Raw genomic sequence first — 107,793 nt, 5'->3', positions numbered from 1 at the left:
GTTGCAACGCAATTCACCGCCAGAACACTAGGCGGAGTAACTTTTTTTTTCGAAAATAAAACACACAAAGAAGAGACGTCTTCTTCTTCGTCGAATGTTTATTTACATCGCCACTCCGGCTCCTCATAGCCTATTTCTGGCGGACAAATCGGCCAGTCAGTGACGGGTTATACAAGTGGTCATACTTTCGGATCTCTTCTGCCAAGTGCTCTTCTATTTGGTCCATATTCGTTCTTCTAAATCTTCCGTGATTTCCGCGTATTGTGGGGCATGAAACCGGAAACTAGACTCCGGACGGGATGTAGTCAGCCGACCAATCACAAGCCTTGCGGCTGCGTAAAGATCCCAAAAAGTTGTTTGAAAAAGGGTTTTTATATGTACATCAAAAATTCCTGAAAGTAATGTGGAATTATTGTTCAATTTTGTTGGGGCAGGGGAGCTGGTATGGCATGAAAAATATTCGCGCTCCAAAGTGGGGCATGAGAGAAAAAGTTTGAGAACCACTGGCTGAATGGGAGGGTTGTGAATAAGAACTGACTCAGTAGGGTGCCCAAACCTGCCCGGTTAGTTGCATTGAATAAGATGCCTGACTTGATAGGGAGTACATTTGCAACAAGCCATTTGCCCAAACAAAAGAATGTATGTTCTAGTTTTTCTTTGTCATGCATTTGCTACCTGACCTGAGAAAAAGAGCCCATCTACTTTATGCATGGTTGCATTCTAAAAAATGGTTTTGAGGGGCTGCTTTGGGGATAGAGCGGTCGCCCTCTAACTAGAAGGCCTATGAAGATCCCAGTCTTCCCCATTCTGCATGCCAAAGTGTCTTTGGGCATGATACTGAACCCCAAAAATTGCCCCTTCTCATAGAGAGTGGCAAAAAGCTTACTGTAAAGCCTTTTGAGTGGTCAACATGACAAAAAATACAGATATATAGATATATTTATAATAAATCTGCTAAAACAGAGGACTTTTCTATATAGAATAAATTCAGTGCAGTAAAATGTAAAGTTAAACCTATTTTAAAGATGCAGTAAAACATGTTTTATTTGGTGTTAAATGTTTCTTCCTCTATTTAGCTGCAGATAGTCATAATGGCACCATCTTTGCGCAACACTGTAGTTGGTAGATTAAAAAAACATAGTAATGAATGAATATCATCAGATACAGTTTTGCAATAAAATAAGACCTTCTAACACATCGGTCATGAATAACTTCTGCATCTGTTATTTAATTGTAATATTGTTGTAGAGTCTATATTGTTGTAGAGTCTACAACAACAATGTGTCTCCAAAAACTGTGGGCGGAACTGTCTTTCGAACAATTGTTTCCAGCCGTCTAATAGTCTTTGGGACACAGCTAAACATAGCTTGACCGTGATCCTGGTACGGAGCAGGCAAGCGCTGTAGCTTCAATTACCATAGCTACTGAGCAGGACTATTCGTTGAGAGTTGAATACCGTTCCCCTTGCGACACACGAACGAACGAATGGACAGTGTACATTTTCGTTCACCACTATTTAAACATTAATATTTGCAACACTTCCTGTAGCCTATCCGTTACAAAATCAAAGCATTCCACCGTGTATGTTCTGTCTCTGTCTCCCTCTGAGGAGTTAGGAAAGGAGAACCACGGAGCTGAGGTGTTTCAGGTTTAAAACTAAATGACGCATGAAGATATTTTCATTATATACAGAGGGAACATTTAATCATTACCTACTCACAGGATATAACAAACAGTTGAATGAAAATGAAACAAACGGGACTGAAAATTAAAATAATGTTATAATGTGAGGAATATTCGAATAGAAAACATTCATTATGTGGAGAAAGTGGTATTTGTGTACATTCGATGGGGGGGGGGGTGACATTAGTTGTCGGGTTTAGTTTCGATGATATTTTGAGCTGAACAAATTCGCTCAATATGGTTATTGTTGACTGGACAGATGAGAGTTAAGACAAATGTTGATGACTTACCTCGCTTCTGAATCATGTCATGAGAACTCAATAGCTGTTATGTTTATAATTTTTACATGTGTGTTTCCATGTGCAACTACAAGGTTGTGAAGCTTAAAATGTATTGTTGGGAGGCATTTTTCCTTTCACAAAGGGTGGTGCGATGTTCCCTATGCTAAAGGGAATATGGTAGAAAGCATTAACGCTCCTTTCTCTATACTTTTGAAAATTCGATCAACTCTTATTATGGCGGAGAATTAAATACTTCCGGGTCATTTCAGGCAGTTATGAATGTTTCTTAACTATAGACTATCCGAAAACTCCTTCTCCTTCTCCCTCCCCCTCCCCCTCCCCCTCCCTCTGTCCTCCATACACCAATGATTCCGACCGAACAAAGGGAATTTCGCGCCGAAAGTTTAAAAGCCCAGGTCAGCCAATCAGGGTACAGACAACACATACGAACGTGATGTCTTCATGTCACATAACAGAACCAATCATAGCAACGTATTTCAGTTACGTACTACGTTTCAAATTTAAATATCCCGATCTAACCAATCCGCTGAAGGCAGGGCGGAGTTGTGGAAGTAGTTCTCCTTAAGTTAGTACAGCGTCGCAGTCAGTGAAAAACAGTTGCTCTTTACTCGTCACCCACTCGTCAACAATTTGTCTTACTGCAACCAGGTAAGGTCCATTTTACATCTCTAATATGCAAACGGTGCCGTTTAAAGTAGTCGGGGTTTTACAGTGAATATGTGTTAGGTCTACGCCGAATGATTAGTGTATGTAAAGTTTGTGTAAGAGGACAATTTTCTTTCTAAGCCGTTAATATGTTATATATAACATAGTGACCTAAACTGTCACCGAGACGAAAGTTGCGTATATGGGGTCATATCAAACCATAGTCCGCAAAGTTCAGCATTTTGAGTCGGTCTAGATAGAGATGTTGCGATAAGTATGCAGCGTGCAGTGACGACGCCATTATGTTTGCTAGCTTAGCGCCGCACCGTACGGAAGGGCCTCCCGTTTAAAATTTGAATCGGTTGTGGCTGCTTTGGTTGGTCCGTTTGTCAGTAGCCATTAATAGTTTATTGGTCATGTCACATTATAATTACCTTATACTGTAATGGGGAAGGTTATCGCGTAGTTGGGTTTGGGCGGGAAGATACAAAATGGAGTCTCATGCTATTTATGCAGAGACTGAAATCCGATTAGAGACTAAAATACCCCCGAGTGCCTGTTCCATTTCTGCTGCCGTAATGCTTGTGCAACGACGCATGTGAACTTTTAACTCGGGTGATGTTCTATATATATGGGAAGTTAATTAATATAAAGACACGGCGGTTTTAATTTTAAGAGAAATAAGCCGTGTATGTTTGTCTGACATTTTGCCTTAATCTACTCCGATGGTCACTCGTTTTTGACCATGTCATGTGATATATCTCCGTTTGTAGATTGAACGCCGCAATGGCAAAGGACCCAAATAAGCCCAGAGGAAAAACCTCCTCCTATGCTTTCTTTGTTGCGACCTGCCGTGAAGAGCACAAGAGGAAACACCCAGGGGTCGGTGTAGGCTTTGCAGAGTTCTCAAAGAAATGCTCTGAGAGATGGAAGGTAAGATGGATAACAATTTTGAAAGTTTATTATAATTTAGTAATTATTTTAATCGTAAAGTTTTTTTTCCCGCTTCCGTGCCTATTTGAAGTGGAAAGGCAGGGTGCAGTACATTACATCATGCCACATGCACCTCCTTATATTGTCAAGAGTTCTAGTTTGTGAGAGAATCTAGTTTGTGATATAGGACTGATTTTATAATTGTTTTTATTTTCGTAAGACCGTGTCAGCCAAGGAGAAGGTGAAGTTCGAGGACATGGCCAAGAATGACAAGGTTCGATATGACCGTGAGATGACTACATATGTTCCACCGAAGGGTGCAAAAAAAGGCAAGAAGAAGAAGGACCCCAATGCCCCAAAGAGGCCCCCGTAAGTCTTCACAATCCCTGATCATTTAGTTACATGCAGTTTCATATAACGGACTGTATTCTGGTGTTTTGACATTAAATCCATTTTTTCTTTGCAGCTCTGCTTTCTTCGTGTTCTGTGCTGAACACCGCGGCAGAATCAAGGAGGAGAACCCTGGTATCACCATTGGTGACATTGCCAAGAAGCTTGGGGAGTTGTGGGGTACACAGACTTCCAAAGACAAAGCTCCACATGAAGCAAAGGCTGCTAAACTGAAGGAAAAATATGAGAAGGTACATATGGTATTTTTCATGGTGCCTACAACTTGAAAATGAAAAGCAGTCCCTAATTATAAGTTCTGGATAAGCACATTATATATATACACATTACTATTGCAATGCAGTTGATTGAACATTCTTTTGTTCATTTGTTTAGGATGTTGCTGCCTACAAAGCCAAAAGCGGGTCCGGAAAGAGTGATGCTGGTAAGAAGAGTGGCCCAGGTAGGCCCATTGCCAAGAAAACAGCACCAGCTGACGATGAGGACGACGATGAGGACGATGATGAGGAGGATGATGATGATGACGACGATGAGGACTAAACAATTTGTTAATGGATGTGAAGTCTACAATGTGTTTTTTCAGCATAAGTATGTTTTGTGCATATCATTATAGCCTGCTGTCCCTGTTGGTCGGCCTCGGTAGGATACCAGACCTGTATATTTTTTTTTCTCTTCTTATTCAGGGATTTAGTAATTATATTGTCACGTAGCCCCACAATGCTCCTCCACTGAACAAGGCTTTGTAATGTATAAGATCTTCATTGCTACCTGAACCAGCAACCAGGTGACTTTGGTAATATAATGCACTGACAGTAGGCAGCAGCAAATCTCAAGTTTTAAAGTTCTTTCTGGAAACACTGCTTTATATTCTGTTTAGTGGTGCAGTTTCTTCAGTCATTTTACTTTCCAGATTTATCTGTAGTTAAAACAAGTGTTTGCATCCGTTTTAATGTGGAACATGGAAGAGTTTCGTGTAGAATGATTTTTTTTTTTTTTCTCTTTCTTTTGTAATAAAATTTTGTATATTGATATAAGGTTGTGGACAGTCATTTGCTGGTTTGAATCTCTAATAGCTGTGCCTTTTAATCCATTAAGGCTATTGGGGACCTCTGGTTTAGGATTATTATGGACCTGTGTGGATGTTATTCCATCCTGTAAGCCAGTGTAGAACTGTTATGCAGGACTTCTTACATATGACATAACTAAGTGAAAATGAATGATGTTTTAGAATTGAACCTGTTATACCTGGAAAACGATTCAAAAAAACAATACCAGTAACTTATTATCCATGATTGTTTCCCAGGTAATTGTAATTCCACCGTTTGGTTAATGAGATGTAGATTTGGGTATACCCTTTTCCACTTACCACTATTGAATGTTTTACCTGTTTTCATTCCACAGTCCAGTCTCGCAGCTCAGGCTTATAGGTGGTCTAAATAGGTGGTCTGCGACACACTTGGGGCCTCTTCCAGGATGTCACCCACCTTTCACAATGTTAGCGATGCTCCAGCTATCCCACATGACCCCCTCAGGATAAGTGGCACTGACAATGGATTATAAACCCTTGGTATCAGGGTGCTTTTTGAGTTTTGATCTTTATTAGAGATCTTTGTAGAAAATTGGTAAATTTCAGTGAACAATAAGTCATTATATTTACTGCTCATTGTAACCTTCATTTGGCAAAATAAAGTCACATTAAAATATTTACGTGTTTACAGTCAGGCCGACATTTGAAAGAACGAAGTGACTATATACTGGAAACGCCATCTGTGCTTCCTCACTTCCCCAATGAATATGCTGACATTTTGGTCACTGTACTAGACACACCCTCAGATGAAGCATCGCTTGATTAATGTGGGACCGTTTCTAATTAACAGAACTGATGTCATGTCATGGTCCACATCAACATAACTTGAAATGGTAATTAGATGTGGACTATATTGTAAAAGGAACAAGTCAGTTTATGGAATTTCCTCTTTATTATAGATGTTCATTTTGACTGAAAGCTCAAGGTGTTGGTGACATCCCTAAGCTAATTGTTTGCCGTGTGAAGAAGATATCTTAGACCGCTCACATTTGACACATATGTGACCTCACAGGCAGTTCAATCATCACTCTTCTACATCTGCATGCCAAAGTGTCCTTGGCCAAGGTACTGAATCCCTAAACGGCCCCTCATAGATGTTAATTGCACTTATTGTAAGTTGCTTTGGATAAAAGCGTCTGCGAAATGACAAAAATGTAAAAACAATTGTCTTGACTCATGGATGAACTAATCGAGATTCTGATGGCCTCACGAAGTAGCTGTGTGTTTTTCTTGAACGTGATGTCTTGTGGCGATCGTTAATGGAAAAATAGCTTTTGTGTGCTGTGTTTACGATGTGCGTGTGATGATGTAAGTCTAGATTTTTAATCCTAAAACCTGGTGTAAATGATACCATTTTTAGGCGAATTTGTATTGCAGGACTTGTGGAAACCTAGAAGAAACCACAAGGGTAGTATGGAGGCATCTTTGTTTTTTTTCTTCAGTTTTATATCTGAAGAGTGAGTCACCAGATACTTCCATTGTATGGGATTTGGCCGCAACACTGTTTACCCCAGAGACTTCGAAAGTGTCTTTTGGTAAACTATCCCTTTAAGATCAGCGTGAGGAAGTGTCTTTAAATTTGGGACAAACATTCACTTAGCCTTAAAATGAACTGATTCAATTTTAGTGGTTGAAGGTGAAAATCAAGTTCACAAGACGTTATGTTTTGAACATAAAATTACATGTGACACTTAAATTCACCTAGAGGAGATATCTTAAGACCAGCTCTAGGTCTTCTAATTTAGTACAACTGTTCACTTGGTCTCAAGATGGATGGATTAGATGTTGGTGTGTGAGGGTGAAAGGTCCAGATCACATTAGCCTCACTTTCCTGTGAATGTTATTTATTATATGGAATTTAATTGCATCTCACTCAATTCACTTGGAAGCACTGATTATATTCTGGTGCTCAATGTCAAGGTGGCCTAAAAAAAATAAAAGTGATATTTCAAGTATTCTTCAGTTGTCATATAGGCGGAAACCCATCACTTTGACCTTATATTAATCTTGGAGAGAAAGTATGTAGAAATATGTACTTGGAAACTGCAATGGTTGTCGGATGAGGCATAAAACCGCATTGCTGTAATTCTAGTTTTCTAGAATAATGTCTCCATTTCTACATATGACCTATCAATAAAATGTTTATATCTTACTCGGCATCAAGCAAAAAGAAAAGGCTACCATATTGTTTAGAATTAAATATATAAAATTAGGTTTTCTGATCTATGACGCAAGGCAAGATTATTTGTACATCATATTTCAACAACTAGACAATTCAGAGTGCTTTACAGATATAAAAAGATTGAATGTAACAGAGCAGTGTAAAAATTGAGTAATTATTTTATCCGTCAAATTCTCCCTATCAGACTGATCTCTAGATGGTATAACAAAAAGAGGAAACACGGTGTCACGGAACCCTGGGACAGCCAATGGCTGGCCAGGGTGATTATGCTAACAGACCAATCACCGCCGTGGTTTAGAGCCTCCCCACGGGGACAACGGTAGCAGGGTACATTTCAGCACCGGGGAGCTGTCCGCTGCGACCGAGCCGGCCGACAACGGAGGGTAAGAAAAAGACGACAGGCACGCGCACACACATACATACACACATACAGTGATCGTTACTATGTACTAGAAAAAAAGCAGCAGCGCTTACACTTTGAGCAGAGTCAATCGGTGCAGCTCTTTGGTGGAACATGGGCGACAGGGTGTTACTCCATGTCAGGATGAAAGGTTTTGCATAGACCTTTTGTAGTCATCACGCAGCAGGAAATAGTCTGCGTGCTCGAGGATGCAGCTGTTCCTTCACTTTGGCAGCTGACAAACACGGTAGCCTATTGATTAACTGGTGGCTTGTACTGAACGTTAAGGGTATCTTCTTCCTCTTATTCTTCCTGTTATTATTAGTATTGGAAGTGAAATGTCTGGAAAGAACTCTTTGTGTTAATATTATTGTCCTATATTCGATCTATTCAGCAACAGCAGGTAATGGGGGTTTGCATGATATTAATAATTGGTGCGGTTGTGGCTGAGGGGGTAGAGCGGTCATCCCCCAAGCAGTGTCAGTGGCTAATTCCTATTACTTCCTATTACTCCCCATCCTCCAAATGTATGAACATGTGTGTGAATGGGTAAGCTTAATTAGATATATTATTTCAAAATAGAAGAAATATGAAGAGATGGTAGATGTGTACATTGGAATCCACAGCATGCCATCTATGATACAGTATTTATTTCCACAAGCAGGACTGAACCCTAAGAGATATGGGCCATATGTATTCTATGTTCACATGTCACCTTTGCTCAGTTTAAGACCTCAGTTTTCTGCTTCTGTTGTGTGATGAGGGCTCTTTATGAACTGTGACAAACTGTGTAATGTGTTATGGGGCTCTCCTCTTTTTCACCTCTTTACTAGATCCCACATCTGTCAACTTCTCCTCCTCATTGCACAGCAAGTCTGGTACTTCTAGAGACAAGGATCAATCAAATCAGCCAGATTCTTTCTCTGTACCAAATTTTATGGCAAACAAACTAAAAACTGAGATATTTGTATAGAATTATAGAGTGTAGATAAATCAACTGATTGGCCATCATTGTCATTACCAGGATAATGCAGCTAACATGCCTTGAAATACATATTTTACTATTTCAATGTTCCACATAAATGTAAGACATAAACTTGTGACTTCAAGATATAGTACCTGCAAATACTGCAATATGCTAAGAATAACTCAACCACAATCATCTCAATGCATTCTGTTAGTTGTATCTTATTTGAGATTCCGGAAGCCAAAAGAGAGATCTATTACCCTTGATCAAAACAGCAGCCCAGTAACAAACAATCTCAATAATGAAGGGCTATTTCACACAGAGGTCTTACTTTCCCAAACTGATAGATTAATTTATTTTCGGGACTATATAAATGTCAAATTAAAATGTATGTATATTAAAAATATAAAGCAAACATGAAGCAAACATGAGGTGAATGTATGAACAAGATACTAGATTTAGAGGCTCTTTATCATAAAATAACACTTCAACTTGTAAAATCTCACAAATTCACTGAGAGAACTTGCAGTTAAAAAAGAAAAATACCTTTTAGCCGAAGGATTTAACATTAAAGGTCAAATACTCATATTGTTTGTCAATTATGTGATTTCTATAAAGGACCCATGTGTATCATATATAAAACTCTGGCTCAGAGGATGTGTAGCAGCTTCAACGAGGGGACAGTAGCAGCATTCAGATATGGTCAGTTCCTCACTTGTATTAGCCAATCACAGCATAGATTAATACAATCCTCTTACCCATCTCCTTGTCTATAATCATCTTATCTTCTCCAACCTGTGGATCTACTGTATGTTCATTGCTCGGAGTATTATGCTGGTTGAAGAAGAACTGCATGCTGCAATAAAATCTAACATTAAAAGCACAGTAATAAATAAATGGTTTGAGAAGTTTTGAAAATGTAAATACTCGATTACAAAACAACACAACCACTGACAATACAATGCAACATTAAAACTGCAACCAGGGAGGATTGTACCCATGCTGTTCATCAAAACTCATGCCTCTCATAACTTTTATTAACAAAGGTCTTTAGATATGACTGACACAATTAGAAGTTAATCCAATTCATTCTCTAGGAAGAGTTAGGCAAAACATAAAGTCTAGAAAAAGCAAGAAATCCCCCCAAGTGACACACAAAAATAAATAAAACAAAAGACATACGTTTTAATACATACGATCCTGTTGATCTGATTAATTTGCTTATTACTGTCATTAATGTATATATCTGAGTTCAAATATATCCAAACTGGATTGTTAAATGTGTGTTAAATGTGTGACTTCCTGTTGAGCCATTTAGTGGTAAGATGTGATGAGCGGTATACATCTTAAACTAAGTTTGTGCGGTGTGGTGTGGCCTAGGTGTGGCCTAGGGTGTAGAGTGATCGTCCTCCTCACTTTTCCACATCTGCATGCCGAAGTGTCCTTGGGCAAGATACTGAACCCCTAAATGGCCCCTCATAGATGTTGAATGCAATAATTGTAAGTCGCTTTGGATAAAAGCGTCTGCAAATTGACATGTAATGTAATGTGATAATAATTATAAAAATGATAAATAACATAAATAACATGTGTTGTTGTAGAAGTGTTTGCCTCCTTTTCCTTAATACATTCTTTAATTGACATTGAAAACTCCTGCTTGTCTCTCATAGTAAATTACAACTAAATAGTCATGTCTGTCCCCCGGAACTCTTTGCTTTAGGACATCCTCAATAGGTCAAATGCCAGATTGTTCACATTACACCCTTTATATAAGGTATATGATAACACCACATCCCCCTTAGTTTAAATTCAAAGGAACCATGCTGTGGCTTTTAGATATTCAATCAATACACAGGATAATAATATGCACATTTTCCTGTATCACTTTTTGTTTTAGCAAACAACTAAATTAGCTTCCCCCTAGCATCAAGTTCTCTCATCTTAAACATAACCTTCAAATGCATTTATTTCCATAGATCATTTACAAATTCGGACTTGAAATAGTCTCACAAATCAAGTCGCACAGTGGACAAAACACACTTCTAATATATCAGAGAAGGAAGAGTTCTTAATTTCTTAATGTATTGAGTTACAAGTTTATACTTTACTGTCAACATTTTCAGATTATATCTGACCCCTGAGGCCATTATATCATGTGGCACTTTTTTACATCAGACTTTAGTTGTATTGGTTAGTGTTTATGCCCCATAACACGGACAACCCTAATTTTATGACCCTAACCCGCCATCTCATTTTAACGGGGATATGAATCTAGTGATCGATCCCAATCTTGAACGCTAACAACCTCAAACACTTACATCCTCTGCTATGTCAAGGAAACTATCATCTCTTGTAAATCAATTGGGATGTTTGGCATTTTCTCCATCAACTTACAAAAGAATTTTGAAAATGGAAAATTTGACCATTATACCACACTATATATTATCTCTGCTTATGCATACTGCATTTCTGCTTGTCTAACTACCAAGATGACATCAGGACCACAAATCTGAGACTATGCTCATCTCCCTACACCCAGATCTTGAAAAGGCATTCAGCATGTTTCTTACCTCCTGGGATTTTACTATTCACTCAGTTCACACACATAGTTCACACACACACACACACACACACACACACACACACACACACACACACACACACACACACACACACACACATACACGTAGTTCATCTCTACACACACACACATGTCTTCACTTCATCTGCATAAAAAGCACCAGCCAGCAACTGTTTCTTTGTCATTCCCTCTGCAGAATGCTCTTTGCATGCTGTATGATTGTCTGACCTTCCTTGCAAGGAATAAAGTATACTTAAAGGACTATTATTCTCGAATCTCTTTATTTCAGAAGTCACGCACTCTTGCCCAATAATAACAATTGAGGTTCAATACAGGGCTACTAGCAAAAAATGAGTTCTGTGTAAAAAAAATGCAATGTTTTTCTCAAGTTTAACAGGACTGAGTCGACTTCCCCCTCGTTGTTATGGGAAACTATAAAATATGTATTACAAAGAGTGATTATTTCGTAGAGCACAAATTTTGACAATAAAAATAAACTGAAACAACAGAAACTGACTGTTGCAAGTGTATTCCATCTCTCCCTGCCCCGAGATCTTTATTCCAGAAGAATTAAACTTCAATCTCAATTTGATTTGCTCTCCACAAGTAAAGCTGAATATCTTTTGAGATGAACCAAAGGAACATACTATGAATATGATGATAAAGCTAGCCGTCTCTTATCCCGGCGTATGCTTAGACGCCAGTCAGCTTCTTACTTTTTCCCTCAAATTTATGATTCCTCACACTCACAATTTTAGATGGCCTCCTATAGATTAAAATTGGAAGATATTTTTGACAAACCTTTACAATTATAAATAAAGAAATAACCAAGTGTCTTAAATTAATGCAAACTAACCTAGCACCAGGTTCTGATGGATTTCCGGAAGATCTCCTACTAACTGGCCCCTTTATTATTGGATATGTTTGAAGATTTATTGAAACAAGGCTCTCTCCCTCCAACTCTAAACAAAGCATAAATTTCAATTATTCTTACGAAAGATAAATGTCCAATCTACTGCAGCAGCTACAGACCAATTAGCTTGTTAAATTCAGATGTAAAGCTTTAGGCCAAGGTTTTTAACTTCTCTAACCTGGAGTAGTATATAATCAGGTAGACATCCTTCTTCACTTGCCCAATGGTCTTTGCCCCTCTTGTCCCACTTACTGTACATTAGACACCCAGTATTACATTCTTTCTGCCCCTTCCCCACATAGCCCCTTTTGTAACAATCACATGTACTCTCTTTCTAAGATATACTTGTCTTTCACTCTGTGTAGACAGAAGGGTCTGACCTGTTTTCAGATTTAAGGCCAATTTATGGTCGGGTTGTACACACGCACGCATGCACGCAAGAGACGCAAAAACCCCCTCGCATGCCCTCTTGTGGCTTGCGTGCGTCCGCCAATTTTCTAACTATACGACAAAGCAACGCGAGCCTCACGCAGCCCGCAAGGCTGTGATTGGTCTGCTTACTACATACCCTCCGGAGTGTAGCTTCCGGTTTCATGCCCCATAATATGTGGAAATCACGGAATATTTAGAAGAATGAATATGGACCAAATAGATGAGCACTTGGCAGAAGAAATCCGAAAGTATGACCACTTGTATAACCCGTCACTGACGGAGTGGCGATGTAAATAAACAGTTGACGAAGAAGAAGAAGACGTCTCTTCTTTGTGTGTTTTGTCTTCAACAAAAAACTTTACTCCGCCTAGTGTTCTGGCGGTGAATTGCGTCATTTATACTTTGAGGGCACATTAGCCACTTTTACAAATCTTTAAACCCTAAGTATAATTTGCCCTGATCCCATCTATTCCGGTGTTTTCAAGTGTGAGAATACGTTCGCACAGACTTTAAATGTTTCCCTCAACTTCCAATGGATCCTCCAGTTGTTGCTGGGCTTCCACACCCTGAGAAACTTTAAATAAGCTTATATCCTCTTCGAGTGTGGTCTCTCTTGCAGAGGTTATGGGTAGTTGGGAGAAGGAGCTTGCATTCAATCTGACAGATTAATAGTGGGAAAAGGCACTAATTAGGGTCAACTCCACATTCTCCTGTCCACATCCAGGTTTATATCAGTTCAAAGTCCTGCCTCGGATTAATTTTATAAAACGCTAAACTAAGCAGGTAATTTCCTGGCACTATCAAAATTCTTGAGCATGCTATCTTTAATCAACTTTCCTCCTATCTTAACCACAATAATCTTCTTGACCCTCACCAGTCGGATTTCAAGGCAGGTCACTCAACTGAGACTGCCCTCCTTGCTGTCTCTGAGCAGCTTCACACTGCTAGAGCAGCCTCTCTCTCCTCTGTCCTTATCCTTCTAGACCTCTCCGCTGCATTTGACACACTGAACCACCTAATCCTCATTTCCTCCCTTCAGGACCTCGGTGTCTCAGGCTCTGCTCTCTCCCTGCTCTCTTCCTACCTCAATGAACGCACTTATAGGATAACTTGGAGAGGATCTGTGTCTGAACCTTGTCCCCTCACTACTGGGGTCCCTCAAGGTTCTGTCCTTGGTCCTCTCCTCTTCTCTTTGTACACCAGCTCCCTCTGCTCTGTCATTCACTCACACGGCTTTTCCTACCATAGCTATGCCGATGACACCCAACTAATCCTGTCTTTTCCCCGATCAGAAACACAAATAGCAGCACGAATCACTGCCTGTCTGACCGACATCTCTCAGTGGATGTCTCAACACCACCTGAAGATTAACCTTGACAAGACTGAACTACTTTTCCTTCCAGGGAAAGACTCTCCCATCCACGACCTGACTATTAACCTTGACAACTCTGTGTTAACCCCCACTCAGACGGCTAGGAACCTGGGCGTAACACTCGATAGCCAACTCTCCCTTACTGCCAACATTACTGCAACAACACGGTCCTGTAGATTCATGCTGTACAACAGCAGAAGAATACGCCCCCTTCTCACTCAGAAGGCGGGGCAGGTTCTGGTCCAGGCTCTGGTCATCTCACGCCTAGAATACTGTAATTCCCTCCTGGCAGGTCTGCCTGCTACTGCCATCCGAGCTTTGCAGCTCATCCAGAATGCAGCAGCTCGACTGGTTTTTAACCAACCTAAATTCACTCACACTACTCCTCTCCTCCGCTCCCTTCACTGGTTACCAGTGGGTGCTCGCATCTGGTTCAAAACACTATTACTTGTGTACCATGCTGTGAACGGATCCGGTCCAGTCTACATCCAGGACATGGTCAAACGTTACACCCCACCCCGTTCACTCCGCTCTGCTTCGGCTAATCGGTTCGTTGCTCCTTCACTGCGAGCTAAACACTCATCAAAAACATGACTGTTTGCCGTCCTGGCTCCTAAATGGTGGAATGAGCTCCCCATTGACATCCGGATATCAGAAAGTTTACACATCTTCCGCCGAAAACTAAAAACATACCAATTCTGACTTTACCTTGAATAATAATAATAATAAAAAAAAAACTACTAACAACTTTTGAAACTAACACTTTTAGTAGCACTTAAATGGCACTTACTTATAGCACTTTGTAGTTTTGCTTTATTTTGAAGAAATTGTACTTTCTTGATTCTTGTCGTCCTTGGTATGTACCCTCGGGTTTGAATGCACTTATTGTAAGTCGCTTTGGATAAAAGCGTCAGCTAAATGAAATGGAATGATACATGTGATAGGTATGGTTTGTCTCAGGCCAATCACAATCATCTTTTTCTCTTGCCCAAAATATGCATAGTTCTAGTCTTGTTTCTTCAGTTCATTAAGTAAAGCCCTAAATATCACACAAAGACTCAGCCCCTTAAAGTGACAGTTCAGCATAAAATGAAAATTCTTCTCATCACTATGCCGATGCAGGGGTGGGTGAAGTGTTTGAGCCAACAAAATAATTTTAGAGTTTCAGGGGTAAACAGTGTTGCAGCCAAATCCGATACAGTGGAAGAAAATGGGGACCACTTCTTCAAATGTATAAAATCAACATAAAAAAAAAAAGAAATGCCACTGTGCCTCCAATTAATGTTTGAAAAGGTGAAATATTCCCGGAGAGGCTCTTTAATAATACTAAAAGAAATGGCAGCCTATGGTCTCCTATGTAAGTACTCTAGCCTCTCTGGACCCCATTTGATTTTTAATGCATTTATGTTCTGAGGTAAGCGTCTTGAACTTCCTTCCCATTTTATTTCTCCCTGTTATATTTATTACAGTCATTATTTAATTATTTCTATTTTATTTTATTGATTTTTGACCTTTTTTTGTACCTTATATTTCGTACTTTCTTTTGAGGGTTTTTGTCGGTGGGGTGCTGGAGTTATGTGGTTCTCTGTTTCTCTTTTGTCACTCCACATGATGGACGGGAAGGGGCAAGACAAAGAAAAAGAAAGCTAGATCACAGCACACTGTATCTTTGTCTGTACACTGCTGACCATTAATATAAATACATGGAAAAAATTACTTAAATATAACATGACAATGTCATGTATGTGTTTCTTTCTTTTCGTTCTTTCTGTAGGTGAGGATGGCCAATGTGAAGCAGGTGGGCTTGCTGGCAGCAGGCTGTCAGCCCTGGAACAAAGATGTGTGCGCTGCTAGTGGAGACCGCTTCGCCTACTGTGCTACGTTGGCTATATACATCTACCAGGTGAACCAGATGTGTGTGTACTTGTTTGAATGAGAATGTTATTTAGACGTTAAATGTTCAGAGGATGTTTCATTTTAAAATCTGAGACGATATTATGTAGCATTACCAAAGCAGCTCTCACATACAGTAATGAAGGCTATTATGTGTGGCGGACATTTGGTCAACAAGCGAGGTTCTGAGACAAGTTGTCTTCGTAAATTTATTTGTGTGTTTGAACCCTGTGATACTTTCTGCAGAAAGTATCACACATGCAAGGTGGAGGCTGGAAATGTGATTAAAAAAGTGAAGTGTCTGTGCTCATATTTAAGTGCCTCTGCCTGGGTAACCTCCTGACCCCCAAACACGAGGGGGGGAGTGTGAATGTATTGTTCTGTGTCTGTTACATATCGTATGTAAAGATGTGAATTATATGCTGCATCCTAAATGTGTTTGAGAGGACATAGTATCATGTATGGTTCGGGTGTTTTATCATTCAGTTGAGTTCTTCGAACATAGGACAATCACAGGTCACTTGAATTCAGATGATCTCAGGATCAACTTCTGCAAGACATGAAAGGACAACGGAGTCACATGCTAGACAATGGGCGTGCCATAAAGTTTATCTTGAGCTGTAACCTAGATTGAACTGTCTGCTATAAGCATAAACTAAGAAATGATTAAGTAAATTTCCATTACATTTGTTATTTTATACTCTACTCACTACCTGATTTTGTTATTGGAATGTTGAATACGGTACATATCCATATCCGGTGGTAAGAAGTTAAAAAAATTATATTATATTAATTACATTGTATTGATGTGAAATGAAATACTGTGATAAGCTGGAAAGAGAAGCTCCGTGTGTCATGTGTCATAAATTCCCTTTGCACCATCAGGTGTTTTAATCAATGATGGATGGATTTGGTAAATGGATTTGTATTTATATAGCGCTTTTCTAGTCTTGATGACCACTCAAAGCGCTTTACAGTACAGTTTCACATTCACCCAATCACAAACACATTCATACAGTGCATCTATCCCAGCACTTTGTTATTCTATGGGGAGCCATTCAGGGTTCAGCATCTTGCCCAAGGACACTTCGGCATGCAGATTGTTCAGACTGGGGATCGAACCGCCGACCTTCAGGTTGGAGGACGACCACTCTTCCCCTCAGCCACAGCCGCCCGATGATACAATGATGGCAGGCCAAACTTGAGGGTACACTGAGGCTCAATGTAAATCTGGCTACTGGTTTGTATGGCAGTACTATGAAAGCCATGTGGCCCACTCAGTAGATCAGACATCAATACCTCTAAGCCTTTTTTAACTATACGCTTCCTATTAATGCATACCGCCAGTTGATGTTATCAACTGGCGGTATGCTTTCTTTCAAAACTAAGAGCAGGTCTAAGACAAGCCTGGACCAGCTCTAACCATAAGCTTCATCAAAAAGGAAGGTTTTAATCCTACTCTTAAACGTACATATGGAGTCTGCTTCCCGAACTGAAAGCGAGAGATTATTCCACAGGAGAGGGTTTGATGGCTGAAAGCTCTGGCTCCTACTCTACTTTTAGAGACTTTAGGGACGACAAGTAATCCTGAATTCTGGGAGCGGAGCGCTCTAGTGGGTTTATAGGGTACTAACAGCTCTTTAGGGTAAAATGGGGCCATATTATTAAAGGCCTTGAAGGTGAGGAGAAAATGTTAAATTATATTCTGGATTAAACCGGAAGCCAGTGTAGCGATGTTAATACTGGAGAAATGTGCTCTCTTTTCTTGGTTCTCGTCAGGACATGTGCTGCAGCATTTTGGACAAGCTGCAGAGTCTTTAACGACTTCCTGCTGGAGCCTGATAATAATGAATTGCAATAGTCCAGTTTGGATGAAACAAAGGCATGGACTAGTTTTCCTGCATCTTTTTGCGAAAGGACAATTTTGAGATATTACGCTAGTGGAAAAAGGCTGTCCTAGAAATTTGTTTTAAGTCAGAATTAAAGGACAAATTAGGATCAAAGATCACTCCCAAGTACCTGACTGTATCATTAGAAGCACGGGCAATGTTGTCTAGCGCAGCTATATCATTAGATAATGTATCTCTAAGGTGTTTAGGGCCAAGTATTAGAACCTCTGTTTTATCTAAGTTTAATAAGAGAAAATTGCGGGTCATTCAGGTTTTTTATGTAATTGAGACATGCTAGGAGTTTAGTTAATCTATTACACTGTTCAGGTTTTGTTGACAACTATAGCTGGGTGTCATCCTCATAGTATTGGAAATTTACAGTGTGTCCTGATAATGTTTCCTATTGGAAGCAAATATAATGAGAATAAAATTGGGCCGAGCACAGAGCCTGTGAGTGGTATTTTATTCGGGGCTGAGAATGAGAATATCTGATTTGTCGCTGTTGAGATTGAGAAAGTTATTTTGCATCCAGGTCTTTTTATCTGTTAGATAGTTTGTGAGATTTAAGATTCAAGACTTTATTGTCATGTGCACACCAATTCAATTTAGCAGTCGCTGGCAATGAAATGCTTGGGTCACAGGCTCTCTTCTAGCAATGCTCCCCGCCATAATCCTGTTGATGGAGAGGGGGGCGTGTTCTACACCTTGTCTATTCCTGTAGTCCACGATCAGCTCCTTCGTTTTGTGGACGTTGAGATGGAGGTTGCTGTCCTGGCACCAAGATGTCAGGGCTTTGACCTCCTCTCTGTAGGCCATCTCATGGTCAAAGGTGATCAGGCCTATGGCGGTCGTGTCATTAGCAACTTTGATGATGTTGTTGGAGTTTTGGGTGGCCACGCAGTCATGCATGAACAGGGAGTACAGCAGAGGACTGAGCACGCAGCCCTGGGGTGCACCGGTGTTGAGAGTCAGGGTTGAGGATATGGGGCTGCCTATCTGCACAGCCTGGGTTCTGCCAAGTCCAGGATCCTATCACAGAGGGCGATGTTTAACCAAGGTCTCTGAGCTGGGTGACAAGCTTCATGGTGGTATTGATCGTTGAACTGTAGTCAATGAAGAGCATTCTCCCATATGTGTCCCTCTGCTCCAGGTGAGAGAGGGTGGTGTGTAGGGTGAGGGAGATGGCATCTTCAGTCTACCTATTTGGCCTGTAGGCAAACTGAAGAGGGTCCAGAGAGTCAGGGAGGGAGGAGGTGATGAAGGATTTGAGTAACCACTCAAAATACTTCATGATGGTGTAGATGAGTGCTACTGGGCGGTAGTCATTCAGGCAGGCCCGGTCCTACAGCCAAAACAGAAGGTTATGATTTAAAACCTGACAGGGCGCTTCTATTTTTAACCGGCGCATCTTTTGTAGTCATTACGGTAGTGGTTTAGCGGATGAGGAAACGCATTGACCAATTGCTTGCGAGTTAAGCCATCCCACGTGATACTACTCAGCCAATCAAGTCTGTGCTTTCCTGAAGACAAAGCATAAAGGATTGGAACAAACAAACCCACTTAAATCTGAAGTGAGATCACAGAAAATAAGTGGTCCCAGAGCCCAATATGATCAGTCCAACAGGATCCTGAGCCACTCATTCACTGCCCAACAACGTGCTCATGAGTGTTCCCTCAGAGTTGCTTGGGGTAGAGTGGTCGTTCTCAAACAAGAGGTTGCCGGTTCAATCCCCACTATTCCCCATTGCATGCCAAAGTGTTCTTGGCAAGAGATTGAACCCCTAAATGGCCCCTCATAAATGTTGAGTGTACTAATTGTAAGTCGCTTTGGATAAAAGCGTCAGCCAAATTACATGTAATGTAATGTAATGTAAAGAGAAATTAGCTGTAGCAAGACTGAAATTGGACAATCCTGAGCTCATAGCTTACCATTGCATCATTCATCAATCTGTCCTCTGCGCCTCCCTTTCAGATGAGCATGCTGAGGTGATGGAATACAATGATGAAAATTATCAACTTTCTTAGGGCATCCCCTTCCTACCAGCATCGCATGTTAGGGAATTCCTCAGAGAAGCCAATGCTGATGATCTTTTACTGCACAACAATGTAAGATGGCTCAGTAAAGGCAGGGTGTTAGAGCGCTTTGGGTCTATCAGGAGGGAAGTAGCAGCCTTCTTAGCAGAGCTAAGAAGTCAGAAGGCAACACAGTTTTCTCTCTTTTTAGAAAATGAGTAAGATATGGATAACGTGGCCTTTTTGGTTGATATCACTTCACATCTGACGGAACTGAATTTGACAGGGCAAGGACAATTCAATTTTTGAACTGATGACAGCTGTCCGCTTCTTTCAGAGGAAACTTGAGGTGTTCAAGGAAGACCTGCAGGGAGACTATGCACACTTCCCAGCAGTGCAGGAACAGGTTCAGGGACAGAGAGATTTTTTAGATTTGTTGACTTTATTCATAAGCTGATTGTAAACTTCAGCAACCGTTTTGACAGCTTCAGCTTTGGACAGCCGCTCACCATGTTCATTCAGAACCCAGTTCTCATCACAGATGTCAGGGGGTTCTCAAAGGAAGTCACACAGCACTTTAAATGGGTAAACGCTGGGCCTCTCCAGATGCAATCGGATGATCTCCAAGCAGATGTGGCCCTTAAAGAGCAGTTTGCAAGAACTGACCCTTCCACTATCTGGCTCCAAATGGTCTCTGAGACAGCTTTCTCAGGTCTGAGGAAAGTAGCCCTGTAAATCTTGACCATTTTTGGCTCAACATACAACTGCGAGGCAGCTTTCTCCACAATGAACATTATGAAAGCTAAATATCGTTCAAAACTCACTAATGAGCACCTCCACATGTGTATGAGACTGGCCCTGTCTCCCTTCCGGCCCAGATTTAAAATCCTGGCAGGACAAGCTGGAGCTCAATTCTCTCACTGACCAAAAAAGTGGGGGAGTGGGATATAAGAGGGGAAGAAAGTCATTCTAAAACTGTTCAATTGTTATTATCTGTGAAATTGGATGAGACTGTTAAGTCAAGTTGTGAAACAGAAAAAGGGAAATTCAAGCTTTTGCTTCCTTTATTACATTTTTCTGAAGTTAAGCACTTTATTTTCATATTTTATTTATTTTGTCTTATTTGAAATGCTGTCCTACTTTTATTTAGTTAATGAGAAAACATTATACATATCTGCAATCATCCACATATGTTCAGTTCTATGTAACGTGACAATAAAAACTGTCAAAGGTTTTGGAATCGAACTGAATTCATTTAATTTGACAGTCAGGTATTGAGTACATGCAGTTGCTGAGGCTACTTAAATATATATCACACTAAATAGTTGGAAATTATGATCTTCCGGACCTTTGCTTCAAGAATTTTTCTCAAACTAGACCTCTTAAAATTTTAGTTGAATACCCCTGATGTAGAGAATAAAGAGGAGATGGCCAAATACAGAACCTTGGGGGACACCTTGGGAAACTGGGGCCGTGTTGGAGTTGGATTTATTGATGCTAATGAATTGGTGGTGGTCAGAGAGGTAGGATTTGAAAAGGATGGAGTGGTTGATGGTTTCAAAGGCAGCATTGAGATCAAGGAGGATAAGGATGTGAGGGAGTGATCCTCAGAGGAGAGCAGGAAGTTGTTTGTTTCTTTGATTAGGGTGGTTTCTGTGCTGTGATGAGATCGGAATCCGGATTGAAATGGTATGTATAGTTGATTGGAGTCAGGTGAGTTTTGAGTTGGGAGGCGACAGTCCGTTCCAGTATTTTCTACAGAAAGGGAAGATTAGAGAGTCTATAGTCTGTAGTTATTGGGTATGTCAGGGTCAAGGCAAGGATTTTGTGGATGTACTTGTCGTAGGGCTTTCATCAGATCAACTCAAAATTTTGTTGAGTGTGATGACAACTTACTCAAATATAGATTTTTCGTCACACTGTGTGACCGTGGTGTGCCGTCAAAGTTTGATTACATGCCATCAAAACACGAGCTTCTGTATCTGATTTTGGCCCAATCGAGTCCAAACTAGACATGTAAGACAAGAGTCGCGACCTGAAGACATCTTTACAGAAATCGTGACTTAAATCACAGTGCCCCCTGGTGGCAGCAGGAAATGTCTTGTTTTTTGCATGTTTTACATTTGGATGTATTCCTCCTCGGTGCTCGGTTGGAGGCCCTATTGAAATTGTAAGAATTTTTAGGGCCCGATCACCGAGTGGTGAGAGGCCCTATTTAAACTGTAAGGATTCTTCTTCTTATTATTCTCTGCCAAATGAATTGGCTTTTTGAGGGCTTTAACATGCTAAATTTCTTAACAAACTTTGCAGGAAATTAAAAAGTCAGAGAAATTTACGTATTCTGGAGTAATTTGAAATAGGTGTGGCAAAATGGCTCAACAGCGCCCCCTTGAATGCAGCCCCTAGGTTTCTCTTTGACCGATCTTCACAAACATTGTCGCCTTCGTGAATCACGACCAGACAAACAAAAAAGTCTCAAGGGGCATTATGAAAAACGCAACAGGAAGCCTGCCATCTTGGATTTAGTGGCCATTTTGGCCATATTCCACACACTTGCCTGTCTTCATAACAAGATGGAGATCTAAAGTTATTGAAAGCTTGATTTTTCGTCACACCGTGTGACCATGGTGTGGCTTCAAAGTTTGATTACACGCCATCAAAACACAAGCCTCTTTATCTTGGACATTTTTGGTCCAATGGAGTCCAAACTAGACATGTACGACAAGAGTCTCGACTTTCTATACAGAAATCTTGAATGAAAATCTCAGTGCCCCTTGATGGCAGCAGGAAATGTCTTGCTTTTTGCATGTCTAACACTTGGATGTATTCCTCCAAATCCACTGACCTAAACCATGTCAAAATGTATTAAATGGGTCTCAAGACATTGATAATGTAGGAATAAGATTACTGTGACTTTTCGTCAAACGCCATATTGATGGCGTGGCATTGAAGTTCATCAATTGCTGTAACTTCAGTGTTCATGGCTCTATCTCACTCAATCTACATATGTGTATCAACAGCCCCCCCTGAAGTTATTCATATGGTTTTAAGGCCTAGTGACCGTGGCGTGGCGTCAAAGTTTGATTAAATGCTATCAAAACACGAGGCTCTGTATCTCGAACATACATTGTCCAATCGAATCCAAAGTAGACACGTAAGATAAGATGATGACATCTACAAATAAATTATGACTTGAAATCACAGTGCCCCCTGGTGGCAACAGTAAGTGACATGTTTTATACTTTAATGAACTGCTCCTGGCTGCCTACAATATACAGCTCAAAAGAGCTCAGTCAAGTCATTGGATTCGGAATAGTGAAATTGCCTCAAACTTTGTAAACACTGAGGTGCGGTGAAGGATCAACCTTCGCCAAACGACACAATGTCGTCATAACTCTACTGTGCATTGTCCTATCACTACCAAACTTCTGTCACATGATTAGAGTCCAAGCTTGAACAGTTCTATGTGTCAATATTTCCTCAATTTCATAGCGCCACCTACTGGATTCGCCACAGGAAGTACTCTGTTAATCCACTCTGCATTATCCAACCGGCTCCAAACTACTGACCTATGATCACAATTGTGACCTGAACAGCTCCATATATACATATTAGTTCAGGGTCATCCTACTGATCAGTGTGAAAATTACGTTGTGGTAACATTGTCCGATTGACACAAAATTGCTCACGCTACATCAGAGCGCCTACTTGAACAGAATTATATATCTGTGCTAAATAATAGTGATGGCGCCACCTACTGGCAACATGAAGTAAGCTCTGTTTTACAACTATCATGCCATTTACATAAAATGTTCACAGTGTGATATGCTATTGATAGCGTGGACCGTAATAGGCAATGAGCAGGAAAGCATCGACGTCGCGTGACGGACGCAGGAAGTGAAGTGTTTATCCTTGCCGCAGTGCGCAAAACGCATGCAACGTGGAGACGTACGCTTAGTCATATATTGCTCTCTCCACCGACCGCAACGTTCGGGTGCTCAGGTCCGCCAGTGCTACAAATTAGCCCTACTTATGTTATGCTCTTCACCGGCTCTTTCTTTGCATGCAACTAACAACTTTCTCAAAACTGACACCAATACCTCACACACACATCTCCCCAAACTTACCATATACATGTGACCTCCACCATATCGTGTAAACACTCCAGGAGGTCTTTTGTCTTCATAGTGGCCATCCGCCGTTTTGAAAGCACACTTTCTCACTCACTCACACATACACACACAAACCAACCCACACACACACACACACACTAACACAAACACACATACACACTCACATATACATGTATATAGTAAACACAGCTTTAGTTAGTTTCTGTGTGTTTACTTTAATTTTTTCTAGTGGTGCACCGATGTCGGCCGTATATTCGCCTTGTTTACTGACATGGCGAATGTCAGTAAACAAGGCTTGCAGCCGGGGATTGAGCTTGTTGAGATGTCCCTTAATATCTGTGAGAAACATCAGTTTCACAACCCACTTCTCGTCCTCAAGTACTGGGTAGTCTTGGCCCTTTTCAGCCAGGAAGGCATTGATGGCATCTAAGCAGCCAACAACCCGCTCCAAAACCTTCCGCAGCTTAGCCAGCGAACTGCTGAGTGGAGAGAGATATCTCTGTACGCTTAGTCTGTGTCCTTGAGCAGTGACTGGAACTGTCGGTGCGTCAGTGAAGATCGCTTAACTATATGTTAATAACCCTAACCACTGTAGCCATTACCTTATTAAGATCTGACTTTGACGTCTTTGCACAACGTTTTTCTTGGTGTTTTATGCAGTGGAGTTTCATGATGGGGTGGCCGACTTTTTCTTTTGTCAATCTGACTGCTCCCCTCGGTCTCCCAACCATGGCGGGGTCGCCTTCTGTTGTTACTACAAAAATCTTAACGATGTCCATACCTCGCTCCTCAAAATGTTCGATAAGCACCCTGGCTAAGTCCTCACCTTTTGTTGCGTCAGACATTGGCTTTAAACAGCAAAGCTCCTCCCTTACAATTAAGTCACAGCATTTTGCCATTTCTGCTAAGTATGGTATGTAGTTCACGTCGCAGTCTCTCATCAAGTGCAATGCTAAAAACCACAGCATCTTTTGTCCCAGCTGTCCCCCCTGACATTATCTGAAATTTCTTCGCTGCATCACTCAACAATTCATGCTGATATGGGGATGTCTCTGGTTCTTGATTTGAATGTCTCTTTGTTTGGTAGTCCTTCAAACAGAACCTCTGAGGTAGCGAAGAAATCTTACATTATGTATTCGCCATCAGTAAATGGCTTTCCATGTTTCAAAATGCAGTGAGCAATGCGAAAGCTTGCTTCAGTTGCATGGTTTTTGGCAGTGGCAAAGACTTTGAGAGAGCTGGCTTGCTTCACATACCTGGAAACTGCACGTTTGATTGATTCTCCTTTGACTGCCTGATCTTTGAAACTTCTTTGGTGCTTATCGTCAAAGTGACGCTTAACACTGAACGTTCGGCAAACAACATTTTCAAAATATAACGTGCACACAGCACGGCCCTTATGAAAGTCTTCCAGCGGGGTTGCCATCATCAATAATCCTGAACGGCTGCACTTCACGGAGATTCATGTGGGAAAATGCGAGCAGCGCCGGCTGGGAGGCTTCTTCTTGTTATTATTGAATTGCGATTGGAATCCACCCTATGGTGCATTATTGGCAGCCGAGGTACAGAGCTACTCACTGAAGCTCACATTGTTTGTTAAGTACAATACTTGATGATTTAAGTATATATTTTTAAATAGTTAATAAATGTTTTGCAAATTTTGCAGTTCTTTAGTTATATTTGATGTTATATTGTAGTAATTAACTTGGTTTTGTAGAAAAAGATTTAGTATGTTATGGTAAATGGATCTCTATTTATATAGCGCTTTTCTAGTCTTGATGACAACTCAAAGCTCTTTACAGTACAGGTTGGTGCCAGTCACCCATTCACACAGTGCGTCTAATCTCAGCACTTTTCTATGAGGGGCAATTAGGGGTTGATTATCTTGCCGAGGGACACTTCGGCATGCAGTTGAGGAAGACTTAGATCGATCCAGCGTTCCATCCCCTGCCTCTTTAAGGCCCTGTTTTGTACAAACATAGCAGTTATATTTAAGGTCCCTAGTTGGAAAGAAACTGATCTTGACATTGCGGTTGAATGAGTTATTGTGTCAATAAATACCCTTTACTAAAATAGATCTATCAAGATAAGGATCTCATCAATTTATTATCCTACCATTGTTCTTACACAAGTGTGGTACATTTGTCATGCCAATTTCTACAATCCCACTACCAACGAGGAAACGTGACACAAATTTCTCTTACAGTATTCTCACCTTAATGCTCGAGCATGGTGCATACCACAGAGTTCAGTTTGTAATATGCACTCAGAGGAGAAACATTTGTTTGTTTTTATACATTGGGCTCACCCCTCCAACTCGGGAGGGGATTGTTATTTTAGATCTCATCATCAATTTAGTAAGTGTAAATTGATGAACAGGCTACCAGCAAACAGATTCCTCCGCCCTGCACGCAAACAGATTCCACCGCCCTACACGCACGTGGCATCTATTGCACTTCTGTCCGTTCTGGGAGAGGGATCCCTCACATGTGGCTCTCTCTGAGGTTTCTACGTATTTTTACCCTGTTAAAAGGGTTTTTAGTAGTTTTTCCTTACTCTTGCTGAGGGTTAAGGACAGAGGATGTCACACCCTGTTAAAGCCGGCTAACGGAGGGCTAACGGAGGGCTAACAGTGAGCTAATTGTGGGCTGGCGGAGGGCTAACTGCCAGCTAGCGGGGAGCTAACTGTGCGCCAACGGAGGGCTAACGGACGGATAACTGTGGGCTGGTGGAGGGCTAACCGCCAGCTAGCGGGGAGCTAACAGTGCACCAACGGAGGACTAACCGAGGGCTAACTGTGGACTAACGGACGGTTAATGGACAGCTAATTGTCGGCTGGCGGGGGGGTAACTGTCAGGCTACAGGCTACCACCAGGCTACCACCAGGCTACCACCAGGCTACCAGCAGGCTACCAGCAGGCTACCAGCAGGCTACCAGCCAAGCTTCCAAGATGGCTGGGGGGGGGAAGAACAAAGATAAGGACAATGCACAGTACATAACACCGGTACAAGTGCGTGAACTACTTGACAAACTAAAAGCTTTCTATAAAGAAATGCTAGAACAGCAGGAAGGCAACTTCAAAGCCTGCGTGCACACCTTGATGGACACTACTAACTCCAGAATGGATGCTATGTTGAAAGAGCTACAAGCGCTTAAGGTTAGTCTCCACTTTACACAAGAGGAGGTGGATGACTTGAAAACCATGAATGCTAGTCTGTCACAGAACCATATAACAAATGAAACTGAAATAGATAAGCTAGCAGAATGTATGACTGCATTAGACAACAAAACAGACTTTCTGGATGGTCAATCCAAGCGTCACAACGTGATTAGTGACTTGTTGGTGTTAAACTCAATTAACATACTTGCGATATCAGAAACCCATCTGGATGACACTTTTGAGGATGAGGCTTTGGGCATACAAGGGTATAATCTATATAGAAAGGACAGAAACAGATATGGGGGAGGTGTGGCTTTTTATGTTCAAAACCATCTTCCAGTGAAAGTTAGGGAGGATATTATGTATGACGAAATTGAGCTGCTATGGGTTCAAGTGAACGTGCCCAATATTAAACCTATCTTGGTGGGCTGCTGCTACAGGCCACCTGTAACGATCTGACAGTTTAGATTTAGTGTTTTCTGTTAAACTGTTAGATCTCTGTTTTGTGTTTTTAAGTTGTTTTCATGTGTGCACTCGGTTTCTGTTTCCTGTTTTATTTTGTATATTCTGTGCCTTGTGGGTTGTTTCTGTCTTCACTTCCTGTCTTGGTGATTGTCTGTCTAACTCCTCATGTGTTGCACCTGTGGCAAATTACCCCTGCCTTCCCTGTGTATATAAGCCTCTGTCTTTCCCTTTGTCCTTGTCGGATTGTTTGTTCATCTACCCTCTGTCATCCATGGTGCTGTTCTGTGTTCCTGTCCTGCCTTGTCCTTGTCCTGATCCCCTGAGCCTCTTCACTTTGAACCCCTCTCGTAAGCTTCCTTGTGTTTTTGGTTAGTTATAGTTTAGTTTAGTTCCTTTTACATTAAATACGTTTTTTGTTAAACATCTCTGCATCTGGGTCCATCTCCTTCCACAAACCGTGACAGCCCCATATTAAACCTATCTTGGTGGGCTGCTGCTACAGTCCACCAAGTTCAGATCAACACTACTTAGAAGCCATGGATGAGATGCTGGATAAGGTGTATGAATTGAATATGGAAATCGTTTTCAGTGGAGATATAAATATTGACTGGCTATCGCCTAACTGTTCCTTAAAGAACCAACTGGCCACCATAACTGATGCCTGCTGTTTGAAACAAGTGATTGCACAACCAACACGACTAAGCACAAACAACAACGCCATCAACACAGCATCTTGTATTGATCACATTTATTTGAGTGCAGATGATTTATATACCAAGGCTGTATCAGTCTCAATAGGATATAGTGACCACAATATTGTAGTGGTAGCAAGGTGCTGCGGGAGTATGGGGTAAGGGGGTCTATCCTCAGGGCCATTCAATCCCTGTACTCCCAAAGCGAGAGCTGTGTTCGCGTCCTCGGCAGCCAGTCAGTTTCGTTCTCAGTGGATGCTGGTCTCCGCCAGGGCTGCGCCTTGTCACCAATCCTGTTTGTGATATACATGGACAGGATATCGAGGCGTAGTCGGGGTGGGGAGGGGTTGCAGTTCGGTGGTCTGAGGATCTCGTCACTGCTTTTTGCAGATGACGTGGTCCTCATTGGATCATCGGCCTGTGACCTTCAGCACTCACTGGATCGGCTGGTGGCCGAGTGTGAAGCGGCTGGGATGAGGATCAGCACCTCTAAATCTGAGGCCATGACTCTTAGCAGGAAACGATGGATTGCTTACTCCGGGTAGGAAATGAGTCCTTAGCCCAAGTGAAGGAGTTCAAGTACCTTGGGGTCTTGTTCGCGAGTGAGGGTACTATGGAGCGTGAGATTGGCCGGAGAATCGGAGCAGCGGGGGCGGTATTGCGTTCGCTTTACCGCACCGTTGTAACGAAAAGAGAGCTGAGCCGCAAGGCAAAGCTCTCGATCTACCGGTCGATCTTCGTTCCTATCCTCACCTATGGTCATGAGGGCTGGGTGATGACCGAAAGGACGAGATCACGGGTACAAGCGGCCGAGATGAGTTTTCTCAGAAGGGTGGCTGGCGTCTCCCTTAGGGATAGGGTGAGAAGCTCAGCCATCCGTGAGGAACTCGGATTAGAGCCGCTGCTCCTTCACTTAGAAAGGAGTCAGCTGAGGTGGTTCGGGCATCTGGTAAGGATGCCCACTGGGCGCCTTCCTTGGGAGGTGTTTCAGGCACGTCCAGTGGGGAGGAGACCTCGGGGAAGACCCAGGACTAGGTGGAGAGATTATATCTCAACACTGGCCTGGGAACGCCTCGGGATCCCCCCCGTCAGAGTTGGTCAGGCCAAGGAAAAGGCACTGAACAGTGGCTGTACTAAGGACAGAGAAAACTACTGTAAACTGAGAAATCAGGTTACAAAACTCAATCAAAGGAAAAAGAAACAATATTATGTATTGCAATTAATCAGGACAAAGAATGACCCCAAAAAGTTTTGGACTATGCTTAATTGTATAATGGGAAGAAACACCTCTCCACAACCTACATTAATTGAAAGTGGGGGTACTTTTATCACAAAACCAAAAAAATTGCAGATCACTTGAAAACAATTTTCAGAGGCAAGGTAAATACATTAAGGAAAGAATCATCACAGAGGGCTGACAACAGTTCAACCATGGTCAACATCCAAGACTCTATGAAGGACAAACTTTGCCAGTTTGAGTTTAGTGACCTGGTTGGCTGTATTTGATCAAATACAGGAATACTTCTCAGTAAATAATCTGTTCACAAAGTACCAGCATACTTACAGAAAGGGACATTCCACATGCTCAGCACTGATGCAAATGTCAGATGACTGGTACAGAGAACTAGACAACAAAATGCTATGTGGAGCAGTCCTTCTGGATTTTACAGCAGCATTTGATCTCCTTGAACATAAGCTTCTTCTGAAAAAACTGGTGTGCTATGGCTTTAAACCATCTGCAGCTTCCTGGATGGGAAGTTATCTATGAAATAGATCACAAAGAGTCTTCTTTAATGGAAGTCACTCGGACAGTGTGCTGGTGGAAAGTGGAATACCACAGGGAAGCTGTCTAGGCCCACTAATGTACTCTATCTTCACTAATGATTTACTTCAAGTATTAACAAGTGCAAATTTAAGTATGTACGCAGATAACACTACTGTACATGCATCAGCAAAAACAGCAGAAGAACTGACAGTCATCCTAAACAAGGAGCCAAGTTCCATTGGAAAGTGGGTCCTTGACAACAAGATGGTTCTCAACTTAGCTAAAACAAAAAGCATCATCTTCGGGTCTAATCATTCTCTTAGAGCAGAGCCAGAGCTTAGACTGTGCATAGATGGAACATCCATCACACAAGTAAAAGTAAACAAGCTATTAGGAGTCACCCTAGATGATAAACTGTCCTGGTCAAAGCATATTGACACTATAGTCAATAAAAGGGGCAAAGCACTAACTGTAGTCAGACGATGCAGAAATCATCTTACACCTGATCTAAAAATACTGGTAGTTAACTCTCTTGTTCTGTCACAGCTGGATTATTGCCAGATAGTATGGGCAAATGCCACCAAGAAAGACCTGAATAGATTACAGCTGGTACAGAACAAGGCTGCACGCTTTGCTCTACAGTATCCTTACAGAACCAGCATACATAGTATGCATGCCTGTATCCACTGGCTAAAAGTTGAAGACAGGATGGCTGCTGCACTTCATGGAACCTACTACCAACAGAAAGTATTAACCTGAAACGTAAATGTATGTTCAAAAAGCAAATAATGAAACACTTGGGTACAGCATACTTGTGACACTAGATGGTGAGGTACTGTACATAAAGGAGTAGTATTCTCTTACATGGTTTGCAGTTTTCGCTTCTATGGAATTGTATATATCAGTGTTTTATATCTTGACAAAGGTAATATTGCATAACCACTAAATTTATTTTAGATATCTGTAATATTATATGATCACTATTTTTATGTATATTAACTTTTGATATCTATAATGTAACATATATTTATAATGTAACGTATGTTTTAAATGTTTGATATTGGTATTTAATGTTTGTTTTAAAATGTTTGATATCTGTATCTATGTCTTGAATGTGGACCCCACTAAAAGTAGCTCTGTCTTAGGGTAGAGCTAATGGGGATCCTTCTAAATAAACAAATAAACAAATCACATGAATACAAACAATGCCTAGTAGAGGCAATCTGGTCATTTCATTCAGTAGCACATAAAATCATTAGGTTACCGTGTTTTGACTAATTACGTTAACGTGTCTATAGTAATCAGGCCAACATTCATTCAGTAGAACAGGAAACAGCATGATCAAGGTTACAATGTTAGAGTTTCAATCATGATCAATCAAAGGGGAAATAAACATGATTATGTCACGTTCACATGTTACATTTCCTTACAGAACATTTACTTGAACGTAATTAAAGCATGTTTTTTTCAATCAAACCATCATTATTGTTTGTTTTCTGTACCTGAATTACTTCACATTTACTGCAGAGAACCTTGGGCTAACCAGCCTGGATGACGTATCACATAAATCATTTGTCAACTATTTCTCCCATATAATGTTTTTTTCTTAATTTCTTCGTTTTGTTTGAAGTGTCTACAGTACTGGACAGAATTGAATCTGTCGGCAGTATTTACTATTGCAGAAATGTTTCACCAGAGAACTACTTTGAAACACTTTCCAGGATAAAATCTTTTGCTGATTTATTTCTGTTTATTTCCCCCTTTATTCCTCGTCATTCTCAATCTGTCTGTTATAGTTGGACCAGCAGTACAATGAATATAAACTGAGCTCCATCATGTCAGAACACAAGAAGACTATAACAGCTATCAGCTGGTGTTATGACAACTCTGATCTCTTTGCATCGGCCTCTGCTGATAACCTGCTCATCGTATGGAATGTTGCAGAACAAAAGGCTGTTGCAAGACTGGACAACACTAAAGGTAGATGGATGGTTGACATAGGATTTATTGTACCTGTGAAATGTTTAAGAGCAGATTTTTGCAATATCTTCCATCTGTAAAGTTGACAGTGTCTCTCACTTGCATTCCTAGGGGTCCCCACATCAGTCAGTTGGTGCTGGAACTCAGCTGATGGAGTGGCCTTTGTCTCCCAGCGTGGTCCGTTATATATCTGGGTGTATGGAGGTCCTGACCCTGGGCTAACAGTGCATAAAGAAGCTCACTCCTTCCTGTCGGATATCTGTCTCTTCAGATGGCACCCAAAAAAGAAGGGCAAACTGGTGTTTGGACACACAGACGGAAGTTTGTCAATTTTTCAGCCAGGTAAAGACTAAAGTTGTTTCTTTCTCATCTCATTCATTAACACCCAAACTCACACATACACCTGTCTTAAAAACTAAGCTTAACCATAATGTAAACTGTCCACCTACACTTCTGTACCTGTAAACGTACATCTTCTTTAACCTGTTGACCTCTGTCTTCTCTAGGGATTAAAAGCCAAAAGCATGTGTTACGTCCAGAGTCATTAGAGGGCACAGATGAAGAGGATCCAGTTAGTGCTCTGGAATGGGACCCTTTGTCAACTGACTACTTGCTAGGTTTGACAAAATAATCACTCTTTTGATAAAGTGTAATACTTTGAATAGTATTACAGACACATTGAATAGAACAACATCAATGTAGTTTTATTTGATTGTTTAGACCCTCTTCAGTTTGCCTACAAGCCAAATAGGTCGACTGCAGATGCCATCTCCCTCACCCTTCACACTGCCCTCTCCAACATGGACCAGAGGGACACATTTGTGAGAATGCTGTTCATTGACTACAGTTCAGCATTCAATACCATCGTGCCGCTGAAGCTCGTCACCAAGCTCAGAGACCATGGGGTTAACATTACCCTCCGTGATTGGATTCTGAACTTCCTGACAGGCAGACCACAGGCGGTGCGGATAGGCAGCACTACATCCTCCACCCTGACTCTCAACACCGGTGCCCCCCAGGGCTGCATGCTCAGTTCTCTCCTATACCCCCTGTTCACAGCTCCAAAACCATCATTAAGTCTGCTGATGTCTGCTATCACTGTGGTGCAGAGTTCAGTAGGGTGAAAGCCGCAGGGATGAAGCTGTTCCTGAACCTGCGGGTCCGGAATGGAGGACCCTGTAGGGAGGAGTTCAAACAATCTGTGGCTGGGGTGTGAGCTGTCCTTAACGATGCTGCGCGCTCTCCGCAGACATCTCTTGCTCTGGACAGCTACAATGGTGGGGAGTGAGGAGCCGGTGATGCGTTGGGCAGTTTTCACCACCCTCAGCAGTGATTTCCCGTCCGCAACAGAGCAGCTGCCATACCACACTGAGATGCAGTTGGTGAGGATGCTCTAGATGGTGCAGCGGTAGAAATTCACCAGAATCTGAGGAGACAGATGGGCCTTATTCAGTCTCCTCAGGAAGAAGAGACGCTGGTTTGATTTCTTGACCAGGGTTAATGTGTTGAGGGTCCAAGAGAGGTCCTCAGAGATGTGGACACCTAGGAACTTGAAGCTGGTGACACACTCAACCTACGTCCTGTTGATATGGATGGGGGTGTGTGTGCCACCTTTCTTCCTGAAGTCCACAATGAGCTCTTTGGTCTTCTTGGTTTGAAAGCCAGGTTGTTGTTGACTCACCACTCCGCCAGATGCTGGACCTCTTTGTAGGCTGACTCATCGTTGTTGCTGATGAGGCCATTCACCGTTGTATCGTCTGCAACTTGACAATGGTATTAGAACCATGTACAGGTGTGCAGTCATAGATGAAGAGGGAGTAGAGGAGAGGACTCAGCCTGTGGCATGCCAGGGTTCAGGATGAGGGTTGAGGAGATGTGGTTCTCTAACCTAACAGACTGGGGTCTCTGGGATAGAAGTCCAGTATCCAGTTGCAGAGGGAAACGTTGATGCCTAGGTCACTGAGTTTCATGACCAAGCGGTTTAGGATGAAGACCAACCAGATCATCAAATACCCTATCACCCCAGCCATAAATTGTTCTGCCTGCTGCCGTCTGGCCAACGGTACTGCAGCATCCGGGCCCGCACCACCAGGCTCAGAGAAAGTTTCATCCCCCAGGCCATAAGACTTTTAAACTCCTCCAATCTGTCATAATTCCACCATCTCTGCACATTAGCATATTTGCACATTTCATTTTTCCCTATTCTAATCACTTGCACTAGTGTTTTTCTGTTTTTCTAGAGTTGTTTATATCTATTTTAGATATGTATATTTTATTTCTATTTCTAAATTTGTATATTCTATTTTATTTTATTTTACTTGCAGGCGATTGCTTAATGTAATTGTTGTGCATATGACAATAAACTCTTGAATCTTGAATCTTGAATTTAGTTTTTTCTCTTACAGTGTCTAACCTCCACAACGGTATAAGGCTGGTCGACAGTGAGGCCTTGAATTGTATCACGTCCTTTTGCTTCCCTTCAGCGGCTGCATCAGTTCAGTGTCTGGCCTGGGTTCCCTCTGCGCCAGGCATGTTTATCACCGGAGGTAAAGGTGCTACATGTTTATATTGGATATGTGTATGCTCTCATTTCCCATCTGCCTCAATGTGTTTATCACAAGATGACACCACACACCTCATTCTAGCCATCTTTGTATGTTAGACTCTCAGGTTGGAGTACTGAGGGTGTGGAACGTGTCTCGCTCCACTCCACTGGACAGCTTTAAACTGAAAAAGACTGGGTTTCATGCTTTGCATGTCCTCAACTCCCCTCTCGCCAAGAAAGGTAATATTTAGAGTAAAACTTGTTGGATATGCAGTCCGACTGTTGTTCAGAAGTTAAAAGTGTTACAATCTGCTTTGGATGTTTATTATGTTTGAGTTTCTTTCTGTTTGTCTTAGTATTTTGGTCTAGAGTAAATGTGTGTTTCAGTGCTTTGTGAAAACAGCTGTGTATGAGCATCACTTACTTTTTATCATATGTGCACTGTCTGGGCAGTCATTCAAACACTCAGGCTTCATGTGATAATTCCAGCTGTCTGTTATATAAGGATGAGAGTGAATTTTAAGAAATATGAAAATGATGTTATTTTATAACACACTAGATATTTTTCTTTGACTTAATTCACTCTCTACTCACACTACAGCTCCAAGTTCCTGTTCCCCCAGTAAAAGTCAGCACACCAGTTCTACCAGTGAGGCAGTGCCTCCCCCGACCCTGTCACAGAACTGTTCCTTCTCCCTGCCTCCTGGCCATGCTGTGTGCTGCTTCATGGATGGAGGAGTGGGACTGTATGATATGGGTGCCAAAAAGTGGGACTTCCTTAGAGACCTGGTATTTTTGAAAAATCCTTTGTACTGTAATTTCTACAGCTTACACATGCGTATGCAAGACAGATGAACAAATATTTGTCCATGTTCTTAGCACATGATTTATTGTTCTCTGTTGTCGTATCGTTTTCAGGGTCATGCAGAAACCATCTTTGATTGTAAATTCAAGCCAGATGATTCCAACCTGCTGGCCACGGCTAGTTTTGATGGAACTATTAAAATCTGGGACACAAACACACTAACAGCTGTTAACACCTCTCCTGGCAATGAGGGAGTTGTCTACTCTCTGTCCTGGGCTCCAGGTATATAAACTCCACACAAACAATCGAACATTTGTAAGTGCATGCACACAATTTTTTTGTGTTGAAGATTTAAATTGGAAAATAAAAGCAAATGACTTTAGATGATCATGTTCATTAGACAACATCCCTACACAAATTTCATTACGGATACAAAAAAATTGTAGTCCCAGAAAGTTATTGATCTTTCTCTTTGATTTTGTGTGTGTGTGTGTTTTGAAGGCGACCTGAATTGCATTGCAGGGGCGACGTCTCGTAACGGAGCGTTTATCTGGGATGTCAGGAAAGGAAAGATCATCACTCGCTTTAATGAGGTTACTTAAACTTTCAGTGCAAAATTTATGTATAAAATTAACTTCAACAATTAACCAGTAAAAATGGCTGCTGTCTCCACATTTATTGCAACAGTACTTCAAATCGAGTTTAGGTGCAGCTGTAGACAACCTCCTCTCAAACATTATTCGATTCTTTGAGAAACTACTAGTAAGATGTGGTGTGAATTGACGACCTCTCTATCATCCTGCAGCATGGTAAGAATGGTATATTCTGTATATCATGGAGCCATAAGGATTCTAAGAGGATTGCTACCTGTAGTGGAGATGGATTCTGGTAAGTGCTCTTTTTATGCTCTGTTAAGAGTTTGTTCTTTTATCAGAGAGATTATTTCATGTATTCTATCTATTTATCCCTCGTCATAAATGTTTTTTTTAATTGTTTTAACAACAGTATTATTCGGACCATAGATGGCAAAATCCTCCATAAGTACAAGCATCCTGCTGCTGTGTTTGGCTGTGACTGGAGCCAGAACAACAAGTAAGACCTAAATCACTATGTCATCTCACCTCACGTTGCTGTTAGCTACATATGGCCCACCTAGTAATTACTACTTTACTCATTTCACCTATTTGAATAATATATGTGGCATATAGTAAGACTTGAAATACAACACTTAACAAAAACATAAAGCACAATTGCAGGATATTTCTAGTGTTATAGTGGACCTTCCTGGCCTGGCTTCAGGCATTACTGAGCCAGGCTGTGTAAACCCAGCCTATGCCCTGTAGGCTGACCTGCACCCCATCTCCACAACATTAAACCTCCATTTCCGACAAGAAATCAAAAACAAGGGTTGCTGTTCTTCCATACAAACTGTTTTTAACCTGGTTCAAGTGAAAAAGTTCCTATAATAGCTAAAAAAAGCCAAAAAAAATGAATCAAAACCCACAGAAACATGAGTAAACTAGAAAAAGCTGAAACACACAACTGGTGTGGAACAAGTGAAACACCAGAACTGACCCAGACAAAAGGAATCACAGAGACTTATACACACAAGGGAAGCAGGGATGATTGAACACGTGGAAACAAATTAGGACAACAGGTGCATACGATCACAAGGGAGAGAAAACATGATAAAGGCAGGAAATCAAGTAAGAGACACACAAGGAAAAAAAAAAAAATTGAAACTGGGGGGTCACCACCAGAGGCTTATGGTATATTGGGGTACTTGTCATTAAAAATTCGGGAACCCCCTATCTAGCTAATAAGCAAATACTTAAGCTGAGACATCTGCCTGATACACCCAAGTGTTTGCAACTGTAATTATACGCAGCAAGGCCTCATTCAGCTCTCCTGTTTTTTTTATTTTCCAATTTGTTCTAATCATAATTTTATTCCATTTCAATCTGATCCAGCCTTTATCTACTGGAAAAATAAATAAATAGTCAACAAATGGATAGATAGGTAATAAATAAATAAATATTGCTATGAAATAAACCCTGAGATAATAAATATATGGGAATAAATATATACATATAGCATAACATAAATATATAACTGAATCCATTTGCTTAAATAAATAAATAAATACAATTATTTATTTCAAGATAATGTTTTTCAAAATAATACATTTCCTTACTTATAAGGTACTTATATTTCATTTTGATTTGATTTCATAATGCCATATTTTATTATTTCATGGGACTTCATGGGATTATTTTTTAAATATTATCATTGAGTAAAGTTACCTCGGGGCACCAGCCTTCAAAGGAACGGAAATTAAGTCTCATGTAAGAACTAACTACAAATTTCGAACCGGATTTACAATTAAATTAATAACTATAACCAAATTACCATATAGGTAGTTTGCAAAGTTGAAGGATACGGTGTCCTTGACAGTGTAGAGGTTGGCAAAATTGTGTTCTGGGCAGTTTTAACACCTAGGTGTGAAGTTGAAGCACTCTGGGAGACTGAGTTCTGGAGGCTCTCCTGTGTCTCTCTTACGCCGGGTTCACACCGGAAGCGACGCCGAAGCGCCTCGCCACGGCAGGAAAGCCAAGCGCCTCCCCTCCCGTGTTCAACCTTTGTGCGGTTCACACCGGGCCGCGCCAAGGGTGCCTCGCGCCGTGCAGCGATGGTTTTGGCGTTGAGTAAACTTTTCCATTGCGTATCGCACCATGAAACACACTGAAAAATGGATTTAAACGATATTGATGTCATATTTTATATGATATAAATTATCAAATATGCATGTCATAGTTTTTATTCCCCTTCTGTTGTCCTTGAGTTATAATTTTACCAATTTGACCAAACAAATTATTAAATCTCCCCATCTGTCGATCCACTACAGCCACACAAGCAGTCATATAAATAAAAAGAGAGGAGGGAGGGGGGGGCTACGTATTCTCCACATAGACTTGAGTGGAGAAAACGTCCACCCGACATCGAACGGAGCAAACACCGGAGAAGTTCTTGAAGATGGATGACATTCTATTAATAATTAGAGTGGAGAAGTACAGTGAGTTGTATTATCCTCTGTGGATAAACGCTGTGAACCCGGTGCTCCAAGAAAGAAACATGGGGTTGTAGGCTTTGGCTGCACATGTAAAAAGAAATATAGTTCACAAATACAAGGTCTCAAAACACATATTTATTTTGTGTGACTTTCATTACATAATGCCACATATATTTATTTTATTGTACAGTTAGTTCAAAATTCCACATTTTGTTTATTTCATGGGATTTTTATTTCATAATGCCACATTTATTTATGTCATGGGACTTTTATGAAAGAGAGAGATAGAGAGAGAGACTCACGTCAAGGAAGCTTAGTTTTACGGAGGCCTTGATGCAGATGTTTCAAGGGCAGTAAAAATGCTGCGTCCTCTGCTTAAGTGGCCCCAGTTTGTCACTTATCCTCCGCCCTATTCCTTCTCTTTCTCTTTCTCTCTGCAGGGACATGATCGCAACAGGCTGCGAGGATAAAAATGTCAGAGTGTACTACTTGGCTACAAGCTCTGATCAGCCTCTGAAGGTCTTCAGTGGTCACTTAGCTAAAGTATTCCACGTCCGCTGGTCTCCACTCAGAGAGGGGATACTGTGCTCGGGATCAGATGATGGGTGAGTATGTTTAAAGAGATCGAGGTGTAGCTCAGGCTGAGATTAACAGGAGAAATTCGTATTAATGCAGCGAGAAATGATCAGGCACAAAATTAAGAACGAGGAGTCAACTAAGAACATTAGGCACAAAATGAATAACAAGAATATATTTTCTGTTTTTAATTATAATTTTTTCAATAGTAAATTTCAATATCCCAGACTTTTTTAAGGATTTCTATTCTGTGTTACAATAATAAGGGCCCGAGCACCGAAATCGCCCTATTGAATTTGTAAGGATTTTTATTAGGGCCTGAGCACCGAATGGTGAGAGGCTCTATTGAAATTGTAAGGATTTTTATTAGGGCCCGAGCACCTCCGGTGGGATGCCCTATTGAAATTGAAAGGATTATTCTAAGAAATTTTAAACATGCTCAAAAAGTTGTAAAAGTTTGCAGTAAATTAGAAAGTGGTTTAAATTTACGTATTCTGGATTTGGAAATGGGCGTGGCAAAATGGCTCAACAGCGCCATCTACGGAAAAATCCCTCATTTAGCATTCACTGATCCTCACGGAAATCAAGCCAGTTGTGTATCATGACCAGATGCACAAAAAAGCCTTATGGACCATTATGAAAAAATTAACAGGAAGCCCGCCATTTTGGATTAAGTGGCCATTTTGGTCATATTCCATATTTTTACTTTGATGTACTTCTCGTAGAGTTTTCACCATATCAACTTAAAATGGAGAACAAAAGTCATTGAAAGATCAACTTTTCGTCATAACGTCTGACCGTGGCATGGCGTCAAAGTTTGATGAAACGCCATCAGAACACGAGCTTCTCCATCTCAGACATACAGTTGCAATCAGAAATATTCAACCCCCTCACCTCAATAGACATTATAGTGATGTGGATGACAGATAATGACAATAAATGACAAAAAAACCTCATCAAACAACAAAAGATATTTATTGATGCGTATTTTAGAAGTTGACTTAACTTTGAAGTTCAAATGAAAAATGTTACTCTTTCAACACATGTCCATGTGCAGTATTATTCAACCCCCAAGCTTCAGTACTTTGTGGCGCATCCTCTAGCTTTTATAACTTCTAAAAAATGTTTTCGGTAAGTGCGGACAAGCTTCTTACACCTCTCGATTGGAATTTTTGCCCATTTTTCACGTGCAAAAGCCTCTAGAGCAGTGATGTTTGATGGCTTCCATGCTGCAAAGGCCTTCTTTAAATCCCACCAAAGATTTTCAATCAAATTTGAATCTGGTGACTGTGAATGCCACTCCAGGACGTTCCAGGATCTTTTTCTCAACCAAGCTTTGGTGGACTTGGAGATTTTGCTTTGGATCATTGTCTTGCTGGAAAGTCCAATGATCACCAAGGTTTAATTTTTCAACAGAAGGCATCACATTCCTCTTTAAATTGGCCTGGTATTTCTGTGAATCCATGATGCCATGTGCACAATAAAGATTGCTAGTCCATGCCGCAGAAAAACAGCCCAACATCATCATTGACCAACCTCCATGCTGGACTGTGGGGATGGTATTCTTCTGGTCTTAAGCCTGTCCTTTCACACGCCAGACATACCGCTGGTCCATACGTCCAAACAGTTCCAGTTTGGTTTCATCAGTCCATAGAACTGTCACACAAAACTCTGTAGGCTTATCCAAATTCCTCCTGGCATATTCTAGTCGACTTTTGATGTTGCTGAGTGTGTCTTGGAGCCGGCCATGAAGGTCTTTATTATTCAGTGCATGTCTTATAGTTGCCACTGCAGCACTTGTACCAGCCTTCATCAGCTCATCCTATAGGTGTCTTGCAGTCACACAGGGGTTTATCTGAGTTGTTCTGACCAAGTTGCTGAGGATCCTTGATGAGATGTTGGGCTTTCTTCCACGGCCAGGCATGTTTGAAGCTGCTCCATCAGTTGTAAACTTCCTTATAATGTTCCCAATTGTGTCTCTTGGAATATAATTTTTTGGGGAATTCTTCTTCTACCAAAGGCCTTTCAGGTGTGATGAAATGATCTCCTCTCTCAGCTTTTGTGTAAGCTCTTTTGTCTTTCCCATGATTGCAACTCACCTTGAATACCTTCATGGGTAGGGTTTATATATGCATCACAGCTGAAGCAAATGAAGGATCAGTATAGAGTTCCCAAAGGCTTAATAATGTTTCAACTCAACTTTAGGACAAAAAAAACTGTCAGACAGCTTTAAAAACAACAATATTATATAGGGGTTGAATAATTGTGACATGGCTATCTTAACAAAATATACTGCTACACACAAATACTACATCATGCATTTTCCGTGTTGATTTTCTGTATCACTCATAAAGAAGGCATCCGAAGCAGAATCTTGATCAAAGAACAAGATTCTGTCTACTTTAATTGATAAATCCTTAAAATCTTTGGGGGGGTTGAATATTTCTGATTGCAACTGTATTTGGTCCAATCGACTCCAAACTACACATGTAAGACAAGAAGCCCGCCATTTTGAATTTGGTAGCCATTTTAGCCATATTCCACACTTTTACTTTGATGTACTTGTTGTAGAGCTTTCATCAGATCAACGTGAAATTTAGTTGAGGGTCATCACAACAAGATGAGATCTAAAGTTATCAAAGAAACAACTTTTTGACTGTGGTGTGGCCTTAAAGTTTGATGAAACGCCATCAAAACACGAGCTTCTGTATCTCAGACATATTTGGTCCCATCGACTCCAAACTAGACATGTAAGACAAGAGTCGCGACCTGAAGATATCTACAAGATATTTTGACTTAAAATCACAGCGCCTCCTGGTGGCAGCAGGAAATGTCTTGTTTTTGGTAAATTTTACACTTGGATGTATTTCTCCTCATCCACTTTGTGAAACCATGTCAAACTGTGTCTAATGGGTCTCAAGACATTGATAATGTAGGCTTACGATTACTGTGACTTTTCATCATGCGGATTATTAATGGCGTGTCATCAAAGTTCAACTCGCCATGACACACAAAATTGCTGTAACTTCTGTGTTCATGGGTCCAGCTCCCTCAAACTACATGTGTGTATCAACAGCCCACCCCTGAAGATATACAGATAGTTTTAAGGAATGGGCGTGTCAAAATAACTGACTAGCGCCCCCTAAAGGGCAGCCCCGGCACTACGATTGGTCTACATCTACAAAAATCGATAGGGACATGTGTCTTTTCATGACAAAGAAATAAGTCTCTTGGACAGATATGCTAAACCACACAGGAAGCCCGCCATTTTGGATTTGGTAGCCATTTTGGCCATATTCCACACTTTTACTTTGATGTACTTGTTCTAGAGCTTTCAACAGATCAACGTGAAATTTAGTTGAGTGTCATCACAACAAGATGAAGATGAAAAGTTATTAAAAGATTGATTTCTTGTCTCACGGTGTGACCGCGGCGTGACGTCAAAGTTTGATTACACGCCATTAAAACATGAGCTTCTGTATCTTGGACATACTTGGTCCAATCCAGTCCAAACCAGACATGTAAGACAAGAGTCGCGACCTTATGACATCTACAAAGACACCATGATTTAAAACGATAGCACCACCTGCTGGCTACAGAAAGTGAGGCATTTATCCTTGCTGCAGTGCCCAAACGCATGTAACACGGAGACGAGCGCTTGGTCATCGAACGCTCTTCCTTCACCAACCGCAACAGACTTCAGATCGCCCGTGCTCGGGCCCGTTAGTGCTACTTAAAAATTAGACTCTACAAAACATGATGAAGATCTTAAGTTATCAAAATTTAAACTTTTCATCAATCCGTGTGACCGTGGTGAGGTTTAAAAGCTTGATGTGCAAAATGAAAAGACTTGTCTGTGTTTCATGGTCTTATACTGACCTCTAGTAGCTTTATATTGCCGGCACACCTACTTGTACCGCAATATTAAGTCACTAGAGGGCAGTGTAGGATCATGGTTTGACCAAGGCACAAATTGTGTCACCTAAGGCAGGGGTAGGCAACCTTTACTATTTCCTCCACTCTTCCCCCAATTTAAAGCTGTCTGGTGCTGCACAACATATTTGATAACACAGGTTATCAAGTTATATATATATATATATATATATATATATACAGCTATTTTTACCTGTTGTACAAAATAGGAAAACACCAAACTCTGACCATGGCGTGGAGTCAAAGTCTGATCACACGCCATCAAAACACAAGCGTCTGTATCTTGGACATATTTGGTCCAATCAACTCCAAACTAGACATGTAAGACAAGAGTCGCGACCTGATGACATCTACAAAGACACCATGACTTCAAATCCTAGCGCCACCTGCTGGCTACAGGAAGTGAAGCGTTTATTGTTGCTGCAGAGCTTAAAACGCACGCAAGGCAGAGACGTGCGCTTGGTCATCAATCGCTCTCTCTTCCCCGTCCGCAACAGACTTGAAATTGCCTGTGCTCGGGCCCGTTAGTGCTACAACGTAGCCCTAGTTAGGGCCCGAGCACCGAAATCGGTGGGAGGCCCTATTGAAATTGAAATGATTATTATTATTATTAGGGCCCGAGCACCGAAATCGGTGGGAGGCCCTATTGAAATTGAAATGATTATTATTATTATTAGGGCCCGAGCACCGAAATCGGTGGGAGGCCCTATAGAAATTGAAATGATTATTATTATTATTATTAGGGCCCGAGCACCGAAATCGGTGGGAGGCCCTATTGAAATGATTATTATTATTATTATTATTATTAGGCCCCGAGCACCGAAATCGGTGGGAGGCCCTATTGAAATTGAAATGATTATTATTAGGGCCCGAGCACCGAAATCGGTGGGAGGCCCTATTGAAATTGAAATGATTATTATTATTATTATTATTATTATTATTTTTCTCTGTTTAAACTCATTGGCTTTTTGAGGGCTTTAATGTGCTCAAAAAGTTGTAGGAGTTTGCAGCAAATTCGAAGGCGGCGTAAAATTACGTATTCTGGAGCATTTTGAAAAGGGCGTGGCAAAATGGCTCAAGAGCGCCACCTACGGAAAAGCCCCTCATTTAGCATTCACCGATCCTCAAAAAAAACATAGACTATTGTGTATCATGACTAGATGCACAAAAAAAGTCCATCAGTGCATTATGAATAACGCAACAGGAAGCCCGGCAGTTTGACTTTAGTGGCCATTTTGGTCATATTCAATATTTTTTCTTTGATGTACTTGTCGTACAGCTTTCATCAGATCAACTTCAAATTTAGACGATCGTCATCACAACAAATTGGAGATCTAAAGTTATTGAAGGATTACGTTTTAGCAAAACCGTCTGACCGTGGTGTGGCGTTAAAGTTTGATGAAACGCCATCAAAACACAAGCTTCCATATTTCAGACATATTTTGTCCAATTGAGTCCAAACTAGACACATACGACAAGATTCGCCACCAGAAGACATCGGTGCAGAAATTGTGACTTACAATCACAGCGCCCCCTGGTGGCAACAGGAAATGTCTTGTTTTTGGTACGTGTTATGTTTTTATGTACTACTCAGACAGCTTTCATCAGATCAACTTAAAAATTAGATGAGACTCTACAAAACAAGATGAAGATCTAAAGTTATCAATATTTAAACTTTTCATCATACCGTGTGACCGTGGTGAGGTCTCAAAGTTCGACTAAACGCCAATATAAGCGAGCTTCTGTAACTTAGACATATTTTGTCCAATCGACTCCAAACTACACATATAAGACAAGAGTCGCGACCGGAAGACATCTACCTAAAAATCATGACTTAAAAGGAAAGCACCCCCTGGTGGCATCAGGAAATGTCTTGTTTTGGTCATCTTACTCTTTGATGTATTTCCCCCCAGCCACTTTGCTAAACCATGTCAAACTGTGTCAAATTGGTCTCAAGATATTGATAATGTAGGCATAACATTACTGTGACTTTTCATCATGCGGATTGTTAATGGCGTGGAATCAAAGTTCATCAGCTCACCATGACCAATGAAACCCATTTTAACAGAGTTACCATGAACGCAGCATGAGACCGCTTTCGGTTTGTTACGTCTCACACTTGGATGTATTTCTCCTCATTCACTTTGCTAAACCATGTCAAACTGTGTCACATGGGTCTCAATATATTGATAATGTAGGCATAACATTGCTGTGAGTTTTCATCATGCGGATTATTCATAGCTTTGCAGCAGACTTCTTCAACTCGCCATGACAAACGAAGCTGCATTTAACACAGCTGCAAGTGAACGCCTCATGAGACTCTGAAAAAAGTTACAACGTCACAAGCTGCGGAGCTGTGTATCACGAAGAACCGGAGAACGGTTGGCGAGTCTGGATGAGAGGACGGCGGCGGAGTCACTGTGGACGTTGTTCGCTCAGCAGGTTAGAGTGTGGGACGCTCTCAAAGCTTTTTTCCCCTCTCCCGTCGTGTCTTTTCCAGTGTGAACTCTGCCGCTCTCAACAGCAGCACTGGCCATGAGCTAGCTCCTGCTAGCTCCAACGAAGCATCTCTCAACTGCTACATAAGTTAAACGGACACTTCTGACTGACTGACTGACTGTGATGATAAGCAAAAGAGACACTGTGGACTGACTTTGCAGAGTCAATTCCGTAGCGACATTGAGACTGCATGCTGGTGCACGTGTGATGTGTTGTACTGCATTTGTTTGATCTGTTTACTAATACTAGCTCTAATAAATACTGTATAAATTATATTTTGCTCCTGAATTGAACTGTGTTAAAGGGGTTCACATGGAAAATATATGTTCAATTATGTAAAGGGTGATTTTTGTTACTATTATACTAATGGAGATTTAGCACTTGCTACACATTGTAAGAGCAGCTGTTCAAAGGAGCACTACGTCTTTTAAGGCTCTTTATTCAGAGTCACGGTGTTGATGTCTTGTCACGTGTTACAGTGAAAAATAACCGTGTCTCCCACCTTCAGTATTTAAATCGTTAATCTCAGACAGACTTCACTGAATTCTTTTGTTAAATATGAGTAAGTCATAGCCTTGTAACTTTACTAGAACAGACAGTGTCATACAGAGTTGTAGGCTTATATGCACTACCTATTTCCTAATCTGAAATGATTATGATCTGATTAACTTTGAATTAATATTTTATTTTTACCATGTAAAAGTCTGTTAATTACTTAACCTGGCCCATGTATGACTTTACATATCTGTGTATTGGTTTCATGTTCCTCTAGAAGGTCCAACTTGACACACAACTTGAATCCAACCAGACTGAACACTGACTCCAGGTACAGACCTGATTTCATTACTTAAAAACAATCAAAGTATTGCACATAATACATAATGTATTAAATTATAATGCAATACTTTTAATGTGAAATAGCTCCATTAAAAACATTCATTGTCATGGTAGTGCACGTTTTAATCCAAAAGCATATTCAAATACACAGTTGAATATCCACAGAAAATAAGATTACACACTTTGTTCATATGTAACTCTTCCTCTACAATAATGACGATCACTCTCATGTTTCCTATCATTTTATTAGGGACAGACGAGCCTGAAGGACACAGCTGTGATGACCATGTTCTGTCTCTTATGGCAAAGCAGAAATATAAAACTCTGGGTTCTTATCTAAAGTGTATCAAATCAGATCTCCACCATGTTGCTGCTGAGGACATCAGGTGCTGCAGTTCTTCATCTATGAAGAGAAAAAACGCACTGTTAAAGAATGTTTTGTGTTGTGTATAAAGCACAACAGATTTCAAATAGAACCGTTGTACTGTGGTCTTGGTTTATATCCTCATGGTTAAATGTACATATTTTAAGTCCCTTCTGATAAAAGTGCTGAAAGAAATACAACATTGTACAAATACATAAAATGTCTTTCTACCTCATCAGTACTATTCAAGGTGATAATCTCCCACAGACCTATTGATAACAGTCCAAATCAAGTCTTTCCACTTCTCTCAGTGTGAAAACATAATTCTATAATTAATTTGAGAACTGTTTACAACACTGATGTGTGGAGATTAAAATCATACCTAAACTGTCTAATTCACTGTAAAACTCCATGACATTCGCAGGCCATCTGTACTTAAGGGAGCAACGCATGGAGTGATGTGTAGATTACTAGTTTGATGATGCATGAGGAGAGGCGGTGGTCGAGTGGCAGAAACTTGGAATATGGGCAGAGAAGGTCTCTTTAAATCGCTTTTGATAAAACGTGACAAAGAAATACAACATTGTACACATAGATAAAATGTCTTTCTACCTCATCTGTAATATTCAAGGTGATGATCTCCCACAGAGCTGTTGATAACAGTCCACATCAAGTCTCTCCACTTCCCTCAGTGTGAAAACATAATTATATAATTAATTGGAGAAGTGTTTACAACACTGATGTGTGGACATTATAATCTTATCACTACTGTCTAATTCACTCTACAACTCCATGACAGACTAAATAAACGATGTGAAAATAGTAATGGCGGATATACCATCCTGTATCAAAATATTGGTGAAACAGTTACTATCACATGAAACGTACATATGTAGCGTATTGATAGTAACTTATTAAAAAAAATAATAATGTCACAACCAAAACAAGACTGTGGAGTTTCTTGCTTCAATCTGTTCATTAGACGTGATAAATAAACGGTAACTTTTATAACAATTACATATTACAAAAAACTTGAGGCATGTAAGCATATGATGATAGATAAAGCAATAGGTTATGTTGGATAGTTTGAAGGTTACTTACCTCTAGTTTAGCACCAGCGGCTGGCCAGAAGAAGTGGAGCGATCATCCTTGCCGCACAGGGCAAACGCAGGCAATGTGGAGATGAGCGCTTGGTCATCGAACGTTCTCTCTTCCCCGACCGCAACAGACTTGAAATTGCCTGTGCTCGGGCCCGTTAGTGCTACAACGTAGCCCTAGTTATTATTAGTATTTCCCTTTGGGGGGCTTTTTGAGGGTCTAGACATGCTCAAAAAGTTGTGAAACTTTGCAGGAAATTCAAGGTCTGCGGATATTTTAGTATTCTGGAGAAATTTGACTTGGGCGTGGCAAAATGGCTCAACAGCGCCCCCTGGAACCAGCCCCTAGGTTTCAAAAGTCTCAAGGAGCATTATGAAAAAAGCAACAGGAAGTCCGCCATTTTGAATTTAGTGTCCATTTTAGCCATATTCCACTGTTTTTGTTTTATGTACTTGTCGTAGAGCTTTCATCTGATCAACTTCAAATTCAGATGAGTGTCATCACAACAACATTGAGAAAAAAAATGATCAAGGAAATTTTTTTTCGTCACACCGTGTGACCGTGGCGTGGCGTCAAAGTTTGATTAAACGCCATCAAAACACGGGCATCTGTATCTCGAACATACATGGTCCAATCGAGTCCAAACTAGACATGTAAGACAAGAGTCCCAGCCTGATGACATCTACACAGAAAATTCTGACTTGAAATCGCAGCACCCCCTGGTGGCTACAGGAAGTGACATGTTTTATATTTTGATGAACTACTCCTGGCTGCTTTACAATATACAGCTCAAATGAGCTCAGTCAAGTCATTGGATCAAGGTCAGAATTGTGTCCACTGTGCATTGTCCTATCACTACCAAACTTCTGTCACATGATAAGAGTACAAGCCTGAACAGCCCTATGTGTCAATATTTCCTCTGTGTCATAGCGCCACCTATTGATTATCCATGAAACAGGAAGTACTTTGTTATTCCACTCTGCATTATCCAACAGGCTCCAAACTACTGATCTCTGATCACAATCGTGACCTGAACTGCTCTATATCTGAATATTAGGGTTAGGGTCATAGCGCCACCTACTGATCAGTGTGAAAATTACGTTGTGGTAAAATTGTCCAATTTACACAAAATTGCTCAGGCTACATCAGAGCGCCTACTTGAACAGATCAGGTCTGTGTGTAATAATAGTGATGGCGCCACCTACTGGCAACAGGAAGTAAATTTTGTTTTTCAACTATCATTTGATGTACATGTTATTTTCACAGTGTGACGTGCAATTGATAGCGTGGACCGTAATGAGCAATTAGCAGGCAAGGATCGGCGTCGCTTGACGGACGAAGATAGTGAAGTGTTTATCTTTCCGCAGTGTGCAAAACGCATGCAACGCGGAGACGTGCGCTTGGTCATTGATCGCTCTCTCCACCGACCGCTACAGGCTTCAACGTGCGGGTGCTCGGGCCCGCCAGTGCTACAACGTAGCCCTAGTTTAATAATTTATTGACCATTCCCGGTTTTCAAAGTGTCATCCAACCACTGAAATTAACACAGCAGCATTCGACTAAATTGACTGTCAGGTCTTTTAAAACAACTGTTCTAAACAACAACCAGGTCTATGTTATGTTATTATTTTGGATGCTTGAATTTGCCATTAGGATGTGTTGATTTATCATTTGTAACTTAACTCTTAACTCACAATCTGATTTGGATAAACATGCATTTTGTAAGGTGAAGAAATTAAGAATTAAGTATTTATTTTCATTTTTATTTAAACAGTAATCTCTGTTTTTCTTTGTAGAACTGTTCGTATATGGGACTACACACAGGATGCATGCATCAATGTGCTGGGTGGTCACACAGCTCCAGTCAGAGGCTTGATGTGGAACACAGAAGTTCCTTACCTCCTCATTTCAGGTAGCTAATGCAGTTCTATACATGCCTGTTTGGAATGGGCTGTTTATTTAGCCTTAACCTACTTTAGAATTATACATTGTCAGTCAGTCTTCTTCAAACAGTTCTACAATATAAGAGCTTTTGTTATACAGTCTATGCTACAGAGAGAAGTTAGACAACTTTGCATTCATTCTACCTGGTTCAATGAAGATTTTATATTCAATGAATTTTCTTTATCACTTTGTGTGTGTGTATAATACATGTTTAATATTAGTTTAAATATATATGTTAATAGAATTATATATGTTTGAAAGAGTGACTTAATAGCTGTTATTTTGTCATATATTGCATGTCAGCATCTCAGAGGTCTGTTAAGCAGGTGACACAATCATTTGAACGGAGTTTGCAACCTTTCAAAATGAATACTCTATAATTCAGCTCAGTATAAAGCATTGCAGCAACAAAGATGAAGATGTAATTTGCTATTCAAAGATACATCCTATGCTGCTCTGGATCTTTCAACATCGTCCTACCTTACTCAGGTAACCCTGGCTGGGGGAGCAGCATTGGCCCATGGATTATCCCTCCTTACCCAAGCCATCTGAAGGCCCTTTCTGCAGCCTTGATGGTGGACTTGATTGTTTTCCTTTTTGCAGCACCTTTGATTTTAGAGTGTAGAACTTGCATAATGAATGACCAGCTAAGCCTCTACACCCCACTTGCCATCCAGCCTTTCCTCCTCACAGAACAGTCAGGTCTATAAGAAGCACTTGCTTTGAAGGACTTGTTGGCCACAGCTTGGTAGATTGTCTTAGCAACGGACAAAAGGTTAGCTTGTACACCATCAGAGGCCAGATAACTCAAGGTAAAATGCTTTTAAATTCAAGCCTTGTTGACTGAGGTGAGCCAAGTTTCCAGCTACTTGATGGTAGCTTGGCGGACATTGCCTGGGCTCCCTGGTGTTAAACTCCACCGCAAGAGATGGTATGTCCAAGAGGGGCCAAAGCTCTTGCTCTCTGCCAAGGTCAATCAGGGTGTCATGCGGAAGCATCCTACCCCTTCCTTGAAGTAGGCAAGACGTACACTGTGCTTCTGCCCTAGCTACCTTGTGAATCTTGGCTACAACTAAAGTCCACTTCCGGGCCCTCTCTCTCCTTCTTCCCCTGTGCCATTCTGCACTGCGCAGGGTAAAGAGCTACTTCCCAATGATGTTGCGAACCTCCGCAAGTGGTTGTTTCTCCTCCTCAGATGCTGCCTTGAACTTCCTTTTAGCAGTGGATGTATCTTGTCTGCCCTTTGGTTCATGATGAAGTTTGTGCTATGGACTTGAACCTCTCTGCCGCAAAACTGACAATGAATGGGGTCAATGTCTGCAGTCACCTGTCCGCATCTTCCCTTGCTGTTGATTTGAACATTTTGACCTTATCATCGTGGAACTGGTGCGGAACATTCTGCTGGCTTGAGAGACAGGTAGTCAGGCAGACAGTAGTTTGTATTAGTGGGTAGATGCCAGTGAAAGTAGTGATTAATAACAATTATCTTCGTTAATTCCAACCGTTTTGTTATCAGTCTGTTATCAATGACTAATCTGCTGATCCACACATGTTCCTGCTCAGAATTTATTGTATTTGAGTAGTAAAATGCTATATTATTTTCTAGGTTCTTGGGATTATACTATCAGAGTGTGGGACACAAGAGATGGCACATGTCTAGATACAGCCTATGACCATGGTGCTGATGTCTATGGTAAGACAGTATTCTAGAATGAAGAACCTAATAATGCCAAACATACCTGGCTTGTTTCAATAATGTATTTGATGAATGACATTCTTCACTGAAAAGAAAACGCAATAAAAATGAGTTTCATGAAATTACATTTATTCAAAATTATTTAAAGGGTCTTAAAGACCAGAAAGGAAAGGCATTGCGTCACATTGAGTAGTTTTGACAAAGACAGACATTACACGTTGGGTAATATACTTTTGAGAAGAAATTTATATCAAAGCCACTCCTTGGGCAAGATATTGAACCCTAAATTGCCCCTCATGGCTGTGCCGACAGCGTGTAAGTTATGTGTAATAGAGAAGGTACTATATATAGAAGCACTGTATGAATGTGTGTCAATAGTTGAAAGTTAAAAAACGTTCTGTTAAAAGCTTTGATGTTATTCGTTTAACATGGTAACAATTGAATAAAAACATGGGAATGAATTGTATCTCAATACACACTATATATTTTTTAACTATAAAACTGCCCATGTTCCATATGTGTAAGTGTCTATATTTCAACTAGCTGAATGGAAATAAAGTTAGACACTGTTTCTCTCAGACCACTATTTAGTCTCCATAACATGCATTTATGGCTGAGGTACATGAACACATGGCTCCATTAAATGAAATGTCTTCCCTCTGTGAAATCCCCAGTGAAATTTTGAATGAGGTATTAATGCTGGCTCACATAGAAATGGACCCTATTTTAATTAAATCTAACTGTGTGTGTGTAGGTTTGACATGTCACCAGAATCGTCCTTTCACCATGGCCAGCTGTAGCAGAGACAGTACAGTGAGGCTGTGGTCTCTCACACCCCTCATCTCTCCATTGCTGCTGAACATTCTTACTGACCAGCCTTGGGATAGGATAATAGGAAACACAGGTGAGAACCGACTTGGTTTGTTCTGTGTTATGGTGTTATGTTCTCAGCTCTCAATAAACCATGGTGGCTATGTGTTTCTGCAGACACAGCTATGGTTCCTGGTTCACCTCCCCTGCTCTGTGGTAAAGTATCTAGAGACATCAAACAAGAGCTGGACAAACTGAACTTAGACATCAGGTCCAAGAAGCTACGCTGGTTCTCTGAATGCTTTTCGGTAACCACATTCTAAATGCTTATTTATCAATGCTAGGTCAGTGTAATGCCCTAATTCTGCCCTTCAAGGTTGATGACTAATTCTGAAAGTTCTGATGTAATCTGTTTGTATTATCAGCAGTTTGTCTTGATATTGTTACGGTTTGAGGGAGGAGAAGGACCCAGGATGTGGAGGTTTTTAACAAAAAGGGGATTTAATATACAAAAAGGTCTTTAAACAAGACAAAAACAAAACAGGAACACTAACACAAGTAACACTGGCGACAAGGCGCACAGAGAACAAGGAACGAGGAAGCAGGAGAAGCTGGTCGAGACAGCAGGAACAGACAAACCATATCTCACGACGTGTGGACACGAGCAGGAGAAACAACTAACGACCCAACCCCAGACAAAGGGAAACAGAGGCTTAAATACACAGAAGGAAGGCAGGGGCAATTACACACAGGTGAAACACATGAGGATTAGAGATGACAATCAAAGACAGGAAGTGAGACACCGGGAAGCTGAAACAAGACAGTGACAGCGAGGCTACAAAATAAAACAGGAAATAGAAAACGCAACACAGAAAACCATAAACATAAATGACTGAGTGTCACAGTACCCCCCCCCCCCCCCCCCCCCCCCAAGGACCGGATCCCAGACGGTCCAAAACGTGAACCGAATCGGGAGGGAGGAGGGGGGAACCGGAGGAGGGACTCCGGGATGTGCCCAGGTTCTCGGACCGACGGCTCCGTGGCCGCTTCGGAACCTGGCACAATGTCTCAGGGGGACGGCCCAGAGGCTAGACAGGAACGTAGCAGGGGGGCTCCTCAGGAGGGCGGCCCGAAGGCCGGTCAGGGACAAAGTACATAGTCTCAAGCTGACGGCTCCGTGGCCGCTCCGGGGCTGAGCGCAGAGGCTCAGGAGGACGGCGCAGTGGCCGCACAAGGGCAGAGTTCTGAGGCTCGTTGGGGCAGCGCCATGGCCGCTCAGGGACAGAGTTCAAGTACTCCGCTGGACAACCCGATGGCCGGTCAGGAGCCAAGCACGGAAGCCCGGCGCGGGACATGGACTGGAGCGGGGACAGGAGCAGGTGCAGCGAGGACCTCCGACGCCTGAAGAGATGAGACGCCAGCTGGAAGCCTCCGGCTCGGGGGAGGGACTGGAGCAGGTGCCGCGGAGACCTCTGACGCCGAAACACAGGAGAAGTCAGGTAGGAACCTCCAGCGCGGAGCAGGCACTGGAGCCAACGCCGGTGTGAGGATCTCCGACGCCGAAACATAGGGGACGTCAGCCGAGAGCCTCCGGCGCGGAGCAGGCACAGGAGCAGCGATCCACGTCAGCCGTGAGCCTCCGGCACGGATCAGGCACTGGAGCAGGGACTGGAGGAGGGGATGGAGCAGACGCCGGTGTGAGGATCTCCGACGCCGAAAGCAAACCTCCTGGCACCTGATTGATATGAAGCCAGTTTGGGTCCACCTCCAGAGGGCGATGGAGGCCCACTCCGACGCCGAAACATAGGGGACGTCAGCCGAGAGCCTCCGGTGCGGAGCAGGCACAGGAGCAGCGACTGGAGCCAACGCCGGTGTGAGGATCTCCGACGCCGAAACACAGGGGACGTCAGCCGTGAGCCTCCGGCACGGATCAGGCACTGGAGCAGGGACTGGAGGAGGGGATGGAGCAGACGCCGGTGTGAGGATCTCCGACGCCGAAACACAGGGGACGTCAGCCGAGAGCCTCCGGCGCGGAGCAGGCAATGGAGAAGGGGATGGAGCCAACGCCGGTGTGAGGATCTCCGACGCCGAAACACAGGAGACGTCAGCCGAGAGCCTCCAGCGCGGAGCAGGCACTGGAGCCAACGCCGGTGTGAGGATCTCCGACGCCGAAACATAGGGGACGTCATCCGAGAGCCTCGGGCGCGGAGCAGGCACAGGAGCAGGGACTGGAGCCAACGCCGGTGTGAGGATCTCCGACGCCGAAACACAGGGGACGTCAGCCGAGAGCCTCGGGCACGGATCAGGCACTGGAGCAGGGACTGGAGATGGAGCCAACGCCAGTGTGAGGATCTCCGACGCCGAAACACAGGGGATGTCAGCTGAGAGCCTCTGGCTCCCGAGCAGGCACTGGAGCAGGCACTGGAGGAGGGGATGGAGCCGACGCCGGTGTGAGGATCTCCGACGCCGAAACACAGGGGACGTCAGCCGAGAGCCTCCGGCGCGGAGCAGGCAATGGAGAAGGGGATGGAGCCAACGCCGGTGTGAGGATCTCCGACGCCGAAACACAGGGGACGTCAGCCGAGAGCCTCCGGCGCAGAGCAGGTACTGGAGCAGGTGCTGGAGGTGGCACCGCGAGGACCGCCGATGCCAGAACAGGAGTGGCGTCTGCCAGGGCCCACCAGTGTGGGACAGCGACTGGAGAAGGCGCTGTGAGGGCCTCCATCGCCCTCTGGAGGTGGACCCAAACTGGCTTCATATCAATCAGGTGCCAGTAAGTTTGCTTCTCCAGAGTGAGGCTCTGGGGTCCTCCCAGAGCCAGGCGGGTTCCCTTGAAAAGGTTTGAGCGTCCCCACTCCAGCTCCGACATCAATTAATAAAAAAAATAACCTCTGCTGGGTCCTTAGTTTGGTTGGGACGTTCTGTTACGGTTTGAGGGAGAAGAAGGACCCAGGATGCGGAGGTAATTAACAAAAAGGGGATTTAATATACAAAAAGGTCTTTAAACAAGACAAAAACAAAACAGGAACACTAACACAAGTAACACTGGCGACAAGGCGCACGGAGAACAAGGAACGAGGAAGCAGGAGAAGCTGGTCGAGACAGCAGGAACAGACAAACCATATCTCACGACGTGTGGACACGAGTAGGAGAAACAACTAACGACCCAACCCCAGACAAGGGAAACAGAGGCTTAAATACACAGAAGGAAGGCAGGGGCAATTACACACAGGTGAAACACATGAGGACTGGAGATGGCAATCAAAGACAGGAAGTGAGACACAGAGAAGCTGAAACAAGACACACTGACAGCGAGGCTACAAAATAAAACAGGAAATAGAAAACACAACACAGAAAACCATAAACATAAATGACTGAGCGTCACAGATATGCAACATACAAACACAACAAGAGAACGATTTTTAGGCCTGCAAATAAGCACCGTTTTCCTGCTGCAAAATTTGTACGTCACTAGGGAGTTTGTTTTCATACTTGATTAAAAACTGCTACTTTCACCCCCAAGCTGATGTTTTCTATTGTGTATCACACCTTGAACAAATGGAAGTATGAAACTATCTGTTGCTGACACACCATGGATTTTAAACCATCTGATGCGAGCTTGGTGGTATTGCTCGTAAACATAAGCAGACATTAAGAATAATCATGTAAAATGCTCACTGTATTTATATATATGAATGATAGATTCATTTAAGTAGCATATAAGAAGCCCTAGCCCCTATTTTCCCTGATGAATATAGCAAAAAGTAATCAGCTGCATTTAACCTAGTTCTTTATCAATTAATCTTTGTGTTTTTTTTTGTGTTTTTGTGTGCGTGTGTGTGTTTGTGCGTGTGTGTCCATGCTGCTTGTGTGCATGTTTATGTGTTTTTGAACACATCTATGTACTCTATCTCATGCCAGCCTCCAGGAGGCACCAGTAACCTGTGGGACCTAGTGTCAGTCATTAATGGCCAGGATGACTCATTGCTACCAGCCAGCTACAGCAAAGGAGTGATGCACATGAAGCACCTGCTCAAGTTTAAAACAGTGAGTTGCTCCTATTTCCAGAGTCTCGGATTAAAACAGAAAAGTCCAGATAAATCAAGAGCGAACACACAGTGATCAATGTATATATACTAAATTAAATTCAATTGACTGTCTGTTATATATATATATATAAATTCAATTCAATTGACTGTCTGTTGGTCTTGCCCTTAATTTGTTAAGTGATTTGGCCCAATACAAACTAAATTAAATTCACTTAATAAATTAAGGGCAAGACCAATCAAATATATAACACACTCAGAGCTGTTTACTTCATTCAAGGTGAAGTAAATAAATACAGTTTCTGCAGTCTGCTTCCTTTTATTTTGATAATAATTGTATTTTTTCCACATTTATGCCACTAGATTTTAATTTATTTAATAACATTGGGGGGAAAAGATGATAGTTTCTGGTGCACAGCAGAAAGTATTGTGTGCGCATATGATATCTTTCATGCAACGGTGCATTTCGAGTTGCTAGGTGTCTGTTTGGAAATGACAGTAGTTACTCGTAAAGTTGGAAAGATATTCCGAGATTCTGAATTTAATCAATAACTAATCAAGCTTCCTTCCAATCAGATCTATTTACACAAACAGCTACAAACTCTTTTCATCAAAACAAGCCTGAATCCATTCAGGAGGAAAACCTTTGTTCTTTATGCATTTTAGACGAGTTGGTAGGGTCTGTTTACAAAGTGCAATGCCGAAAACACGGCAAAATATTAAATAACATCACTGCTGACAGTGTAGAGTCACTAAAATCTATAAACCTTCTGGTTCATATAATTTGAATCAAACTTCTCCAATTCACAATGTCAATCGAAGAATACATATATTGAATGAACCTTTGCTTACAATTCATATAATTAAAACAGTGGCTTCCTGTTTTATTGTTTTTCACTCTGTCACTCAGTCTGAAGCTCAGGAGCTGACTATTGTGAGGATGTGTAAGTTTGGAGGAGGCATCGGAGCTCCTAGTAAAGAAGAGAGGCTGAGAGAAGCAGCAGACATCCATCTGAGACTGGGACAGATTCAACGATACTGTGAATTAATGGTGGAGCTGGGACAGGTATGGAATGGGATGTGTGTGTTTGTGTGCTATTTTTGTATCTTCTTTCCCTGAAAGCATGGAACTCAAACATTATTGAGACTTAAAAGTTGTGTTTGTACTGATCCTTTGTGTGACTTTTTCTATTTCGATATTTACTCTAATCATTGTTGTTCAACCACAGTCTGTTTTTATCTTTGTATACCACATAAAATTGAAATTAAACTTTTCTGTTTTGAAAATGCCATCAAAGCAGTTTTCTAGCAGTCAGCAAAACACTGGTGTTATGGTATCTGTGTCTCCCTTTTGGCTCCATCTTCATGGACCAGGTCATAGAGAAAATCTAGTGGAACCTGGAGGTGAAAGGAGAATGAAAAGTCATTTATGTAGGTCTTGTGACACGTAGGAAGTTTGTTCATGTGTAGAAAAGATTTGCACTTGAGAAAGATACTATGAATAAGATGAAAGATGATATCAGTGGGCAGGTCACACAACTGCTTGTACAGACTGTAAGCAGAAACCTGTGTGTAAAACTCAATGTTCTAAGTTCTCTCACTCAGCGTGATACTGTAGTTTAAATTTTGACCCTGAATCTAATTGGACAATTACAGCCCAATCACAAAGCAGAATGGTCATACAGTGTAATCAGAGGGTAGATTGGCAGGTGATCTTAATTACACTTAAGTAAGATACTGCAGAAAATAATGGTGAACATTTAATATGTTTTGTCCCGGTGCAAGCCCAATTGTGTCATGCATCTTGAAAATATTTTCTCCACCTTCAAGGACTTAAAGGTAATGAAGCCATCTGTACGTTAATTCGACTCTGCTTTTTGAGTGGTTTGTCATCTTCCAATCTGATTCATTTGTAAAATCGAGTCAGACGTACATGTTACATCAGTGTCACTTAGAGTGTTTTATGCAGTTTTCTGCTTTGCATTAGTAAACATTAGTTGATGAAATCACTTATTATTTACAGTATCATTTCACAAATACACAATCGTTTTACAAATGGTAATTTCCCACATTTACTTTACTGGTGTACAAAGGTTTTTTTACAATTACATACTTTGGAATTTTGTAAATCTTACCAACTACTCTGAGCTTTATAATCTCTCTGTCAGTGGGAGAAAGCGTTGTCTGTGGCTCCAGGAGTTTCCATGAAGTACTGGAAGAAACTCATGCAGAGGTAACCCAACCTTTCTTGCTCTTCAACTAAAAAACAGTAGGCCTAAAAGTGAATTACAACAAATAATCATGCTCCCTTTTCAGTCAAAGTGTGCACCGCTATCATGATTGTGAAAGGTGTGTACTCAGCAAGGTGCTGTCACAGTATCTGTTTCAGTTTATTCGCTGCACTGTGAAAGCAGATGCGCAAGGGAGTGGACAGAATAAGAATTGTTGATTCACAGTTAAGGGGATCTCTGGGGCAGGAATGATGCACAAAATATCAGGATGAGCCAAAAACGAAATAACAACTATACAACTTACCTGACAAAGTATTCAGGAAAGTTAAATGCTACTTGAATGAACAACTCATCATCATCATCATCATCATCATCGGCATCTGTGTTCTGATTTGTAGTATGCTGTTACTTTTATTGTGTCCAACCTGCACACTTCACGTATAAGGCCTGTTCAATTCAATTCAATTTTTATTTGCATAGCGTCAAATTAATACATACATTATCTGAAGGCACATTCTATAGTACGGTTGAGACCTTAAAAATGATAAAGAAATGAACAAAGAGCAAGTAGAGAGAAAAAACGTAACAGCAATAAACCTTAGTCAGACAACCAGAGTCAATGTGGGAGTTGATATTTTATATTTGATGAGTGTTATTTTAAGGATAATAATAATGATAATAATAACACATTTTACAGTGCCTTGCATAAGTATTCACCCCCCTTGGACTTTTCCCCATTATGTACTGTTACTAACTGGAATTCAAATAGACTTAAATAAACTTTTTCCCATTTGATCAATACAACATGCATAGTACTTTGGAGGTGCAAAATAAATTTTATTGTGACACAAACAATAATGAGAACAAAAAGTTGTCATCTGTTAGGTGCATAAGTATTCACCCCCCTGACTCAATACTTGGTAGAACCCCCTTTCGCTGCAAATACAGCTGCAAGTCTTTTGGTGTATGTCTCTACCAGCTTTGCACATCTAGAGATGGAAATGTTTGTCCATTCTTCTTGGCAAAAAAGCTAAAGCTCAGTCAGATTGGATGGCGACTGTCTTGTGAACCTCAATTTTCAAGTCTTGCCATAGATTCTCAATTGGATTTAGGTCTGTGCCTTGGCTGGACCATTTTAAGACATGAACAAGCTTTGATCCAAACCATTCCTTTGTAGCTCTGGCTGTATGTTTAGGGTCATTGTCCAGCTGGAAGAGGAACCTCCATCCCAGTCTCAAATCTTTTGCAGACTGCATCAGATTTTCTTCAAGGATTTCCCTGTATTTGGCTCCATCCATCTTTCCCTCTATTCTGACCTGTTTGCCTGTAGCTGTTGAAGAGAAGCATCCCCACAGCATTAATGCTACCACCACCATGTTTTACTGTTTGGATGGTGTGCTCAGGGCGATGGGCAGTGTTGGGATTCCGCCACACATAGCGTTTTGCATTGAGGCCAAAAAGTTCAATTTTGGTCTCATCTGACCAGAGCACCTTCTTCCACAAGCTGGCTGTGACTCCCACGTGGCAAACTCCAAATGGGATTTATTATGGTTCCCTTTCAACAACGGCTTTTTTCTTGCCACCCTCCTTCCATAAAGGCCAGATTTGTGGAGTAGACGACTAATAGTTGTCCTGTAGACAGATTCTCCCACCTCAGCTGTGGATCTCTGCTGCTCCTCCAGAGTAACAATGAGCCTCTTGGTTGCTCCTCTGATAAATTTTTTCCTTGTCCGGCTTTTCAGTTTGGGTGGACGGCCTTGTCTTGGTAGGTTTGCGATTGTGCCGTATTCTTTCCATTTTCTGATGATGGATTTTATGGTGCTCCGTGAGATGTTCAAAGCTCTGGATATTTTTTTATAACCTAACCCTGCTTCATACTTCTCCACAACTTTATCCCTGACCTGTTTGGTGAGCTCCTTGGTCTTCATGATGCTGTTTGTTCAGAAATGATCTATAACAAACTCTCAGTTCTTCACAGAACAGATGTATTTATACTGAGATTAAATTGCAGACATGTGGACCCTATTTACTAAGTATGTGACTTGCAAATGTGACTTGTGAAGGCAATTGGTCGCACCAGATTGTTTTTAGGGGTTTCACAGTAAAGGGGGTGAATACATATGCACTCAACACTTTTCATATTTTTTCATTTGTAAATAATTGTGAAATCCATGTAATATTTCCCCCCACTTCCAAATGATGCACTATTTTGTGTTGGTCCATTACATAAACTCACGATGAAATAAATTTTAATCTGTGGTTATACCATGACAAAATGTAGAAAAGGCCAAAGGGGGTGAATACTTATGCAAGGCACTGTATTTTGATGAACTTTTCACAGCACTCATGGTCACCTTACAAGGCTCAGATACAAAGAAAAAGAAAGAGAACAAACAAATCCTCTGCTGATTATGCAGCCTATCACTGTGAGGCCCCTAATTAATGTAACGTAATTAATAATAATAAATCGAAAAAAAAAAAAAGTTAAAGGTAAGGAGCAAATTTGCATACTGCAAATGTTTCACAGGAAAGTGAGATACTTGCACACTACCTGAATAGCTATTCGTCACATTAGTGTCTGCTCAGCAAGTTTGCATTGTTACATTATTTTAATTTTACCTGTAAATTTTGGCCATTTTAATAAACATAAACACTAGATGTGGGGAAACTAATCGTTTGTTTGATGCTCTGCTATAGGGACATGGACGACAATGAAGATAATCCATTTATTTACATTTTTGTTTTTTTATTTCACATTAAAAATGTGTTTTTCTGTGTGTCTGAGTCTCCTGTCTGAGTGTCCCCTTCCACTCTCCTGCTTTACACTTAAACAATGAACACCATCACTTATCAGAAGTTATTAGGCCCTGACAGTCTACAACCCTTTTAAAGCACAAATAATGAGGCTAGCAAAGATGAAATTACATTTTTTTTATGCATTGAGCTGCATCTGTAATTGTTTTATCATTGGATTGTAGCACTCGGAATCGTAATCGAACCGTGAGTAGCAGATCCCCTCCTTAATAAGCATACATAGAAAACACATGATTGCAACTTTTACAGGTCACATGTTGTCTAATAAGTATAGCATGTAATGTGTTTGTGTTGCAGGAGAGCTGACCAGCTGATGGCCGAGGATAATGATGATGTTATCCCATACTGCATCGCCACAGGAGACATAAAAAAAATTGTAACTTTCTTCACTGGCAGAGGACAATTGCAAGAGGCCTTACTAATAGCACAGGTACAGAGAGGGAAGGGCTAGTCTTCTTAAAGACTTGATGAACAGTATACATCTTAAACTAATGGCTACAAAGTGTGGTGTGGCCTAGGGTGTGGCCTAGGGTGTAGAGTGGTCGTCGTCCTCACTCTTCCACATCTGAATGCCAAAGTGTCCTTGGGCAAGATACTGAACCCCTAAATGGCCCCTCATAGATGTTGAATGCAATAATTGTAAGTCGCTTTAGATAAAAGCTTCTGCAAATTGACATGTAATGTAAAGTGATAATATTTATAAAAATGATAAAAGATCCAAATAACATTTGTTTCCAGGGAGCATGTGAAGGGAATATGCTTGCACCACAAAGCTCCCAAGTCAACCACACAACTAATGATATGGATAACATACAACAATACCAGAGGTAAAGCAAACACAGACACACACACTCTAATGCGGGTAAAGGCAGTAGCCAATTGCTTGGATTTTACCCAGAGGTCATGTCAGAAAAAGCCTTAACCACGATCACATTACACAGAGGAGTGGGGCTGCCTGATTATTTTCTAAATAACTCTTAAACTAAACTTGACTAAATAAAGAGAGCTTTGCTGAGTAAATTTAATTTATCACTAACATTCATACCAGGGTATTTTTGTAGCTGATTCACTTCCATCTCAACTTCTGACTTTTGCTTCTGTCAAGCCTCCTCCATAATATCTGTAAGGAATTAGCTGAATGGTACTTCCAGAATGGAGGCTCTGTCCGGGCAGCATGTTGTCACCTTGCTGTAGAAAACATCAAGGTATGTAAACCATATTTTGTGCATGTCTACATTAGCAATTTGTATGCAAACTTTTTGTTGAAATGTGTGTGTGTGTGTGTGTGTGTGTGTGTGTGTGTGTGTGTGTTTGTTTGTGTGTATTTGCTATATTTTTAGCTATCCATGTGTAGCCTGATCCGGGGTAATGAGCTGGAGTTGGCTGCATGTGTGGGCATTGTCATAGGAGACAGAGCCAGTCAGAGCACTGTGTACTGCCTTGAACTCTTGGCCAGGAAGTACATGACCACACCTCAATGGTACGTCTATATCAATGCACGTCCAGTGTTTGTGCTACACTGATTCAAACTCCAAACCATCAGAAAACCAGTTAGGGATTTTTTGTGTTTTGAAACTAACACTTTAGTAGCACTTAAATGGCACTTACTTATAGCACTTTGTAGTTTTGCTTTATTTTGAAGAAATTGTACTTTCTTGATTATTTTCGTCTTGGGTCTGTACCCTCAGGGGGGAATGCACTTATTTTGATAATTGAGTACCCTTACTTGGTTTGTTGTCAATTCATCTGTAACAGTGGGTGTACACTTTATATTTATGTGCGTTAACTTCAAACACTGACCCCTATAGTTTGACCACAGGTGAACTTCAGTTGCAGCTTCTATAGGCAGACCTCATCCCTCTGTGGAGCCAGGAACTTATCTTTAGATACATAGTTGTCTAATTAGAACCAATTCCAGTGTCTTTCTCTTCAGTTTAGATTGTATAAATCTGTCAGAATTCACCCCTGCATCATCAGTTTCAGTGACTTTTAATCAGCTGGAGTTAGTCAAATTTTCCCCTGTAATTGGCGGTGGCTGTTTGAAAGTTACAACATTTGATAAAACAGTTTTATGTTTTCTGTGATTCCTCATAGGGAGCTCTCAGCTAACTTACTGCAAATGATTCCTGACAATAACATCTTACTGGCTAAGCTCTGTGCATTTTACCCAGGGAGTGCTGCAGAAATCAACCAATTACATAGGAGGGTGAGTAGATAATCTCTAAATTAAGATGTGTTTTGGATGAGTTGGAATGAAGGCTCCATGTCTGGTGCTGATGATACTGACAGCTGTGATGATTAGAGTGATTATTTGTTGTTTGTCATTCAAGTGCGGCCTCCCTTCGGTAGACGAGTGTACGGCCTTGGCAAAGGAAGCTATGAGTGAAGGAGATTTGTTTTCAGCAGTTAAATTTCACTTGCTCAGCTCTGAACCTGAGAATGCACTTCGGATTGGGATTGATCATATCAAAGGTACTGACAACACATTTTGTGTTTGTATATTACTATTGTTATCACATTGAGCCTTAAAAAATGTCATGTATCATTTTTGGTTTATAGTACTGTATACTATATCTAAAGATAAATTCAACAATTTGATGGTGTAATTTATGAAAAAACAGATTAGTCTTTGTGAAGACCCTATAACTATCTCACTGATATGTCCGCAGATATAGTGTCACAATTAAAATCAAATAATTCATCAGAACTTTTTACTACAAAGACCTATGCAAATGAATAACTAATTAATCTGAAATCTTTCTCACCAGAACAGCTGAATGGATCTGATTGGAAAGTCGATAGCATTCAGCCAATACTTGACCTGATGAGTTACATCAGAACAGATCGCCTCATCATGGCCAAGCTGACAGAGTAAAATCGACTATTACTTTTGCTTAAATGTGAAATAGTAATTTCACTCAACTCCCAACCTGCTTTTACTTCCTACATTTTGTTATATATGACAATCATCCAGTGTGTCTGTGTGTGTTTGTGTGTGTGTGTGTGTTTGTGTGTGTGTGTGTGTGTGTGTGTGTGTGTGTGTGTGTGTGTGTGTGTGTGTGTGTGTGTGTGTAGAGTCCGCAGTGAGCTGTTGATCCTTTGTGGTTATATTGGAGGTTTGCTCGCCATTAGAAGACAATACTCCAGCATCGTACCTGCACTCTACGAATACACCAGGTATACACACTTTACTGTGTTCCAAACCTCTACATTAGATTGCATCTGCCTAGTCTTGCGACTGACTGCCTGTTGTTTGTAGTTTAATCCAATTCTTCAAAAATATCTATAGTTAGTTGAGTCAAACATATTTCTTATCTCAGTCCATGAAAAACAATGAAAACACTCTTAAGGCCGGGGCATGGATTCTGCAACTGCGGCTTTTCACGCAGTTGTGTCTACAGACTCGTTTTAATTTTTGTTTCTCCAAGGGTTGCGCGTGTTGCAAAGCAATTCACCACCAGAACGCTAGGTGGAGTACATTTATTTGTCGAAGACAACCTTAGAGACGCTTTCTTTGTGTGTGGCAGACGTCGTCAACTGTTTATTTACATCGCCACTGCTGCTCCTCATAGCCTTTTTCTGGCGGACAAATTTGTCCTTGATCTTCCTGCACAACTTCGTACACTCGTCGACCTGCAAACCAACGTTAGCCGAGATCTCCTTCCAGGAATTGCAGGGCATCTTCGCATCCTTGTATTACGTCAACGACGAGAGATGCAAGTGGTCATACTTTGAGATCTCTTCTGACAAACGCTTTTCTATTTGGTCCATATTCGTTCTTCTAAATCTTCCATGGTTTCTGAAGATTTTTTTTTTTTTTTTTTTTAAACATATATTTATTGGTTTTATACATTTACATCAATTTACATACATACAAGAACCTTCCCCAACCTAAATATATGGCAGTAAAAAATGACAGTAAATCATACAAATATCACAAAAATTATGATTAAAACATAAATTCAAGGACAAAAACTTACAATGAAAGTCCTAATGAAGTTTAAATTAAACAAAGTTAAATAAATATAAACATAAGTAACAAAAATTACAGTCACAAACCTGGATCAGAGTACAGCACACCTTCCTCACAACAGATCAGCCACCTTGCATTTCCAATGCCTCTTCAATGTCCCGATTGTTAATAAAGTCCAGAAACATCTCCCATATAAGGTAAAATTGAGAAGCTTTCTTCCTAACTACATAGGTTAACTTTTCAAGAGCCAAACTCGTTGTTAAGTTGTTTAACCAGTTGCCTAGAGAGGGGCAATGTACATTCTTCCACGCTAGAGCGATTGAGCGCCTGGCCTGTAGAAGACACAGATCAACCATTTTCCTATCTCTACTAGACAGAGAACAATTGTGTGGATAGAGGCTTAGTATACATAGCTTAGGATTTAGCGGTACTGGAGAAGAGGTAATTTGAGAGATATACTGTATCACCGAACTCCAAAATTTTTGAATCTCCTCACATTCCCACAAACAGTGATATAAAGTACCCTGATGAATATTGCACTTATAGCATCGATCAGGCAAATTAGGATCAAACCTGTTTAACTTCACAGGGGTGATATATGTTCTCATTATCCAATTATATTGTATTAATCTCAGTCGTGTGTTAATGGTTTGAGTATATACTTTTGAACATATTATACCCCAATCTTCCACTGAAATGTCCTCTTGTAAGTCCCCAATCCACTGCTGCCTCTTACTTTCAGAGTTGTCTTTATGGTTTTCCACCAATATGTTATATAATTGAGTAATCACTCCTTTGCTGGAACAAGATTTTGTAAAAAATATCTCCAGTGTGGACATTGGGGGTTGTTGCACTGAATTCTTCAAACAGTAAGAATAAAACTTCTAAGTTGTAGATATTTAAAGAAGTGTTTCTGTGGTACATCGAATTTTGCTTTCAGCTCGTCAAATGACATTAGAGTGTTGTCCTTATATATATCTAGTAGTTTAGTTATGCCCTTACTTAACCATACTTTAAACCCCATGTCATTCTTAGCCGGGCTAAAGTGCTCATTGCCCCAGATAGGTGAGAAACAGGACAACACTGGGAGATCTCCAAGATAGTTATGCACTTCATGCCAGACAATAATAGTGTTTTTCACAAAGAGATTATCAGTGTTTTTTCTTAGTTTCTTGAGGGTAGCCGAGTATAAAAAACTATCCAGTGTCAGACCCTTTGAAGACAACATCTCAATCTGTAGCCAGGGCTGGACCTCTTCTTTAGAGAACCAAAACATGGCGGCCCTCAATTGTGCAGACCAGTAGTACCACTGTAAGTTTGGTAGTTGTAACCCTCCCCTATCATAAGGCAAGTATAGAAGAAAGTCGTGGCTTCCTGTTGTTCCAAATAAAGTCTGAAAGCAGCTTCCTTACTTTAGAGAAAAAAGATGGTGGAGGAGCTAATGGGATTGATTGAAAAATGTATAAGAATTTAGGCATTATATTTTAATTATATTTATTCTTCCTAGTATAGACAGAGGCAAAGTTGTCCATCTTTGGACATCATCTGACAGGTTAGCCAGCATAGGCTCATAGTTAGTTGCACTAAGGGTGTTTATCTTAGGGGTTATTCTAATACCCAGATATTTAAAACCGTCTATAGCGTTTACAAATGGGTGAAAAACCGTTGGATGCATTCTCTCCTGTTCATTTAGGAACATAATAGAGGATTTATCTTTGTTCACCTTAAAACCAGAGAAGCCACCAAACTGGCCGATCAGCTCTAAGAGGGATGGTATTGATTTAATTAGATCTGATAGAAATACAATTGTATCATCTGCATACAATGCTATATGGTGTTCCAGATCTCCTGTCTTAATACCACAAATTGAAGGGTTTGATCTTATTGCTATTGCTAGTGGTTCCATTGCTATTACGAATAGTAAAGGCGAAATTGGTGAGCCTTGTCTCGTGCCTCGAAAGAGTTTAAACGGTTGTGAAATCAAATTATTTGTAGATACTACTGCAGTTGAATCAACAAACAGAATTTCAACCCATCTACGAAAGTAATCACCGAACCCAAAACGCCTAAGCACCTCCAGGAGAAAGGGCCATTCGACTCTGTCAAATGCCTTCTCCGCATCAAGTGACAGGATGGCAGTATGTTTCTGAAGATTTTATGGGGCATTAAAACCGGAAATATGACTCCCGAAAGGATGTATTTAGCAGACCAATCACAGCCTTTTGGGCTGCGTGAGGCTTGCCTAGCTTTGCCGTATAGTTACAAAAATTGGGCGACGCACGCAAGCACGTAAAAGGGGTACGCAAGGGGCACGCAAGGGGCTATTGTGCTTGAATGTCCTTGCGTGTCTCTGAAAACGCAGAAGCATGCGCTGGACTTTAGTCTAAATCTTTTTTTTTTTTTCTTGTTATCTTGTTATTTTCTTAACGCAGCCAGATCTAGTTCCTTTATTGCTCTACACCAGTGGTTCTCAAATGGGGGTACGCGTCCCCCTTTGGGTACTTGAAAGTACTCCAGGGGGTACGTGAGATTTTTTTTCAATATATTTAAAATTGGCTTCCATTCAAAAATCCTTTAAAAATTGTTATTTAATAAATATTAAAATCAAATATAAGTGTAAGTTAATCAACTGAATTTTATATTCAGTAGGCTATTCAATTTCATTATCCTAAATACCCAGAGTCTCCCCCATACCGATGGTTTGACCCAACCTTGCACACGCCACCTATCATCACCTGTCATCACTGCCGCCTTGAAAACCTAAACAATGGAGTCGTGGTTGAAGCGTCGCAACAATGCCGCTGAAAACATGGAGGGACATGTGGCAAAGAAGGCAAAACCAGAGCCGGCAAAATTCCGTCAATGTTCAGAAGAATATGTTTTAATGGGATTTACGTCCACGAGTTGCCACCCACCCAAGGCTTTGTGTTTTTTCTGTGGGGAGAGATTAGCCAACAATGGCATGAAGCCAGCACATCTTCAACAACATCTCAAGACCAAACATGCTAGTCACGTTGGTAAGCCACCTGAGTTTTTCAAGAGGAGACTTTGTGAATTCAGGTCATCTCAAGAGACGATGCAGAAAGTCTCCACGACATCAGCCAAATCCCTGGAAGCCTCTTATGCGGTGTCTTTGCTCATCGCTAAAGCAAAGAAACCGTTCACTATAGCCGAAGACCTGCTCCTTCCAGCCGCTGTCGTGCTGGCTGAGACCATTCTGGACACAAACGCAGCGGAGAAATTAAAGACTATGCCTTTGTCAAATTACTCTGTGTGCCGCAGAGTAGATAGAATGGGAACAGACATTGTCGAGCAAGTTGTGGGAAAACTTAGCGATCCTTTTTCACTCCAGTGGGATGAATCCACAGATGTCAGTGGAAATGCACAACTTGTTGCTTTTGTGAGGTACATCGATACTGACGACATTTATGAGCACATATTATTCTGCAAAACTTTGGAGGGTAAAACTACAGGAGAGGACCTTTTTGATGTTGTCAACTCCTCTTCTGCGAAAATGACATGAGCTGGAAATCCTACTTTCCTGACATGGAGGAGAAATCTGCACAGCTGGATTGGGTGAGAAACCCATTTCTCTTGTCCGAAGCAAACGGAAGCAAGCTACCGGTCACTTATCAGGAAAAACTCCTGGAAGTGTCATCTGACCGTGGCTTCCAGATGAAGATTGCCACATCCACACTTGCACAGTTTTGGGTGTGTGTGAAGCAGGAGCACCCTGACCTTGGACAGAAAGCTTTGGAGCAGCTACTACCCTTTGCCTCAACATATCTATGTGTGGCCTCCTCCTCTGCAATGACTGTTATCAAAACAAAGCAAAGAAACAGAATGTGCGTGGAGAAGAGCTTGATCACAGCAGTTGCTTCTCTGCCACCAAGACTGACAAAGATCCTCAGTGAAGCACAAGCACAAGTTTCTCACTGAAATGTAAATGCAAAGAGGGCACTTTAAGTTGTAAATTATTTTTATGTGCACAAATCTCGATTTATAATTGAGATAATTATTTCTTTTTTAATAAGTCTTTGGTTATTTTGATATCTTTTTATTTCCAAATTGTTCAAGAGAGACCACTACAAATGAGAAATGTTATGCACTTTGATGAAGTTGTAATTTGAAAGTTTCTAGTTACAAAGTTTAATAAATCAGACACTAACGGCACAGCACTGTGTTGTACATCTGTTTTTCAACCAAAATGCTTTGCGCTGGTTAGGGGGTACTTGGCTGAATTTTGTTTTCCAAGGGGGTACATCACCGAAAAAAGGTTGAGAACCACTGCTCTACACGACACTAATGTCTGCATTGAGACAAAATGTATCTTTGATGTGACGGTATAAAGACTCTTCTGAAGGTTGACCAGTAGACAGAATTGTGTTGTCTTGCTGTGATGCATGTCTCCACTGCATAGTTAATTACACTCATCTGAACCAGCTACAGAATTTGGTCATTATAATACTGTCCACAAAGCTCTATTGAATGAGTCCTCAGCTTTTTACAGAGTTGGCATACATACATCTAGGATCTTTATTTGTACTTTGTGATCTTAACTTCACCATGTTAGATATATAATGAGTCTTCAAGAAAATGTTTTTCAATAATAATTAGTACTTATTAGTCTTAATGTTAGATAAGATAGTTAGACTGACTAGCATGTTTTTATTTCTTTATCTCAGTCAGCTGTTGAAAAGGAGGGAGGTGTGTGTTCCTCTGAAGATTGAAAAGTTGACCTTGGAACTTGATGCCTGGCGAGCCTGCACACAAAGTATCAGCAAGTAAGTTACTTACACACACAGACACACACACCAACACAAATAGCCTTACATATTACAGATTATTGTTATTAAAAACCCGTGAAAAAAACAGCAAAATAATAAAACAAAGACTGAATTTAACAAAAGTAGGGCCAAGATGTGTACAGGAAAATTGTGAAGGTCTGATCTTTATTATCCAACACAAAATTGCACAACAAAAACTACATTTGTTCATCTTGCCACTCACAAAATATAGAAAACTAGAATTAGCTGTTGTTTGATTCCTACAATCATTGCAGTTTTCCATGTAAATATTTGTTTCCAGTTTCATATAAGGTCACTGTGACCTTCACACTTGACCACTGAAATCTTATGAATTCATCTTTGAGTCCAAGTGACAAATGTAAACCTTTTTTGTTTTTTAAAAGATCCCTCTAGGCAATCTTGAGGTATCACATTCAAGAGACCAAAAACAGTATTTTTGAGGCCATACAGTAGTAACCTTGACCTTTGAACACAGAATTATACTCTGGAAATCAGTGAGTCCTAGAGGTGTACCCTGAGCTATTACATTCGTAAGGCATAACCTCTGTTTTTAGAGGTCTAAGTGACCCTGATTCTTTACCACCAAATTTAATCAGGTCATCAATTAGTCCAAGTGAATGATGCCAGATGTAATGAAATTCCCTAAAGGCAGTCCTGATTGATCACATTCACAGGAGACTGAGGTCAGTGTGACCTTGACCTTAAGGCACCAAAAACTAATCAGCAATCATCCTTGAGTTCAAGTGAGTATTTGTACCTATTTTAACAGACAGTCCCTCAAACTGATTTCAAGATATCACTTTCAAGAAAAACATAAACCTACTTTATGATGGCACTGTGACCTTTAGATTTGTTCTTTGGTTATCAAAATCAAATCCAAGTCCCAGTGAATATTTCTGCTAAATGTGAAAGGATTCATGCCCTTAAGCAGATATCACATTCACTAGGCAAAATATTTGCTTTGTGAGGCCAACGTGACCTTGATCTTGAACCCCCAGCCACCAACATCTAATCAATCTACCTCGAGTCCAAGTGAACTTTTTTACCAAATGTGAAGGCATTCTTGAGATATAGCATTCACAAGAAAGAAACAGACAACCCGTAAACATAATGCCTGATAATGCCTGACAACAAAAATAACACCCATGTGACTGCTGATGACATCAGCCGATTTCTTATGTGAATTTTTTTTTTTTCTATCTGGATGGATGTAACAAACACACCAGTAAATTCTCTGGACAGATTATATGGTGACATTTTAACATTAAAAAATTGTTATTCCACCTCGACTCAATGTGAGCACCAGAGATTATCAGTGCAAAGACAGAGTTTGCCTCCTCATATCACCGGAGTCTTGTGTTCGGTCCCATTGTTTGGCACTCAAGAAGTGCGCACAATTGGTGCTTCTGTGTTTCTTTTTAGTATTTAATTGTGTTAATTGCGACCTAACTCGGATTACTTTCACGATGGACGAGCTTCTTAACATAAGGGACACAACACCATCTGATTTATGTCCCAACTTTCTCGCCACTTCCGTCGATTTAGTGGAGTTACTGATCAAAGGTGCGGTGTTCCCTGGCCACGCAGCGGGACTGAGGCGTAGACGGAGAGGTAAGCGCGCTGGGGCTCTGGTGCGCTTTAGGGAGAGAGGATTACGCTCACCTCTCCCGAGCATTCTCCTCTAAAATATTCGCTCGCTGTGCAATAAGATGGAAGAACTGCGCCTTCTCATCTGGACAAATAGAGACTTTTACCTCTCTTCTGTATTGTGTTTTACTGAATCGTGGCTGACCGAAGCCACACCGGACTCCGCCGCACAACTGACCGGCTTTCAGCTGTTACGCGCGGACCGTGACCCGATCCTCTCGTGCAAGGCAAAAGGCGGAGGGATTTGTTTTTATATAAACCATGGCTGGTGCAGCGACGTGAAAGTAATTTTACAGTCCTGTTCTCCGGACCTGGAAACTTTTTTCATCACCTGCAGACCGTTCTACTCTCCCCATGAATTCACCTCTTTTATCCTGGCCGGAGTTTACATCCCCCCGCAAGCTGACGTGCGCGAGGCTCAACGACAACTCGCGGAGCAGATACTGGGAGTGGAAGGAAGGAGAGAGAACAAGTATTCCCCCGTTATTGTTCTTGGGGACTTTAATAAGGGGAACTTATCTCAGGAGCTACCAAAATACAAAAAGTTTATTTAATGCCCGACCAGGGGGGAGAACACCCTGGACCAATGTTACAGCACCATCCTCAAGGCTTATCATGCAGTTTCCCGCGCTGCCCTGGCTCTATCCGACCACGGTCTCATTCACCTGTTCCCGGCTTACAGACAGAAACTAAAACTCTCAAAACCTGCTGTGCTGAGATCAGAGAACTGGAGCAGCAGAGAAGCTGTGGAGGAGCTTGCCTGACTGCCTGGACAACACTGACTGGGACATTTTTAGAACTGCTTCCAACAGCCTGGACGAATACATAGATGCTGTGACGTCCTACATCAGCTTCTGTAAAGACAGATCTACTCCAACACGCACCAGGGTGTGTTATAACAACGACAAGCCTTGGTTCACAGCAAAGCTCAAACAGCTTCGTTTGGAGAAGGAGGCGGCCTTCAAGAGTGGGGACATGGATAGGTTCAAACTGATTAAATTCTTGTTTGGCAAGGAGATTAAGGAGGCCAAACGACTATATTAAAAGAAGCTGGAACAACAGTTTGCAGCCAACAACTCCTCGTCAGTCGTTGGCTGACCCCCGCAAGGCAGCTGGACTAGATGCTGTCCCCCCCTCCACACTGAGGCACTGTGCGCATCAGCTGTCTCCAGTGTTCACAGACATCTTCAACACCTCACTGGCTGAATGTGTTGTACCCGCCTGCCTCAAAACATCCACCATCATCCCCGTTCCCAAGAAGCAGAGGATCACAGGCCTTAATGACTACAGACCAGTCGCCCTCACCTCTGTAGTAATGAAGACCTTTGAGCGCCTCGTGCTGACCCACCTCAAGACCATAACTAACCACCTCCTTGACCCACTGCAGTTTGCCTACAGAGCCAACAAGTCTGTAGACGATGCAGTCAACATGGGACTCCACTTCATCCTCCAGCACCTCGACTCCCCTGGCACCTACGCCAGGATCCTGTTTGTGGACTTCAGCTCCACATTCAACACCATCTCCCCAGCTCTTCTCCGGGACAAGCTGACACAGCTGAGCATGCCTGAACCCACCTGCAGGTGGATCACTAACTTCCTGACCTTCAGGAAGCAGCGCGTGAGGCTGGGCAAGCTTGTCTCTGAGACCCGGACCATCAGCACTGGAGCCCCTAAAGGTTGTGTGCTCTCTCCTCTCCTCTTCTCCCTCTACACCAACACCTGCACCTCCAGCCATCCCTCTGTCAAACTCCTGAAGTTTGCTGACGACACAACCCTTAGTGGATTAGTTTCCAATGGGGACGAGGCCGCCTACAGAGAGGAAGTTAACAGCCTGGCTTCCTGGTGCAGACAGAACCACCTGGAGCTGAACGCTTTAAAAACTGTAGAGATGGTAGAGGTCACACTGACTCTGCTGACCCCCCCCCCTCCCTCGCACATAATTTGGAATTATCACCAATTTCTATATTGTTGTTTTTATATTGTTGTTTGTACACTGCACCAACCACACCAGGGCAATTTCCTATATGTGCAAATATACATGGCAATAAAAATAATTCTGATTCTGATTCTGATATGTAACAAGTTCTTCCCATCTATGTTGGGTCAGAGCCAGGTGTCTGAGCATGAGTCTCTTCTTTATATTTGCCCTGGTTGTGATGAAGTTGGTTGGTCTGGCTGATCCTGATCCTGAGTGTAGAGTGTTTGAGGGTTCTGCTGCACTGTAATGTAACATAAAAACTACATAGACATCTCTATATAGTAAGTAAGGGGTATTGTGTGATCTTGGACACAGCATGAGTGCTTACAAATGTCTGTCTGTCCTTTTGTCTGCAACAGTCCTCCGTCAGAGTGTCAAAGAGAGGAGTTTAATTGCCTGGATAGAAGAATCCAGCCAACAGACTCTGGTAGGAACAACATACGATGCTTCTTTAGGAAAACCCAGTTATGAGTAAATAATGCTGTGAAATATGTTTTGGGATTTGATGTAAACTTCATCCAGGACTAAGCCAGGATGTTAATGATGCTCTGATGTTGGCTTCAGCATTATCAGCTTGATGCAGCAAGCTTTAGGTGGAGCTAAAGTGGGTGAATGAGTTTGTTGATAAGTTATAGGCCACTGTGCATCTTCTTGGAATGAAGAATGAATGAAAGAGCAAAAGAGACAGAATTAAGCATTACCTCATTAAGCTCCAGTCAAAGTTGTTGGTAGTATAACATACTATATGTAATCATTTACGCGTAAACCATGCACCCTTCTCTCAGATGCATTAGTTCTGTGTGGAGCTGATTATGTGACAGGCTCCAATCTGCCAAGCCACTCTGATGTTCAACTGTCCTGTTTCACTGGGCAGAGAATACAGGTGTGTGTTATCTTTTTTACATATGTGGGACATAGATCTTCATAACTTCTGACTTCTCACATAATTCTCTTTTTTATTGTGCAGGGTCCAGTGTTTTTGTTGGAAGATGGTAAATCGGCAATCTCCCTTAATGATGCACTTATGTGGGCAAAAGTCAATCCTTTCTCCCCACTGGGAACAGGACTCCGCATTAACCCCTTCTAGCTCATAAGGAGGACATTACAAGGGAATCATTTACAGACTGGAAGAAAGGAAAATAAGCAAGAAGATGAAGTGTGGAAGTGGAAAAGAAGATGAAATGGTGGAAAATAAAGATTTTTGTGCATCAGTTAAGCAGCTAACTTCATTTTAGAATTGACTGGGTCAACAAACATGGTGACTCAACAAACAATTATTTTGTGAGGATGATTGTGTTTCCAACAAGCTTGTCGTTTTAGTAGGTAACAACTTTTCAATGTATGAGTATCTGTATATTTGGTATTAATCTAAAGCACTGTCTTCACTAAATAATGGAATTAGGCAACCTCAGTATATTTAGAGGAGAGACTCTGTTTAATTGTATTACACTTATACTGAGATGCACGTAATAAATAGGGTGGCTGAGGGGGTAGAGCAAACAAGAAGTTGTTAGTTCGAACTGCAGACCCCTCTTGTTAGAGGACGACTGCTCTACCCCATCTGCATTAGTTGCTTTTTATGTCCCACCACAAATTAAGAGCCCCCCTCCACTACCATGCCACAACAACCCTGAAGCAGAGTCCAATAGCCTGCTGAAAAGTACTGGTGTATTTTCTTGAAATGCTACTTTCCACTCCACTTTATTTTTCGAAGGGAAATATTGTATATTTTACCTCACTACAGATTATTTGACAGCTCTCTATTTCAGATGGACATTTTTAGTAAGGAATCATATGGCACAATTATAAAATACCAGTGTCCCACCACTTTTGGCACCATGCAGTGTTTGGCTGGAGTTCTGTGTCACATCTAACATTTATATTTTAGTCGTTAGCAGTTATATCAAAGAGGCACTTTAAAAGTGTTATGCAGGGGACTTCCGGTCGGAACACCGTCAAGATGGTCGCATAGCGAGAGAGCTCCCGACTGAGCCAGAGCAAATAGAGAAATACCCCCATACAAACCAAATAGATAATTCCGCAAAAAGTATAGAGAAAGGGGAGAAAAAGTAATATCACCACATTGAGCAGTAAACGTCGTCTGAAAACGGGGGTGAGAAAGACGGGCACAGCAACAATTAGCAGCTAACAGGGGTAAGGTAACCAGCAACCTGGTGCAGTGGAGAAATGGCCGACACGGAACTGATTCTGTGAGAACTGAGAGAGTTTCGCCAAGAAAACAGAAAAATTAGGGACAATAAAAGAAGAAATAGTTAAGGCGAATGCCAGATTGTACGAGGTGGAAGGGCGAATTGGGAGAGCAGAAGAGAGGATCCAAAACACCAAAGAAATCATCACGGCTATGGTACAGCTGCACACCAAGCTGGAGGACAAGTTGCTGGATCTGGAAAGCCGCGCCAGACGCGAGAACATAAGGATCTATGGGGTGCCGGAGGGATCCGAGAAGGAATCAACCACAATGATCTCATTTGTGGAAAATTTACTCCGCGAAGGTCTCGAGCTGACTAACGACATGCCCGACCTGCAGATTGAAAGAGCTCATCTGTCTCTGGGACCGCAGCCGCCGGCGGACACACCGCCACGCTCCATTGTAATCAAGTGTCTAAGCTTTAAAACAAAAGACACATTACTTCTTACTACCCTTCTTCTGCAAAGCATGGCAGAAGAAGGGGTTTGCCTGGCAATAAAACCACGTAAACCTGGACCACGACTACCCACCTCTAATTCTCAAGAAACGAAGAGAATACACAGATATACGCAAAGTGCTGAAGGAAAATAAAGTTAATTTCCAGACCCTCTTCCCTGCGCGTGAGACACAAGGACGGGACCTAAACCTATGATACCATGGAGGAAGCATCAGAGGACCTGCTGAGAAGAGGCTACACCGTGACAACCACCAAACCTCCGGCGACGCTCATGGAGAAGGTGCAGCGGCTGACCTGGAAGAGAGTGGACCAACGGGCAAGGAAGGGCACAGCCGAGCGGGAGCCGGGATACAAGGAGAAGCTCCAAGCCTTTAGAAAATCATCACGTCCACCTCCGTGACCTAAAGGACTTAACCCACGGCCTGAGGACGACGGAATAAACTGTGAAATCGGACATGTTCTGTGCCTGTAATTAGTGGTGGAGATCCACTGTTTAAAAGACTGGTTCGTTCGGGGCCAATTTTTTTTCTTTCATTTTTTTTTTTCTCTTTTTCCGACTGTTGCAGGTAAGGGCCTCTCACTCCGGACTGAGGGAGACTTTTCCCTTCGAGCCTCCTCGGGAGGCTCAACAGGGTCAGGTTAACAGACCCCTACATAGGGAGTCACAAGGACGAATTGTGTTCAGTTTGATGTTTATTAATGTTTTAGTTATTCATTCCCTGCCGGTTTACACGGGAGGGGGAAGCGCACTAGGTTTTTGTTTGGGATGGAGGAGGAAATCTCTTCACATGAATCGGGGAGGCGGAGATGAGTGGCAACTCTGATATCCAATAAGGTAAACTATGAACATATATCAGAACAAAGGGTAAGGAAGGCAGATTTGTTATGGTTATAGGAAGGGTAGAAGGTGTTGTGATAAGTCTCCTTAACGTGTATGTTCCGCCGGGCAGTGACTGGTCCTTCTATAAACATATGGTTGATTTAATGACGACAAAAAGTCAAGGGATTTTAATAGGTGGTGGAGATTTTAACATCCAATTAAACCCGAAAATTGACTCTTCAAACGGGAAATCCGACGCAAAAAACTTTAGCAGAAGATTAAATATTTGGATGCGTGAAGTGGGGATTGTTGACGTGTGGAGAGAGACAAACCCGACGAGCCGAGACTACTCACATTACTCGCACGCTCACAATGTATACTCGCGCATCGATTGCTTTTTTATGCTTAAAGGAGATTTTTTTAGGGTGGATAACTGTGAAATAGGACCCAGTACTATTTCAGATCACGGTCCCATCTATATGTCAATCTATCTGAATAATAATAAGAAATCTACTCTCTGGAGACTGAACTCAAGTATTCTGAACAACCCAATTATTAAAGATAAACTGAAAAGTGAAATTGAATTATATTTAGAAAATAATGATAATGAGGAAGTGACCCCACCCATTCTCTGGGATGCATTAAAAGCAGTGTTGAGGGGCAAAATAATAGCCATCTCCTCATATGAGAAGAAAAGTAGGGAGCAAAAATTAAAAAAATTAGAAGAGGACTTGAAAAGTATACAGAAAGAGAAAAAAGAAATAGATGAAATAAATACTCAGGAAATTCAAAAAAAGCTCCTTTTTACAAAGCAGCAATACTATGAGTCAGGTGGGAAATCACTGAAACTTTTATCATATAGGTATAAGAAAACAACAAGCAGACAGAACTATATATAAAATAAGAAACTCTGTAACGAATGTAATAGAAGTTAGCCAGGAGAAAATACAACAATGCTTCAGAGAATACTATAAAAAATTATATTCCCAACCACAGACGAGCAACGACAACCAAATCAATGCCTTCTTGTCCCAGGTAAACCTTCCAAAGATCACAGATGAACAAAATGGAAAATTAACATCTAAAATAACAAAAGAAGAAATAAATTTGGCAATCAGGAGGTTGAAAGGGAGGAAGTCTCCAGGGACAGATGGTTTTCCCACAGAATGGTACAAAACAATGCAAGATCAACTAATTCCAACACTATTAAAAACATTCAACTGGGTTTTGGAAAACAAAAACATCCCCCCCTCATGGAGGGAGGCGATGATTTCGACCATACCTAAAGAGGGGAAAGACAAATTGGAATGTGGGAATTACCGTCCTATAAGTCTTTTAAACAACGACTATAAACTATTCACCTCCATATTATCTAAACTAATAGAATTGATACTACCAGTATTAATACATGAGGACCAGACTTACCCTTAGAGGTCAACGAACAGCAACTTAAGAAAACACATGCAAGTTGACAAAACACAAGCAAAGTAAGAAAACATCTTCATCAATTTTACGCTTAGCAAATAGAGGCGACAACACAACGGAAGTGTTTCCAGAGGACAGCTAAAAGGGATGGACACCGCTGCCACAGGAGACACTAAAACGTCCAATACACCATACAATTTCGGTTCGGCACAGGGGTTGTCATCCCGCGGCTCTGGAGCCGAACGCGGCTGTTCAGCCCCTCTGCAGTGGCTGTACTGTAGAGTGTTGTGCATATGTTTCGCGAACGCTGAACTTAACAAATCAGTTTTCATATTATTAACTGAGGTGGTGTGCCTATGACTCAGACTTTACACCGAATAAAATCGATGGCAGATTTAAGACATGGATCACAAAAGGTTTAACTTCCTATTATTCATTTGTCCACAAGGGGGTATTTCAGAGTTTTGAAACCCTACAGAAGGATCACGGTCTGGGGAAAGATGATTTTTTTAGGTACCTGCAAGTGAGACATTACTTTAACAAAAATATTAAAGAGGCGTGAGCCAGGGTTCATGGAGGTATTTTTAGCGTTGACTAAATCTACAACATGCAATAAAAGTATCTCCAAATTATACAACGCTATACAATTATCCAAACAAGAGAATACAGACTACGTAAAGAGGAAATGGGAAAAGGACATAGGGGTAAAGATCTCACAGGAGAGCTGGGAGAAAATATGTCAACTACAATGGCTCTCCACCGGGTCAAATACATGGCGGGAGTTCTGCTGGAAAAATATAACAAGATTTTTTATCACACCCATACAAAAACGACACCAGGGCAGCGGAGACGCCTGTTGGAAGCTCTGTGGATCTATTGGAGCCAACCACTTCCATATTTTCTGGGACTGCCAAGAAATGAGATCCATAAACATATTAACAATGTATTTAATGTGAACAGCCCATTAAAATGTGAAACTTTGTTTTTGGGCAATATATTGTTTGAAATGTGGAAGATAAAAGACAAAAAACTGCTCGCTATACTGTTGGCAGCTAGTAAGAAATGTGTCATGAGGAAATGGTTAAAAGTGGACCCTCCCACCATTGATGAATGGATTGAAATTGTGTATGAGATTTATGTTATAGAAAAGATCTCTTTTTCCCTCAAGGTCGAGAAAGACATTTTCTATATACTTTTTTATTTTTTTTTTGATGTGATGTGCGCTCCCCGGCTGTGTTTTCTTTACCTTTGTTATTGTTCCTACATGGAGTAATTAAGGTCCATAAACCAAAACCCCAGAAAGGCAGTATGAACAAAATCACCCAAACTTACTACATCCATCCGTTCTGCTGTGTCCTTAAGAAGTGTCCAAAAGTGCTGTGCATGAACACGTTCATTTTTATGAGAACGATGAACTGAACGCAACCTAAATGCAAAAAAAAATATTTGAACTGTGAACACGTTCATATTGTAGCGTCCTCGCTTAAAGACAACAGGAAACTTGTCTTTATGTGTAACTTTATTAAGTCCAACGAATACGACACACTTCTTGTTCGTAACTCCGACACTCCTAACATCCAACACCGTATTCTTCACTCCCCTTCCTCATTCACCCTTGACCCGCCAACTCATCAGCCAATGAGAGCCTGCCATCCCACACAACCCCACAGCCATTGGTCTAGAACTGTCACGTGCCCCATCCTGACCTGTTCACTGACCATCAGGAAGTCTCAATACTTATTTGACATGGTGAAGTTAGCTGAACATAAGTCATAACAAACACATAGCAGTCAAAGAGAACATAAACCCAAATACTAGTCCGTTACAATATTATCTGAAGTCTAGCTAAAACATTATGGAATGTTTTACCTCTCTTGAGGAGTCTAAATTGAATGCTTGCACCTTGTCGTTGCTCAGTGCCCGTAAAATGTAGCCTAACCTAAACCAAATAACTTGACTTTGCACTACATTACCCATGATTCATTGCTCACAAATGCAGACCAAACTAGCAACGTGTTCCAGGTGTTTGCTTCACTGGCCAGTGTCTCGGCTCTGAACCGTAGTTGGGAGCTCAGCTCAAAGATTATTTTGGATCGCTGTCTGGCCGGTAAACAGCTGTCCGGACCACTCCGTGAATAAGGAGGAGGAGACATTTCTTTTTCTTGGAATGTGGCCACTTTATTTCTCAGATATACAGCAGGAGCAACACTCGCATCACCTCTTGGTGCTCTTCACTTCTCGTTATACACACACTTTTAGCGTCTTTTCCCACAATAACCAGGTGCACTACATCACACACTACAAACTTTCCTTAAAGTGGCAGGTCATACCTGCAACAAAAGACAACAGCTCTCGGTATCATATAAAAATGGCAAGTGAAAGCAGAGACGCAGACTCAGTGATTACATCCGATGCACCTTATTACTATCTGAGGGATTTTTGCACACTGTCTGATATAGATTTCGACAGTAAAGGCAAGGGGTAGTGATAGATAAAGTTTTCTTTAGAAAACAAGTTAAGTCTTTCATTTTCACTTTCCACCTTAAAACTATGAAATGAACTGAACTATGAACTAGTTCAGAATTTAAATTGTGAACTATGAACGTGAACTATTCATTTCATTACTTGTATGAACTGAACTTTGAACTAGTTCATGAGAGGTGTGAACTTGCACAACACTGCACTTTAAACACTTAAATAACTGTTTGCAGCTAAGTCTTTATGACAAATATGTACATGAAAATATTGTATTTCTCCTGTTTCCTCTCATTCTCTCTTCTTCTTCTCTAACTTTACCATTGTGGGTGATCAGTGTTGATATCGAAGGTTTCATACAATTTAAGGAGAAAAGAAAAAATATGTTTGATTCGTAGTGAAACTGCAACAGCTCATGGCGATCACTTGAGTAATCATTCTTTCGCCCAGGACGGATTTGCGTTGTCACTGTTAAAAGAATGTGGACATATATCTTTACTCCCAAACTAGGGGAAACCCGAGCATGAAATAAAATTTGGCTCCCCTTTTTCCCCACTCCCATGACCAGTGCCCCAGTAGATTGCAGTCCAAACAAATTATTTACTTTATAAATCAGGTAAATTGGGTTTTGTCAGGCGTGTTGGTTTATCCTAAATATGAGAAGATGGGCCGAACTCGGTTCGTTCAATCAAGTATTTATTTAGAAAGCAATGAAAGGAAACAATCAGCAAAGCAATGGGCATCCAACAAGTCGCATCAGAACATGATACCCATCAGAACACATCAAACAGCCGGCGCCTGTCTATTTTATAACACTAGATCTTGGTTATTCCTCCTCGAAAGTGTGCAGGCGTAGTTCCTCCCATTGGTATTGGAATAAGGAAGTGACAAGGAGCCACTCCCAAGGCCTTGACACAGCTGATGGCATGTGGGCCAATGGTGTTGACGATTGGAGAAAAGATTATTGTGTTCTTGCTATATCAAAACAATGTTCTGTTTGTACAGACATTCAAAAGGATTTAACCAAAACAACGAAACAAAACTGTGACGCAGACACATTCTAATTTTCAAGATTAAACACTTGGAAGGAAAAGGTTATTATTAACATATACGTGAAGACCTTATCTGGCTAAAACTGCTTCTATCTTTATTCATTTAGAGTTGAGTCAGACACAGAATAAAGCTAAAATATTGAAATCCTGACGGTTTCAGGGGGAGTATAGCTAAAAAACAAAACAATAAAACCATCTACAATATCAACTATCTAACTTATTTCAACCAAAAGTAAAGAAAAGAAAATACAGAGATCTAACCTACCTAACTAACATAAACAGGAGAAAATATAGCGAAAAACCAACAGGGCTTCTCACCCCTGCAGCTAACGAGACTGCTCTTTAGAATATTATTTACAGGCTTTCAAAAAAAAGGAAAGCACAAATTGGATTGTAACAACGAAGTCAGCACGGTCGTGTTGGGAGCCAGGATAAAGGCGAAAGCCATCCTGCATCGGCAGGTGAGCTTTCAAAATGAGCTCCATCAGTCTCCACTCCAGTCACCAACCTCAACCTGAAACCCTGACTCAGAGTCATAACAAAGTCCATATAAATCCAGGAGAAGTGGATGTGTGAACCCAGCAGGGGATCTCTGCTGGATTCACACAGTGAGCGAGTGGGGATGTCTGATGACGCTTCTAAACTGCGGCAGATGCAAATCTAAATCTAAAACTAAACGAGTAGGTCATTAAAGACTCTGCAGCTTGTCCAAAATGCTTCAGCATGTGTCCTGGAAATAATCAGGAAAAGACATCGCATTTCTCATTTATTAGCTGCACTACACTGGCTTCCTGTTACATTTAGAATATAATTTGAAAGTTCCTCCTCACTTAAATGGCCCATTATAATGTGACACCATCAAACCTCAAAAAAAAAAAAAAAAAAAGAGCTCACAGTACCATATCACCACATCAGAGCACTGCACTTCAGGAATTCTGGCTTACTTGTAGTCCTTAAAGTCTCTAACAGTAGAGTAGCATCCAGAGCTTTCAGCTATCAAGCTCCTCTCCTGTGGAATCATCTCCCTTGGCCAGGTAGGGAGGAAGACAGCTTCTCTATGTTGAAGAGTAGGCATGAAACCTTCCTTTTTGATAAAGCTTATAGCTAGTGCTGGTTCAGGTATGTCTTGGGCCTGCTCTTAGTTATGCTGCTATAAGTCTAGAATGCTGGGGGACACATGACACATGGAGCTTCTCTTTGCTCTTCTCACTCTTTATGACATTAATATATTATCAATACATTTTACTTGAATTCTCCCCCGGGTTCCTTGTTCTTTATCGTTTGCAGATTCAGGACTGCAGTGTTTTTAGTTGTTCCGTACTGTTGTTGAGGGTTAAAGACAAAAGATGTTAGAACTTGTCAAAACGATAGTTAACCAAAAAAGAAAAATTCACTTCCCAACACTTCATCTCTCCAGCCTCAACCTCAATATCTCTGACCACCTAGCAATCACCCTGGACATTGACATCCTTATCCCCCGCAAGCACAATATATCCTTTAGAAATCTCCAATCTATCTCCCACACAACTCTTTCAGCCTCTCTTGCCCACCTACTAATCACACCTCATACGCTGTGGCTCCTCCAACCCCAAGGCTCTCTTCTCCACAATAAAAAACTCCATTTACAGCAACCTGAACAGAATAAATAATATCTTACTCACTCCCCTCAGACCAACTGCCTCACTGACATTAAATCATGGATGCAAACCAACTTCCTCAAACTAAACTGTGATATATCTAACAGTGTTTTCCCCAGTATGCTCTTAGTTGCTTTTATTTGTTGGACATTTTTACTTCTTAAGGACACTTTTTTTTTATAGCTCTGGGTCCCCCTGCTTAACCCAACCCTGACAGACTTGTGTTAGGTAGCAACCTCTCCTTTGAACACCACGTTAACCAAATTACTGAAACTGACTTTTCCACCTAAAAAACATTTCCACCAATCACTCTTTTCCTCTGGTTCTGAAACTTTGATCCATGCCTTCATCACCTCCAGAATCGACATTTACAACAATAGTCTCTGTGGCACATGATCCAAAGTACTAAATAAACAACAACAAACATGTCGGCCATTGAGACAGAGCCACAGGTTTGATTCTGTAGGTATTCTTGGATATTTAAGTATTATAGAGGATGGGTTAAGCGCCGCTTATTTAGCAGCATGGTCTGTGCATAACCTTGTGAGACTGAATCAGTACTACCTGTGTGCTACGAATTCCACAACTGCAAATTGTTTGGGTAAAAGGATTGCTTTAAAAACTTTAGAGTTTCCACATAGAGCCAAAATCATGGGTGACACCAAAAGCATATCTAGAATCAGTGTAGTGTAGCATGCAGGCATGTGTAAATGCGTACAGTTCTGCTTGGTGTGCTAAAGTGCCACAAGGCAGCATGTGTGCATCTATTATCCTTGTGTCTGCTGTCACTTCATCGCTGAACCATCACAAAAAAAATGGCATCAGAGTTTTGAATAAGTTTAATTCTGTGTGGACGGATTCATTTGCTTCACTGCAGACAATGCAGGTTTACCTGTATGCTTGATATTTGGCGAGGTATTAGCAAACAAAACAAAAATGTAATGTTTAAGTTGTTTGTCCTTTAACTCTCATTGATATAGAATGGTAAAAAGGGATTCAGAACTATAAGGTTATTATTAATGTGGCACTATGCATAATTTGCTTCCACTCAGAAGGATATTGGACTTTAACAGTGTATGTTTGAGCTCTGATGGTAAATACTCTAGGATGGTTAATCAAATCTTAAGAAATGAACCCCCCTTTACCCCTAAGGACCACACTTAACCTTTCGTTAGACAATAGAATACAAATAAATCTCTCTGTACCAGAATGCTATTGTATGTAGGATATTCTTAAACCATTTTAACAGAATGCATTAATGATCAAGTACCAAAAGTTTGTGGAACATTTTGAGGCAACCCTAGTAAGAACATTCCTGGATTTCCTTCTCTATCGTTCTGCTCTAAGATCTTAAATGAGGCGTCATTGGGTTTAGAAGTTGGGAAAATAGGTGTGCTGTTTTAGCCAATGTTTGAAAATTGTTTAATGACAACAAGTTAAAGAGTGACGGAAATTTAACATGGCAAAAATTTCAAAATAGATGTTTGTAATAATTGGGCCGCTTGAAACATTTATTTTCCATAAACAAATCACGAGGAGTACAGTGAATGACAACAGTTAAATCACACAAGGCATCCCTGCCTAAAATATTTACTGGTGAGTTAAGAAAATTAAAACTCACTGTTCAAGGGAGCGATTATCAATATTCGCCTGAATTAATTAAGGCCCGAGCACCGAATGTTGAGAGGCCCTATTGAAACTGTAAGGATTATTAGGGCTCGAGCAGCGAAAAGGTGGGAGGCCCTATTGAAATTGTAGTCATTATTCTTCTTATTAGGGCCTGAGCACCTCCGGTGGGAGGCCCTATTGAAATTGTATGGATTATTCTGAGCGTAGTGAATTGGCTTTTTGAGAGCTTCAACATGCTCAAAAAGTTGCTAAAGTTTGCAGTAAAGTACAAAGTGGTGAAAATTTACTTATTCTGGAGTGTTCGGAAATGGGCATGGCAAAATGGCTCAAAAGCGCCACCTGGAACGCAGCCCAAAGGTTTCCACATAACCTATTTTCACCAAAATCGGGACACAGGTGTATCGTGACTAATTATAAAAAAAAGCCTCTTGGAGCATTATGAAAAACGCAACAGGAGGCCCGCCATTTTGGATTTAGAGGCCATATTCCACATTTTTACTTTGATGCACTTGCTGTAGAGCTTTCATCAAATCAACTTAAAATTTAGACGAGGGTCATCACAACAAGATGGAGATCAAAAGTTATCAAAAGTTCAACTTTTCATCTTACCGTGTGACCGTGGCACGTCAAACTTTGTCAAATTGGTTTCAAGACATTGATAATGTAGGCATACGATTAGTGTGACTTTTTATTATGCAAATTATGAATGGTGTGGCATCAAAGTTCATCAGCTCTTCATGACACACAAAATCACTGTAACGTCCATGTTCATGGATCAATCTCCCTCAAACTACTTGTTTGTAGCAACAGCCCCCCCCCCCCCGAAGATATTCAGATGGTTTTAAAGAATTGGCGTGGCAAAATCACTGACAAGCGCCCCCTAAAGGGCAGCCACGGCACTATGATTGTCTGACATCTACACAAATCTATAGGGACATGTGTCTTTCCATGAAAAAGAAATAAGTCTGTTGGATAGATATGCTAGAACAAACAGGAAGCCCGCCATTTTGGATTTAGTGGCCATTTGACCATATTCCCCATTTTTTATTTGACTTACTTGTCCCAGGGCTTTCATCAGATCAACTTCAAATTAAGATTAGCGTCATCACAACAAGGAGATAAAAAGTGATTTAGAGATCGATTTTTCGTCACACTGTGTGACCGTGGCCTGGCGTCAAATTTTGATTAAACGCCATCAAACACGAGGTTCTGTACCTCGGACATACATTGTTTAATATAGTCCAAACTAGACATGTAAGACAAGAGTCCCGGTCTGATGACATCTACACGTCTACACATCTACACATCTACACATTTGGCGAAGGATGGTCCTTCGCCAAATGACACGATGTTGTCATAACTCCACTGTGCATTTTCCTATCACTACCAAACTTCTGTCACATGATAAGAGTACAAGCCTGAACAGCTCTGTGTCAATATTTCCTCAGTGTCAAAGCGCCACTGATTCGGCATGAAACAGGAAGTACTTTGTAAATCCAATCTGCATTATCCATCCAGCTCCGAACTACTGACCTATGATCACAATGCTGACCTGAACAGCTCTATATAAAAATATTAGTTCAGGGTCATAGCGTCCACATAGTGATCAGTGTGAAAACTAAGTTGTGGTAACATTTTCCAATTGACACAAAATTGCTCACGCTACATTAGAGCGCCTACTTGAACAGATCTATATGTCTAGTAATAGTGATGGCGCCACCTACAGGCAACAGGAAGTAAGCTTTGTTTTACAACTATCATTCGATTTACATAACATTTTCCCAGTGTGATGTGCAATTGATAGCGTGGACCGTAATGAGCAATTAGCAGGCAAGGATCGACATTGTGTGAAGGATGCAGGAACTGAAGCGTTTATCCTTGCCGCAGAGCGCAAAACCTATGCAACGCAGAGACGTGCGCTTGGTCATCGATCGCTCTTTCCACCGACCTCAACAGGCTTCAACGTGCGGGTGCTCGGGCCCGCCAGTACCATTTAAAACCTTCGTTACTGGGTCTTCTCTGGGTGAATAAGACAACAGTATGTTTGTGGAATTTGTAACACAGAGATGGTACTGATTTCCGTCTGGCACCTTAATGCATTGTTTTGATTTCCAAATGGATCAGTCATTGTGTGAGGAGGAAGCGCAAGCGAAATTGCTTGATATGACATTCATTGTAATGATGCACAAAATTGTTGTTGTGGCTGAGTATAGGATTGTTGTTTCTGATTGTTGACCATGCTTTTGTTGATGATTGTGACTGTTTTTGTGTATTAGAATCATTAGATCTGAATTTACAGTCCTTGGCACAATGCTCCAATCTTCCACAATTGCAACATCTGTCTTATATTATTCCTTCATGTCTCTGCATTGCTCCTGTGTTTTCGTTTCCCCCATGTCTTTTCTTTTGAGCCATGACAACACCTTCTAGTGGGAAACACTATCATCCTGTGTCTTAGATCGGTAAAAAGATTTTTCTGCCAGTCAGGGCACTGAAGTTTAATCACAGTTGCCACATTAGATAAAAATCCAATAAGCAATTTTTGCATGGAAGTGCATTAGACTCTCTTATGTCAATACCTGCATTAGAGCCACACCATCTGGGATATGGTAACAGAGTCATCAAACTTTCTTTTGGTGGCTGGTGGCATACTATAACAATACTGAAGTCAGATGTCATATAGTGATTTTGTCAATGCCATCCTGATGCAAGCCAGTTGGTGAGTCTGTCATCACCTGTCTTCACGCCTCTCGTTGGCTTCAGGGCGCCAAAACGTATTTCGTTAAAGACCCCTTCAAGTTTGTGAAATTTCTCTCCACCACAAAGAAGATAGGAACCATGAGGACCTTGAAGTCGAACTTGGAGGATCCCCTGGAAAAAAACTAACTCTGTTCCAAAGAGACATGATCCGATAGCAATTCCATTTAGTATCTTACCCATTGAGCAGCCAGTACACCAAATCGATGTGAGCCCTCCAAATTGGAAGGAACTGGGGAACACAGTGGGGTGGGCTAGAGCATCAGCATCTCCAGTCCAAAAACGGTGTCCTGTTTTGGGTATATAAGAATAGTCCAGATTTTCTACCCTTCTTGTGGAAATTAATGAGAGTGGCATGGGTGCAGCAAATTATACCCAATGCTAGCACAGAGCTGGAGGAGTACTGCTACCAAAATAAATCCTCAAACAATCAATCAATCTCCGCAATGAAGACGGCAAGATCATCTTTAGCTTTCATCTGGTGAAAAACTAGCTGGTGGGTTTGTCTGTCCAAAAAGCTGGATCTGGCACCAAATCCAATCAGCAAAGAGTGAGAAGGGAGATCTAGATGTCATTTTCTTTGATTGCACTAATGCATTTCAATCAGTAACACAAAATGTACTGTTTGTGGGATGCTTTCAACTTCTTCAACGTACCAGAGCCCATACTTTTGGGTTAAAAAATTTGGTTAAAACCTACTTCGAAAATCTAAAATTCTGCTTCACCACACCAAATATTAACACTACATGGCAACACTTCGAAGATGGTATCATGACTGGTTGCACTATCTCACCCCTAGCCTTGACCATGATAGATTGGTAGGGAAACTTGAAGAGAACGTCACATGGGTCACAGTGAGGATCAATGCATCAAAATTAAGATTTAAATTAATTTGTATTATTTTATTTGGAGAGGACAGAGAGATAGTAAGCTGTGAAGGGGTCAGACATAGTGGGGGAAGACATGCAGCCTAGGGCTGCGGGTCGGATTCTAACCCAGGCCGCTAAAAGCAAGGCCTAGCCTCAATTGGGCGGCAGCCCTACCAGGTGAGCTAAATGCAGTCCAGACCAGTCCATGCTTCCTGGCACACTAAAGCTCAGGGGCCTCATTTATAACAATTGAATACGCATCTTTCAGACCCCTGATGCAAACGTTGGAATCTACAAAAACAAAGTTGATGGGAGATTGTGCATGCATTAAACCCAATGCATAAGAACTATTTGGAGATAGGAAAGTGCCCATGCAGACATGAGAAGGTGAGATTTTAGCCAGATTATTGATCTGCCTCATCATTAACATTAAAGCCAACAGCTTTATTTGTGCTTACGCCTCGTAACTTTTACCCTAAGAACCTTCAATTATAAAAGACACGTGACAATAGAATACTTAAAAGAAAAGGTTATATAACAGAGTGATTAATGGTTTTTAATATCTTCTATGACACTGCCCTGTATTCCGAACATGAATCAATCAAATTGTATTTGTATAGCCCATATAAACAAATCACAATTTGTTTCATGGGGCTTTAACACGTTGTGACATCCAATGCCCTTAACCCTAAACAGGAGTAAGGAAAAACTACAAAAAAAACTTTGACCAAGCCTTATTTTGGGGTCAAAAGTGTCGGCAGAGTGCCTGAATCAAAAAGATGAAAAAGCATGAAAAGGAGTAAAATGCCATACTAATACACTCCTTTGATAAAAAGAGGTGAAAATGTGTGTGCGTGCCTCTAATTCCATCCAAAGACACTCCTTTGATAAAAAGAGGTGAAAATGTGTGTGCGTGCCTCTAATTCCATCCAAAGACACTCCTTTAATGAAAAAAACAGGTGAAAATGCATGAAAACGGTGAAAAAGCATGAAAATGACTAAAATGCACGTCTTGTTGTAATCCTAGTCCATGGTCAGCAGTCGCCACGATCAATCAATCAATCAATCAAATTTTATTTGTATAGCCCATATTCACAAATCACAATTCATCTCATAGGGCTCTAACAGGGTGTGTCATCCTCTGTCCTTAACCCTCAGCAAGAGTAAGGAAAAACTACAAAAAACCCTTTGAACAGGGTAAAAATATGTAGAAACCTCAGAGAGAGCCACATGTGAGGGATCCCTCTCCCAGGACGGACAGAAGTGCACTAGATGCCACGTGCAGGAGAACATCATCCATAATCAAAGTCTCTAGCAGCATTGATGAGGGTAGACATCCCGAAGGACAACCCCAACATGACATGCCAAGCAGTCCCGCTGCTAGCACAGTCAATATTCAGCAACCATCTAGACCACGATCCACCATCCAAACCAGACGCCACTCCAGTCCTCAGTCACCGTCCACCGCCGCCCACCAGGAGGACCCATCACAAGCCACCACCGCGGTCCTGGTCCACCGCCGTGCCCAATGCCAACGCGACACAGGGTCCGCCTCCAGCACCACGATCAGCCCACATGACTCAGAATCCGCCACACTGGATCCAACACCGCGACCCCCGGTGCGCGATCCACAAACCGCAATCCATGGTGCGGCCACAGAGGCCCTGGATCTGCGGGTGATAAAGCAAAGGGATTCCGGGGAAGGGGGATAGGGATGGAGAAGAGGAAGGAGAAGCTGGAAAGAGAAGCTCCGTATGTCATGTGTCATAAAATAGAACAAGTAACGTTCTGGCGCACTAATTAGCTCTAACTATAAGCTTTATCAAAAAGGAAGGTTTTGAGCCTACTTTTAAACGAACAGATGGTGACTGCCTCCCGAACTGAAAGTGGTAGATTATTCCACAGCCGAGGGGCTTGATGGCTAAAAGCTCTGGCTCCTACTCTACTTTTAGAGAATTTAGGGACGACAAGTAGGCTTGAATTCTGGGAGAGGAGTGCTCTAGTGGGTTTATAAGGTACTACCAGCTCTTTAAGGTAAAAAGGCGCTATATTATTAAGGGCCTTGAAGGTGAGGAGGAGAATTTTAAATTCTATTCTAGATTTAACTGGAAGCCAGTGTAGCGATGCTAATATTGGAGAAATGTGCTCTCTGTCTAATTTTGAAATATTTTTGAAATATTACGCAAGTGGAAAAAAGCGGTCCTAGAAATTTGTTTTAAGTGACTATTAAAGGATAAATCAGGATCGGAGATCACTCCCAAGTTCCTGACTGTTTCATTGGAAGCAAGGGCAATGTCGTCTAGCGCAGCTATATCATTAGATAATGCATCTCTAAGGTGTTTGGGGCCAAGTATTATAACCTCTGTTTTGTTTTTGTTTTGTTTTGAGTTTAATAAGAGAAAATTGCGGGTCATCCAGGTTTTTATGTCCTTGAGACATGCTCGAAGTTTAGTTAATTGATTACTTTGTTCAGGTTTTATTGACAAATATAACTGGGTGTCATCCGCATAGCAGTGGAAATTTACCGAGTGTGTCCTGATAATGTTTCCTAGTGGAAGCATATATAATGAGAATAAAATTGGGCCGAGCACAGAGCCCTGTGGAACACCATGGTTAACTTTGGTGCGCACAGATGACTCATCATTAATTTGCACAAATTGGGAGCGATCAGAAAAATACGATTTAAACCAGTTAAGGGCGGTTCCATTAATGTTAATTAACTGTTTCAGTCTTTGTAATAAAATTTGATGGTCAATTGTGTCGATTGCTGCACTGAGATCTGACAGAACGAGGACAGACACAAGTCCCTGATCTGAGGCTATTAAAAGGTCATTAGTGACTTTTGCCAAGGCTGTCTCTGTACTGTGATTGGCTCTAAACCCAGACTGAAAGTCTTCATATATATTATTTTCCTGGAGAAACTCACACAGCTGATTGGCTACAACTTTTTCTAAGATTTTAGAAATGAAGGGGAGATTAGATATTGGCCTGTAATTGGCTAAAACCTCTGGGTCTAGGGTGGGTTTTTTGAGTAGGGGTTTGATGACAGCTATTTTAAAAGACTGTGGTACATAACCTGATGACAATGACAGATTGATAATGTTAAGTAACGAACTATCAATTAGGGGCAGAATTTCTTTAAGTAATTTGGTAGGAATGGGATCTCAGATACAGGTTGTTGGTTTAGAACCTGAGATTAATTTGGTAAGCTGATCACAGGTGATCAGAGAGAAGCTGTCTAAGTAATGGGTAGGATTCTCAGCCGTTTCTGAGATCTCTGTTGTCGGGAGGGTATTAGTGCCAATTGAGGGCAGGAGATGGTTGATTTTATTTCTAATAGTTTGAATTTTATCATTAAAAAAGGTCATAAAGATATTGCTATTTAGGGATCGAGGAATACTGGGTTCGGTGGAGGTGTGACTCTCTGTCAGCCTGGCTACAGTGCTGAAGAGAAACCTGGGGTTGTTTTTATTCTCTTCTATTAGTTTTGAATAGTAGGCGGCTCTTGCTTTGTGGAGAGCCTTTTTATATTCTTTAACACTATTCTTCCAGTCTATTAGATTTTCAACATTGTTGCTGGAGCTCCACTTCCTTTCTAGGTTTTCTTGATAATTGTTTTAACTCATTTGTCTGGGAATTATACCACAGAGCTAATTTACTATGTTTGACATTTTTCTTTTTTAGGGGCGCTATTGAGTCTAATGTTAATCGTAATGAGTCTGCAGAGCTATTGACGAGGTGGTCGATCTCAATGGAGCTCAGGGTTTTAAAGAATTTGTTTATATCTACTGCTAATACGGGTTTAAATGTAATTGGGATTATTTCCTTAAATTTAGCTACAGCACTATCAGGTAGACATCTAGAAAATGAATTTGTTATTAGTGGCATATATTCAGTTATTGAAAAATCAAAGGTTATTAATTTATGGTCTGATAGAACTGGATTGCGCGGAAGTACTGTTAAATTTTCAATTCCGACACCGTACGATAATACAAGGTCAAGTGTGTGGTTACCACAATGAGTAGGTTTGTGCACACACTGACTGAAACCAATAGAGTCTAGTATTGAAATAAATGCTACGCTAAGGCAATCTTTATTAATATCAACATGAATATTAAAGTCACCAACAATAATAATTTTATCGGTCTTTAGGACTAAGTTTGACAAAAACTCAGGGAATTCCTTTAAAAATTCAGTATAAGCCCTGGGAGCACGGTAAACTACGGCAAATATGATTGGCTGTTGGTGGTTCCTGGATTGGCGTGGAAGACTAAGAACAAGTCATTCAAATGACTTGTAGCTGAGTTTAGGTTTAGGATTAATTGATAGACTGGAGTTAAAAAAAGCAGCAACTCCACCTCCTCGCCCAATTTCTCTAGGAACCTGTGAATTGATATGACTGGGGGGAGTAGATTCATTTAGACTGACATAATCATCAGGATGCAGCCACGTCTCAGTGAGGGATAATAAATCTATGTTGTAATCAGAGACTATTTCATTAACAAAAAGAGCCTTTTTTTCTAGTGATCTAATGTTTAAAAGACCACATTTAAAAGTCTGGGTTTCCTGTATTGTTTCAGAGGTTGTTTTAATTTGTATTAAATTTTTGTGTGGAGTTCTCGCTCTGTTATTGTTTAATTTCAATAATTTAATCGGACGGTGAACAAACACAATCTCTATGGGATTTTGTGACTGATCCAGAGGGAGTGCAGAGAAGTGTTTAGCACTGCAGCTCTGCTTCCTGGTCCCAACTATGGGTTGTCATGTTATAGACTTAGTAATATTCCTAGATAAGAGAGCTGCTCCATCCCAAGTGGGATGAACGCCGTCTCTCCTAACAAGACCAGGTTTTCTCAAAAAAGTTAGCCAATTATCTATAAAGCCCACGCCGTTTACAGGACACCACCTCGACAGCCAGTGGTTAAAAGACAACATGCGGCTAAACATGTCATCACCTGTTGTATTAGGGAGCGGGCCAGAGAAAACTACTGTGTCTGACATCGTTTTAGCAAAAGCACACACCGACTCAACATTCAATTTAGTGACCTCCGACATACGAAGCCGGGAGTTGTTGCTGCCGACGTGAATTACGATTTTATTGTATTTACCTTTTTTAGTTTTAGCCATTAACTTAAGTTTAGATTCGATGTCGCCGGCTCTGGCCCCTGGGATACAATTAACTATGGTCGCTGGTGTCGCTAACCTGACGTTTCTCAGAACCGAGTCGCCAATAATCAGAGTTTGTTTATCAGCGGGTGCCTCGCTGAGAGGAGCGAATCTATTTGAAACGTGAGCTGGTGGGTCTTTAATCGTGGGCTTTTTAAGTCTAGCACTATGCCCCCTCCGGGTTGTCACCCAGCTGCCCTGGGCTCCAGGCTGCACGGGACTAGTCTGGGGACTGCTCGTTAAGGCTAAGCTACGTGATAAGCTAGGTGGCTCCGCGGCTAGCGGGAGGTGGCTAACTACAGCTAACAGAGTTTCTAAGCTGCTGAGCCGAGCTTCTAAGTCATTAAGCTGAGCCTCCATCGCTATCAACACACTACATTTATTACATGTACCACTACTGTTAAGGGAGGCAGAGGAGTAAGTAATCATAAGACACTCGGAGCAAGAGAGAGCAGTGGAGCAACAGGGAGAGAGAGAAGACATCGCTGCTATAGAGCTACGAGGGTGAGCTCAGACAGAACACAGAATCACTAAGCACGATAGAATAAGGGTTGGTATGTGCGAGTGTTTAACTACAGACCGGTGATTTTCGCGGTAGTGCTACAGAGAAACAGCTGTGTTTAGCAGCTGAGCTAATTCGCAGAGCGACCACCACCAGTGGCAAGAAAACAGGAAATGACGCAGCACGCTTACCGTAATGTGATCATGATCCACCACACCACACGATCGGATAACACCATAGTCCTCAATCATGACTATGATCAGAATCCACCATCAGCTGCCACCTGGACCGTGGTCCACCACAATATCAGATGCCAACATGATACAGGATCCGCCATTGTTATCACAAATGGACAGCAAGATACAGGATTGGCCATTATTGGATGTGTGTGTAAAATTGCTGCAGTGAACTGTCAGGCCCATATAGCGCACTTGAGACCATTCACAAAAAAAAAATTAAACTCTGGTCACCTTTAAACATCAATTTCCAAATTATGTCTCAGAGTGGAGATCAGGATCCCACTGATGTTTGAAGTAATCAATCCGATTGCCCTAGAGCAGTGTATTTCATCGGCCTTGAGCAGATGATATACACAATAAGTTGCATACTAAACTATTTAACTGGCATAGATTCTCATCCCTCTTTCTCTACAACTGTCTCTGAATCGGACTTGGGCAGTTATTGTTTGTAATACTGTGGGAGTTCCTTACACAACAATGTCTTTTCTTTTATTTATCAGCCAAAAGTAAGCCAGATGAATTTCTTTTTTCAGACGTTTCCTTGCTATTCAATCAATAGGATCAAGATTTTCCACATAGGAAAATAATATAATTTCTTTACTTAGCCAGTGTCAGTCTCTTTTTAATCTTGTTTGTGACGCCAGTTAATTGATGAAGAAATATCTTCTGTACAGTTGTCTGATGATAGTGTTAATGGGCTTAATAAAGGAATTATTTGATGAGGTCGTCAGGGTGTTTTGATTTTCGCCATTTCCTTTCTGATGCTCTCATAGTGGCTCAGTTGGCATGCACCGAGTCAGATAACCATGGAGCTGGCGAGGACTTGCGGACCTGTCGTGACGTAAGGGGACAGAAAGAGTCAAGAGTGGAGGACAGAGTAGAAAGGAGAGTGTCTGTAGCTGAGTTACGCCGTGTTCACACCGGACGCGGAAGCGAACGCCGAAGCGAGGCGGTAGCGCTAATCCCTAAAGGGCCGGCGCTTGGCGGTTCACACCGGGCGCGGTAGCGACGCCGAAGCGCCGCTGTTATCAGCCTGCAGTAAAAACGGCATTTAATAATTTTTTTCGAGCATATACTTACTTGTTGCTCCAAAATTAACTGCATCCGCGTCCGAACATGTGTCCTTTTTAGTGTTGTCTTTATACAACATGTTCCGAGGATCATACAACTCACTGTACTTCTCCACTTCAATTATTAATTTAATGTCATCCATGTTGAAGAACTTCGCTGTTTGCTCCGTTAAATGTCGGTTGTCGAGGGTGAATGACGTATTCTCCACTAAAGTATATTTTCCGAAAATGTAGCCGCCCCCCCATCTCTCTTTTTACCTATATGAGATGTGTGGCTGTAGTGGATGGGCAGAGGGGGACATTTAATAATGTGGTCGGTAAAAGTGGTAAAATCATAACTCAAAGACAACAGACGGTGAATACAAATTGTGGGATGCATATTAGATAATTTATATCATATAAAATATTTCATCAATATCGTTTAAAATCATTTTTCAGTGTGTTTCCTGTTGCGATACGCTCGCGTCAAGCGGAAAAAATAGACTCGACGCCGAAAAGATCCCTTCACGGTGCTAGGCCGCCGCGGCACAACGCTACACTTCAGCGTCCTATGTGTTCAGCGCTGCGGTTTAACATGGGAGTGGATGGGAGCCAGAGGATTGGCGCTGCGCTTACGCCTCGCTTTGGTGTCGCTTCCGCGTCCGGTGTGAACCCGGCGTTAGGATGCATGAGTGAGAAAGAGTCAGTTGAAGGGAGGGCTGATAAAACAGAGGAGGCAAGAGAAAAGGGAGAGAGGGAGCAAATGTTGTGACTTACAGGTACAGAGTTTGTTGATGTGGTAGGGTTGTCAGTTTGAAAGAGTAGGAGAGAGCAAGAGATAAAGAAGTGGTCAGAGACATGAAGTGTGGTTAAAGTGAAATTAAATGTTGAGCAGTTTCTGGTGAAAATATAGTCAAGGTGGTTACCAGCTTTGTAAGTAGGACTCTAGGACTGAGTGAAAGAGCCAAGGAAGACAGTAAAAGTAATAGGCCAGATGACTTCTCTGTCTGGATTTAAAGTCGCCCAGAGGTATAAGTGGAGGGCCATTTTCTGGGAAGTATGATAGGGGTACGTCTAATTCCTCAAAGAAATCTCCCAAAGAATGTGGTGGACGGTAGAGAACAACAATGGCTTATTGTACCGGATGAGGAACTGTCACAGCATGAACTTCAAAAGACCGTGGCGTAAAAAGTGGAAGTGGTAGAGAGAAAAAATCCAATTGGAGGGAGATGAGTAAACTTTAGGTTACTTTCGTAACCCCGGTTCTCTGAGTAGCATGAGTGAGATGTCTCACTATGGGATACGCCCCTCGCGCGTATTCACAGAAGCACTTATTCCAATTCACCAGCCCTGATAGGCTGGCAGTCGTGACGTCCGCGTCAAGGTGCCGCACCTTAAATAAGGTGGACGCGGCGTCACACGTCATTCAAAACAAGCACACCTCTTCTCGCTTCACCCCAGTAGCAAGAAGGGCGGTCTGGTGAGACATCTCACTCATGCTACTCAGAGAACCGGGGTTACGAAAGTAACCTAAAGTTCTCTTTCTTAGCATTCGTTTCGATGTCTCACTATGGGATATGGAGACTCCCGTATTGCCAGACAAGCTTATCTCGGTGACTGACCACCAGCCCCCCCCCTCACTTAAAAGTGAGATCCACATTGGAGCCCACGCTCAAGACAGCGTGGGTCAGGCCAGGGGATGTGACATCCAACCTGTAGTACCTCGCAAATGTGAGGGGAGAAGACCAGCTAGCTGCAGCGCAGATGTCTTGGATAGAGACTACCTTGAACAGGGCCCAAGAGGTCGCAAGACCTCTAGTAGAATGTGCCCGTAAACCAGTCGGAAACTGAAGGCCTGAGCTGGAGTAGGCCAATGCAATGGCATCCACTATCCAGTGAGAAAGTCTTTGTTTGGTGACAGGTTTGCCCCAGTGGGGCTTAGCCCAGGACACAAACAACTGATCCCCTTTTCTAAAGCTCCTCGTCCTTTCCACATATGTGTGTAAGGCACGGACAGGGCACAGCATGTGTAACCGCTGCTGTTCTGCAGAACCATAGGGAGGTGGCTGAAAAGCTGACAGTTCCACTGGGGAGCATGGTTTAACAACCTTTGGAACAAATGCAGGATTCGGTCTCAGCGTCACCCCAAGGTTCCCCGGGGTGAACCGCATACATGCTGGATGTACAGACAAAGCGTGAATATCACTTACACGTTTAGCTGTAGCCAAAGCCAATAACAGAGCCACCTTCAAGGATAACGTTTTCATGTCCACGTTATCCAATGGTTCAAAAGGATGACTAGAGAGGGCTCCAAGCACCACTGCTAGATCCCATGATGGTGACATAGTCTTAGAGATGGGCAGCAACCTCCGTGCACCCTTCATAAAACGACAAACCAGAGGGTGTTGACCCACTGGTTTTCCATCAAATCCAACATGGCAAGCAGAAATAGCTGCCAAGTAAACTTTGACAGTAGAAAATGCCCTCTTTTGATCAATCAAGTCCTGCAGGAAGGACAGGACTGTACCAACTGAACATTGAAAAGGGATTTCCTGTGCCTTAGCACACCAATCCTCAAACAACCTCCACTTACAGTCATAAAGAGACCTAGTGGATGATGCTCTGGCATTCTGAATTGTGTTAACAACATTATTTGATAATCCAGTCAGGCTCAGATTAAACCACTCACGGGCCAAGCCCACAGGGCGAGGCGCTCAGGGTGAGGGTGAAATATCTGTCCGCGCCTGGGAGAGCAGGTCCCTGCGCAGCGGGAGAGGCCATGGGTGACCGTGGAGGAGCTGTCTCACTTCCGCCAGCCAGTGCATGGACGGCCAGTGAGGAGCGATCAAAATTACTGACAGACGATTCTCCCGCACCCTGAGCAGTGTCGGGGGAATCAGAGCCAGAGGTGGAAAAGCGTAAAGCGGGACGCGCGGCCACTCGTGAGCGAACGCATCCAGCCCCAGCGGTGCGCTCTGGTCGTGCAGGGAGAAGACCAGTGGGCACTGTGTGTTTCCCCTCGACGCAAACAGATCCACTGTTGCGCGGCCGAAATGTGACCAAATCTGAGCTACTACAGCCGGGTGAAGTTCCCACTCCGCGTAGAGAGGATTTCCCCTGGACAAAAGGTCCGCACCCACATTCTGAATTCCAGGAACATGAGTCGCTCTCACTGAGAGGAGATGCTCCTCGCTCCACAATATCAGTCTGCGTGCAAGAGTGTGTAACTGTAGAGAACGTAGACCCCCCTGACGATTGATATACGCCACCGTGGTCGTATTGTCCGTCCTCACTAACACATGATGTCCCTGGAGGAACGGCAGAAAATGTTTCAGCGTCAGAAACACTGCCATCAACTCCAGATAATTTATATGGGCATGTTTGAGATCTGTGCTCCACATCCCATTCGCGGATCTGCCCTCGAACACACCGCCCCAGCCTGACAGACTGGCGTCCGTTGTGATCACTTTTCTGGCAGATATTGCGCCCATGCTCACCCTCGCTGTCAACATAGACGGGCGTTGCCATGGTAGCAGCGCGAGGACGCAGGACGCGCAAGCCGTTACACTGCGGCGTCTGTGGCGCACAGGATCCAGTCTGAGAGAAGCCACCCAGCGCTGAAAATCTCTCATGTACAGCCTGCCCAGCCTCACCACCAATATTGTTGAGGCCATCAGTCCCAATAACCTGAGGCACAGTCCGTATGTGACCCGACGTGTTATGGCAAAATGAGAGAGAGTGGACCTGAAAGTGCGCACTCTCTCGGCTGACAGGCGAGCCGTATAGGTCAGTGAATTTAACGTGAGACCCAGAAAGGCAATTTCCTGCCTCGGCGTTAACACACTCTTTTCCCTGTTCACCACAAAACCGAGATCGGCCAGGTGAGTCAGTACAATGCTCGTGTGCGCCGCAGCCTCTTGCTCTGAGCGCGCCAGCAGCAGCCAGTCGTCCAGATAAGTGGCCACGCGTATACCCCTCTCCCTGAGGGGAGCTATAGCGGCGTCGACACATTTCACAAACACCCTCGGGCTCAGTGACAGGCCAAATGGGAGTACCAGATACTCGTACACTGTGCCCTGAAAAGCGAACCTCAGATATTTCCTGTGCGGAGGATAAATGGGAATGTGAAAATACGCGTCTCTCAGATCGATTGATGTGAACCAGTCCCCCGGTCGGATCAAACGTATCAGCGTTGAGTGTGTCAGCATGCGAAACTTGTATCTCCTGAGATACGAGTTCAAAATGCGAAGGTCCAGGATGGGACGTAATGAGGTCCCCCCTTTCTTTGGGACCAGGAAATACCTCGAATAGAAACCCTCCAGTCCCTGCCTGTGTGGCACTATTTGTATGGCTCTTTTGTTTAATAGAGCTGATATTTCTTCCCGTAACATCCAGGCCGACTCTCCCTGCGCACGGGAAGCGATGAGGCCGGGAAAACGGGGGGGCATTGTGGCGAATTGAAGCCTGTAGCCTTTGGCCAGTGTTCTCAATACCCATTTCTGACGCTGTGCATGCTTTCCAACTCTCTAGCCTCAAAGTTAGGGGGGAGTGAAGCTCTGTCTGACACAGACGATCTTTGGGGGCCTGTACCAGCTGCGCACTTCCGAGTATCACTGCGCATGCGCGGTCTGATAAGCTCGGAGCGAGCGGAACCGGATGTTTCACCACAGGTGGGACGCTGCTTCCCCCTTGTGGTGTTATGGGGGACAACAGTGTGGTCTGCACCTCTGTGTTTCGTTGGTTTTGTTTTTGTTTTTATGATTTTGCAACCCTGCGCCCTCGGCTGTCAGCCTGGATACGGCAGTGGAAAACCTTTTATTAACACAAACCCTGTGTGCGTGCTTGTGAGACATTGATGTGGCGTTGAACAATCCCGCATCTGAAACATGTCTCTTCGCCTCTTTACTGGGACGCACGAACTGAGCTCTGGGCCCACGCGTCGCCGAGAGGGATGGGTGGCACTGGGTCATTTCTCCCCTAACACACGTGATAGCTGGGCTGCCAGTGAACAGGGAACGGGTGGCAGCTCCGCTCGCGGTGGGGTTGACCGCTAAGTCGCCTTCTTCTTCCGCCTGGCATGCTGACTGGTCGACGGACCCGGTTGAGCAGCCTGGGTTGACGGGGAATAGAAGGGCTCATCCTCCTTTTTCTTCGCCTCACAGCGCTTTTGCATTGAGGCGAGGGCGGAGCCGAAGACACCCTCGGGGACAATAGGCATATCCAGGATGTCCTCCTTTTCTCTATCAGACAGATTGGTCAGATTCAGCCATCTCGTCCTCTCTTGTAACACCAACATCGACATGCACTTCCCTGCCGCCTGTACAGCGCATCGCTGTACGCGTAGGCAGATATCCGCGATTGTGGTGATCTCGTCCCACGCGGAACTTTCGGGCATGTCGGCTATGTCGTCAAAAAGCTCCGCTTGGTAAGCTGACAACATGGAGGTGACGTTGAGAGCCCTCACCGTCAAAGCCGCTGCTTTATAAGCTCGCTCAGTCATGGCAGATTGGAAGCGATCGGCTTTCGTGGGAAGTGTGGGGGCCCTTGATGAGGCAGCTGACAGCCGTGGATGAAGGTGTGCTGCCACCAGGGGCTCCATGGGAGGCATGCGGGCCATGGCATGCTTATCCATTCCCTCAATATCCAAGGAAGACGCACCTTGAATGATGGTTTTGCTGGAGTAAGGGTTATGTTTCCATGAGGCGGTAACTTCCTCCAGGAGTTCCGGGAACACCGGGAGAAGTTCTCTCGCAGCCCTCTTTGTTTCGGGTAATTTCTTCCCCTCGTAGCGGGACCTTGGGGCCTCCGCCACGACCGCGGGCCATGGAATCGTCAGTCTCTCTGCGGCGCGTTTACACACATCGTGCATATCGCCACTGGGCTGGGGCGTAATCGTCCCAACCGAGCCCTTTGCAGGGCTTGGAGAGCTGAGAGCCTGTGAAGGTGGGACAAAGCAGGATTCATAATCCTCGTCGTCACCGTCCGACACCAGACAATCCCCGCCGTCGGACTCATCCTCCTCCTCATAATCCAACATGAGGGGAGGCTCCGTTAGCGGGTCAAGCAAATCCAGCGTGGAGCCCCAGCGACGAATCTCTGATTCGGGAGCGTCCTCCTCGTCCACACCGGGTTGGGGTTCCTCGGTAGTGGCACTGGAAAGGATCGGGTCCCTCTCAGAGACGCTAGCTTGGCGTGCTAGTCGTTGGCGGAGACTCTTCGCTGTGAAGCGGGCGCAGTCGGCGCACGAGCTCGCGTTGCTGACAGCGGCGCGGGCATGTTCCAGCCCGAGACACGCGGAGCAGACCTGGTGAGTGTCTGTGAGTAGCTTGGTGTGCTAAAGGGGAGCGAATTATCTGGAGTGATAGTCGCTTTTAGCTAGCTCCGGTGGCAGGCAGTGTGGTGACCGCAGGCTCCCGGTGCCGTTTAGCTAATCAAATAGAAACAACTACCTATGGTGAAGGCAGTCGCATCGACGTTAATTCCACTAGCGTCCGGCGATGGAGGTGTTAGCTCCGGTCTGTGGACAGCAGCTAGTTAGCATCAACGCCGATTAGAAAATTGCTTGTTCGTGAAGCGAGAAGAGGTGTTTGAATGACGTGTGACGCCGCGTCCACCTTATTTAAGGTGCGGCACCTTGACGCGGACGTCACGACTGCCAGCCTATCAGGGCTGGCGAATTGGAATAAGTGCTTCTGTGAATACGTGCGAGGGGCGTATCCCATAGTGAGACATCGAAACGAATGCTAAGAAAGAGAACCTGTACAGCCTGCCCTACCAGTGGGTCTATGTGTGTGGGTGAAAGAGCAGGCAAAGGAGAAAAATAGTAAATTTGGTGGTGATATAATTCCAAGACACATGAATTAATACAAGCGTCAAGAAAACTAGAAAGGAAGTGGTGCTCCAGCAACCGTGTTGTAAATCTCCTAGACTAGAAGAATAGTGTGAAAAATATAAGCAGGCACTCCACAAAGCAATAGCTGCCTACTACTCCAAATTAATAGAAGAAAATAAAAAATAAAACAGGTTTCTCTTCAGCACTGTAGCCAGGCTGACAGAGAATCACACCTGCAACGAACCCAGTATTTCTCGATCCCTATATAGCAATATCTTTATGACCTTCTTTAATGATACAATTCTAACTATTAGAAATAAAATCAACAAACTCCTGCCCCTCAATTGGCACTAATACCCAACCAAGTACAGAAATTTGAGAAACGGCTGAGAATCCTTTATTATTTATCAATCAATCAATCAATCAAATTTTATTTGTATAGCCCATATTCACAAATCACAATTTGTCTCATAGGTCTTTAACATAGTGTGACATCCTCTGTCCTTAACCCTCAGCAAGAGTAAGGAAAAGCTACTAAAAACCCATTTAACAGGGTAAAAATACAGAAAAACCTCATGTGAGGGATCCCTCTCCCTGGACGGACAGAAGTTCAATAGATGTCAAATGTAGGAAAACATCTTCAGAAAAAAGGATTTAACAGCAATGATGAGGGGAAATAATTTGAAGGATAACTTCAATACTATATGTCAAGCAGTCCTGCTGCAATCATAGTCTATGGTCAGCATCCAGCAAGATCATGATCCAACATCAAGATCGGATGCCACTATAGTCCACTGTCATTGTCCACTGCCGCCAGTTAGGATCCATCATCAGCAGGAAGGAGAAGCTGGAAAGAGAAGCACTGTGTGTCATGTGTCATAATGTTAGCATCGCTACACTGGCTTCCAGTTAAATCCAGAATAGAATTTAAAATTCTCCTCCTCACCTTCAAGGCCCTTAATAATATGGCGCCATTTTACCTTAAAGAGCTGTTAGTACCTTATAAACCCACTAGATCACTCCGCTCCCAGAGTTCAAGCCTACTTGTCGTCCCTAAAGTCTTTAAAAGTAGAGTAGGAGCCAGAGCTTTTAGCCATCAAGCTCCTCTGCTGTGGAATAAACTACCACTTTCAGTTCAGGAGGCAGACACCATCGGTTTGTTTAAAGGGGACATATTATGCCCATTTCACCACAGTTGATATGGTTCCTTGGGGTCTTAATGAAATATCTGTAACATTTTTTGGTAAAAATACCACAAGGATAATTTAAAACAGCACCTTTTTACTCTGTCTAAAACAGCCCTCCTCAGATCGACCCGTTTTGAGGGCCCCGCCCCCCTCTTACCCCACCCCCTTTCACCCCTTTCATCCCTCCCCCTTCTCACCCCTCCCCCCTCTCATGGAGGTGTAGGACATAACGTTTTTACCTCCATTAATTAGCCTATGTGTTTGAATGTGTTCTCCCTACAGAATGCATTCAACATCTATAGGGCAGATTATGGGCCTTTATGTCCAAGAGGAATAGAGCAGTAAGTTTTTTTTATTTTTTATGCATGAGATATCAGTCATTTCTGCAATACAAATATGACAGGAATAAAATACATAAATTACTCTTCCCTCTGTATTACTTTGCTAACTGCTCATCTTACATGTGTCAATTGTTGACATGTTACATATCAAACATGAAAAGCACACAACTGTTTGTGAACTTTTTATTTTCAGAAAGATTGCCACAGAGCTTTTTAATCATAGTTATTAAATGTAATGGCTGGGACAGAGGTAATAAATACCAAGTATAATAAAAACATTGATTACAAAAATACACTTTGTGCCATCAGTAGCCAAACTGTAAACAAAGGAAAACTTTATATTTGTGTGTCACCTATTGTGCAATAGTAGGAGTAGATTTGACGTTGGCTAATTATTAATAACTCTGAAATATGATTATTAAAATAACAATTATTTATTAAAAAAAGGGTTAGGGTTAGGGTTAAGCTATTAATTAAGAATAGTAAAACAATTAATTAGAAATGATACGGTTATCCATTAATAATAGTTAAAATAATTAATGAAAACAATAAAATTGTCAATTAAGAATAATACTAGGGATCAGCGAGTACAGCATTATCTGTATCTGTATCTGTTAACCATATGAATTATCTGTATCCGTATCCGTACTCTGAGTGGGCGGGGCCTAACCCGGAAGTGGGTGTGATTTAACCCGGGAGTGTGTGTGTGAGTGTGTGTGTGTGTGTATGAGTGAGTAAGAGAGAGACAGAGAGAGACAGGGGGAGTGTGTGTGTGTGTGTGTGTGTAGCTTAATTTGTAATATTTTTTATACCAATATTACCTAGAATGTGTCAGACACTCAGTCCGTGAAGTAAAATAAAGCTGGTTAGAGCCAACTGACGGTTTAAAAAAAAAAAAAAAAAACTCCAACAACCGGCAGAGAGAGGGAGAGAGAGAGAGAGAGAGAGAGAGTAGCCAGACGCTAGAGAGTAGTCAGACACTCAAAGCGTGAAGTAAAAAAAAAAAAAAAAAAAAATCTCCGACAGGCAGAGACGCAACGCGAGTCGCTTTCTACCAGCACCACGTCTGAACGAACCCATGTTTAACAGAACTCTACTGGTTAATAAGTAAGTACAAACTGAAATAAAAACAGACTTCAAGCTGAAAAAACCCTAAACGTTAACGGAAAAGACCCGCGAACCTGAGTGACTGAGAGACAGAGAGCTGTTCTGTGAGTGAGTGAGCAGAGCGGTGTGTGAAGGGGAGGAGCGCTGTGACACTGTGTGAGGATTTTCATTCAGTCCGAGCACAGATATTGACTCGTATTACTCGTATAATTCTCGTGCTCGGCAAAAGTGCTTTATCCGTACCTGATACTCGTTTCAGCCGAGTTTCCGGCTCATCTCTAAATAATACAATCTGAAATCATTGCTTATTGTCGCGGGGCACCACCCTGGTTACAGGGACCAACTAGTCAAACTATAGTTATCAGTCTCAAGTGATAAAAGTTAAATTAATAATCTCAATATTTAATATTAATGATTATATAATAAACAATGAAGGGTTTTAAGTTCGAGCACAGGCTATAGTAATCCAGCTGTTTTCACATACATATGCACAAATAATCACAGAAATACAAATACTTTAATTACAAAAGTATTTATTAAAAAGGGAAATAAAGTTAATGTTATTTCAATGATTCTTGATTTAACAAACTCCAATATTTCAAAGATGTCAACAACAGCAGCAGCACTTATCACAATTAAGACCACGCATGTGATACGGGGTATCTATGTGTGTGTGTGTGGTCGTGTGTGTGTCTGCCTGTCTGCGTGTGTGTGAGAAAGAAAAGGGGGAAGTGGCTATGGCGTAATGACGAGTTCACGTGGTGACGTCGTCTGGCCGAATTCAAGGTGATGTTACATTCACGTACTTTCAAGATGGAGGTTACCTAGTGCAGTGGTTCTCAACCTTTTTTCAGTGACGTACCCCCTTTGAAGAAAAAATTCTGCCGAGTACCCCCTAACCAGAGCAAAGCATTTTTGGTTGAAAAAAAAAAGTAATGTGATTTATTAAGCCTTGTAACTAGACACATTCAAATTTAAAACTCCATCAATGTTCATAACATTGCTCATTTGTAGTGGTCTCTCTTGATTTATTTCGAAATAAAAAGATATAAAAATAACTAAAGACTTTTATTATTATCTCAATATAAATAAAGATTTGTGCACCTCAAAATAATTATCAACTTAAAGTGACCTCTTTTGGGATCATAATAAAGATATGTTCTCAAACTGAACTCATGAACTTAATTATAGCTAAACACTTCTTCCCAAAAAAATCAATCATTAACTTAGTTTTAAATAAAAGATTAGCTCAAAACATATTTTTTTAATATTTATCATCTTAAAATATCTTCTTTAAAGATCGAAAAGAATACTGACAGGTAGCTTGTTTCCGTTTGCTTCGGGGAGGCTTTTCGCATCGTGTCTTGAGATGACCTGAATTCAGAAAGTTTCCTCTTAAAAAACTCAGGTGGCTTACCAACATGACTTTCATGTTTTGTCTGGAGATACCGCTGAAGATGTGGTGGCTTAATGCCACTGTTGGCTAATCTCTCCCCACAGAAAAAACTAAAAGTGTAAATAACCCAATCTATGTTATTGTTAATATTATTGAAGTGTCTTTCTGTTATTTTATTGTGAAATATTTGCTCGCTTTAAGGTCATACAATTTCATTTCCGCTTTTGTATTATTGCTTTTATTTTGAAAGGGTACCGGTAGAGACGCGGACTTCTTGTTATGAATCATTAACTTCACAACGGAAAACTTTTACGTTTTAGCGCCCCTCCGAAGAGGCACAAGCTCTCACGGTGTTGTTTAGGGAAGGCTCTCTGCTCTGGTTTCGACTTCTTTTGTACTTGTCCCTCCATGTTTCAGCAGCATTGCTGCTGCACTTCAACTCGACTCCATTGTTGAAGTTTTGAAGGCAGGTGATGACAGGTGGCGTGTGCCAGGTTGGGTCAAACCATCGGTATGGGGGAGACTGTTTTTTTAGGATAATTAAATTGATAAGCCTACAGAAAAAAAAATTTAGTTCATGAACTTACACTTATATTTTATTGAATATTTGTTAAATAACAATTTTTCAAAGATTTGTGAATGGATGCTAATTTTAAATATGTAAAAAAATAATCTCAAGTACCCCCTGGAGTACCTTCAAGTACCCCCAGGGGTACGCGTACCCCCATTTGAGAATCACTGACCTAGTGAAGCCACGTTGCGAAGAGCAAAATGGCTGCCGGTCACTGACCTTAACAAAGGGGATCTTTAAGACAAAGAGATTTCTTATCTCGTGGTTTTGGTGCCGAATGGCGTCAAGATGTATAAAGGCTCTTTAAGTCTAGATTTCTCCATGTAACATGAAATGTATAAATGTAGGTCGGGACGTGTGCAAAAACAGGTTTAGGAGAAAAGAGAGAGAGAGAGAGAGAGAGAGAGAGATCAGGAAAGCTCTCAAAACATCGTCAGAGACAAATGTCCAGCGAAGCAGGCAGTCCAGTTACGTGAGATTTATCTTTTAACAGATGTAAATCT

At 41.9% G+C, this 107,793-nt stretch overlaps 2 protein-coding genes across 4 annotated transcripts; both read left to right on the top strand.

The window, feature by feature from the left end:
* Window positions 1–2,506: 2,506 nt before the first annotated feature.
* hmgb2a (high mobility group box 2a) lies at window positions 2,507–5,005 on the top strand. The gene is made up of 5 exons (XM_062387851.1): window positions 2,507–2,633; window positions 3,404–3,563; window positions 3,784–3,932; window positions 4,030–4,204; window positions 4,347–5,005. The coding sequence occupies exons 2-5, from the start codon at window positions 3,417–3,419 to the stop codon at window positions 4,509–4,511; spliced, it is 636 nt and encodes a 211-aa protein (XP_062243835.1). The 5' UTR covers window positions 2,507–2,633; window positions 3,404–3,416; the 3' UTR covers window positions 4,512–5,005.
* A 2,543-nt stretch (window positions 5,006–7,548) lies between these two features.
* Window positions 7,549–74,786, top strand: wdr17 (WD repeat domain 17). 3 transcript variants are annotated; one of them, XM_062388716.1, is made up of 32 exons: window positions 7,549–7,623; window positions 15,680–15,808; window positions 31,713–31,896; window positions 32,008–32,238; window positions 32,403–32,513; window positions 34,302–34,442; window positions 34,559–34,681; window positions 35,043–35,230; window positions 35,360–35,528; window positions 35,769–35,839; window positions 36,052–36,134; window positions 36,252–36,338; window positions 38,757–38,921; window positions 49,420–49,535; window positions 51,174–51,260; window positions 52,018–52,167; window positions 52,251–52,381; window positions 55,995–56,120; window positions 57,030–57,185; window positions 58,288–58,352; window positions 61,462–61,594; window positions 61,903–61,991; window positions 62,270–62,369; window positions 62,505–62,644; window positions 63,259–63,370; window positions 63,495–63,636; window positions 63,933–64,035; window positions 64,240–64,341; window positions 69,823–69,921; window positions 73,930–73,997; window positions 74,356–74,453; window positions 74,538–74,786. In XM_062388716.1, exons 2-32 carry the CDS (start codon window positions 15,686–15,688, stop codon window positions 74,655–74,657), a joined length of 3,813 nt encoding a protein of 1,270 aa, XP_062244700.1. In that variant the 5' UTR covers window positions 7,549–7,623; window positions 15,680–15,685; the 3' UTR covers window positions 74,658–74,786. The 3 variants fall into 3 exon arrangements, 2 of the variants coding, with proteins under 2 accessions (XP_062244700.1, XP_062244699.1); XM_062388715.1 differs by having other exon boundaries at window positions 35,748–35,839; XR_009920771.1 differs by lacking the exons at window positions 69,823–69,921; window positions 73,930–73,997; window positions 74,356–74,453; window positions 74,538–74,786 and having other exon boundaries at window positions 7,605–7,623; window positions 35,748–35,839; window positions 63,938–64,035; window positions 64,240–64,280.
* Window positions 74,787–107,793: the final 33,007 nt, after the last annotated feature.

Source organism: Platichthys flesus, chromosome 5 (assembly GCF_949316205.1).
Source record: "Platichthys flesus chromosome 5, fPlaFle2.1, whole genome shotgun sequence".
Lineage (NCBI taxonomy): Eukaryota > Metazoa > Chordata > Actinopteri > Pleuronectiformes > Pleuronectidae > Platichthys > Platichthys flesus.
The sequence above is the reverse complement of the archived record's forward strand: the minus strand, read 5'-3'. Positions and strand labels throughout refer to the sequence as shown.

Bases quoted from the DNA above. Each gene is read 5' to 3' on its own strand.
- hmgb2a (XM_062387851.1), top strand. From the start codon at position 3,417: ATGGCAAAGGACCCAAATAAGCCCAGAGGAAAAACCTCCTCCTATGCT. The intron at 3,564-3,783 runs GTAAGATGGATA...TATTTTCGTAAG, and splicing joins AATGCTCTGAGAGATGGAAG to ACCGTGTCAGCCAAGGAGAA. The intron at 4,205-4,346 runs GTACATATGGTA...TCATTTGTTTAG, and splicing joins TGAAGGAAAAATATGAGAAG to GATGTTGCTGCCTACAAAGC.
- wdr17 (XM_062388715.1), top strand. From the start codon at position 15,686: ATGGCCAATGTGAAGCAGGTGGGCTTGCTGGCAGCAGGCTGTCAGCCC. The intron at 51,261-52,017 runs GTAAGACAGTAT...GTGTGTGTGTAG, and splicing joins CCATGGTGCTGATGTCTATG to GTTTGACATGTCACCAGAAT. The intron at 56,121-57,029 runs GTGAGTTGCTCC...TCTGTCACTCAG, and splicing joins ACCTGCTCAAGTTTAAAACA to TCTGAAGCTCAGGAGCTGAC.